Source organism: Pogona vitticeps, chromosome 1 (assembly GCF_051106095.1).
Source record: "Pogona vitticeps strain Pit_001003342236 chromosome 1, PviZW2.1, whole genome shotgun sequence".
Taxonomy (NCBI): Eukaryota; Metazoa; Chordata; class Lepidosauria; order Squamata; family Agamidae; genus Pogona; species Pogona vitticeps.
Genome location: NC_135783.1, coordinates 111,004,829 through 111,149,007, shown reverse-complemented (window position 1 = coordinate 111,149,007; position 144,179 = coordinate 111,004,829). Strand labels below are relative to the sequence as shown.

General features: G+C 40.8%; 1 protein-coding gene and 1 long non-coding RNA gene across 4 annotated transcripts; one reads left to right on the top strand and one right to left on the bottom strand.

Annotated features, from left to right (window-relative positions):
• Positions 1–68,701: 68,701 nt before the first annotated feature.
• On the bottom strand, positions 68,702–126,399 carry IBTK (inhibitor of Bruton tyrosine kinase). Of its 3 annotated transcripts, none has more exons than XR_012086974.2 (29): positions 126,188–126,399; positions 115,842–116,491; positions 112,306–112,402; positions 110,478–110,602; positions 109,086–109,196; positions 107,551–107,721; positions 106,031–106,148; positions 104,524–104,704; positions 103,692–103,815; positions 102,358–102,532; positions 99,676–99,850; positions 97,884–98,492; positions 96,144–96,230; positions 95,256–95,338; positions 95,128–95,165; positions 92,851–92,947; positions 92,005–92,106; positions 91,035–91,152; positions 89,164–89,224; positions 87,955–88,082; positions 86,796–86,908; positions 84,326–84,474; positions 82,122–82,285; positions 81,227–81,319; positions 80,435–80,578; positions 72,403–72,537; positions 70,869–70,953; positions 70,650–70,782; positions 68,702–69,942 (listed from the first exon to the last, which is right to left on the bottom strand). XR_012086974.2 is itself a non-coding variant. In XM_020796731.3 (29 exons), exons 2-29 carry the CDS (start codon positions 116,163–116,165, stop codon positions 69,817–69,819), a joined length of 4,053 nt encoding a protein of 1,350 aa, XP_020652390.3. In that variant the 5' UTR covers positions 116,166–116,491; positions 126,188–126,399; the 3' UTR covers positions 68,702–69,816. The 3 variants fall into 3 exon arrangements, 2 of the variants coding, with proteins under 2 accessions (XP_020652390.3, XP_020652476.3); XM_020796731.3 differs by having other exon boundaries at positions 70,869–70,940; XM_020796817.3 differs by having other exon boundaries at positions 70,869–70,940; positions 99,676–99,847.
• Positions 75,014–82,629, top strand: LOC144584444 (uncharacterized). The gene is made up of 2 exons (XR_013538681.1): positions 75,014–76,924; positions 80,149–82,629. It is a non-coding gene; the product is annotated as an uncharacterized LOC144584444 (long non-coding RNA).
• Positions 126,400–144,179: the final 17,780 nt, after the last annotated feature.

The following is a 144,179-nucleotide window of genomic DNA, read 5'->3' as shown; positions in this document are numbered from 1 at the left end:
TGCACCTCATATTTGATATTCCTCTTTTTCTGCGGCCTTCAACCTTTCCTGGCACATGCCTGATTTTGGTCTCCAGTAACACATCCTTACTCTTGATGATCCTTTCTAATTCCTTCATTGCTGCCCTCCCTATTCTCAGTCTTCTTCTGATTTCTTGGCTGCATTCTCCATTTTGAATTGAACCAAGGTATACAAAATTGTCTACAGTATTTCAATTCTTCTTTGTCAACACTAAAGTTGTGTAGTTCTGAAGTTATGATTTTGTCTTCAATTGCAGTCCTGCTTTGGCACTTTTTTCTTTCGTCTTCCCAAACAGTTGTTTCAAGTCATTGTGCTTTCTGCCGGTAAGATGGTGTTATCTGCATATCTTAAATTATTGATGTTTCTTCCACCAATTTACACTTCTCCTTCGGCAGAATCTAGTCTAGCTTTCCTTGTATGTTCTGCATATGTATTGAACACATAAGGGGATAAAATACAGCCTTGTCTGACACCATTGCCTATAGCAAACCATTCTGTTCTCCCATATTCTGTCCGCTTGGACATTTGCGTAAAAGCTTTCAGTTTCTTCTTCTTCTTCAGCATTAGTAGTTGGAGCATAGATTGGAATAATGCAAGTCCTTCCTAAGCTGTCACCAGATAGAGGCAATTCCATTACTCAGCAGGAGAGGGAGATGAGGCGGGACGCAGCATCGCTGAGGTAAGGAACTGAGGGTGCAGTCAGATGGGGAGAAAGGGTCATTTTGCTGGTAGTGATCTCCCTTAAAGCAACCCTTCCATCCATTGTGGAATTGCTTTAGCCTGACCCCAAAAAGTAGTAGCTCTACTGCTGGACCAAAAAGGTCCGGCTTGGAAAGGACTGGTGTTGAACTGGAGTGCTTTTCTCATTATATCATATGATTGTTAGGAAATAGCTCACACTGGACCATGTCACTAGTGGTTCAAAATGTGGACTACATGCCCAGGTGATCATACCCTGTGTTTGTTTTTCAGTTCTTCCTTCACCAGGCTTTTTTAAATTTCATATGAACTAGCTGAATAGGTCAGAGGGCTGGGAGAAGAGCCAGCCAGCATCACCTTGGACAAGGTGCTCTACCCCGAAGCACCTCCGAAAGGAGGGACTGGTAAATCACTTCTGAGCCCATTGCACTTAGAAATCCTTGGTAAAGCTTAGAATAAGTGGGAACTGACTTGAGGGCACCTAAAATAATTATTGTTGTGTCTTTTAACTCCGCGTTAAAAAGGCTTTTACCGACCACATTTGCTGATTGTATGAATATCACTCTGGGAACTTTTTTCAGCAGAATGACAGGATTTTTAAAAAATGTTTCCAATAAAAAAGCAATGCAGATATGTGCACGTATACATTTGGGAGATTAATTTTAGGCTTCAGGGATTTTAAATAATATCAGGAACCTTTTTGCAAAAGCAAAGTGGTATTCCATGTTGTCAAAATGTGTAGTGTATACTTCTAAAACAACACTCTAACATTGCTAGTAGCAGTATTATATATCAAAGTGACAGTGTTCCCCAAGATCAAAGTAACTCCAATGAAGCCTAAAACATTTAAAATTGTGGCATTACACAACAGTTATAAAACTGTTCTGGAGAAGCAAACAAATAATTTTTTCACATCCTATAATAATCTAAGGATGATATGAGATAGTGAGTCTCCATAAGAATGATGCTGCAGTACTATAAAATGCATTAGATGAGCACAAGTTAGCCTTCCACTCACAGGGAATTGGGTGTGGTTGTGAGTGTAGGTGGGTGAACTTTCTCTTTTTGCATCCATTTGGGAATGTTTGTGTAAGGAAACCACCCTTTTGATAGATACATTTCCTACTTAACATTAATGGGAAGGGCTCCTTAATGTGTTAGTAAGATTCCAGTGATTTTCATTTGCTTCAAACATTAGGTCTGTAATCACTCATTTTACTTGTGCTTATATATTTTACGTTTAACTTGTGACTGTATGACAAGAGCTAACCTAAGTTGTCAAATACAGCTAAACAACGCCAATGAGAACAGACCCGTTATAACTCACATAAATGTATTGACACAGTGGGTCTACTCTAGTTGGATTTGACCTGGCCCTGAAGATTCAAGATTGAGATGCTGTGGACCCTTGGCTGAATCCAATCAGTTGTCACACTAGAGGAGACTCATTGGATCAATGGGATTTATATAAGCAATTCAGCAATTGATTCAATGGGTCTACTCCAGTTGGGGTTGCCAATTGGAGTCAGGTCTTTGAATCTTTTCCTGAAACGTCTTCTGTGTTTTGAATGGAAAGTTGTAGCTATATTCCTTCAGCATCAGGGGAAAGAGAGGTAAACTCTAAGACAGTGATTAAAGAGGAACACTTAGCCTCATATACTCTATTTAACTGTCTTAAATTACAAAATGCCGCTGGAGTAGACAGCAAAGACCTACATGTCACAAATAAAAGACACTGGCCATCAAATGAAGTTTTGCCCTATTGACAACCATGCATCTCTTTATTTGTCTCTCTGGCCTTTCCCAGCTTGAATGGAAACAAAGAAGATTAGATTCCTTCACAGGATGATGCTCTGAACACTTGATTCACTGAGAGAGCAAATGAACCTTGAGGTACACTGAGAGAACAATCCACATAGGAGAGCAGCACTTCAGTTTACAATTGCCAAGCACATGCAGGAAGCTCCAAAAAGCTACAGCTGGAAGGAGTAAGATATGTTTTTACTGGGGGAGGGGCAGAGGAAGTGTGGATGGCTGTAACTTAGATCAGTGGTTCCCAACCTTGGGTCTCCAGATGTTCTTGGACTACAGCTCCCAGAATCTTTGTAAGATGGCAGCACAGGATAAACCCATGGTTCTTACTGTTCTCCTCAGTGAATTCCTTCAACTCTGAACCAAGGGGTTCTTAGTGGGTCTATCATGATTAGAGATGGAAACAGTGGTACAGATCGAGTCAGATGATGTCAGGACTACTCTGGACCCAATTATATCCCAGTCCAATGCACCAAAACAGCCTCTGAACCAAATCAAGGTGCCCATGTACAGCCTTGCTTGTAATGAGTTCCAAGCTCTGATTGATAGAATTGTCCATTGATCTCTCCATAGGTAGAGATTTTGTTTCCTGTATAAACATCTCTAATGCACCCACACTAAACCACCTAGGCTGGCAGCTAAGGCTTGCTTCTGTATTTGTAACCCATTTTTACTTATAGTTGTGCTTGTCATCGTTATGCACCTGCCTTGTGAATATGGGCATTCCAAACCTTTTGTCTCTTAACCATAAGTGAAACTTCCCAGTGGGCCAAGGGTGGGGGCTCTTTGTCCGGTAGCTATTCGGACCAGAGAATTTCCCTAGTTAAAATGCTTCCATTCAGGAAAACTTTTCAAAAAGTAGTGCAAATGGAAGTTCTGAAAGATGTTGTATTTTCCATTATGCTTCACTTTGTTAGTCTATTTGCATATGGTTTGAATATTTCATGAAGAACTAATAGATAGTGAAGTTTCCTTTGCTGATATTTAAGCAAAAGGAGAATGGGTACTCATTAGGGGTGGTATACAGTACTTGCATTGGCCAAGGGTTGGACTGGGTGAAGCTTGGGGGACATTCCATGGTATGTTCTGAGCCTTACAAATAGGATTACAAGACTTTGGATTATGCAAGAAGTTACTGCCTGAGAGCTTGGAGCCAGAAACACCATAGGCGCTAATGCAGTTACCAAGCATGGCATGATCGTTACATTTTAAATAAATCCCACCCACCCCCCAAAAAAACACATACATTCTTACTGATAGAGCTAGTCTCTGTGGGAATCCAAACAGTTTTTGAACATTTTTTTTTTAAAAAAATAACACACTGATTGAATTATTTCCATGATTTTTGAGTGATTCTGTAAGTGAATCACAGGGCTGGGAAGAACATTTAGATCCTCAGCTGCAACCTCCAGCACCGAATCAGGCTCTGCTATCCCTGATAGACTGTTGTCCATCTGGATCTAATTTGTATAATATTGAGATGCAACGGGGCACATGTTGATCATGGGGTCTTTGGCTCCTTCACAAGTACTGAATCTGAAACCACTTCAACCCAATAGAATGATGGAAAGAATTTTGGACTTGCTTTGGATAATAAAGATGACTCATCAGGCTTTATAATGTAGCTGTTCTATAGCTCGCTCCCAATAGTCCAACAGCTGGAAAGATGCTCTGTCTCCATTTTCCCATGGTTTGCCTTGCCTTTGCCCTGCCATTTCTCTGTTTTGTACTTGGGGGTTTCTACATGTGACCATGTAATGAAGACCCCCTTCCCTACACTGGTGAAGGGGAAGCAGCACACACTGCTGAGCCTCAGACGACTAAATAGTAATAACCACACTGAAAACTGGTATTCAGTGGGAAAGAAGGGAAAGATCTGTAGTGTATTAAATTGAAAAATTAATTCATGGATGAAATAGAAGGAAAAAGGTTAGTGCACTGATATACAGAAGTCTCTGTTGTTGGCTTCCATGTCTGCATGTCAGTCTAGGCGGCCACTATGGAGAAGCAATGAGCAGCTGCCTCTCTTTTAGTGGCAAAGGAACAAAGAGGAAGTTACCTCAGTGGAAGGGAGGACCCACAGCAGGAGGAAAGAAAGAAAGGAGAGAGGAAGCAAGGGGGCTTTCTAAGAAGTCTCTGAAGTTGGTGTTTAGATCTAGAACAGTGGTCAGGGAACAGGGGTAATTTACCCCAAATGGGGTACAAATGAAAATCCTGGGGGTAATGAGGGCGTGCGCCGAGGCGCTTCCTGGCTGCCCTGCTCTCGTGCACCACATGTTCCTCTCTCCCAAGCCTGGCTGGCGGCGGCTGCAACTAAGTTCCCCAAGGTCTAGAGCAGGCTTGTCCAACCTGCGGCCTGAGGGCCGCATGCGGCACAGGTCGGCTCATAATGTGGCCCAGTGCAATTTTTTATTTTTAAAGAAATTCCAAAGTTTCAAGTTACACTGCTGGCACTTGCGGCTGGAATGCGGCTGGGGCACGTCACAACGGTGGGGGGGGAGAGGGAAGGAAGGAAGGAGGCAGCGGGAGGGGAGGGGAGAGGGAGGCTGTGTGACTGCATTGCGCCGTCCCCGTTAATAGGTGGACCCCCTCCGGGCCCCATAATGCCACCGGAGTTGAAGCTGGCAGCCTCTGCTGTCTGAGATCGCAGCTGCCGGTAAGTGTGCTTGGAGCGGGGCTGTGGAGGATGGCTAGGGCTGCCCCCCATGCGGCCCAAATCAAATTTATGTGCGGCCCAAACCAAATTTTCATCTTCTAATGTGGCCCAGGGAAGGTGAAAGGTTGGACACCCCTGGTCTAGAGTGCCCTGTGAAGTCTGTTGCAAGTAGAGTTGCCAGATGTCCGGCAAAAGGAGGACATGTCCTCCTTTTTAGCCTAATGTCCTCCATCAGGCAGGCAAAGATAAAAACCTTTAAAATGTCAGGCTTTTGTATATTTTATGTTATAATTTTGGATGGGAGGGGGAGAGGTGGAAGGATCCCCTTCCCCCTGGCTTTCCCCAACGCTACCTGCCCACCCACCCCGATATTTTGAAAAAAAGCCTCTATTGAATTTATTTTTAATTTTTAACATGACTGTTTCTTGGTCGGTTCACTAAGTTTGTATTTATTGTGGACTTAATCTGGAATGATTCAAATGAAACGTTCAATATGTCCTCCTTTGTCCTCCTTTTTATCATTCTGTGTCCTCCTTTTAGTGCCCGTGTATCTGGCAACCCTAGTTGCAACAGAAGGGGAGAAAGGGGCTCTCGTGGTACTTTTAAAGATTAACAGTTTTAGATTTGGCAGGAATTTTTGCAGACTGCAGCCCACCTGCTAAGTTTCCTCTGATTGTATGAAGTGAACCAGAAAAAGAAAGAGAGTGCTCTCTTAAACATACACAGGGTGCTTGTGCCCTGATTAAGCACAAGTGGATATCCCAGGTCAAGAAACAAGCAAATTCTAGGCAATTTGCCTGGGTGCCTGTTTTCATAAAATGTGCCATCATAGCTTTTCAGGGTATGCTGATGATAACATTGTAGTTCTCTGAAGTATCCTGACTCTGAACACAGAGGCACCATTGGGTTGTCATGATGAGCACTAGCCATCCACAGCGCTGCCTTCCCTGAACTTTTCACATCATCTTTGAAAGCCAAGTAGGCTGGTAACCATCTCCATCTGCATCCTGTGGCAGAGAGTTCCACAGGTTCAATTGTGAAAAGATTCAATAAGATTTTGAATTCAAATAATGTATCATTTCCTTCCTTTCAAATCAAGGGGGTAATGTCGGCGTATATACATGGGGGGGGGGGGTAAAAGGTAAAACGGTTCATTGAGCCCTGATCTAGAAAGATAAGAGGGGGAAACACAGCATCCACCAGAGAACAAATTGGAATGATTCTATCTACCTATTATTTTATTTTATTTTATTTTATTTTATTTCATTTCATTTCATTTCATTTTATTTTATTGGACTTCTACACCGCCCATCTAAACCAAAGGTCTACTCTGGGTGGCAGATTATTCACAGTGGGCTGTTGAATGGTCCAAGGTCTAATAGGCTCTTGACCACTCAAAACACACTTCTGCTAGATGACTATGAGCACATGCAAAGGTGACAAAGAAAATTTTACATTTCTCCCCAGTACCAGCATTGTCACAGAATAGGCCTTCCAATGAGCTTTAGCCTGTGCTTGTTTGGCTTTGTTCTGAGTTTTCCACCATCATTGCTCTAGTCTCCATCCCACCCATTTCATCGCTACCAGTTCTACTTAGAAGTGATTGTGCCCACAGCTCTAGTTATTTCCCCATTGCAGAGATCAATCAGGGCTTTGTCAGGATGACCTGCTAAGGTTATAGGAAATTCCATAATTCCTATCACGAAACTATTGGGATCCACCAGTCTCCTGGAGCAGACCATTCTGATGGCCCCCCACCTTGTGGAGAGTCTGAGTTCAAGAGATTTTAAACTCCACCATCCGCCCTTGGCAGCAGAACTATAGAAAGCTCCTCCACACCCAGGGCTCCCTCATCCTGTCCAGCACAGTAGACTATGACTAATGGGTACTATGCTACGTTTAGGACAGATCCATAGTCATCATAGATGACATGAAGTCCTGAGCTGCTCCTGACAGGGTCGCCTCATCATAATTGTTTAAATCCCCCATGACAAGGATGCCAGCATCACCATCGAGACCAATGTGGACAGCTCAGGAAAGAAGATTGTTGAGGAGTGGAGCAGAATCCCTAGTCTGTCCTGGGTGGCCCTCTTCAAGTACAGTATTCACACTCAAGCCAGCAGGTTGTGGGAGAGGACACCAGGGAAGGAAGATGGAATTACAGTAGGCCACAACAACTACACCTCCCTGTTTCTTGGTACTGGCTGCTGCTGAATAGAGAACCTTGGTGAGCAGAGCTAGGAGAGACAACCCCCCCCCCACACACACACACACGCTTTGTCCAGTCAGATCTCTGTAATACAAGGCAGAAATATGTTCAAACTTTGAGACAGACGGCCTCATTGAGGACTATTTGTCACATCCCTGATTTGAACCATGCTTCAAATAAACCTCTCCTGAACAAATTTAAGTCTTTATGTCCATTGGTGCTTTCTATCAGGTGTAAAGATGAATGTGTGCTTGTGCATTTCCAACTGGGGACTCTGAGAACTGAACAGGAATTTCTCTTTAAATGTGCCAGCATAGATGCCTCTACCATGCCTCACAGAAACTGGATGGTGGCTCTGTCCCTCTGCATGTAAGAATAGGTCCCATAGACATCTGTAACTCATTTCCAGATGGCATCACAAATTAAAATCCTAAGGGTATAAAACATTTCCCATTCTTCTCATTTGTGTTGGGGGGTGTTTGGCCCACCCCATAGGGCAAGGCCTTATATGCATAAAGTAAATTGCTCCAATCATGGAAGAGAACTAGACAGAAATTCTGGAAGCCCATTTACAAATGAGTACATATCTTTCATAGTAAAGGTCTTTATTAATACAGACTTCACAAGTAGCTCATGGCAAACTAAATTGCTCAGCTTTATTGTAGGCTTGTTTTGCAAATACTGGGATAGCAGCAATTTTTAAAGCCTTTTTAAAAAAAATAATAATAACATGTTTAGTGTGTGCTTGACAAGGGGAAAAATGCATGACAAAATCTCTTTGAAGCCTGACGTTCATTACTGGATTCCCCAGGATCCTCATTTTTTCCAGCCACACTGAAACCCTTGCTATCACTACTGCTGATTCATCCCTTTGTGATGCAGGATAAAATCTTTTATGGGAACAGCAGGAGACTGAAAAGGAATTATTTTGTCTGGCCCATCTGGCTCAGCAGCCCGTTCTCCACAGTGCAAGGGGAAAGATGGAGATTTTCCTGGTTTGTGGGTCAAATATGTTCCTCTACTAGGCTGATGGAGAAATATTCGTAGCCATTGTGGGCTAGGAAGCATTGGTTTGTCATCCCACTCCAACCACAGTGATTACATTTTGGGCTCTCTAGTGACCTCTCAACATGGTGCTAGAATACCATTGTTTGGCACTGATCGTCAACAGCTCCTTAAAGCTTCCCATCAGGAAGAAAAGTACGGTAAGGAAGTATGTTAAATAAGGCATGGGTGGGTGAGTGCATCAGGATGATCAAGCCAATGTTAAGTATTTTGAAACCCTTGTGGCATTGATGAGGTGTAAACATTTTATATCCAGAATTCACAAGTTCTGTCATGCTGAGCCTCCCTTACACTCAGTTCTTATGAGGTATCAGTGCTGGCTTTTGCAAAATAGCATAGATTCATGCAAGTCATTGACTAACAAAAACCAGGGTAAACCCTATGGTTAGCTTGAGCTCAATAACTTCACCACACTAATCTCCAGCAGTGGGATTTAGATGGGGAGGCATTGAGAGGCTTGAGAGAAATTCCAGAGCGAAAGGGCTAAACGAACCATCACGGTTGCCAACTCCACCCCCATATAGTCCAACCCATTGTTGGACTATAGCTCCTTTGGCTATGAAGGCTAAACCTGGAGGGAGCTGTAATCCAGCAACATCCAGAGAGTCTCTTTTGCTCATCCCTATCTGTGAAGAATACTCCCAGAAGTCTTATATGCCTCCCTCGTGTGTCAAAACTACATAGGAGAGCTCCATTTCGACTCCTGTCACAAATCACTGCCTTGTCCCCTCTGCCCCTGGTGGGGATGCACAAAGAGCTTCTCATTTGGGCAAAGTCCATACTGGTGTGAACGAACTCTCTGGTAGGTAGGAATGCCAGGCCTCAGCACCTCTGCTGAAATCTCAAGGAATTACGATGCTTCTCCAGATAGTTCTCCAGGAAGGGAGACAAATCTCAGAGTAAGCAGCACAGGAGGAGGATGTGGTTTGATATGTACGGGAGAGTGTGGGGTTGTTTTAAAGCCTCAGCATCAATCTCCATCATTTCCAGATGATACTAGAGCTGACCTGCTCAGGATAAAGGGGGGGGGGATATCAGTCCATCCAACTGACGATAGGCCCTAATGTGTGCAATACTTATTCTCTCCCAGTTTTCTCTTGGCTATGGATCATGTTGGCTTTGAACCCATTGGGCCATTTCAAGCAAGGTAGGGAGTGGAGCATCAGTTTTCCAACTCATGAACACTGAGATGGGCATGGACCTTAGTTTCAAGGTTCAAGCCAGTTACCATACATGCAGCGCCTATGGTGATTTCCCCTGCCTCCCTAGCCAATGCTTCACTCACCACTCCCCCTCTTTGGCTGCTCAGCCAGTCCCCAGCAGGAGCACCGGCTTGCTTGTCCTGCCTCCTTGTCTGAGTGGGCAATCAGCCCAGGAGGCAGGACAGAGAAGTCTGTGCTCCTGCCAGGGACTGGTTGAACAACTGAAGAGGAGGAAGAGAGGAGTGTGCGCTGGCTGAGTGGGGGATCCAGCCAGGGAAATGGAAACATGCCTCAGGTTCATGCCCATCTCTAGATGAAACTCTCGGTGCACATGCTCTGCCAGCAGGTACAAAGATGGGGGGGCAGGGAGACACTCATCCTCCATTGCCTGTTCTGCTCTCCACTTTAGCATCAATATGGCCTGCTCTCACTGTCAGGTTTTGGTGTGAAGACTCCAGGAAAGAGCTGCTGCTGAGCAAGCAGGCGTACTCTTAGTACATACATTAGAATGTGTGGAGCGATCTTTCCCACACTGTCTAAACAGACGGGTGGCGGGGAACTCTTTCTGCCATAAGCCCTGTGGCCAGGGTGTATGTCTCCTGTAGCAGTGAAGCTGGCCTGCCTAATCCCATAACCACTCCCATACATTCTTTCTGTACATGCTGACTGTGAACCTTCAATACGTCTTGACATTAGTCTTCTCCAGAAATGAAATGTTCTGTGGTATCCAAATTAATGAGTGGGGAAATGGAATTGACATAGCCACACCTCTAAAGTAAGTATGTGCAGATTACCTTTTGTTTCTTTCATCTTAGTGTAAAGTACTGTACAGATAACTGTGGGGAACTAATATGAACCAGTGGCCAGAGCAGAGGTGCACATCTTGTTTAACTTTGTGGGTATCCAACCCTCTCAGACCATGAACCATCCCTAGAGTTAGTAATGTGTTGCCTACAAATTTTTAAGAGCATTTGCTTGGTGCCTGGACAAAACACCGCTGTATCCTAATATGGGAATGTAGGAAAAGTACCTTACAACTTGTAATTCAATCACTTTTTAAGTGTGTTGGTTTAACATTCTTTGCCATGCCAAATCTCCAGGTCTTGTAACATCTGTGGAAAAATAAATAGTGCTGAGAGGATTGTGTTAAGTAATGGTATGATGGAAATTCCCTTTTGGCTTGAAACAAGGCTGGAGAAACCATTCCTTCTTCCCATGGCAGGCTCTGGAATTCTTGAGGAATGCATAGATCCTACCCCTTTTCCCCAAGAGGATATTTTAATGCACCAACTAGCACACCTCTGAACACCACAGTTACCAATGGCATGTTGGTCTCTCACAGCTGGTATATTAAACTATTCAATTCTTCCAAAAACAAAACAAAACAAAAAACACCCTCTGTGCTTCTGTACCCATGATTCAAAAAGCCAGGAAGTGGCACAATATTGTTGCACAATATTGTGCCCATGTTGCCAACAGGAAAAAGGATGCCAAGCTTTACAGAGCAATGAGAGCCCTAGATTAACCATTAAGCAAAATAAGCACATACTTATGGCATCAACAAGGGAAGGAGGCAGCACAGATTTTTTTTTCAGTGCCGAATTTACCATGGACCATGGTGTGAATAGCGCACCCTCCTTAACAAACCACATCCATCCATCCAAGTCCCTCAGCTCTCTCCCTCCTTCCTTCAAGAGCCCCAAGAAAACCATCTCTCTACCTAAAGCAATGGAGTTTGAACCAGGAAAAACTAAAAAGAATAAAATCTCACCTAGTGAGAAAACTCAAGTTTTGAGTGAAATGATCAATCATCATCCTTGCTTGGCAGGTGGGTGGGTGTTTTAATTTTTTGCTTCTGTATTTGAGGAAGTTGAGTGGGGATAAGAGTTACTGGTCTTTTAGACCCATGGCCTCTGCACTATCTGTGCAAATCCAAGAAATAACCACTGTTAAAACACTCTTGTTTGAGCTTTTTTGTTTACAGAATCTGAAAAAAAAATCTGTCTACATTAATCAAAGTGTGAAAATGTAAGGTTTGGCTGGATGCCAGTAATTTGATTGTACGTATGATTTTGTATACAATATGTGGTTCTTTTTCACCACATGCTATACAATTAAATTACCATATTTTCATGCATATAATGTGCACAATATGTGGCTTTTTTTCAAGCTGTGGGACCCACCATGTGTTATATTCATGGGAGGCACCATAATCTTTTCAGTGCTTAGGGCCTCTAAAGGTCTTAACCTGGCCCTGAGCAAAGGGCAACCTGAATGCTGACAATATCAAAGGCAGCAGTCAAGATGGTCTACTGGATACCCTCTTCTGCTCACTGCCATTGACACTTGTGAGGAAAAAAAAGCCTTAACAATTGCTTTATGTTTTGAATGAGAAGTAGTTAACTGATGGAAAAAAATCAGTCAATTTCTGGGATTTTCTTTTGTGTGGTGTCACTTTGTGAACAGTAATGAGCTGAAAGGGGTATCCTGTGGACAAAGAGGAAAAAGTGCTTTCCTGAAAATCTTACAAAACAGAAACATGCATCATAAGACAGGCAGGACCTTAGACAGGCAAGCCTGAAGTCATTTAGAGTTTTTAAAGAATAAAATCAATATCTTTAATGAGATAAGCAAATGGCAGCCAGTGCAGGTCTTTCACCATCAGATTGGCATGATCTTAATACAAGGCACCAGTTAGCAGCAAGGGTGCCATACACTGGCGCTTCTGAACACCTGTCAAAGGCAGCTACACGCAGAACACAATGCAGTTCTCTAGATGCAAGGCAACCAAGACATGGATACGGTCACCAGATTGGACCAACTCAGGAAGCAGAGAGGAGCAAAAGAACTCCTTGGAATCCAAGGGCATGATTTATTGCAGGGATTTGGAATTTGTCTCTTCCCTTTTTAATGCAGAGAAAAGCATGGCAAGATTTGCCCACTTTCAGCCCTCAGAATAGGAAAAATGATCAGCCTGACTCTGAATGATTGGGTAAAAGAAACAAAAAGCTTACAGTTTGTGGCTTTGTGCATGCACGTGTGCGTGGACGCACATGCGCACAGGTGCACACTTATAAGAGTGGCTAACAAACAAGCATTTAAGCAAAACATTTCAGCTCCCTCCTCCTTCAATTGCACTTGTAAAAGTATGCTGTTCTGCTTAAATACATCTTAGTCATTTTTATAACTACACACACAGAGAGAGAGAGAGAGAGAGAGAGAGAGAGAGAGAGAGAGAGAGTACTGATTAACTGCAGCCTTTAAAATATTTTGGTTTCTGCCTTCTTCATTTGCTCTGGTAAAAGTATGCCAGTCAAATGGCTATTATAGAACCTAGAGGACAGGTTATTCCAAAATAGATTAATGATGTTAGGTGTCAGTCATCCACACAGTTCAGGTCATGAAATGTTTACCCAGTCTGTAAATCTTTTCTAATGTGCATGGATTCATTGCTACCTCTGTTCCAAGCAAAAGGGGTTAGATGGGCCATTATGTCCAGAGTTAGTGTGTTTAAAGAAAGTGAGGTCCCCAAAAAAGTATCTGAGGCCTGGAAGAAAAAACACAACATTAAAGAAGTATGCAAATTGTATTCTTCTAATGGGGTCAAAGAGTCCTTACAAACTACTTCCAAGGAGCACAATCCTATATTGAACATGGGGAGAGAGGTTTAGGTAGTAATAAGCCAACAACAGTGCTTGGGGAAAAACAACTCATAGTTAATTTGGCCAAAGACTTATCTAAGTTTTGTAAACTATGAAATTCTTTTGTATCATTATGACCTCTGGATCCCAGCTCTCCAAGCCATGAAAACTGAAAGATTCCAAATAATTTAACAGGATGGAAGGAGGCATCAGTGGTTCAAAATGGCCAGAATGTGACTGGCCGTTTGTATGGGTAAGGGAGGTGATCAAATACATTGGCGTGGCCTGGGAGAGACTAGGGTACACTAGGTTCCGGGAGGGGCATATTTTGCCCACTTGTGTTCTGAGGAACCGCCAGCACCAGAGGTTCCTTTCAGAAAGCAACTTGATCCTCTCCATGACACGGTCTGATTTCATAAACTGCAGTTTCCTTCACATAAGCACACCCTGATCATCTGCACCTCAGATGAGATGCAGAAAGTTGAAAAAAGAAGTACAAACATCCTTCCAGAAGGAATTTCTTCATCTTCCCTTCCCTTCCTTTTTTTTAAAAAGACATAATCTCTTTTCTTAAAAGGGAAAAGAATTCACATTTTGAGGAGGCTATTAGAAATCCAAGTTTCTGATCAGGCATACATGATGCAGCCTATACAGATAGCTTGTTCACAGAAATTTAAATTGCAGTTAAAGAAAGAAAGAAAGAAAGAAAGAAAGAAAGAAAGAAAGAAAGAAAGAAAGAAAGAAAGAAAGAAAGAAAGAAAGAAAGAAAGAAAGAAAGAAAGAAAGCAAGCCCAAAAGTCAAGCATGGAAGAGAGTTGGTGAGGACATCCAGAGCATGTAATACTACGTCTTTGTTTTTGATTTGTAGACATGCAAGCGATGAGCTGCATGCCTTTGTTGACATTTGCTCTTTGTATTTATCACTGATATCTATCTATTTAACTGCATAGAAATTTATCTTTTAAATTCTTGAGGAATTGGCAGGAGTCAAAGAGAGAGAACAAGACAGGTCTTTGGTGTGAGGACTGCTCAAATGTTCATCTTCATTGATGCCAGAGCACATTCTCAAAGGAAAAGGCTGACTTTTAGCAAAGCCTACGTGGAAGATATAGAACAGACCTTTCTTTCAGAGGAACTTAGACATTTAGAGGTTTCTTCTCTCAGCATTGAATTGGATTTTATTTCTTAATAAGGTTTCTGGTAATACAGATATGCCTCTCAGAGCAAATACAAGTGACTCAAACTCTGTTAACTCCCAAATTAAACAACAGTGTGGAACAGGCATCTCCAGTCTGACATGCTTTCAGATAAGACTTGGGCTTTTATTCTGTGACTCCCGTTCCTCTTCGCATGCTTTAATCCAGTGATGGCAAACCTATGGCACGCGTGCCACAGCTGGCACACAGAGCCCTCTCTGTGGGCACACGAGCCATAAGTCACCATAGAGAAATACCTATCCTCCAATCCTGGATTTTGGCACTCCCCTCTGCTGGTGGAGCAGTCCAGCAGAGGGGTGCAATGGCTACCATGACCAGTCTAAGCCGGGGGGGGGGGGATTGGAGGACCAGTAACTATTTATTTGTTAATACCGCCCATGGGGGGAGGGAACCAAGCATTTAACCCTTGCAGTGCAGGAGCAGTTGTTTTTTCTAAACTAAAACCTCAGGTTTTAATTTCATTATTGGTACTTTGAAATAAATAAGTTGATTTTGTGTTGCAATTTGGCACTCGGGCTCAAAAAGGTTCACCATCACTGCACTAGGTGCTCAGAGGCAGCCACTGCCTGCAAGCAGCAGATTTTGCAATACCAGTGTATTTTTGTCATCTATCCATGGCATGGATCCAAATGAATTTTAATGTACACTCATCTCCAAATCATTGCCCATCTCCATTTCCCGGCTGTGGCATGGGCATGAGAGGTTGGACTGGAAGCTTCTTTGAAGTGGCATATTTTCTCTCCACTTGTACTCTGCAAGGAGCTGTCCATGGCGTGCTCATGGTGTTGATGATGAAGATGAGGTTTGTCAGGTCTCAGAGAATGAGCTGCTGTGCCAGGAAATGGCTGGGCTCCCCTGAATTTCCAGGCCAGGCAAACATATGTGAGGAGCAGTGGTGGAAGGGAAGGAGCGAGTCTTGTTTATTGTTATGGGGAGGCCATAGTGTTTGGGTACCCAACTCCAACCCTCTCCAAATGGCACCAGGGCTCACTGGTTTCCTGTGTCTGCCCAACATGACATATAGTATACTTGCTTAGGAGCTCAGACAGGGAACCCACAATGCCTAGCTCACTCCCTCATACATGCATGGAGAAATATTATGTTCCCAATTCCTATGACATCACAAGGTCCGACACCATGACTTGACAAAGACCCACCTGAGGCATTGGGCCCCAGATATAATGAGGGGATGGGGAAGATAATCCCATGACAGCCCCTGACAAACAAGACAACACTTTAAAACCATTCCAGAAAATTCTTTATTGGTTTTGGAAAAGAGGCTAAACAGGGAGAGGCTAAAACAGTCTCAGCGGAGACGACGGCCTGCTTCAGCTCCAGCAGGACACCTGCCTTCTGGTCTCTCGCATCCCCCTGGGGAAGAGGACACTTTGGGCCCTGCAAGAGAGACAGAAAAAAACAATGAAAGGGAGGAGCTCATCCACGGCCATCAACCGGATTCAACCCAGGCGTATCCATCGACCAGGAATATCAACCCATTCATCTCTTCCAGTCTGCTTCTGAAGCCAGCCTCCACCAGCTCCCAAATGCTTGGATCACACTCATGCCCTGGTGACATCCCCACGGAATGCCAGCCAGCCCATTCACACACACACACACACACACACACACACACACACTCACTCACTCACTCACTCACTCACTCACTCACTCACTCACTCACTCACTCACTCACACACACACACACACATAGCCCAGCTGCCACCTCCCCGACACACAGACACCTTCACTCCACCAGCCATTCAGCTTCCATTCAGCGATATCCATCAAGCTTCCACCAGCTGGTTTCAGGAGGCTAATGTCCACCACCGGCTTCATCCGCCAACCTCTGCCGGCCTCCGCCTTGCGGCTTCAGCCAACTTCTGCAGGGAGATTCCACCAGCTTCTGTCTGCCAATGTCCACCGAATTCCCCTCGGCCCATCGCCAACATCAGCCAGCTTCAAGCCATGGATTTCCACCAGCCACAAGCTGTTTACTCGCCAGCTCACTTAGCAAGTTCATCTGCTTTCGGGAGAGACCTTGCCTTGGGCAGAAGGGCTGGGTCCCCTGCAACTGCTGCCGCTCTCTCTGCCGGACTGCTCTCTGGCCAGTGGCCTCCCTTCTGGTCTCCTTCCCTGCCCAGCAAGCCCCTTTTATCTGCCAGCAGAGAGGTGGGGCTCTGTGAGGTCACAAAGACCCAGGAGAGTGGGGTTGGGTTTCCAAGGCGGCAGCAGTAGCACCCTCAGGATTGGCTGAGTCCTGAAGATGTGATCATGATGATCATGTGATCATGTGATTCATCCACAAAAGCTTGCATTTTGCATGATTTTTTATTTTATTTTTTTATTAGCGGCCTATGTCCTCCTATCTGAGGAGGCATGGAACCATTGGAAGCGCTGCAGGGGTGTTCCTGTTCTCCCCTCAATTTTAGACTTCCAGTGGACAAGCTAAATCCCTACATAACACTACTCTTTATGACTCTTAGTAGATTATAATTAAATTTGGAAAGTAAGGAAAAATCTACCAATGATTAATAAGAGTCTGGGCAATAAATTAGTATCAGTGGCTGTGCTTTGCATGCCTGTATTTTCATTATAGCTGATGTTGCAGGCAGGTGGCCCAACTGTCTTGTTCCTGGGGCCCTATATTTTAGGTAAATTCACATTGGCCCATTTGCTAGAAGAACTTGCTTTGTAGCTAGACATTTGCAAACCTAAACATGTCTCCTCAGAGTCCAACTGAGCTGAATGGAACATACCGCTGGGTAAGCAGGCACAGGACTGCCTCCCCCCGCTGCCTCCAGAGAGTGCTTCCAGATCAGGCCTTTAGTACCACTGCAAACTAACAGTCATGGAAAGATGTGTTCTCAGTATAACAGCTATGAATGGCACACTAGAAAGAGGTCTTGTGAATGATAACACCACATGCAAATCTTAGCACAGGTCAGCATTTTGCCCATCAGAGCAAGAATACAGGAAGCTTCTCTGCGTGTCTCATAAGTTGGCAGCAAATTCATTGCCTTAGGCCCCAATGAAAACGAAAGAACACAACTACGGATCTCAAACTGAGAGAAATCAAGGCTTGCATTCATAGACACCTGAGCCACTAGGCCAGTAGTGGCAAACCCATGGCACGCAAGCCACAGCTGGCACACAGAGCCCTCTCTGTGGGCACACGAGCCATAAGTTGTCATAGAGAAATACTTAACCTGTCCTTCGATCCTGGATTTCGGCACTTCCCTCTCCTGGGGCAGTGGTCCAGCGGAGGGGTGCAATGGCGACCATCACCGGTGTAGCCCAATGGGGTATTGGGGGACCAGTAAGTTTTTTTGTTGTTGTTAATACTGCCCATAAGGGAGGGGAAAAAAGCAACCATTTAACCCTTGTAGTGTGGGAGCAGTTGTTTTTTCTAAACTACTAAAATCTCAGCATTCGGGTTTTAATTGGAGTATTGGCACTTTGGAATAAATAAGTTGATTTTGTGTTGTAGTTTGGGCACTCGGGCTCAAAAAAGGTTCACCATCATTGCTCTAATCTAATCCTTGCCCCAGTCCCCCTCTCCTTCTTCTAATTCCTCCCCCACAAGAGGTTGGACACCATCATGACTCTACAGACTTTGGATACTGTAGGTTTCAACACTGTGTGGCACTGCACCCGAATCAATTTCCCCTTGTTCTCCAGCCCAGATGTTATTGTTGTTGTTTTTGCAACCTTGGATGCTGCCTTTAGTAGGTGTGGATGGGAGAGAATTTTCTGGGCTGTGATAACTGTCAGTCTGTCTGTCAATTTATTGGCACTAACCAATTGTTCCCACCTCTGAATTTAAAGAGAGGCTCTCCTCTCTGCTGAGTGTTTTTCTGTTCCCCTTCTTTCTTTCTTTCTTTCTTTCTTTCTTTCTTTCTTTCTTTCTTTCTTTCTTTCTTTCTTTCTTTCTTTCTTTCTTTCTTTCTTTCTTTCTTTCTTTCTTTCTTTCTTTCATCTATTGGTGAGACACTACTCAGGGCAATTCACAATGAGTAATAGACCACCCCACCCCATCCCAACCAAAAGCAAACATGTAATTCCAACAAAAGGAAATAACCCAATGGTGACAGCTGAACAAAGACAAATTTAAACATAATGGGTCAACAAATCTACCACATGGGAAGGATATCCTTTTGTCCGTTGGAAGTCAGTTCATTTACAGTTGATCTATCCACAACTGCAAGTAATGAAATATTTTTATTCTTATTCCTACAAATGTCTCAGAGTGAGTTGTTGAGACTGTAAGTGCCAGTTTTTGAGAAAGAGCTGGACTACTGGGGGAACTTGATGCTCTTTACTGTTGATCTCTGTACTTCTAATGTGTAACAAAAGGAATTTTATCAGAAATTCAAAACTGTGCAACAGATCTTTGACTTCCTTAACTTTCTTTTTCCATTTATTTTATTTTGAAGGATCAGCTATGATTATACTTTTCATTTTTCATTTTGTAACCAAAACCTTATTTTGATTTCATAAAGTATTACTGTGTTTCCCCGAAATAAGGCAGGGTCTTATATTAATTTTTGGTCCAAAAAACATACTAGGGCTTATTTTCAGGGGTTGTTTTGTTTTACAGTCATGTCATCTTTTTCTGGTTTCTGCACCATGGTGGAGGGCGGGGTTTCACTGAACTGGGACTTATTTTGGGGGGTAGGGCTTTGTTACGGTAGCGATGATGTCATCTGCCTGTCATTGCTGTGGCTGGAGTTCATCTGCCTATAACATGACAGGAGGTGGGACTTCAGAAGGTGGAGCCATGGTATTTAAGGGGGGAGTGAATGAGGTGTGAGTCAGATAGGGACTTGGTTAGGGTCTGGTTAGGGACTTAGGGAGTTAGGGCTTATACCTGTCGTGTAGTACTGTGCTATATTTTGAGAGAAGGTCTGAAAGAGAGTGTGTGTGTGATACTTTATATTGATTGCCTTATTATTTCATTGATACAGTGATTTACCATTTCTTCTGTTATTCTAAATAAACACAAGTTTTTATTTTAAAAGTCATTTATTTGCCTGAAGAGTCTCAGATGAAGGAATGGTTGGTGGCAGCATGAACAAAGTGTGTGTATGTAAGAGTGACGTGACACCTCCTTTGTGATGTGAGAGGAGGCCGTCACAGGCTTACATTACAAGCATCCTGAAAAATCATAATAGGGCTTATTTTCAGGTTAGGTCTTATTTTTGGAGAAACGGTATTCATCCTGTAAAAATCAGATGTATTTCTTCAGGCTAATCCATTAAATAACACTTCATTAAATATTCATTAAACATTAAACATTCACTGATGTCTACTTTTATTAACATTTATTTAGATGTACTTTAGTAAGACAGCACTGAGCACCAGCAGCTCCAGAGAAATACAGCACTGTGGTTCTCTGATCACTAATAATCTCTTAGATTTAAGCATCTTAAATAACAGTTAACATGCTCTTAAATAACAAAAAGGAAACAAACCATCAAGGTTTAAGGAAGAGGAATGCTGGGATGTTTGTTGAAGGTTTCCCCTCTGAATTAATACTTTAGATTTAAGAGTTTGCCAGTGAATTTCAGCAGTAAACCATGACAAGTATTTTGGAGAGTATCTAGGCAGGACCTGAAGATGGACTGTGGCAATAGGCAAGAGCCAAAGACATACAGGACCACATCTTGTCAGTGGAGCAAAGAAAACACAATGGACTGATGACAACACACTTTGAGAAATAAAACTGCATTTGCTTCTACAATGGGACAGTGGCTGGAGCGGGCAGGGAGCCTTCCATCTGGAAATACCCTGATGCCTTCCAGTTCTGTTTGGCTATAATTCCCGTAAATCTGAACCCAGGAACTATAGTAGCAGCAGTCAAACACATAGGACTGTGCCTGGGTTTTCGGAAGCTGATGTAGAGAGTGCAATGTGTTCTTTAGGGTCAAGGTGAGACATCCTCCAGACGTCTGAGAGCCACAGATGTCCTTCCATGGACTTTGGAAGGCTATACTCATTCTTATAAACCCCAGTTGTCTTCCCTCCCCCCCCCCCAAAAAAACCCATAAAAATATTGAAAAACTCCTCTGGCATCTAGTGAACAAAATTATTTTTTAAAACGTTTTTAAAAACTTCTGGAATATAGGGAACTCGCAAATGCTAGGGGGCTCTCCAAGCATGGCAAATTACCTGACTTACCCCCTAAAATGTACACGGGGTTTTTGAATCAATTATTATTTTTAAATTTTGGGGGGAAGGCATGGGGATTCTGGGGCCACGTGCAATCCACAGGCCATGTGCTGCCCACACCTGCTTTAGGTTATGGATGGGGATCATTTAGCTCTTCTGACGTTGGAATACAATTCCTGTCCTCCATAAGCAGTGGCAGTGAATGAAGGATGCTGCAGTTCAACAATATGAAGAGGGCCACACATTTCCAATCCCTGACCACAAACACACTTTACAGGTTCCCAGTTTTCTTGTCATTTCTCTTTTTCTGAATGTCCTCCTCTTGGTCATCTCTTGACATTCCACTAATGTAATTATGTAACAAAATAATGGCATACTTTCACCTCCCAAAAAGGTCTGTAGAGTAGTCTGTTGCCTTTGGCACCAATTTCATTCTTCTGAAATGTCGCTCTGGCCCTATTCATAAAATACAATTGCCTATCAGTTACAGTCATACACTTCTGCCTCGGGAAGAATTTTGTAACAGAAGAGAAGTATTTCCATCACAGCTTTCTTTGGGTTTTGTAGACTTGGGCCCTTTTTGAAGAGGAATCAAATACCAGTTGACATTATACTAACCTGGAAGAATCAACATTTAATAGAAATCATGGGAAAGTGGATGTTTTATAGATGCTCTGCATTTTGCAGGTCACATCATAGAAAGCCTTTACTGAAACCTGTCTTATTGAGTTCATGCAATGTAAGTGGCACACTTTCAAAAAGACAGCTGCTGCAAACAAACATGCATTAAAAGCAAAGGTGGGACTGTAATGTATTCGCGAAGGCTCTGGGAACTTGCAGGGTGAAAAATAATATATATATTATTACTTGGGAAATACCAGTCACCGGATTTATTGAAAAAGAGGACTGCAATGTATACAATACCATAGAATGGTATACAAAGTTATGGTTAAAGCTAGTTCTAACATAAATAGTGTGAGAATGGGACAGCCCTTTTTATTTTGTCAACACTGCCATTTCCCCCCTCCTTCATGTGTCCTCACATGCCTGCAAAAATGAATGGTTGCTCACTGTGAAATAAAAATCATAGAACCTATAAGGCCATCAAGTCCAACCCCCTGCTCAATGCAGGAATACAATCAACACATATCTGCCAGGTGATTATCCAAGTTTTTCACCAACTCCTGAGGTAACTAGTTCCACTGTCATACTGCTCTAACAGTTAGGAAGTTTTCCCTGATATTCAACCAAAATCTGGCTTCCTTTAACTTGAGCCCATTGTTGCATGTCCTGCACTCTGGGATGATTGAGAACAGATCCTGCCCCTCCTCTGTATGATAGCCTTTCAGATATTTGAAAAGTGCTATCTTATCACCCCCCAGCCTTCTTTTCTCAAGGCTAAACATGCTGAATTCTTTCAGCCTTTCTTCATAAGGCTTGGTTTCTAGCCCCCTGTTCATCCTTGTTGCCCTCCTCTGAAATTGTTCCAATTTGTTAACATCTTTCTTGATATGTAGTGTCCAGAACTGGACACAATACTCAAGATAAGGCCTAACCTGAACAGAGGGGGACCAGCATCTTGCAGGATTTGGAAACTAACTTCTATTAATGCAGCCTAAAATAGCATTAGCCTTTTTTGTAGCCACGTCACACTGTTGGCTCATATTTAGCTTGTGATCTACAACAATTCCAAGATCCTTCTTGCTCGTAGTTTTGCTGAGCCAGGTGTCCCCCATCTTGTAACTGTGCAATTGGTTTCTTTTTCCGAGGTGCAGTACTTTGCACTTATCCTTGTTGAATTTTATTCTGTTGCTTTTGGCCCAGTTCTACATCCTATCAAGGTCAGTTAGAATTTTGTTTCTGTCTTCTAGGGTAGTAGCTATTCCGCCCAATTTGATATCATCTGCTAATATGACAAGTATTCCCTGCACTCCCTCATCCAAGTCATTAATAAAAATATTGAAGAGCACTGGGCCCAGGACTGAGCCTTGGGGTACCCCACTTGTTACCTCCTCCCAGTTAGAGAATGACCCATTAATCATCACCCTCTGAATACGATTCTGTAGCCAATTGTGTATCCACCTGACACTTGATCTATCCAGCCCAGACCTAGTTAGCTTGCTAATCAGGAAATCATAGGGCACTTTGTCAAAAGCTTTGCTGAAATCAAGATATACTACATACATAGCATTCCCTCTGTCTATCAGGGAGGTAACCTGATCAAAACAATGAGATCAAATTAGCTTGGCAGGATTTGTTCTTCACAAATCTGAGTTGGCTTCCAGTTATTACTGCATTGTTTTCTAGGTGCAATAATAGCTTTACTGGATAAACTTCTGCCATGGATTTTAATTCCAGGGAGTTCAGAAATATTACTCATTTATTTAAAAGGAGCAAAAGTGGTTTACACTACAGTATTAAAAACAAAACAGTATTAAAAGCTAAAAACAATAAATTATTACATTAAAAATAGAAGTAAACAAATATAATATTTAAACTCTCAGATAAAAGCAGCACTAAAAAAGCACATTAAAAGCAACAGAAATACAAGAGTCCTGTGTCAAGAATTCCCCCCTTTTTGGCAGACAATCATTAAAAGAAAGCATACCTGGAGAAAAAAGTATTTGCCTGCTTGTGGAAGGACAGCAAAGACGGAGCCAACATAGCCTCCTATGGGAGGGAGTTCCAGAGTGTGGAAGCAATGGCACAGAAAGTTCTCTCCTGTGTAAACTGTAAGTACACAGGTATTAAAAAGAATCAAACAAATACCATTTGAAAAATGGTAAACAAAGTCAACACCAAAAACACATTCAAAGCAACAAGGCACAACAGTCCATTTTAAAACCTCTCCTGGATGTATTCGCGAAGGCTTTCACGGCCGGGATCTAATGGTTGTTGTGGGGTTTTCGGTCTCTTTGGCCGTGTTCTGAAGGTTGTTCTTCCTAACATTTCGCCAGTCTCTGTGGCCGGCATCTTCAGAGGACAGCACTCTGTGCTCTCCTGGATGACCTGTCACTAAGGAAAAGCCTGTCTGAAGAGAAAGGTCTCTGTCCACTTGTGGAAGGACAGCAAAGATGGGGCCAGCCTGGCTTCCTGTGGGAGGGAGTTCCAGAGTCTGGGAGCAATGACAGAGAAGGCCCTCCCCTTTGTCTCCACCAAATGCACGTGTGAAGGTGGTGGGACTGAGAGAAAGGCCTGCCCTGAAGATCTTAACTAAAGATAGGGGATTCATCTTTTTAGATTAAGACAAATTCCACCGGCACAGGTGGCCAGCCCAATTTGCACCCTGTCTCCAGAACCTACCGGTCCACTTACCGCACAGCGCATGGTGTGCACAGCTGGTGTCATTGTCAGTGCACCAATGACAGCAGGAGCCCGGCTGCCACAGGCCCACCTCTCTGCTCTGCCAGCCACTCTGGCAAAGGGGCAGGATGACAAGTCTCCTCACTCAGCGGCTGAGTGGCCAGCCAAGCAGGGAGGTGGGGCTTCAGTATCCAGGTTACTGCCATGTTTGGCACGCTGACGACTGGCCATGAGAGCAGCACACCGTGCTGTAAGTGAACCGGTGGGTTCTGGAATGGGGGTGTAAATCAGACCAGCCACCTATGCTGGTGGGATTCGTCTTCATCTATGAAGACGAAGCCCCCATTTCTAATCTTAACATCCAGACAGGCCCATACAGGGAGATATGGTGTTTGAGATAGCTTGGACCCAAGCCACTTAGGGCTTCGTAGGCCAAAAACAACACTGTGTGTTGTTCCTGGAAATGGATCAGCAGCCAGTGGAAGTGCTGTAACAGAAGAGTTATGTGATCCTTGGAACCAGTCACGCTCTGGCTGCAGCATTTTGGACCCACTGAAGTTTCCCAGCACTTTCCAAATGCAGCCCGGCATCAACCATGCTACAGTAATCCAACTGGGATATGACTAAGGCGTGTGCCACCATGGCCAGGGCAGACCTCTCCAGGACTGGGCAGAGCGGGAGCACTGGTTTTAACTGGGCAAATGCACTCCTGGTCACTATCGAAACCTGGGCATTCAGACTCAGGGATGAATTCACCTAAGTTTCCAGGAGGAGTGTAACCCCATCCTACACAGGTTGGATTCCTGCTTCTGTAAATGTTTGCCTGGAATAATAGGAGTTAAGCTGGGCAGAAATTTCAGATAGTTTTCCCCTCAGGGGAATGTGTGGGCTAACACTTCTATTTATACTTTCTGATCACATCTTCTCCCTACCGTCCTCTCTAAAACAGGAAACTGAATTAAGTTAACAGGGGACTTTAAAATATCTTGCCAATTGTATTAGTTCTGGTCAACAAAGGCCATCTAATCAGAGTTAGTCGGTTGAGGATTGAACAGCCCCCCCCCCAGGAGAGATTTCATCTTCAACATGACAGCAAAACAATGACAGCTGCCAGGGTTGTGTTTTTCACACTCTGGCCAAATGCCTCAACACAAAAACGTGGCTGTCCCTGTTCCTTTTGTGAAGTTGAGCATCCATACAGAGACAGTAAGCACAAAAGGACAGGATGATTGATTTTTTAAAAAAAGATTAAAAAGCCATTCGGTGCTTGTTAATACATTCACTCCTTGCTAATACATGCAAGGAGCCAACACCCATCATATTTGCCAATAGTATGCTTTTTATAGAAAAGTGCCATGAATCAACCTTAACAAACCTTCCTGAAATCAACCAAAATAGAGAAAAAATCTCACTGCCTTGCAGTGAGGGAACTTGTTGGGTTGGGTTGGGGGGGGGGGATGATTGCATTTACTTATTTATCATACAAGGATGGACCAAGTTGGGATTTATTTATCTACACTTAGGTCCTGCGAGATAAGAGATACTGCTGTATCTGACGCCTATATCTTATGTGCCATTCCTGTACTGGTGCAAGATTGGTAACTCAACTGGTCATGTGACAGGAAGCCTGGCAGAGTGGGAGAGATGTTTAAGCAATTCCTCTTCTGTTCTGCTTTTAGTTAATTATGTGCCATCAAATAAGAAATGACTTATAACAACCCTAATAGGACATTCAATCAGGGAGCTGGACAGGGGACAGATTGGATTTGTCTTCCGTGTGGAAGGGATTGTCACTCTCGAATTGGCCTCCTCAGCCACACTAGACGCTGTTCCAAGACCTCCATTCAGAGCATGATACCATAGACTTTCAAGATGGAAGGATGCCTAACTAACTAACTAAAAGGTTTTAACAGCCCTTTCAATTTCCCCAGTGAGTTTCCAAGGCCAAGTAAATTCAAACCTTGGTCTGCATAATTCCAACCGATACATCACATTGGCTGCCTCTGTTCTGCATTTAAGAAGTAGAAAACTGGCCACAGTGAATAGTCTTTCATGGAACTAATTAAGATTAAATTAAATGCACTAGATTCTGTTGTAAAACATAGTTGTTAATTAAAAGGTTTCAATTAATTGATTCATTTGTGTATTCACTTACAAAAGGCTTTTAATACTTTTAATGGTGAAGACTCTCACAGCATCATACAACAACAATAATAAACAACAACAAAGGCTCTTTAGGCAGGCCTTTCTTCCTGTCAATACTTAATTTATTGTTATCTTATGGTTTAAATGTTGTTGTTTGTTTTATTTTATTATTCTTGTATGTTGTTAACCGCCCAGAGTAGACTTTGGTCTAGACGGGCAGGATATAAATTAAATATAAATAAATAAATAAATAAATAAATAAATAAATAAATAAATAAATAAATAAATAACTTGTTCAGAACTATTTAGTAGCCCAAAGATATCATATGGGTAGTCAGTGATCACTGTACAAATTTCAGATTGTATGTCTAATATACAGCTTTGTTGCAACAGCTAAGTATTATTTATTATGAAGCTAGATGGACAGACTTCACTTTCACGACTGTGACCAGTTTGGGGCACCACCGTTCAAGGAGGAGGTTGGCAGACAGGAATGTGTCATGAAGAGGATGAAAAAAGATGATGAAGTGTCTTGAAACCAAGCCTTATGGAAAACCATTGAGAGAGCTGAGTGTTTATTCTGGAAAAGAGAAGACTGAGAATAATAATAATAATAATAATAATAATAATAATAATAATAATAATAATAATAATAATAATAATAATAATAATAATAACAATAATAATAATAATAATAATAATAATAATAATAATAATAATAATAATAATAATAATAATAATAATAATAATAATAATAATAATAATAATAATAAAAGAATTCTAAGTCTGACTTACTGTATGGTTACCCATTTAAGGTTTTTTTAGATAGAATCATAGAATACAGTGGTGCCTCGCATAACGAGTGCACCGTTTAACGACGAATCTGCATAGTGATCTATTTTTTTAGATCGCTAATGCAATCACATTGCGATGTTTTAATGAGCAAAACATCGCATTGCGATGATCGGTAAGCATTTCGCTTACTGATCTTCACATTGCGATGTTCCTAAAACAGCTGATCGGTGGTTCCAAAATGGCCGCCGGGTGCCCAAAATGGCCACCGCAACCATTTTCGCGCGGTTTCCTCGCTTACTGAGGGCGCAAAAATGGCGGCGCTATGGAGGAACTTTGCTGAACAGTGAGTTTGGGCCCCATAGGAATGCATTAAACAATGTTTAATGCGTTCCTATGGGTTTTTCCGTTCCGTTTAGGGATGTTTCCACATAGCGATGATTAATCCGGAACGGATTAATGTCGCTATGCGGGGCACCACTGTAATTGAGTTGGAAGGGGCCTGTAAGGCTATCAAGCCCAACCCCCTGCTCAATACTCAGAAGTGGTTTATCTTTCCTTTCATTGGGAGGGGGGTTGGGACTGTGAAACTTGCCCAAGGCTACACAGGTTGCTCTGAAATGCGCAGAGGGGAATCACACTGCCAGCCTCTGGCTCTGCAACCAAATATGTAATTCACTGAGCTATTTAGCCAGCTCAGCAATATAATACTGTAATTGTCTTCAAATAGCTAAAGGGTTTCCAGCCCAGAGGGCAGGACCTCAGCTAATGGATTTAACTTATGAGAAAGGAGATTTTGGTTAAACATTAGGAAGAACCTCTTGAGAGTAAGAGCTGTCAAACAGGTGAAATGTGCCTTGTGTTTGAAACCTGAGGAATAAAGTTTGTTTATGGCAGCATTAAGTAGATTTTGACTGACTGATGCTATAGCGACAAACAATGAGAAGGGGAGATCAGGTACAACGTGTCAAGAAAATCAAGGAAGAAAGAAAAGGTATGGGTGTTAATCAAAGAGCAGAAAAAGCAGAGCTGCAAGTGTAGCATACCCTGAAGATTGCTTTAGAAATCAAGATAAAATGCAGATGTTATTAATAAATCTGTAACAAGATTACATTTTCTGCCAGTCTTCTACATCAGTGGTCACCAACCTTTTTCCAACTGTGTTCCGGTTAGGGGGGTGGCACGCCTGCAGGGGGGCATAGCTTCTTCACATGCATGCACACAGAGTGTTTGTGGGGGGACGCTTGCGTGCATGCACACAGCGCACTCGCAGGGGAGGAATGCGCTCATGCACATGCTCATGGTGCACTCACAGGGGGCAGAATGTGTTTGCAGGGGGTGGAACAAGCTAGTGCACATGCGCACAATGGCACTCGCGGGGAGGCGCTTACAGGGGGGGGTAGGAGAGCTGTGTCCACTGCCTGGTCCTGGATAGGCCGCGAACCACTTCTGGATCGCAGACCGGGGGTTGTGGACCTCTGTTCTACATAGATAAAATATTAGAAATGTCCCCAGGAGGGTTTTCTAGAGTCAAAATTTCTGTTCAGAGTAAAGAACATGCTCCTAGGGATGGGGAAATGCTTACCTTATTCATAATTGTGTGCCATTCTGACTTACGGCGATATTTTTCAGTTTTCTACTAGAGAGTATGTAGGAGTGGCTTACCATTTCCTCCTTCTGGCAGCACCCTGGGGCTATGCAGCTTGCTCCAGGCCACAAATCTCAGAGTCAAATGAGACGACATGTTTAGTTTTCCCCTCCTCCACAAATGATTTCTCATGAAATGAAAGCCAAATGTTTGCCATAGCATGCGATTTGAACAAATCCTGACAGACTACTCTTATATCATTTTATGATCTGTTGACCTTCCTGGTAGATGACAGGAATGCTGTAGATGTAATTAGAGATGGGCACAAACTGGAAAACTCATGGTTCGTGATGGTTTGTGGCTCATTACAACCCATGAACCATAAACTGTCACGAATCCCCCCCCCCCAAAAAAAAACAACCAGTTCGCAGTTTGTTTTTCAGGTTCATGCCAGACTCAATAGCCTTATAGGCACCTTCTAACTCAATTATTCTATTACTCTGTCATTTTCCTCACCTACATATATGCTTTGCTTCATGTTTGTCCACTGGAAAGTAATCATGGGCTAAATGAACAAGTCTGGTTACCGAGGGATGTTTCTCTCAGAAGATCCCATCATTGGGAGGGAAAATGCAGGTTAATGTAGAAAAGTATGAATAAAATTTCAGGGTGGGAAGAAGGTGTAACAGAGGGATTTAGAAGATCATTGGTGGGGCTAAGGAGACATGGTCTCCAGTTCAGATTTAAAGTCAAGCAGGAGAGAAATAAAACAATCATACAGTGTTCACTATATATTGTAAGTGAATCTTACAAGCTCCTGAATTTCATATTTCTGAGCTAGGAAACATGAATCTTTGCAAGATCTCTCAGGAAAAAAAAAATCACCTTGAATTTTCTGTTCCCCACCCTTCTACGCCATCTTTTACTGTGCATATGGTACAACTGTTGACTTTCCTCCCTACATGATAAACAGAAAAACATCAGCTCTTTCCTGTCAGAGAACCAGCATGCAAAGAAGATGTTCTTATTAGACACTAATCTAAACTTCCCTTCCCTTCTCCCTGTCTTGCTCTTGCTGTCCAGGCAGGGGCTTGGAAGCATTTGAGTGAGAAGGGAGGGACCATGCAAGGACATGTGTCAACCCTGCTGTGGTCATAGTTGTTCATAATGTCAGCATGTTTCATAAGGATCTATGTCAGCTTACTTATACAAGTATAGGAAAGAAAGCTGTACAGTGGCAGTAACTGAACAAATGCGGGTTTTGAAAGATGATACAGGGTTTGACTACATTGCCCAAATAATGCGAGAGTTGTGTCAGGATATTATTGAATCGATTCGTGTCGTGTGCTCTTTGTGTTGCTGCCCCATCCTCATGGGGCAGCCTCAATGGATTCGGTGCAGAGGACTGCACCACTCTTTCAATGGGGCTGTCCTGACTCCGCTTTCATGTTGTCCTTGCCCATAGCCATCGTGTCCAGAGTTAATTTTTCTCTCTCTCTTTATTTTAAGTGGCATAGTGCTACACCAGTGCTGCAGACAAGAAGATTCCAGGGCCTATGTGTTGCAGCGCTAAAGCTGAATGATTCGTTTATTTTTTTAATTTTAAAAATGGTTCAGACAGCAGGCATAATTGCTGATTTTGCAATGGGACAGCATCCTACACCACCTTAAACACATGACCAAAACACAAGGAATAACCATGCACACAAGAAATACCCCTACACACAGAATACAATGGGCCAGTCGTGCAACAAAAAACAAGTAAAAAATCAGCACAATTTAGAGTGATTTAAAATAAACAACACCCTGATGGGTGTACAAAAAGAAACCTTGAAGCTTCCTCAAAGAATAGTGTGATCACATTTAAAATAATGTTGTGTAGTTGGGAAGTTTTGAATTGATTTGTTTCATGCTAAACTCAGATTAGAGGAATAGGTTGCAATTTAGTCACACCCTGCGCAACATTGCAAAAAAAAAAAACACAGCTCCCTTAAGAAGTAAACATCTGTTATCCAAGCATGCTGTTCAGCACCTCTGCATTTTTTCAAATTGGCTTCCTCTTGTTTCACGATTCATCTTCAGCAGATAAGTGTGAGTTTCATCTTCATTAAGTTGATTCCTCAGGTACAGAAGCTTTAAAGAAATGCATCTCTGGCGGGAAAACATTTAATCATTTTCTGAGTGCATCTTGTATAGGTCTGCTCTGAGGAAAGCTAAAGTCTACATACTGATTTGAAGCAAATAACGTTTTGCTCCAAGATTATTCCTTGTTGTTCCTTGTTATCTGTGAATATCAGATATCATTTGCATTTGCATTACATTCACATACTAGGAATAATATAGGACTTTAATAATAGTGTTTGTGTTCCATAGGTTCCCTGGTGATATTCTGAAACCAGTTCCTCATATAAAAACATATTTTGGTACCAGAACTCAACAAAAGCACATTGAAATCTTGACAAATGTTGGCTTGTGTATACAGAGAAAAAGATAAAATACTCCAGGAATTAAGCTGAATTGAAAAGGTGCCACAACTGGAAATTAACTTGAATTTTTGGGTATTTGTATTGGAAGGGGGTGAAGAGCTGAGCTGAAAAGCATAACATCTGTTCTTGAAATGCCTAAACCAACAGATGTTAGAAGTGTGAAGCAATAACTACAAATGGCAGGTTTTTGTTAGATCTTCATTCCAGATTATGTGCAAAGCTTGTTTAAAAGAACTTTAGTTTTGAGGGAAACATTGAAGGCATGTTGGCTTGAGTAATACTGCTAATGAATCAAGATCCTGAGAAATCTCTCATTATGGAACTAATAGACTGCCGTGTCAGCAATAATGACGGAAATTTAAAACAGAAGAGACAGGCCAATGGCATTCATGTCCAGAACACCACCAGAATGTTTTAAAACAAACCTCTTTTTAGCAGGCATGAAAAGGAAACATTGGCTGTTCTTTATTTGGAGGGAATGGTAAGATTAAATCTAAGAATTTTGAAAAAAAAGAATTTAGTCCTGTTGCATGATAGTAAAATAAAATGAATGACAAGATGAAGAGATAAAGTTCTAGCAGAAAATTGCAAAATGGAGTTTGCAGCAATTAAGTTTGAGAATTTACCTGAGATGTAAAAAATGTACAAGTGTTCAGTGGAAGCCAACAACTGCAGGAAGGGTGAATTTGGGAGAGTACACAGATAAACAGTTTTGTTTATTGACCTATCTCTGTAACTGCCTTTAAATTCTACAAATCCCAGCTTTCGTTTTCAATATGACATTTCTAGCTCTTATATCTGTGAAATCAGTGTACAAAGAAAGCCTGGGAAAATCTTTTGACCCTAAATAGATTCACAGTTTGGGTGCAACTCTGCATTCAGTCTTGAACCTGGATGTTCAACTTGATAGTAATCAAGAAAGAGTATGAACAGCAAAACTCATTTTGGTTAATTATGCGCTACTCTCCCTGATAAACCTGCAGTGTGAACATTTAGAGACCATTTGTGGGTGCATGAACCAACATGTTCCCTGTAGCCAGTAAAATGCTTTGCTTTCCTTTTCATGTCTGTCTGTGTCCATTCTGTTCTTTTTATCATTTGTCTTGGAGGAAGAAAGGGAACAGAAATTGGAAATTTATTTTTTTAAAGGAATTGTTACCGTTATTCATGACTTGTATGTCGCTTCCAAAAACAACACTGTTGCCTCCCAACGATCCCAAAGTAGAACATTACAGGCAACGTTGTTACTCATAACACATCACATCCAAACTTTGAAAGAGAAGAAAGAAATGGATCAAAGGACAAGAGAAGAAAAACTGAGTTGGGGAAAAAATCTGGTTTACAGCATGCAATCCGTCACCGTGATAGCAAAAGAAATCTGACATCAAACTCAGTCAGGAAAAACCGGCTTCTATTGGTCTCATGGGGTGCAGGTCCTTCCAGGTCAAATTTCCACCATAGAGGCTGCTCCTTGAGCACCCAAATGCACGTTGCCATCTCAGCACACAATGTGCCTTGAAAATAGGGCTTCACCTGGACTGTGAAAACATCACTTATTTCCCCCTGATAATTAATGCAGCCATCTCAGTCATCGCCTATGATGAGTACTGTAAGTATTTTTCCATCTGTGACATTTCAGCAGTCTGATTTCAGTCTCTCCCTTCTGATCAAGGATGGTGGGGACGAAAGTGCTTTTCTTGCTGATTTTCTGGTATTTCTAATACGTGGAAAAAGTGCTGCAGCCAACTCTACATGTTAGGATAAAACAACACTGCCCCATTTCCTCTGCCCTGTTTCCTTTTCAAGGGCAGCCATCACCAACCCTGTATAAGAAAGTACCTCCAGTTAATTTTTTTTAAAAGAAATTTTCTGCCAAGAAAAGCTTCAGCAGCTTTTTTTTTAAAAAAAATCAAGTATTGCTTATTTTACATAATTGTATGATCGTTATCACTATCACTCCTTCTTCCCAGTCCTTATGCACCCCAAACACTGCTGCCTATGTCCTATGGGGACATGTGGAGATGTGGAGAATTCCAAGATGTGCAGAATTATGCCCCCCCATTCTAAAGAAACTATGGCGAGACCCCAAATGACTCCAAGTGAAGTCAAATGAATGGAGGTACCATCCACGTGGCTTTCATTTATCATTTCACCTGGTACGTAACCTAAAATCAATTTCTAGGTTTACATAAAATCTCTCTGCCCCTTCCTATATTCTGATCAGAGCTGGAGATAAAGCTGAGTACTTCCATTAAGTGTCGTATTTTCATAAAATGAAGAAATGAGGGCATAGAATGACTACCACTGGACTCAAATTACGATTTTGTTATTGTTGATTTTTTTTTTTTTTTTGCCACAGTAATCCTCAGAGCAACCTGGTATCTCTGTTGTGTCTAGCAGCGACTAATTTGTAGCACAGCCCTATCAGAGGTAAGCCCCGGTGGGGTCAATGGGGCATGCTCTCAATCAGTGTGGAAAAGATGACAGCCATTTTGCCTGGAAAGTCTTGCATGCCATGAATTTTGTCCTTCTTCTCCCACTTTGTTTTCTTTAAGTTTTGGATATTAAAGAAAAGTTTTAGAAATTTCAAAAGCCCAATTGTCATTTTGCAACATGTAGGTTTGTTCATTAAATAGCTATTGGAACTTCAAAGATAGATTGCAAAATAAAGATGCTAGATTAGAGCTAGATTTTAGAGGGTTTCTAAGAGGTCCAATGCTGTAGTAAACAGCATTATTTTAACTTTTTTTCCTGTTAGAGTTGCCTCAAAATCTGACTTTTTAAACTGCAGTTTGCTGTGGATCAAAGTACATATTAATGAAAATGTATATTCACTGAGATCACATGATTTTTCTTCCCACTTGTCTCTACAATCAAGCTTCAAAATTAATTCCATATTTGCTTTCCAACAACCAATCATGAAACGAAACATGCTGTGGTAAAATATACAGAGGTGAGGAAAAACAAATGCTATGACAGGCAGACAGGTTTACCACTTGAGAGAGCACCACTTCTGAATACATGTTAAGTGTATCGTGTCATTTTGACCCTTCTGTGTAAATACAATGCTGCTTAGATTTTGTCAAGTAGTTTTATTTCTTTTATTCAGAACTGAATCCTCTTTTACTATGCTATGTTATGTGCCATCAAGCTGTTTCCAACTTATAGGAACTCTAATAGGGTTTTTAAGGTTTTCTAGATATTTAAAGAGTGGTTTTACAATTTCCACCACACAGCAGGTTTCCATGGCCAACCCAGAATTCAAACCCAGGTCTCCTGAGTGCTGATACATCGCTGTAGCTACTATATCACGCCAGCTCCGCAACTGTTAATTAACATTACTAAGTGAAGATGACTGTCTTGTTACCTGTTTACTGCTAAGATGAATGGCTATATGAATTTATATTTTTAAAACAAGCTTTATGAGATTTTGTCAAGGACTGTATTTTTTCATTTTATAGTTATTTTGGCCACACACTTTGTTCATAGGCCTTCCCCATGCTCTCTCCTGAAACAAGGATTTACTAACTCCCTTCCCCATGTCGGCATGGGTCATCTGAACTGGCCATCGTTTGACTGTAATAAGTAGAGAGTTCTAAAATCACAAGAATTCAGGTTTTACAACAAACCCACTTTATTGATACCAGATGTTTTCAGCTGGCGCATATTCCCAAGCACTAAGAAATGTCAAAGCTCTTTCAAGGTGAGACTGGAATATGGAAATCTCTAAAGGCGTCCTGTTTTTGGGTTTGCTTCTCATGGCAAAGATGCTACAGTGAATGGTTGACATTTCCTTAATAGTTTCACTGAAGTTGCAAGCCACGGCCAAAACCCATCATTGCAACCAGAATCATTCTGTTACATGCCAGGAAAGAGATTTTCCCAAAATGCAATGCCTATAAAATTTCAGCCATATGCTGTAATGGTGTCTACAAAATATACAGAACATACTAAACTATGTGTAGAAAAACTAAACACATATAGAAAGATTTAAGACTGCTCCCCACCCCTCAATTCTATGTCATCTGGTAGATACCAACAATGTATTTGCATAAAGCAACAGCCCAGGAATACACAGGAATCCTGGCTTCTTACAAACAAGCAGCATGCTGGTATGTGCCCTTTGATTATTTCCAATCGGAGAGGGAGCAGCTAAACAAACCAAGCTTTTTTTCCATTGTTGGTTTATTGTGTACTCTGGCAGTGAGCAGCTTCCGTTTTCTGATTTGCTCCTTCTCAACAAAGAAAGAAAAAGTATGGAGCAGGAGCTGGTTTGTTCTTGTACAAAAACTAGTCAAGACCAAAAAAAAAAAAAAGCAACAAAAATGTCTTGTGGCACCTTTAACACATGTATTTTAGCGTGAGCTATTGAGAATTACAATCCATATTTTAAGACATGGGTGGACAATCTTCCAAGACATTCTGCCACATGCCAAAAAAATATTTATGTAGCCACATCTTTAGAAAATGCTGGTTTGTTCTGGGTTTCTGTGACTTTAGAAAAGATTCTTCTATTTCTTATACTTTAAGAAAATGTGTAGAAGTGTTCCAGATGTGTTTCTTGGTACATGTGTTTAACCATCTTTTTTTAAAATATGGCACACTGATTTTACCAACTTAAAAAGTACCATAATAAGAAAGATTGCAAGATGGATCTTAGATTTAGTTACATTCAGTGTAGACTGGTGCTGGTTACACAGAGCATGTAATGGCCTTGTTACAACGGCTTCACTGGTGGCCAATCTTTTTCCAGGCCCAGTTTAAAGTGCTGGTGATTACCTCCAGAGCCCTGTACAGCTTGGACCCCAGGCTGTTTGAAGGATTGTATCATTTCATATAAGCCTCCTTAATGTTTAAGATTTTCTGGGAAGTCCCTTCTTTCAGTTCCACCACCTTTGCAAGCTCACTTGGTGAGAACACATAAAAGGGCCTTCTCAGTGGTTGCTCCCAGGCTTCAGAATACACCGTTCCAAGAAGTACAGATTGGGCCCCTCCCTCTTGTTCTTCTGTTGTCAGGCAAAGATCTTCCTTTTCAGCAGGCTTTTAAGCATGAAGTGAGGGTAAAGGGAATGCTCCCTTCATGAAGTTTAGATATTTGGAAATATTTTTTAATGCTTCAAATTTGTTTTTAATCTTGGTTTGAATTTTGATTAATGTTTAATTGTTTCAATATAGTTTTTGTACAGTATTTAAAACCTGTTGTATTATATAGTTTTAACAATATAGAATTAATGGACCTTGGAAATGTTATTGTTTTAGACTACAATTCCCAGTATCACTCACCCATCATGGCCACTGGCTGATTTTTCTGGGGGATTATGGAAGTCCCACAAAAGTAACTTTTCTCAGCTCTGGAAATTTGTGCCTGTAACTTCAGCCTACTCAAGCCAACAAGCCTTGAAAAGCTGCTAAAGTAATTGAAAAGAGAATGCAGTTTAGTGCCTTTTTATATATTATATAAAATTCCTTTCAGAAGTACAACAGCTCCTGCTTTGAATTTCCACAATTTAGTAGTTCAGGGGGAACAAATAGGAAAGACAGAAAGAGCCAGAAAACAAAGCAGGACTGGTATTCCCATTTCCTACCAATATCATCCTCGGTGTCATTCCAGGCCTGGCAAGCCCAGGACAAGTTGGTCGTGATTCGTGAAATAAATGCTTTCAATCTGAACGAATGGCTGCTTGCCATGCACAGTAGTACATGGCAGTACATTTGAGATTTACCGTCTTCCAGTTTATAGGACAGCGGAGGACACTGGCTCAGGTCTGAAAGGAGAAAATAAGGAGCTGGTTTAAAGTAATTCCAAGATCTTCACTCTTTTCAGTTTGCCTTTTCTGCTTCTTTCATTTGTCTTTTTCTATGTATAGAGGACCGAAGAGCAGGTTAGAAAATGCACACACAGATACACAAACATGCATAGTGTTCAGAAAGAAGGAAGGAAGGAAGGAAGGAAGGAAGGAAGGAAGGAAGGAAGGAAGGAAGGAAGGAAGGAAGGAAGGAAGGAAGGAAGGAAGGAAGGAAGGAAGGAAGGAAGGAAGGAAGGAAGGAAGGAAGGAAGAAAGAAAGAAAGAAAGAAAGAAAGAAAGAAAGAAGGAAGGAAGGAAGGAAGGAAGGAAGGAAGGAAGGAAGGAAGGAAGGAAGGAAGGAAGGAAGAAAGAAAGAAAGAAAGAAAGAAAGAAAGAAAGAAGGAAGGAAGGAAGGAAGGAAGGAAGGAAGGAAGGAAGGAAAGAAAGAAAGAAAGAAAGAAAGAAAGAAAGAAAGAAAGAAAGAAAGAAAGAAAGAAAGAAAGAAAGAACGAACGAACGAACGAACGAACGAACGAACGAACGAACGAACGAATAAAAGAAAGAAAGAAAGAAAGAAAGAAAGAAAGAAAGAAAGAAAGAAAGAAAAAGAAAGAAAGAAAGAAAGAAAGAAAGAAAGAAAGAAAGAAAGAAAGAAAGAAAGAAAGAAAAAGAAAGAAAGAAAGAAAGAAAGAAAGAAAGAAAGAAAGAAAGAAAGAAAGAAAGAAAGAAAGAAAGCTGCTAACAAACAAAACTCTAGTACATAATATAATAACAGAATCCATGCAATAATCTTTGTTCTTGGACTATTCTGAAACTCTTTACAGATGTTTCCCCTTCCCAGATTCTAGTTTATCGGTCTGTCTTCCCCTGCCTGGCAATACTGTGCACTGGGAGAGTAGTTCTTCCTCTATTTATCATTTATGTCCATTTCCATAACTTGCCCCTAGAAAAGCCAGATGCGAAATAGGACAGGGTGTCCACCAAAGGTTAAAATGAGGATGTGCTTATAATGTTCCTATACCCCCTTCAAGGATCACTTTGTGATTTTCTCCTTTGGTACTTACGGACATCACTGAAGGCTCTCTTGACTGTGCTTGATGCTGTAGCCATTACCCGGCTGCCATGCTCCTGTCTGTCCTGCACTGATTTTAACAAGTTGGTAATGATACCAACTTGTATGATACACCTAAAAATCTAATTAAGCGCTCGTTCAGACAGGCATTTGTACCACTGTGTGGCGCATTGTAGCAGCAGATTGGTTTCCTCTTTTTTTCTGGTGACTACACAATATAATCACTAGAGTGAACCCATTTGGTTTAGTTCATTCTCAGAATGTGTAATTGCTGGGGATGGACTAAAATGAAGACTTGCAGCTGTCAAAACTGCCAAGGTCTCTCCCAATTTCAATTTCTGGTATCATGAAGTGGCTTACTAAATGAGCCACTTTGGGATATCAGCAAATTGAGCACTTCCCTTGCCTCTCTGCAGAGGGGCAGGGGAAGTGATTTTTATTAAAAACTCTGCTAGACATCGCTGTTGCGCTGAATCACAGAGTAATGTTTTTCTTTGCCTTTGTGTGAAGAGCCAATCAAACCCACAGCTGTGGGCAGTTCCTTATTCAGCACTACATGCAAGGCAAAGAAAATAATACAGGCAGAAATAATAATTACACTTCCCCTGCCCTTCCCCAGAGGAAGTGTTCAATTGACAATGGAAGGAGATGGAAAGTCACTGGAGGTCAATATACCATTTAGATGTGAGGATTGTGCGAAATGGCATATTGCTCCTTCTCCCAACCTCAAGAGAACCTATTTAGATTACACTAGCCTGCACTAAAATGGCCAGTGTAGACATGCCCTGAATTATGTTTAACTTAACCCACCACTAACATTCTCCTCCATGTGATTATGATCACATGGAGGAAGAGGGCACTCCGTTTTTACATTCCACCATCTATAAATTGGAAGGAAGATGCGAAGACATGTTGTTTTCTCAGGAGCACTTTCCCTTGACCCCAGATGGAGATAGGCAAGAAGCTCTATTACCCAGAAGAGCATGAGGTAAGGTCTTTTCTCATTAAGACAGTTTGTGGGACCATAAGAAGGCTGTGACCAGAAGGAGAAAGGGTTCATAAGCTCCATGTCACCTCACATTTCCCCTTAAAATCCCCTGAGGTTTAGTTTTTAATTATAGCAATGCAGTGATGAGGGAGAGTACAAAGATTCAGGGGTATTGTCTTAGTAATCCCATGTTCTTGGCTAAATCCTACAAGCGGAACAACTTTAAAGTCTCCTGCTGAAGACTTCTGTCACATTCTTTATTTCAAGATGTGCCCATTTGTGTTTTTCGACTACAATTCCCAGAGGATCCCAGGCAATGCCAGAGAAAATGTGAGCCGTACTTACTCAAAGTTGCCTGTGGGTACAAATGTAGAAAAGAGACAGTGTGGTGCAGTAGACAGAGAAGTGGACTGGAACTCAGGAGGTGCAACTGAAATCCCGTCTCAGCTATAGAAATTCACTGGGTGATAGTGCTTGTAAAAAAAAACACTCTTTAAATACCTCACATAACTTGAAGACCCTATTAGGGTAGCTATACGTTGGATGTGAGGTGATAACACATAGCAACACTGCAGACCTGCAGCGTATGGTGGCCAGCCTTGCTTTGGCATTTCATCATAAGTAGTTTGAAAGTTTTACAACTGTTGCAAAACTGTATACCTTGTTGGTTTTTTTTAAAGTCATAGGAAGACAGAAAAATGAAAAGAAAAAAGAATTTGAGCAGCAGGATTCTCTTGGCTGCCAAGTGCATGAAGAGGTTCCTTTTCTGCCAGTGGTGAAGGGGGACGATAGGTCTCACAGTCCTCCAGCTATTACTTATCTGATATATTATTTTAGGAGTAGCATATTATTAGTCTTAATGTGTTAATGTCAGTGTAATTTTTTTAAAAAAATTAAATACTGCAATACTAACAATGGGCACATGTCCTCTACCAAATAAATGTTTTTGATAGTGAGTAAACATTACCGGTTATGAGGGTGAAAAGGTAGCATTTACATAATTTGCTTTAAAATGTAAAACAGCAATAACATTGGTTCCCATTACTTGAAAAAGGATGAGTAACATTTGCAATTTTTAACAAACTGTTCTTGTGTGCTAACATTTTGCACTTGTCTGGATAGCTGAAACTATTCTGTTCTGTGTAGCTAACATATTGCTCTAACACTACCTCTGTTTATTCTTTCTTCTCTTCTGTACACCAGATGTTACCTTTTGATTGAATGTTTGAGAAAAGCAACTGAGTTATCTGGCTTGGTGTGTTGTCATTTGAACATTTTATATTATTTTTTTAAGATTGCAAAGAAGGCTGTACATGATTCTGTCCATGCCTGAATAGGGGCACACAGATTGGGATCCCATTTTTCCTGTGCCCTTTTGGAAATACTCCAAACCTGTCCAGCATTTTTGTGTTACCGACTCTTGGAGAGTGGGGTGGTGGTGGATATATCCATGAATGGAGAAATGCAAACAGTTATTATTCAAGGTGGATGACTATACATGGCATTCTCAGAATTACTTATGGCAGAATTATTTCCCCACCTTGGGCACAGAAAACACATGGAAAGGAGCAGCAGGAGGCAGCTATGAACTTTATTGGTTATAGCACTGCACCAATTAGAAAAAAGGTAGATCTTAAGGTCCTGTCATGAAGTCCTGATCTAACTACTTTAACCCCATGCAGGAAAGCAGGCAGACATCTGTATGCATGCAGAGAGAGAGAGAGAGAGAGAGAGAGAGAGAGTCCTACTAATGCAAGCAACTAAATTTTCAAAAAAGAAGATGAGGACAAATCCAAGAACACGAAGCCCAGGCAATATGCTACACTAACAGATGTCTCTCGCTCTTCACTGCTGAGGACCTCACTCAGAAACTTTTCCCACTATGTCAGTCATTGGAGTCTACAGGAGAGTTTTGGGGGGAAATATGCAATTTCTGTTTTCTTCTTTTGTTTTGGTGTAGCATCTTCCTTATGCTTTTCATTTCTTCCCCCTCCCTTTGGGAAATCCAAATCTATTGTTAGATTTAACACATGGGATCTGGAGGGGATGCTGCTCCACCATCTGAGTAACCTCACTCCATCCCAGGGTCACCACGGAGGCACGCAAATAGTCCTGGTTCAGTTAGTACAGTGGTTCTTAACTTTTGTTACTCGGATGTTTTTGAACTGCAACTCCCAGAAACCCCAGTCAGGACAGCTGGTGGTGAAGGCTTCTGGGAGTTGCAGTCCAAAACTCCTGAGTAACCCAAGGTTAAGAACCAGTGAGTTAGTACATCATCAGCTTGATTCTAATCTGGACTCTATGTCCAGCTATGAGCTAAGTGCTGTGCTCGTGACAGAGATCACTGTTTCAAATCATACATTTTTAGTATGAATTCCACAGCAACAAATTAACACACAGTGTTATTAAATGGACTAACCAGTTAGTAGTTGTTCAATATCTCTTTGTCACTTGGTGATTCAGCTGGAGACAATGATGGGATGTGAGAAGAAATGCAATAGATTTATTATCTGCTAACAAAGACCATATGTTAATAGACCCAAATATCCCCCTTTTATCAGGCAACCTAAGTCACTGGTAACTGGTGAAATCTCAGTCCCATTTCTCTGTATGAAATGTATAATATAAAGATTTACAATCAGTGTTTAATGTTAGTGCTGTTTAATTAGGTTAATCTGATTCCTTGTATGTTGTATTTATCTCTTTTATCATTGCTTTCTTTAAAAAAAATCTTCCTGTTTTGTTTTTGGCTCAGACTCCCTAGCATCTACCAGTATTTATGGTGTTTCTCCTCTTTTGCTATTGTTATTTTATCTTATGGAGATTCTTCTTTCATGTTTCAGTATGGGTGGGATTGCCTTCAGCACTCAAAGAGGGTGAAAGGCAGCATAATTTGTCCTGATTACCAGATGGCTGCAAGAGGTACCCATTTCCAGTGGAGTAGCAAAGGGAGAGGAGGTGTTTTACCCTTTCATGCTGTTCCTGGCAATCTCAATCATTTCTCAAGTGTATGTATTTGAAACTGCATGAAAGAAAACAGCAATGGTCGTAGTTAAAGTTTGGAGCAGAAAAACAGTCGGCAGGAAAAGGATTTGTGTTTCAACATATGATTCTTGTAACTGGATTTTGGTATACATTGTGACATGATCAACAGTTGTATCATTCCAGGTAGATGCAAGGAAAGAGGAGGGTGTAAAACATAACGGCTAGCAAGAATTGCTCAAATAGGGAGGCTCTAAACATATTCTCTGCCCCACAAAAGGAAGTTGAATCACACACAAAGGCAAAGGAAGTACAAAAGAAGACTAAGAACATCTGCATATGTGGATTATTATATAGAAGCAAATTGAGAAAGAGTGACTGCAATTTACTGCAATACCCATCTCATCATAATGTGGAAGCCTGTGTGATGAAGTGATAGAGGCTCACTTTGCAGTCAAGGTGGCTCGCAGTTGATGGGCGATTTTCAAGGTGCCTGGGTTCTATTCTTTCTTACGGTCCTTTTCTTTAAGGTGGCATTACACAAGGCAGCCCTTCAATCTAAGATCTATCTTTGCAGGACTGAATGTCAATTAACAAAAAAAATGCTGGAAAGGAAGGTATATTCCAGAAGCTGACAATTAGGCTACCATTTCTATCGTGTGTGAGTGTACAGTGTGCCAGTTTTAATCTGAATATGGTAGAGCCAAGTGCTGGAACATTGTTAGACACACAAACCATTTTTGTTCTCTTTCTCAACATCTGCTTATACAATTTGAACAAATCCACCTCTATACAAAAACAAAAGTTGCAATCTTCGTATGCCAGTAAAACCAAAAGGCAATACTTTTTCAGACGAGGAAATTCTGCAAAGCACATTCTGTACAATAATTGTCTCCTTCCAGAATAGTAAAATTGTCTGGCTAATGGGCAGGTTTGACACTCCAATATTTCCAGGCAGTTTGAAATGTTTACAAGTGTCCCTTTTGCCCTAGATAAGGAAGTTCCATATTCATGAAGTCAGGTAGTTAATAGATAGCTCTCTGAGTTTCTCCAACAGAGTTGCACATACTTGCCCAGGAAGTGAGCTGAGAGTCTCAGACTATAAGTTTTTTTTTTCCATTTAAAGAGTCTATAAAGTTCCAAGAATTCTCTATGGAATTCTCTCTTCAGAAGCAGATTCTATAAACAGAAAGTAAAAGATCACTGGGGATTTCTTTTGCCAAATCATACACAACCTGCCTTTATTCTGTTACCAACTCAGGCTTCATTTCCCTTGGCAAAGAAGAAAGGTGCCAAGGGACTATGGGAGGATCTTAGAAGCAATTCATATGTTGTTGTTTTTCAAATTTTCTATTGTCCCCCCACTAGACAAAGGAAAGATCATAGAAAGTTTGGAGATAGCCTTGGTGTGTTGGGCACCTTTGTAAGCTGTACTTCCAACACTGTGAGGTAGGACAAGCTAGAAGACTGCTCTTGTCTATGTTCCTTAGAGTTATGACTTCCACCACTCCATTCATTTTATAAGACAGATGTGTAGTAACCCAGGGATGTAGACTTTAGGAAAAAGGCATTAAAACAGAACTTGTTTTAATCTCCTTAAAACCAGGCCAGGCAGTTCAGTGTATGGCTAAAGCCAGCTTTCAAACCAGATAATGTGTGTTTAGTCGTTTAGTCGTGTCCGACTCTTCGTGACCCCATGGACCAGAGCACGCCAGGCCCTCCTGTCTTCTACTGCCTCCCGGAGTTGGGTCAGGTTCATGTTGGTTGCTTCGCAGACACTGTCCAGCCATCTCATCCTCGGTCGTCCCCTTCTCCTCTTGCCATCACACCTTCCTAACATCAAGGTTTTTTCCAAGGACTCTTTTCTTCTCATGAGATGGCCAAAGTACTGGAGCCTCAGCTTCAGGATCTGTCCTTCAAGTGAGCATTCAGGGTTGATTTCCTTTAGAACTGATAGGTTTGTTCTCCTTGCAGTCCAGGGGATTCTCAAGAGCCTCCTCCAGCACCACAATTCAAAGGCATCAATTCTTCGGTGGTCTGCTTTCTTTATGGTCCAGCTCTCACTTCCATACATCACGACAGGAAAAACCATAGCTTTGACTATTCGGACTTTTGTTGGCAAGGTGATGTCTCTGCTTTTCAAGATGCTGTCAAGATTTGTCATCGCTTTCCTCCCAAGAAGAAGGCGCCTTTTAATTTCAGGGCTGCTGTCTCCATCTGAAGTAATCATGGAGCCCAGGAAGATAAAATTTGACACTGCCTCCATATCTTCCCCTTCTATTTCCCAGGAGGTGATGGGACCAGTGGCCATGATCTTAGTTTTTTTGATGTTGAGTTTCAGACCGTTTTTTGCACTCTCCTCTTTCACTCTCATTACAAGGTTCTTTAATTCCTCCTCACTTTCTGCCATCAGAGTGGTATCATCTGCATATCGGAGGTTGTTGATATTTCTTCCGGCAATCTTAATTCCGGCTTGGGTTTCTTCCAGTCCAGCTTTCCGCATGATGTATTCTGCATATAAGTTAAATAAGCTGGGGGACAATATACAGCCTTGCCGTACTCCTTTCCCAATTTTGAACCACTCAGTTGTTCCATGACCAGTTCTAACTGTTGCTTCCTGTCCCACATATAGGTTTCTCAGGAGACAGATAAAGTGGTCAGGCACTCCCATTTCTTTAAGAACTTGCCATAGTTTGCTGTGGTCCACACAGTCAAAGGCTTTCGCATAGTCAATGAAGCAGAAGTAGATATTTTTCTGGAACTCTCTGGCTTTCTCCATAATCCAGCGCAAGTTAGCAATTTGGTCTTGAGTTCCTCTGCCTCTTCGGAATCCAGCTTGTACTTCTGGGAGTTCTCGGTCCACATACTGCTGAAGCCTGCCTTGGAGGATTTTGAGCATAACCTTGCTAGCGTGCGAAATGAGTGCAATTGTACGGTAGTTGGAGCATTCTTTGGCACTGCCTTTCTTTGGGATTGGGATGTAGACTGATCTTTTCCAATCCTCTGGCCACTGTTGAGTTTTCCAAACTTGCTGGCATATTGAATGTAGCACCTTAACAGCATCATCTTTCAAGATTTTAAATAGTTCAACTGGAATGCCATCACCTCCACTGGCCTTGTTGTTAGCCAGGCTTTCTAAGGCCCACTTGACTTCGCTCTCCAGGATGTCTGGCTCAAGGTCAGCAACTACATTGTCTGGGTTGTCCAGGATATCCAAATCTTTCTGATATAATTCCTCTGTGTATTCTTGCCACCTCTTCTTGATGTCTTCTGCTTCTGTTAGGTCCCTCCCATTTTTGTCTTTTATCATGTTCATCTTTGCACAAAATGTTCCTCTAATATGTCCAATTTTCCTGAACAGATCTCTGGTCTTTCCTTTTCTGTTATCTTCCTCTATTTCTTTGCATTGTTCATTTAAGAAGGCCCTCTTGTCTCTCCTTGCTATTCTTTGGAAGTCTGAATTCAAGTTTCTGTAACTTTCCCTATCTCCCTTGCATTTTGCTTCCCTTCTCCTCTCTGCTATTTCTAAGGCCTCGTTGGACAGCCACTTTGCTTTCTTGCATTTCCTTTTCGTTGGGATGGTTTTCGTTGCTGCCTCCTGGACAATGTTATGAGCCTCTATCCAAAGTTCTTCAGGCACTCTGTCCACCAAATCTAGTTCCTTAAATCTGTTCTTTACTTCCACTGTGTATTCATAAGGGATTTGGTTTAGATTATACCTGAGTGGCCCAGTGATTTTTCCTAATCTCTTCAGTCTAAGCTTGAATTTTGCTATGAGAAGCTGATGATCAGAACCGCAGTCAGCTCCAGGTCTTGTTTTTGCTGACTGTATAGAGCTTCTCCATCTTTGGCTGCAGAGAATATAATCAATCTGATTTCGATATTGCCCATCTGGTGATTTCCATGTATAGAGTCGCCTCTTGTGTTGTTGGAAAAGAGTGTTTGTGATGACCAGCTTATTCTCTTGACAAAACTCTATTAGCCTTTGTCCTGCTTCGTTCTGAACTCCAAGGCCAAACTTCCCTGTTGTTCCTTTTATCTCTTGGCTCCCTACTTTAGCATTCCAGTCCCCTAGAATAAGAAGAAGATCTTTCTTTGGTGTCAGTTCTAGAAGGTGTTGTAAATCTTCATAGAATTGTTCAATTTCAGTCTCCTCAGCAATGCTGGTTGGTGCATAAACTTGGATTATTGTGATGTTGAATGGTCTGCCTTGGATTCGTATTGACATCATTCTATCATTTTTGAGATTGTATCCCATTACAGCTTTTCCCACTCTTTTGTTGACTATGAGGGCTACTCCATTCCTTCTACGGGATTCTTGCCCACAGTAGTAGATATGATAATCATCTGAGCTGAATTCGCCCATTCCTGTCCATTTTAGTTCACTGATGCCCAGGATGTCGATGTTTATTCTTGCCATCTCCTGTTTGACCACCTCCAGCTTCCCAAGGTTCATAGATCTTACATTCCAGGTTCCTATGCAGTATTTTTCTTTGCAGCATTGGATTTTCCTTTCACTTCCAGGCACGTCCACAGCTGAGCGTCCTTTCGGCTTTGGCCCAACCACTTCATTAGCTCTGGAGCTACTTGTACTTGTCCTCCGCTCTTCCTCAGTAGCATGTTGGACGCCTTCCGACCTGAGGGGCCCATCTTCCAGCGTCATATCTTTTAGCCTTTTGTTTCTGATCATGGGGCGTTCTTGGCAAAGATACTGGAGTGGCTTGCCATTTCCTACTCCAGGTGGATTGCGTTTAGTCGGAACTCTCCACTATGTCCTGTCCGTCTTGGGTGTCCCTGCACGGCATAGCCCATAGTTTCTCTGAGTTACTCAAGCCCCTTCGCCACGACAAGGCAGCAATCCATGAAGGAGATAATAGAACTCCTCAAAATCATCTCCAATGTTCAACCTCAGAGTTAAGCAAAGGGAAATGTATAAGTGAAACATAGGATATTCTGACTGAAAGTTAATCTAACTCACCAAACCAGGTTGCAGGTGGATCAAAACCAACCTGGGGCTTTGGTGTTTTTTTTTTACCACACCCCAGAAATTCACCAACTGAAGCCTGGTGTGAGTAAAGAGTTCCTCAATCCAGAAATGAATAAAGATCACAGTCCTTCTACACAAAAACACACTCCTGGTCGCCTCAAGAATCCTTCATAATCTAGGTTATATTTCCTTTGTTGTGGTGATAGTTAAACAATTGTTGTTATGTGCTATCAAGTCAGAACCAACCTATAGTGACTCTAATAGGGCTTTCAAGGTAAGCAAGATATTTAAGGAGGGATTTTACCAGTGCCACACCTCCAGTGAGCTTCCATGTCAGAGTCAGAATTCAAAGCTAGGTCTCCTGAGCCACTAGACTACATTGAGTAATTCATTAAACAACTAGGGATCAGAAATCCTTGCCAGTCTATGTTAAATATTCCTGGGATCTACCAGCAGATCCAGATCTTGCTCCTCCTCACGTTTTAGAGTTCATTTGTCATGTCTCCATTAGAAATCTCAGGGAATGTAACACTGTTGTCTTGGCAACATTGCCCCTGTTTTAGATATTAAGCCTGGAGGCAAATACAGTACTGTCAAGCATCAAAGGTGTTTTAAACTGAACTGAAGGCCACCACTCTGGGGGATTTTTTTTGTCTAGATAGCTGAGAAAAACCATATACATATACTGTTTCAACATATCTATAACAGAAAGAAGCAAAAGTTCAGCAGCATCAGCACCCTGGATTAAAGGCCACTTTTGCTACAACTTATCTCATTTACCAAAGGCCTGCTGGAATAAAAATATATTTTTACCTAAACATGTGCAAGAAGAAGAGAAAAATACGATTAACAGAAACAAAAACATACAATCATTAACAATGTGGGAGAGGAGTGAATAGAGATACGTGTGTGACCTTTTCCATGACACTGAACTCCTCTCGGTGAAATTGAACAGCAGTACAGTAGGTTGTAAATCTTCCATTTTCTTCCCCCTCAGAATTGTGTTTAATGTATCAGCTCTTCTCCTCAAATGTGCTCTTCTGTAGAAAAGGGGCAGCTGATAATCAGCAAAAAAAATGCAAGCGTGAACTATAAGATTCATGATTTTTCCAAACAAAGCTGCTGTATCAAGATGAAAATGTTTGACTAATGCCTCCTAGAAGAAATCGGAGTCACAATTTGCTTCTGTGACCATTGCTGTTTTGTTTTGTTTTGCTGTTGTTGCTTTGTTCTACTTTTTGTTTGTGTTTGTTTGTTTTTTCTGGTGGTGGGAGCTTTATTGTTTTAAGACAAAGACCAGGACCAAGATCATCCATACTTTTTTTTACTTCTGATCACCATGTATGACCGTGAAAGCTACACAGCTAAGAAAGGGGACAGGAAAATCAACGGATTTGTTTGAAATAAGGTGCTGGAGTAGAGCTCTGCAAATACCCTCGACTGCCAGAAAGACAAAAAAGTGGGTTCTAGATCAAGTCAAGTCTGAACTATCTCTGGAGATTAAAATGTTGAAACATGAGGCTGTCCTACTTCGGGTGCATAATGAGAAGGCAGGATTATCTGGAAAAGACAATAATGCTGGGAAAAGTAAAAGGCAATAGAAAAAGGGGAAAGCAAAAAACAAAAATAAAAAAAGCAAAGCGTGCTGCTTATATACCGCCCTGTAGTGCTTCAAGCACTCTCTGGGCAGTTTACACGTTAATTATGCAGGCTACACATCGCCCCCCCCCCCCAGCGAGCTGGGTACTCATTTTACCGACCTCGGAAGGCTAGAAGGCTGAGTCCACCTTAGCCGGCTACCTGGGACTGAACCCCAGGTCGTGAGCACAGTTTTAGTTGCAGTACAGCGTACACTGCGCCACGAGGAAGGCCAAATGCGAGATAGACTGCCTCCCTAAAGGAAGCCAGGGGCTCCAGTTTACAAGAACTGAACAGGGCAGTTGAGGGCAAGACAGTCTGGAGATCACTCCTTCGTACAGTCACTATATGTTGGAGGCAACTCAATGGCACAGAACAACAGCAGTTGTTTTAAATATAGTTGGTAGCCGAAACGCGAATAGTCATAGTTGGGTTTTGTAAAGTTCTTGCTTTGCATCGGGGAGGGTCAAGAAACTGGTGTCCCCAAGCCATCTTTGCTCACCTTTTTCACAGTTACATCATTGCAACAGCAATGTTTCTTCCCATCAGGGCTCTAACAATAGCAGAGCAACTTGAGTTTTGCCCAGGGCACCAAAGTTTAGAGGGTGCTGAAGTTGATGAGTGAGTTAGAAGAAATAAAGACAACACATACCAACTTTATCCACTACCCCCTTTTAAAAAAAGCACCATAAACTTTCTTGGGTGGGGGCACCACATCATCTTCCTCTTTTTGCATGGGGGAGGTGACTGAGGGCAAGAGTGGGTGGAAGATGGTGCTATATGCCCTGGATGTCAAAATGGTTAGTTACAGCTCTGTTTTGAACAATATTTTCTCCTCTTACTGCAAAGTTTTCTAGAATGAGAGTGGATATCTCAGTTTTTAAATGGCAGCTGCTGCGACTTTGGGGACAGGGACCGCTCAGAGCATTTTGAGGCAAAGAGCAAAATGGCACCTCCTTCCACCCCATTGCAGATACAGAAATGAATCAGCCTGGATAAGTTTCATTTCAGCCACAAAAACAGCCACACCAGAGGGAAAAAGATTTAAGGCCTGGTCACACAGCCAAAAAACCTGGCATTTGACCTGCATTGACAACTGTGCTGAGTTTCACATTCACACAATAAATTCCGTAGTCCGTATTTATTTTCCTCTGTCTTGTATTATTTTTTTTTTCAGGAAATGAGTTAAAATAAACAACTACCAGAGGTCTGTTTATTTTAGTATGCTGTTTTCTTAATCAACTTAAGCCCATTGTGAACTTTACTGCCAGTTTTAAAATGGAACATTTAAACTACTCAGTAGGAACACAGGAAACAACTCAAAAACCATGTGACCTGAGTCTGCTAAAATCAAAATACTTTACTGTGGGATTTTTGAGAAATGTAGACAGGCAGTTAGTTAGTGGAGATCAGGGGATGGTAGACAAGTTACATGGTTCACACAGCTCTGCCCTCCACCAAAAAGAATAGCTAAGAGTGAAGGGCTCAGGAAAAATGGCCACAAAGGTGCCATCGCTGTCCTCAGAACCTGCTGTCTACAGTGGTTGCCTCATTCTATCTCACAGTAGGCACACTGTACCTCTGTAAGAAAAGCTTGAAAACTGCCAATAACTCTGGCTATCTTTGGCTCATTTTGAAAATCTCCCAGAGGACCTCTCCTCAGGTAACTTCATCCCTGTGAATGAGATGACAAAGTGGCATGAGTTGCGGGGGGGGGGGGAGAGAAGAGATTTATATTTGGACTTAAGGAAGATTTAGTTGATTGTGTCTGTCAATGTTAATCCAATAGCAAGTTCCACCATATCCTACCCCTACATCTGATTATCTTCTGCAAGGAAGATACCTTGACTTTGAAGCAAGTGCTGGATGAGAAACATTCACAAAATTCAAATAAATGTTTTTTTAAATAACACATATAAGCAAAATATACTCCAGATAAAAAGGCTGGAGTAAGGGGTAATATCACCTGTGCTCAACAGCGCTCTTGTTTCATATTTATGGAAATCATGAATGTACTTATTGGTAGCAATTACCATTTAAGTTTTTTTTGATAAACATTTGGAAAAAATCATCAAATGGTTCATGTAAGGAGGCAAGGCGGTATGCTACTGAAGAAAATGTATCTGGAATTTATCTTCAGAAAACATATTTAATTCGCCTGATATACGAGTGTACATTTATCACCCAGAACAACCATATAATTTGTTGGCTTTAATGTTACAGGACTTTGGCTGACTTACTATCTATTTATCACCCACCATTCACCCTTCCTCAGTCTTGGGAATTTGCCTCATCTTTACTGCTGCTTCTTGGTAATGGGCCCAATTCAAACAAAGGAGACTTTGTTTCAGTGTGACCTCCCTGGAACTGATGTGTACTGGTCTAAAAAAATCCTAGTAGAAAACCATGCAGCTTAAGACCATGATAGCTTCATACTCCATACTGTGTCTTCAGTGTTGAATCTGCTCCCATGAGCATCATTACCCTAGAAATGTTGACTCTTGTTAGTTTTCCTCTATGGGTGTTCCTTTCAGATTGAAGGAAGAAATAATGGTCAAACAAAAGGTATAGAGATGAAGGAAAAACTCCATGTGTAAATGTGACCTTTGTAGGTAGAAATGACTCACTCGACCAACGCATTTTCAAAATATCAGCCGTTAGCTATAAGCCCACATGAGTGAAATGGCAGTATATCCTCTGGTGGTGGGAGGGAAAGAGCAAAACTTGGAGGAAAAAGTCGTCACATTTGTGAAGATTTCAAAAGAGCAAATTTCATAGCTCTGAATTTCACAGATCATATTACCTCATTGCACCAAACCCATCCGTCTGAAACTGAATCCAAACCATAATGATCAAAAATGGAAGTCAGAAAACCCACAGTTCAAATCTCACCTCAGCCATGAATTTACTAGTGGCAAGCAATTCTCGGGCTTTGACTCTTATGATTTTCAAGTTAGCAGATGCATCATCCCACCCCTTTCTTGACATGAGATCCCTAATGACACCAGTTCACACACAAATCATCTCGAGGGTTGACTATTGCAACACTGTCTACAAGGGGCTGCTATTGAAGGCAGTTCAGAAGCTACAGCAAATGTTTTAGAAGGTTTTTCAGTTTTTAAAAACAATAATCTCATTAGTTTAAAAAATATACTCTGAGTACCCACCAACTTCCTGCAATTCCAAACTTAACCACATTATTAAGCTGAAATATAATATCCAATATATAGCTCATTTAGGAATATAACCTTAAATTATGAAGATCTAACTCACCTAATTTTTGAGATTCAGATCTTTTTATTAATCCTAACCTCAATTACAAAATTTACTAATCATATTTTGCCAGTTTTTCAGCTCTTCTTATGTTATCTTTATCAGTAACATGAACAAAAACTTAATCTTAGCTAAAATCTTCATTCTACGTACTGCTATTCTGCCAAACCATGGAAGTCCAATCTTTCTAAAGTCATATAACTTGTTCTTAATTTCTTGCTTCCATTTGCCAAAATTCTCCTTTTTTCAAACACTGTAAGTTCTTTCAAATATTTATACCCAATACTTAATAGTCTTTCGTATATTAACATCATTTTTCTTAAAGTTTCCTCTTTATAATAATTAAGCAACATCATCTCTGATTATGCCAATTTATCTGTAACTCCATAATCTCTCCAAATTCCTTCAAATGTAATGTAGTCTGATCCATAACCATAAATGCTCTATTGTTAACAAAGGATCATCAGCAAATAAACTAATCTTAACTTTGGCCTTAAAAATTGTGCTACAGATGAATTTATTTCTCTAATAACATTAGCTAACAATTTTATAACTAAAGCAAACAAAATCAGGGAAAGAGAACATCCCTGTCTAGTACCTCTAGTAGTCTAAGGCAGGGGACCCCAACCCCCAGTCTGTGGCCCGGTACCAGGCTGTGGCCTTGGCAGGACCGGGCTGTGGAGACAGATCTCCTGCTCCCCCGCACATACAGATGCACACACCTCCATGCATGCATGGATGCACAAACGTCCCCCACATGCATGCACTGACCTCCATGCACTCTCTCTCTCTCTCTCTCACACACACACACACACACACAGATGCATGCACACACCCGCATGCATGCATGCATGCCCCCACATGCACACATGGATGCACGCATACTCCCAAAAAGGTTAGGGACCACTGCCCTAAGGTGCCTCATGGCGCAGTAGTTAAACAGCTGTACTGCAGCTAAAACTGTGCTCACAACCTGGTGTTCTATCCCAGGTAGCCGGCTCAAGGTCGACTCAGTCTTCTATCTTTCCAAGGTTGGTAAAATGAGTACTCAGGTTGCTGGAAGAGGGGCTTTGTGTAGGCTGCATAATTAACTTGCAAACCGCTCAGAGAGTGCTGTGCTATGGAGTGGTACATAAGCAGCACGATTTTGCTTTACCTCACCTTAAGGTCATCTGTTATACCACCGTTCACTAACTCTGCTGGAATATTCTCTGAGTATAAGTGATCATAACTTTAAACCATTCCTCTAAACCTAATATCTTTATCATTTTTAATGTGGCCATTCCACACAATCCAAAGCTTTAAAAATATCTAATGAAATTATTTCTGTTTTCATTTTTTTCCCTACAACATAAGAGACAGGACTTGAGACAGTTAGAAACTGGACTTGTAATGACAGTCTCCAACTGGGCTTTAAGGACATAACTATAAGCAAACTCAGAATTGCATTGTGGGACATAAGGCAGAGTCAGATGACCAGATTTGCTCAGCACTACAGAGAACCAAAATGAAGAAAAGCAAGATTTTAAAATGCCAGAACACCCTTGGAACTAATTCCTTTAATCAAGTTTAATTGTGTGAATAAATAATTCTTTAAAGCAGCCTCGGCCAACCTACTACCATCTGTCACCACTGGCCCAGGTGATGCTGGCCGTGGATGATGGAACCAGTGCATTGGTTGAGGAAAGGATGCATTGAAGAAACCATATACCGTAGACAGCAAAGTAAAATCCAATTGGATTCAATTCCTTGTAGTTCTTAACTAGCAAGCCCAGGGTAAGTTCTGAGTCTGTGCTCTCGACACAGGAGACAATAAACCTCTCTCAAGTTTGGATTTAATTGTACTTCTGTCATTTAGATTGGAAAAGCTCGGAAGCAAGCTTTCTCAGAATAATTTGGTTTTCCTTCTGGTGGCCATCTTAGCCTACCATCTCAATGCCTTTGCACTACAGGTGGACATTTTAGTTCCCTCACAATCATGTTTTGCTGCACAATCAACATAAAAATAGATGTACAATATAGGCAGCCATTCTACAATATTGTTTTCTGCACAGTAGTAAACAGTGCCCCCAAATGTCACAGAATATACCGTTACAGATGACCAACAAAGTCTTTAAAAATCTATTGATTTTTGCCACTGGAGTACTTTACTTTTTCCAGCCAATACTGGGGAAGAAATGTGTCATGTCACTTTTTTATTTATTTATTTATTTATTTATTTATTTATTTATTTATTTATTTATTTATTTATTTATTTATTTAATATCCCGCCTATCTGGTCGTATCATTTATGATATTCATATTTTGTCATTTATGATATTCTGGTGGTAAATAGGTGTCTCCCATTCAGTGGAAATTGAAATTGCTCTGTGCTCTGGTCAGAGTGCTGTCCTCTGAAGATGCCGGCCACAGAGACTGGCGAAATGTTAGGAAGAACAACCTTCAGAACACGGCCAAAGAGCCCGAAAACCCCACAACAACCATTAGATCCCAGCCGTGAAAGCCTTCGCGAATATATTAAACCCTGATATTATTTTACTTTTATTTTCCATTTCATTTTCTGGGTCCATGAGTCTAGGTGGAAAATATTTGATTCTGCACACATTCAGTCCTTGGGACAGGCAGCATTTTATACCCAACCACACAGCGATATTTTTACAGAAATGAGAAAAGATCCCCTACTTCAAATGACATGGCTTTATCTGGATGTAATAGGGTTAGATCCAAATGCACATCCTTCTCCCTCCACCCTCCAAGTATGCTAATAGATTAACTTAACTTTACTCCCTTTTTCAGGTTCAAAACTGAAACGCTCACACACTAAAAATACTACAGAGGGACTTGATGACAAGTTGATCACTGTACTTTATATGAGGCTTTTTCCTTTATTGTTAGTTTTGGTACAAAAGTCATTATGAAGTCAGCTATTTTTGTACCTTGAGAAGTCTAAACTCTATGCCACCAAATGCAGAAATGACAAGTTTTTAATTGTTTGTCTCTTACTTGAGGGCAAAAAGAATTCCACAGCAAAGATCTTCCTCCAAGTCGGGTGGCAGGTTTCTGTTTTAGAAAACATTTTAAGTGAGGCCAGAAGGAGATGTTAGAGATAGCCTATAATTAGAACTGAGAGTATGTTGCTGTGGCAGAGAGGTGAATGAGGCAGTCTTTCTGGGTTTGTGAAGTCAAACTTCAGAGGAATTCTGCATGTGAATCTGAAAGAGGCATCACCAAACAAAGCGAGTTAATTTGCATACTTTCAGAGGTGAGAGGAGCTCATTTTGTGACATCCAGACACATTTCTTAAGAACTTTCCTCTTCTAGATATGGGCTGTCTCAAATTTCTGTTTCTGCTCTGTTTTGCTAGAAAGACAAACAAGTGGGTGCTAGACCAAATCAAGCCTGAACTATCTCTGGAGAAAGAAAAATGTTGAAACTGAGGCTGTCCTACTTTGGGCACAACATGAGAAGAAAGTTTTCTCTGGAAAAAGACAATACTGCTGGAAAAGGTGGAAGGTAGCAGGAAAAGAGGAAGACCAAATTATGAGATGGACTGACTCCCTAAATTCCACAGGTTTGAGTTTAGAGGAGGTGAGCAGGGCTGTTGAGGACATGACATTTTGGAGACCGATCATTCATAGGGTCGCCATGAATCAGAGGCGACTTGACAGCACATAACAATGTATTGGCTCTCCCAAAAACATGGCTTTCTCCAAATGTGCTGGACTACAACTCCCACAAATCCCAAACCATCAAAGCCTGGATTGGAAAGTTTGATTTTGTGTGAAGCAAGGTAGATGGATCCTGTGAAAAGTGAAAGAGGTTGCCTTGTTTTGTCTCCCTCCCCCCCAAAAAAGAACACACCTATGGGAGCAGGCAAGAAGAATCCAATGGAGGACCTACCATTACCAAGGCTTGGCTGACTTGTGCCAGTCATGCCAGCTGTGGAGATTCTCCCCCCCCCCGCTGCATTCCTCACCTCTCTACAGTATACCTGTTTCCTTCCTTTGTCACAAATACGTGTATCAGCTACAGTGGTGATGCATTTTCTGACAGAGCTCTTTGGGTTCCTCCTTCTTTCAGTCCCAATGCAGTCCTGACATGCTCTCTTCCCTTCAACACCACCACCAATAATATAGGGCTGGGAATTTCTGCCACCAGAGGCAGGAGGCTTCCAGAAGACTATGGTCTTCACTGTACACCTTTCCTTTCTTGTCCTGAAGAAAGAAATGCACCTTTCATCTTGTGACGTTGAGAGTCTTTTGATGGGCCTTGGGAATAACAGGATTTTTCCCAATAACCTCCACAAACGTGAATCCCATGTAAAATATAAAACTAAAATACATAAAAAACATGCCACGAAAACAAGCCCTCACTTATCCCTGGCCACTAAATGCTTCCTTAAGTTAATTACACCATGTCTGCCCTTTCTCCAGGCTTGGCCTTTGGCAAGACCCTGGGAAAAGAGAGTTGTTAGAGTGAAGAGCAGTCAGCCGTTCAGGTGGGTGAGGTAGTCCATTCAGGAAACAAATTATAGGATGTTGTTTCTCAGCAATCCGTCACCAAGGGTAGGTATTGTTTTTACGGCTTCAGGTAGCCCCATGCCTCAGATATTATCTAAAAACAGCCCTCGGTGAATTTAGTTTTTTTTTTTTTCACTCATACAGTTTAGAATTGTGAAATTTAGGGTTTTTAAATGGATCTGAAGTGCTCCAGGTCCAGGAATGGTTTAGATATGGAACCAGATTTGTTGGGGGCATTGTTTACTCCTCCTTCCAGCTCCCCTTTGCTGTCACTTGCCTCATCTCCATGTGTTTTGTACTGTTCAGCTGTAAATGCAGATCTGGATAAAGAAAGGCATCAGGAAAAACAGAACAGATTAATTAGGGCAATACTGTATCTCCTAGTGATGCTGTGGAAGGTCAAAATCCCACTGCAAGGCAAACACAAGTGCTCTGTAAAAGATGGGCCCAGCTCACAAATGGGCCTTGTCTAACAGTCACCCTTCCTGCCCTCACAGCTGCCTTTTCTTTTCTCCTTAAAGCTGATCTGGCTGGTAGAATCTACAGGAAGATCTAGTAAGGAGGCCTCCATTAAACTCTAGAACAGTGGCTGGGAGTTTCCGCTCTGAGGACCAGACCTAGTCCAGTGCATATAGGCCAAGCCAGCAATCTTCTCTGTCCTTTTCCCATAACAACCTGGTAGGGTACAAAAGCAACCAGTCCTTTCCTGTATCACCAGTTCACTATGGGCTGTTTTCGAAATTGCTAAATCAGGATCTCAACGGGAGCTTGTGGTTGGTATACACCCCTTCTTTAAATAGAAAATGTATTCAGATGGAGGACTGTCTTTTTCCAAGCAAGACACCCAGCAGAGCTTGAAGACTATACTATCTCTAGTTGATCATACTCAAGATCTAGTGTATTGTTGTTGGATTGAAGTTTCCCTTCAAATGTTAGGACAGTGCCTCAGAGTTGGTGATGGGCTTCCTGGCTTTTCATTGCTTTTAGCTCCGGGGGGGGGGGGGGGATCTGACCATCCTCATCCCACAGAAAGCACATCAATCTTTATGCCCATATTTGATTTACCTAAATTGTATCACCACAAGGTTTCCTCCTCAGAATTTGACTCTACAGCCATGATTCCACAGGATTTTTCACTTCTTGAGAGGAATGAAAGAGTAACAGATGTCTCCCAGGACCTGTTATGATCATCACAGCTCATTGCTGCTGCTCCTTTAAAAGAGTGATATTCTCCACTGACAAAACCATATGAAGACAGGCCGAAAAAGCCACTATTATGAAATCAGAGATGTATAGATGAGTGCAGTACAGAATGCCTAATAACAAGTGACTGTTCAGAGAGTACTTTGTCTGTGCTGGAACAAAACCGTCTTCAGCTTGATATGACTAAGGCAGAGCATCACAACGTATCCATGCATATATTATCATATTTGTGATTATGAAAGGCAATAATGGAAACCAGTTCAGATCATTTAATTTATATCAAGTATGTATATGTGTGTGTTGCAACTGACAAGGGGCCCCAGAGTGTCGCCTTAATCATACCATGCACTTGTCACTATTAACCCAAACAAGTTACGCAAAAGTTGTGCAAACACCATTAAGACTGTGTGAAACCGTGCAATCACATTATCTTGTGATTGTGTCCCCCCCCCCATCTCTAGGGGAAGCCATGGAAACAGTGTATAAAGGAGTTATTTTGCATAGTAATATTTCAGAAGAATTAGTCAGTTTTTCTTTTTTTAAAAGCAGGGCACTTATTTTTGCTGCAACAGCCAAAAAGTGCTTTGGAGATCCTTCCGAAGGTCACGCTTTGGTTTGGTGTTTCTTCAGCAACTGCAAAAGCCCCTGTTGTGAAAACAATCTTGTCAGCACAATGTCACATCATGATATAGCTGCTGCTGAGATGGATATCTTTATTTTGTTTCAATATCATGATAAAGTAACCCTGTTGATGAAATCTGGTGCGTATACTGGAAGAAATATATTAACAGAAATGAGCCCTGTAAATATCAATAGGTGAAAAAATAATATAATATCATCCTTTCTACTTTGGAAACATGTGACGTGATTTAAGATTAGACTCTTGGGGCATCATAGAAACTAATCAATACATTTATCATGCCATTTTTTTTTCATTGATTCAAGCCAGATCTACCAATTTAGGAAGTATTATGCCCCTTTGTAGCTATCCAAGATATTCTAAAGGCAGATTGAATCAAAACCAAACCTTCAGTGATGACCTGGGGCAGATAGAGGGGCAATCCATCAACAATCCTTTTCTCAGATGTTTAGAAAACATAGAATTATAAAATGATGGCATTGGAAAGGACCTATGAGGATCCAAAGGATATCTGATGGTTGTCAAACTTTCATTTGAATGCCTCCAGTTTCGAGCACTTACCACCTCCCAATGTAATTGATTCCATTGTTGTTACTGCTCTAATAGTTAGGAAGCCACTCCTGGTATTCAATCAAAATCTGACTTCCTGTAATTTTAGCCCATTATTACATATCCTGCACTTTGGAATGACTGAGATCCTGTCCCTTCCCTGTATGACAGCCTTGCTATCATATATCCCCTCAATGTTATTTTCTCCATACTAAACATGCCCAGTTCGTTTGATTTTTTCTCTCTCATAGTTTGGGTTCCAGTCCTGCGACATCCTTGTTGCTCTCCACTGAATTTGATCCAGTTTGTCAGCATCCTTCTTAAAGTGCAATGTCCAAAACTGGACGCAATACTCAAGATGATGCCTGACCAGTGCTGAATAGAACTAATACTTCATGGGATTTGGAGACTGAGCTAAAGTAGAAATTAAACACCTCTGCTTTTTGTCATCTGTTATCATTTTTCCATCCACTTGAGTTGCGAAGCCACTATTTCCTCTCTCTGTCTTTTGCTAGGCGTATACATGAAGAATTTTTTGTTGCTTTTAGCATCTCTTGTTAATCTCAACTTTTGTCTTCCTATCCCATGCCTGCAGTTCTTTGCTACCTCTCTGTACTTTTCATTTGTGACTTGGCTTTCCTTCCACTTCCTGTATGTGTTGGTTTCTTCCCCTCCCCCCAGGTCCTCTCTGAGATTTTTGTGAAGCCATATTGATCTTTCATAATCCTTCCCCCTTTCTTCTCTTTCTCTATGAGTGCCTTTTGCTTTGTCTTGTCTGTCTTAAAGGAAATTAACATATTTTAAAAATATTTAATTGGAATGATCATTGATTTGATATTTTCAAAATGTTTTTAAGTTAACTGCTTTTTAATATCATTATTGGCTTGATGTGTAACTCACAGTGACCTTAACTGTGCTGTTTTTAATTTACATTGTAATCCACCTGGATTACAGTTCAGGGAGAAGAGTGAGACATAAATGAAATGCAGTGAAATCGTCGTCTGGACTGGGAAATCAACTGGGAGCTAATCACAGCCATGCCTTCTGAACCAGTTGAAGTTTTCAGAACCTTTTCAGCTTTCCAAAAAGAATACCAGTCATGTAATCTTGACAACTGGCAGGGCACAATGACAATGCCTGGGCCTTTGTTTTCCACAGAAGTATACCATTGGTAAGATGTTCCTAACAACAGTGTCCACCTGGAGAGACTATCAGAACTGCAAAGCTAGCTCTTAAGCAAGCAGAGCTGTACCTTTGTCTCCACTGAATTTCAAGGTAGCAGCAAAATTGGAAGCAGGAACTGAAAAAATAGGCAAGAGGAGTTATAATCCTAAAATATATTTTTTTCTAACATATGCATTATAGAAGTATCATATAAAACTATCATCCAATGGTTGTTGTAGGGTTTTTGGGCTGTCTGGCCGTGTTCTTGAGGTTTTTCTTCCTAATATTTCACCAGTCTCTCTGGCTGGCATCTTCAGAGGACAGGACTCAGAACTCTGCCTGTGCTCTGGTGCAGTTTGTGAGATAGTTGTTTATAGCTGTCGGGTCAGCTTTTTGTCCTTTTCAGGAGATTGGGTGATTATGGTGATCAACATGTTTTTGTGTGTGTGGGTCGGTGGGTGGGTGTATTGTTGTGAGAAGAGGGAGAAATCAGCAAAGCATTTGACCAGTGATCACTGCACACAAAAGACCAGCTAACGACACCCATCAATCACAGTGACAGATAGTGATTGATGGGTGTCGTTAGCTGGTCTTTTGTGTGCAGTGATCACTGGTCAAATGCTTTGCTGATAACAAGTTAAAATAAAGGCAGGGTATCCCCATCATCTTCTAAGGCAGTGATTCTGAACCTTGGGTCCCCCAGCCTTCACTATTAATTGTGCTGGCAAGGGTTTCTGGGAACAGGAGTCAAACATCTGGGGACCCAAGGTTGGGGAATCACTGCTCTAAAGGAAAAACACATTTAAAAAGTGGTATGGTTAATATGTCAGTATATTTTCTTAATACTTCCATACTGTTTCCCATGTCACTGTATAGTTGTCAAGATGTTTGAGGATATACCCAGCAAAAACGAGACTATGATTTATTTTCATCAGTTTTGTTTTGTTACTGCCAAACCCATTTCCTTCATTCCTGATGCAATGAAGCCCAAGTACTGCTACTGTTCTTTTGTGAAAGAAGCTGAGGCCAGGGTCTCAGAAACTAAACTTCTCTTTATATCATAAAAAGAAATACACATACATATAGCATGAGCAGAAGAGATTTAGAGCAAGTTGAATAATTAAATACTGAAAATTGACATTCCAGTTAAACTTCACTATACAAGACTATGCCCTTTCATATCAGTGATATGCCTTTAAAACATTTCACTTAAATAATTGATTTGTGGCAAGTGGATGGCTCTCTTGAGTTTTATATATCATTCTGAGAAGCTATCTCCCTGCAAGATACAACAGTATTCTTAATGGGGGGAAGCTTAAGTATTTGGCTACATGAATAATGTATCAAACCAGCTATTAACAGTTCCTCACCTCTAGTTGGATATTTAAGAGTTAGTCATTTCAAATGACTACCTCCCAGCCTGCCACTTTGTTAATAACACCTTGAGAAAAGGAATTCTTCTTGACAATCGCAACTGTGCTTTCATGGTGATAAAAGAGCTAATGCCATCCTCAACCTTTGCACATGTGCACAGTGTGGCAGGATGTGCCTCTCCAGACTGTAATGGTCCAGACAGCCACCAATGAGTTTTCCTCCATGACGTATCCTTTGTCTTTGCACTTGAAAACCCTAGTATGTCAGGAAGAATTGTTATAACCATGGTTCTGGCTGCTTATTGTAGCTGCGTGTAGAATGCAATTCTGTGTTCTAACAACTAGCAGGACTCTTATTCCAGAAGGAAGTTTTCTTGTCAAGGAACCTCATGGTGCAGTGGTTAAACTGCAGTGCTGCAGCCAAAACTCTGCTCACAACCCAAGTTCAATCCCAAGTAGCCAGCTCAAGGTTCATTCAGCCTTTCATCCTTCTAAGGTTGGTAAATTGAGTACCCATGTTGCTGGGGAGGGGCATGTAATGTGTGGGGATGTGTCATTAAATTGTGCTTTAAGTTTTACGGGGCGGTATATAAGCAGTGTACTGTCAAATATCCACATTCAGTTAGTCCCTGATTATGAGATACTGTGAACAGCTCTGTCAGTAATGCTCTGTCTAAATGTCTCATGGATACTCGACTAGCCACCAAAGTCTACACTGAACTTTGTTAATTTAAACTGCATGATCTTGCACTGCATGGCCCATAGTGGGCTGTTCTGAATGCAGTTCTGGCCTAAGGAAAATGTTTTAAGCCCAAAAGATTTACCGGACAGTCAGCTCCCTCTGCTGGTGCAATTCTCTACTTATAGGCCACTGAACAGAGAGAAGCAATTTGAATATACTGTACATGACAATGATTAACATGTTCAGTAATCTCTCCTGAAGCCAGATGCCCTCTCACAGCTTGATGTGTGTGAGAAACAGAGAACTCTTCCCATTTTGATCATTTTTAAACTAACATTTCCACCTTCCAACTCTATTGTTTCAGCTACTTCTAACAGGTGAAGAAAGCACACCATTTCGAATGAAGTGTCATGCTCTGCTCAGTGACATTTAGCAGATGTGGCAAGTAGCTGCCCACATGAAATTAAAGAGAAAATAGACACCAAGAATGAGTCACAGTGCAAGACTGATGAGTCACTCTGGCTGGAGGGAAATTATTTGTGTTCTCTGTGGAATTCACTTGTTACTATCACAAATTTAACTGGATTGGCTTTAACACAGAGACATGTGCACAGACCTTCTGCATCATACTGGCTATGCATCAGGCAGGAGACAGAATAATCCAAAAGGCACCTTTAGAAGCAAACGTGCTTTCCCCTGTGTATGCTGGGTAAACACAGATTTCAAAGTAAATGGAAGCCAAAAATGAAATTCTGACTGGGCAAAAGATGGTATATATCAATCTATTGGAAGAGGAAAAGGGGAAGGGGAAAGGTGAGATTCCCAAGAAGATGAGTGGAAAAGCAGGTCCTAATCACAAGGAGAGGGAGGAGGTTTACTTTGCCCAGGCTTGGAAGTCCTGAGGGCATGGTCTGGGCGGTATGCTAATAAGCATCATGGTGAAAACAAAATTGCGATACTCGGGGATGGATGACATTATCAAAAAATATGAGAAATGCTCTGGAACTGGGAGAGACAGATTTGGATTACCTTCTGTTGACTACACAATATACAAGTCAATATGAGTCAGCCCAGGATTTTTTCTCCCAAATCTGAATGTTTTCCTCCACTGCTGGAGCTTCTGCCTTTTCCTAGTGAATGTATTCTCATCAGTTAGGAACTATGAATGCTTGATCTGATACAGAAGAGTGTGTACAGAGGAGCTGGTGGTTGGCGGTGTGCAAAGAACAGAAGCAAAAGGGCACTCACAGGGTCAGTTCCCCTCAAATGTCTTAAGAGACCACCAAGGAGACTTCAGATCTTGGCTAATAATACTGTTTATTGTTTTTAAGGAGCTACACCAGTGCTGTGACAAAATTGTGCCAGGGCACCTAGGAGAGAAATGAAGGGGAGGGAATTGCTCATCAGCACTTATTCGCAGTTTGTTCAGGTAGCTCTGCTGTAGTTGTGCCCCATGCAAATCTGGATGGCTAAAGGAGAAGCTGCCTTAGCAAGCAACAAAAAAGGGGCTGATTGTAAATTTCCTCTTCTCTCTCTCCCATTTCCTGTGTGGCTGGCTAAAGTTAGTTCACCCAGGGAAACCCTACTTCCTTGGTGTGAATTCACAACAGATCCATGCAGATTTTTCTCACACTCTCGAGTAAAACACCCAGTAGACACACTCTTGAGTAAAACACCCAGCAACACGGTAACTGCAAACTCATCTTTTAACAACAACAACAAAAACCTCAGTGTTTTTTAAAGACAGCAAACACCCAACATACACACAAAGGGAGAGGAGGACAAACATCTGTTTTGTTGCATAAAACTACATTTTTTAAGATCTTCCCCAATTTAGGGCACAGCTGCTTTCCAAATCACAGCATTCCAACATCTAAACCACTGGTTCTTAACCTTGGGTTACTCAGGTGTTTTTGGACTGCAACTCCCAGAAGCCTTCACCATCAGCTCTGCTGGCTGGGGTTTCTGGGAGTTGTAGTTCAAAAACACCTGAGTAACAAAGGTTAAGAACCACTGATCTAAACAATTCAGCTCCTCATGTTCATCACTTCAGTTTCTTCAGTTGTATCTCACCCTCCTATCCTTCCAGGATGCCCCTTTCTAAACCTTTGTGAAGACAACCACCACTACATCTGCAAGGGGTATGAAAACAATGTTCTTAAGACCATTTATTGCACTAAAACTAACTCGGGCAACTACCTGAGAAGGTGTGCAGATCACATGCCAAGCATTAGGGTGTAGGGTCTTATCATACCCACCTGCTACTTCTGTCTCCCCCTCTGTTTGGTGTATCCATGATGTTCACAGGCATCATTAGAACATTTTCTCAATTTTTGGGGATATTGTTTTTGTTTTGTAGCTTTTACAATGTCTCTCTTGAAGGCCGCCAGGCTTACTGGTGTACATACAGAAGGATGCTGGGAGACTGGGCCAGCGCCAAAGGAAACAAATGCAGCACCATCAAGAGATTCAAAAACTTTTTCTACTCATACTAAGAACCTAAAGGAACTGTAGAAACTATTTACAAACTTGGGACTCTAACCTTTAAATCAGAAGCTGTATGGTCTCCTCTCCATAAATAAGAACATCTGTATCAGGTAACAAGACAGTAGAGATATTTATGTTTGAAAAGGTTATCTTGATAATGCAGCCCAAGAGATTAAAAACGGCAGCTTGGAGATACAAGAATCTCACAGCAGTAGTTCAAATAGGGGAAGGGATGAGTGAATCAGCAGTAGTATAGTGCTTTGAAGTCTGCTGCGAACATCAAGGTAAAAAGATTACGGGTTACAGCCCATATGAGAGAAAAATCAAAAGAATTACTTAGGTCAATCTTGTTCAAACATCAAGAAAAATCAACAATTCAACCATTGTGGATACTATCATGTACCATACATCAAAAACATTTTTAAAAAATCTTTATTAGTTTAGGTTTTGAAATGTTATCAGCAGGAGAATATTACCAAGATGGCTTCAGTTGTTTATTTTGTAAAGAAACAGAACTAAGCAGATGTGACACAGAAGAGCTATGACGCATAAGTAATTTCAGAGAATTTGAATTTTAAAAGTAATTGTTGGGGAGATTTTGGAGAAAGCAGCGGATTTGAGAGAGGTGATGTGGAAGGGAAATCTTTTCTTACAATCGTTGATCCCGACTGCAGCAACAAAGTACACACAAAGCAACACAAACAAATCTGCTCTACAGAACTGTTAACACTTTCTTGAGCATTTCAGAAATGGGGTCCTGGTTTGCAGGAGAAGAGGAACCAGCTGGAAATCACAAAGCTAACTTCAATTATCAGGTTGGATTTAGGTCTGGGTCTAAAACCCCATTTGAGAGAGAGATTAAAATCTTTCTCAAAAACAAAAAAAAGGGGGGAGAACAAAACAACAACTTTGATTTGCATTGAAGTGTGAGAGGAAGTGGGATTTGATTCAGAAAGCTCACAGTGAAATAAAACTGTTAGTTTTGAAATAATGTTGTCAAGTCAATTATGGCTGATGGCAACCCCTTCCACGGATTCCTAGATACAGAAACTAAGAAGTGATTTACTATTCCTTTGGATGATTATCTAAGACTGTGCAGCTTGCCCAAGGCTATATAGTCTGGCTCCTCTCCCAGAAGGAACCGCAGGGAATCATACTCCCAACCTCTGGCTCCACACACAGATGAGTTAAAGTACTGCATGTTTTTTGTTTTTTCCTCTGTTTTTTCCCTTTTCTTTCACCAAGGTATTGATAATGATGCAGATAGATTTACAGTATAGGTTTTAGGGTTCTCTTTTCCTCCTTCTGCATCTACAACTTTTACTAGATTTTTGAAACTCTTCTACCACAAAAAATGTTAAAAATATTAAAATAGAATTTTTGCTGCTTGGCTTCAATCCAGCTTTCTCTAACTAATGTTCTGCTACAGCATGATTAAGGAACACAAACAGGTCTTTGCCTATACAGCAGACTATACATCGAAGAATTTCCTGTATTGAATTCTAAGTTTATAAGCAAGACTCCCATGGGACTTTAAAAATAGCAGCATTATAAACATAAACAGAATATAATACAAAAAGCAGGAGTAGGCAACTGTGGGCCTTTAGATTTGTTTGAACGACAATTTCCAGAATCCCTCATCACAGTTTTTTCTGCCCAGGGCTGACTGGAACTGTAGGCCAGGTAACATATGGAGGGCCACAATTGCTCATCTCTGCAGTAAATAAACTATGATGATCAACAAGAAGATTTCAGTGGTACAAAGAGAGAGACTGTGCCTTTAAAATTTTTACGAGACCTAAAAAAGCAAGTTTCTACAACGGTTGGATGTTGCTGCATGGAAGAGGCAAAAGCAACATGGACTGTGGCTTTATTTCCTACATAAACATGTCTCCACTGAGTGGAGGGGGGCAGTCATGTAAATACCAGAGGTGCCTCTTGTCATTGAGTGTGACTGACATTTACAGCACACCAGCCCTGAGGCAAGCCATTGCACACTGTGTGCTACTCGTATGTGCAGTTGTGGCACTATTAGGTTCCTCAGTGAAGTTATTGCTGCTGGAAAATAGCTGACAAATAGCTGACAAATCTTTTCCTCTGCCTCCAAACCCCACTCCCTAGAACAAACAGCTAAGAGAGGATTTATTTTATGTGGGAATGAGCATCTACAATTGTCCTTAGGGAATATGATATTTACAAGATCGACTCTGGGAAAAAGCATTTAAACTAGCTACAGGGAAAGAAGACAAAACAAAAACACACCCTGAAAATATTTCTTGCAATTCATGGGTATGCTATGAGTTTACACATTCTACTTTTTCCCAAGATTTCGAAACATAGTGTTTAATTACATCATAAGAATGGAGGGATTTTTTTTTTGCTCACTTGTGAACTATTAAGAGAAATAGTAATTTAACAGCTACACAGCACGGATTCGCTTTGTAACTACTGTACTGTAATACTGGCCAGTGGCCATAGCTGTCCGCCACTGACCTAAAGACTAGCACAGGAAAGCTTTCTAATTGTGGTACCTCACTACAGCAAACAATTGTCCTTAGGGAATACAATATACATTTATAAGAAGGTATGTATTACATTGTGTATGTGCATACCTGGCCATGAAATTATGAGAAATTTGTCTATGGGACAGGGTTCTCCTTGTTATTGCACTGAGTCTCTTTCTTGCTCTTTCCAAGAAGACAAGTTAAAGCAGATGCCTGCATCAGAATTTTAGAAAAGGCTTGTAGGAAGATCACTTCCAAAGGCAACGTATTCTTTTGCAATAGGAGCAGAGAAGAAAACCAGGACCATCAGCAACCCTGCCGAGATGCCAGTTCCACCAGGCTTTATATCTCTTCAAAGTGCCACGCAGCAGCCATTCCGTGTGGTTACAGAAGATGACAACAGGAGACAAAGACAATCTACTGGCTCAGCAGAGACCTCTGCTATATTTCGTTTCTACTATCATGAGCTGCTTCCATTCAGGCTGGTTGTGATAAGGCAGCCAACCATGCCCTGTTGCATTGCAACCATTTATAAACTGGTCATTATAAGAATGGTGTTAACATAAAAACACTCACCAACAGGTATAGCCAAAAGGTAGGTATAAAACTGATGGGCACAGCAGCATGTATGCAAATTGTACTCCGGACATCTCCCCATCTAGAAATCAATCATACTCTGGACAAGACTTGTGTGTTTGACTGAAAATGCTACCAGCACATCTGTGATAAGGAGCCCTGCTTTATCACTGTCATAACAGTGAAAATTAGTCAGAAGTACAAATGTCACCTTCCCTCATGTCACTGGGCATTTTGGGTTGTTTACATTCCTTGCTTTTAGGGGTTTAAATCTTCTCTTTTGTTCAGCCTGGATGTTCCCATTAGCTCATCCATGTGTTGCACTAGTTTCCCAGATACACAAGTAAAAAGATGTCTGTAACTTATCCTGAGAAGTTAGGCCATGCTTGGAGTGGAGAGGGTGACTCATTCCTGCTCGTAGACCATACCTTATCACAGTTTCTAACATGAAAGAGCTGACTCCTCACACTTGTTGACTGATCCTCTCCAAATGTCTAGTAACTTATGGAATTAAGACACTCCTAATATAAAAGCATTCGGCATTTGGGCCCAGGCAGCTGGACATCAAGGAGGAGATGCCTCAGCCAGGAAGGTAATCCAGCACCCTTTGCTACAAAGGCATAGGACATTGTTTTCATGACCTACTGCATCTTTTTCACCATCCTTCTGTTCAATAAATTCTATGTCACACAAGTGCTGTGGTTCTTTCTCTGAACCTTTTATCTTGGAGCAGGGATCTAGCAGCCCAATTAAGTTTTCATGAAGTTGTATTGGGGGGAGGGGGATGGCTTTCCTTTTTTCTCCCCATTGCTTTCTCTTTAGGTGTCACGTCTCTTAGCGTGTAAGTGTGAAGCCACAAACTGTTTCAATTTTACTAACCACGGGCAAATCATTCTGTAGATCTTTCTGTTTCGAGCATGGGGTTCTTTAGATAGGCAGACTGATAGACAGATGGATAAGTAGATTTTTAAAAATGTCTTGACAATGGGCACATATTGAGGGGGGGGGAATGGAACTGCTACAGACTCGGTACCTCTGATTTCCCAGTCACACATAGAAAGTGTAATTGGAAATCTCTGGAATGTGAAGTCTGTTCTAAATACATTTCTGTACCTTTTATACATTGCTGAAAATCAGCATACCACAAGCCCACATTTTGGAACTTCTGGCAAAACAAAAGTAACACCTGCCCTTTCATAAATGGCTTATGTTTGTTTCCTTCTTCAAAATGAATGTTGAGACACAAATAATGCACTAGTCAAGATCTGCATCATGCGGTCACTTGTGGTGTTCCATCATTTTACTCTTTATTGCAAATTCTTTTTAAGAGCCATTCTTGGGATTCAACACCAAACCATATGATAAAACTAAATTTTCATGCAGACTAAGATTATTCCCTTCCCGTGCTATGAATCTTAGAAGGGCAAATCAATGTAAACCCAATCTCGCCTGCAAAAAAACAAACAGAAATGCCACCCAACAAAGAGTACATTATCATTTACAGTCAACAAACAATTCTTCAGAAGATTTTCAAACAACAGCAGAACAAAAATCACCCACAATCAGGTATAGATTTTGGAACACACAGTGCTAAATGGTATCAATGCATTTGTTAAAAGTGGAAGTTACCAAAACATTAATACACACAATCATTCGCTTGATTAGTTTTGTTTGCTCTTTCCCAAAAACATTTTGCAGTTGAGCATGTTATTTTTACTCTGCCCATTTGTGCCACACATTTTATCATTCCTCGCTATTTGCTGTTGTAGGAACTCACATAGAAGTTAAGGTTCGTCTGAGGTTTCTCTGTATAATAATTTTACTTCATTCAGTACAAAATGCTTATCTAGCACAAAGGCTCGCCATTTATGTAAGGCAAGATGGTTAGGAATATCATCCAGAAAAGCAGTACATAGGCACACAAACATATCAGTCATTAGACACCGTTGCTTCTATAGATAGTATTGACCTTGTTTTCCTGTTATTACACATAAAAGATTTATTTTAAAGAAGAAACTTAAATTTGGGATATTCTGGTTGATTATTCAGACATCTTAATTCAATATGTTTGCATGATTATAAAAGACCTGTTGTTAACATGAGAAGCAACACCTAGCTTTACACCTTTTGCTAATTATTATAGGAAACTCTTTTTTGCTTACATAGTATTCAACTCCTCCCTTATACGATGCACCCTGTGAGCAACCACAACCTACAGATGCCATTTGGTAAGGAAGATACATTTTCAAAACACATACTACACTGAAAGGGATGGACACACATTATTATCCTCATTCTCACAACTGAGCCACCAGATCCATGCAGACAACAAGTAATCTCACTTTGTGCAGTGTACACATTGCCTTAAAAAACCAAGAAAAGTTTGCATTAGTGTTTGTTCCACATAGGAGCAGCTATTGGCCCCTGCGGAGACCTTTCCACAACCACAAACTCATCAGGGTTGCCAACTGCTTGATAGTGGATTAACAAATCCTGAATAGCCCGCTCTTCAATCTGAAATGAGAAGGGAGAAAAGGGAAAGAATCAAGTTTGGAAAGTCTAGAAGGAATTAGAGTAGACATGTCAGCACAGCACAGAATCGTGAAACCAACCAGAACTTTCTACCATACTAGAAAAGTGTACCCAAATCTCAACAAACTAGGAACACAGAACTGCATTTGAGCTTCTTAAGTGCAACCCCAGATTCCCAGACAACTCTGCAGTTAAGGAAGCAACACACAACTGCTTCTGTAGAACCACTGAGCATTCAGCTCTAACAGCTAGTCAAATGAAAAATAATGCCAGCTCAGTGTAATCTGATTACAAAAAAAAAATACTGAATGTGTAGGCATATGAACAAACTTACTTGGGTGCAAAATGCTGAGCAGAATGTTATGCTGGTATGTATATATTTAAGTAATCAATGTAATGCAGCAGATAGAGTGGCAGAGTGGGACTTGGGAGACTTGGGCTGAAATCCCTGTTCAGCCACAGAAACTCACTGGTGTGTGGTACTGGTAAAACCACCTCTCGAATATCTCATATACCTCAGAAATCCTACTAGAGTGATCACAGGCCATAATCACCAATAAACAGCATGCAACTGTAAGCTGCCCTGGGGCCTGCTATGGCCAAATGCAGAAGAAACACACGGTCAGGACAACGAGGAGAATGCATGGAGCAGAATGGCCAGATTTATTGTACCAAGCATTTTTGTTTACCTGGATCAAAGCTAAAGGCTTCTCTCTACTACGAATAAGAGCAGCCTCTTGTTGGAGTTCTTCCTCAACAATTTCTGCAAATGTGATGGGTGTTGCTGCAGGCGGACTCCCCACAGACGCTGCTAACCAAGGGCTATAAAAGGAGGCATAAATGGAAGATATTAGCACTCTGTAGAAAACAGTTTTGGATTAACACTTTAAATTACCGGTGCAACTTACTTCTGGTTTTCCAATTGTGTTGGCTCATAAGAATGTTCATTTTCTGTTCCAAAAACCGTGGCAGTCAGAGGTCTAGGGACAAAAACTATCATTATTTGTTTAATTTGTTTATGTAAAATACTATTATCCCACCTTTCTCCTTAAAAAGGACCCAAGGCGATTTACATCATTAAAGGACAATATTTAAAAGCTAAAACGAGTAAGTGTGCAAATATTTAAAAAGAATCAGACCACACTAAAAATAGTAACAGAAAAAAACACCAAAAACACATTCATTAAAAGCAGACACTAAGGAGCCTGAAGTATCACAACAAAAATGAAGCCAAAGAGGAAACAATATGTATGAAACTTGAATGTTTAGCAGGTCCTGAAATGTCTAGAACCAGTATTTTATGCTAATTGTATCACCAGCATATGCAGCCTTTGTAGTTTTGAAATAACCAGTGGTGCCCCGCATTACGACGACACCGCAGGACGATGCCTTTTTGCGATCGCTACAGCGATTCGCAAAGCAGGCATTTCAATAGGGGAATTCCACTTGACGACTTGGTCCGTGCTTTGCGGACCATTTAATCGCAAAACAACAATCTTTACAGCTGATCGTCAGCTTCACAAAATGGCTTCCCGCTGTTTTCCGGACCACTGCTTTGGAAGACAGTGATTAAAAACAGCTGATTGGTGCTCGCAAAATGGCTGCCCTATGGAGGATATTTGCTGGACGACGAGGTAATTTACCCATTGGAACGCATTAACCATCTTTCAATGCATTCCAATGTGGAAACTGTTTTCACATGACGACGATTTTGCTGTACAGTGATTTTAATGGAACGGATTATCATCGTCATGCGAGGCACCACTGTACTTGTAAAGCATACAGGTCAACAGAATACTGCTTCAAGGAGAAAAAATTTTTAACTGCATTTTATCTTACTTTTATTTATTCTAAAGACATATCTTATTTTTCCCATATTCTTAAAATACAGGTTGAGCTGTATATGAGAACAATGGGAGCAGCAGTGGCAGTCATTCCTCCTTATTTGTGGCTGTGACAGAGCAGACCATGAGAGATTTCTTAAAAAAAAAACACCTAGAGTAGCGTGTACATGGAGATAGAGAATTCACTAACATGTAAACTGCTATGCAAACCAAAAGAGCATCACTTTACACATGTTACTTCATACAACGGCAGAGGGTTGTTGTTGTTTTTACCACTTCTGGTTTTTTTAAACAAAGGTTTATCATGGCCTAAAACAACCTAATTTGCTCACCATATGCCATAAAAAACGAAAAAGGATTTTTCTGTGCATTGGGAGATATAGGGATAGATCTAGCCCGTTGAGGTCAGGATCACCTGGGTCTCTGGAAGTTGCTCACCCGTTTAAAACCTATACAAATGTGTTTTCCAACAGAACATCTGCTAAAATAAAATGCTATACATTAAGATATGTGTATAGCATTTTATACTTGCAGATGCTTTCAGGGCTCATCAGAAATTTTTCAGTTAAAACTCAACATAAAATGAAAGCTCTCTCACCTCAGAGATTTCTGACCTGGAGCATCCTCCACCACTTTAGTACACAATTTTCCAGAACTGGCACCACCTGTCTTCTTCTCCTCCACTAGGAGATCACGGAATGATTTTGGCAAAGTAGAATGCAACGGAGAGGCCCTTTAACAGAAGGAGCAGCAAAGTTTCGATCACACTTTTCTGGGTTGCTATAAGTCAGATGTGACTTGACAGCGCCTAACACACACATAGAACAGCTATGACAAACCTTCCCAATAAGCCTAACATTTCATTTGTTTCCTGTTAGATAACAGCTTTGCAGAACTTTTAACTGTATGAAAAATCCTACTTCACAAGAATTTTGTGAATTTTGTGAACTACAGTGGTGCCTCGCTTAACGAGCGCACCGTATAACGATGAAATCGCATAGCGATCCGTTTTTTCGGATCGCTAATGCGATCGCTCAACGTTTTTTTAATGGGGCAAAATTCGCTTAGCGAAGACCGGTAAGCGTTTCGCTTACCGATCTTCGCAAAACAAACCCCGACGATCAGCTGTTCGGCGGCCAAAATGGCCGCCGGAAGCCTGGAAATGGCCGAAAATGGCCGCGCGCAGCGTTTTCGCGCCCTCGTTAAGCGAGGCGAGGGCGCGAAAATGGCTGCCGGCCATCCTGAAGCATCGCTGAACGGTGAGTATTTGGCCCATTTGGAACGCATTAAACGATGTTTAATGCGTTCCAATGGAAATCCCTGCCCCGTTCAGCGATGCTTCAGGACAGCGAAGGTTAATCCAGAACAGATTAACCTCGCTATGCGAGGCACCACTGTATATGGTAGATAGTTTTATTGTGCAGTCACTGACCCGTTCATACAAAGATAAAATAGATAAAATATATAACATATTATAAAATCTTGCTACAGCGTACAGAGAGAGAGAGACCTGGACTTGAGGAATCAGTGGTATAATTTAATATAAGATGTATTAAATATATTAAAGATATATTTATATAAAATCATTGGATGTTCACAACTGTCACATATGCTGGTTATAAAGACAGAGATTAAAACCTTTTATTAAGAAAAAAAACTACCCTGAGGCATGCAAAGGAGCTACTATTGGCAATGACTTTCCGGCTCAGAAAACTCTTCCTTTTTGAGAGCCGTGCCAATGTTTGTTTGTTTGTTTATTTCGATGGCTGGAAGAGATAAACAGGGCTTATTTTACAAGTGCACCATTTGAGCAATTTTATGTACAAGCAGATTACAGCTTCCCTACTGTATCTATAGATTCTTGAATGCTACTGTAAACCCCTTTGCAACAGAGGCTGGTTTAACCATATGAAGGTGTCACAAAAGGCGGCAAGAGCTGCAGGAGAAAAGCCTCAGGCAATCCATCTTAGAGAAAAAACGTTTCCCCACTTCTCTTGTAAAGTGTTTCTTTTAAGCTGCAGAAAGTTCTTATTCTCCCTTTCAAGGAAAAATCTGCATTTTCAGATTTTTCTAGTAATTGTGATACCTTGGACAACAGGTGTACAACATTCAGCATTTTAGATGTCAAAACCCCCTTATCCATGTTAAATGTCTCGACATCAATACAAAGTATCAACATGGAACAACACAGGTCATACACTAAGGCTTAAAGGAGAGGAAGAGCTTAAGCACTACATGTGCATTAAATACCGTATTTTTCCGTGTATAAGACTATACTTTTGTCTAAAATCTTTCCACTAAAAATTGAGGGTCGTCTTATACACAGAAGTAAGCTGAGGAGAGAACAAAAACAAGTAGAGGAGAAAGCAGGGATCAAAGCCCCACTTAGATTTCTTAATTTTGGATTAGAAAATGGGGGTGTCTTATACATGGGGGCATTTTATAAATGGAAAAATACAGCACTATTCATGAAAATTGGAATCTCTTAACTAAAATTGGCACAGAGAAAAGTATCCTGTTTTCCCCAAAATAAGACCTAACCTGAAAATAAGCCCTAGTTAAGTGAAACCTTGCCCTCCACCATTGTGCAGCAACCAGATGATGACAGGACTGTATCTGAATCAATGTAGATTGGCATTGCATTGGCTGCCCATCTGATTCCGCATCAACTTCAAAGTGTTGATGCTTACCTATAAAGCCCTAAACGGTTTAGGGTCTCGATACTTGGCAAAACGCCTACTCCCACCAAGATCTACCGTGTCACTCGTGCGAGCCAGGAGGTGAGGCTGAGGAGCCTAACGCCAAGGGAGGCCCGGAAGGAAAAGACAAGAAATCGGGCCTTCTCGGCGGTGGCTCCTCGCCTCTGGAACAACTTGCCTCCTGAGATTCGCGGGGCTCCCTTGCTGGGTACCTTTAAGAAGCAATTAAAAACTTGGATGTTTTGGCAGGCCTTCCCATCACATAACTCATGACCTCTTTCTTTCCTCTCTTACTGTTCTATGTTTTGTGTTTTTGCATTGTAATGTAGTGTTTTTATGATTTAGAACTGTTTATTTACATTTTTTACTGTATTATTTTTAAGATTGTTAGCTGCCTAGAGTGGTCCTCGCTTGACCAGATAGGCGGGATATTAAATAAATAAATAAATAAATAAATAAATAAATAAATAAATAAATAAATAAATAAATAAATAAATAAATAAATAAAAGGAAAAAATCCCCTGAAAATAAGTCCTAATGCATGTTACGAGCAAAAATTAATATAAGACCCTATCTTGTTTTTGGGGATACATGGTAATAATTCATTCAATCCTGTCAAAAGGAGAGAGAAGTAGCAAAGGAAGGCAGCACCTCCCAGCAGATATAGTACTATATTCCTTGCTCCCCGAAACACTATGACATATTGAGTGCTCCGTGAAAATATATAAAAAACATAATGGGGGAGGGGTTGCTTTGCCTTCACTACCCATACATTTAATATTTCAGTACTGATTTTATTTTTCTTAATTCATCTTCAAAGACTACTACATAGTCTTAACTTCTCCCAAACCGTGAAATCTGGTTTCATTGGCATGAATAATGCAACTGCGGTTTAAGATATATAGAGTCTCTCTGTCAACCAAAAAAGAGTTCCAGAAGGTCCCACACCCTCTGGCATCTCATCTTGCCAGGAGAGCTGCTGAATTTCCATGCCAAGTATCTTGTTTCACTGCAAAACAAAAGTTCTGGAGACTGCCACAAACTGCCAGCGCAGACAGAAACCTGCATCTGATGCCAAACACAGGCATAAGAGTTTCTGTTTAAAAAGTAAGTTATACCCTAATGCTACACACTTAAGTTTCTTAGTGTTAACTAGTTAAGTCAACCATGCTTAATGAAAACTGTAACTGGAAAGTGCCACCAAGCCAGAAAAAGTAAAATGTTTGTTTCACATGGGGACTTAAAATACTAAAACAAATTCCATCATACATGAAGCCAGTTGCATGTGTTCTTAACAATTACAGATTTCACATGGAAATGCCTGCTTAAAACCTGCTATTTTCCATTTTTGCATTCAAAAGAAATTTGTGAAGGACGTTCCAGCTGTTCATACCCACATAAAAATTGTACAAACAAGTATTCAATTGTTAAAGCAACATAAGCCTATTCCAATATTCTGTAGTGTAGAGGATAAACTGGGTGAATGGGCATTAAAACGGCAGGTGCCATACAATGTGAGCAGGTATGAAGAGTTATATACTGGGGCAAAAACACTCTGACCATACATATGCTAATAGAGACTGATGGACCTGAAGACAATTGACGGATGGCAATTGTTCCAAGATGTGCTAGAGAAGGTGCCAGAAAATAGGCACTTATTTTCCTCTGTGAGCATATATATAAATGTGTGTTTGCAGATATATGGGGAGAATTTATTGGTTTTGTATTGATAAAAGTGATTCTATATAATTTTGGAAGGAGAAAGAAGAGGTGGAAAAATAGACAAAGGGAATCTGGAATCACTAAGATGAAACACTGAAAAGTTTGGGAAGCAAGGGAAGACATGATAGATAGGAATACAAGTAAAAATTAAGGGGACAGTTTCTTCCTCTCTCACAATATTATAATCCACAAGCAATCCCTAAATCTGAGAGGGGAATAGAAGCAGAAGGAGGTATTGCACTCATGTCCTGTCTCTGAGCTTTCTATAGGCATCTGGCTGGGTACTGCAGGAACAGAACCACTAAACGCAGCAGGATTCTTCTCATGCCTTTAAGCCAAACTGTGGGATTTCTACCAGGCTGAAATCTCTGCTGATCTATGAAACTCAGTAATGACCTGGTGAAAATCACCATCTCAGCCTCACTTACTTCGAAGACTAGGATAAGATATAATCATACTAGGAGGAGGGAGGCAATGAAAATAGGTCTCTGGTCTCTCCTCCAATCCACAGGTTGCTTTAGATTAGCCTTTTCCAACCTGATACCTGTTTTCAACTACAATTCCCACCAGTCACAGGCAGCATAAGCAGTGGTTAGGTGACGGAGTTTGTAATCCGGTGCATAGAAGTCATCACACTGGGCAAGGCTGCTTTAGATTAGGAAAAATAATACCATATACAAAGCTCCGGGTCCAATCCAGGTGTGTTTAGTCGTTTAGTCGTGTCCGACTCTTCGTGACCCCATGGACCAGAGCACGCCAGGCCCTTCTGTCTTCTACTGCCTCCCGGAGTTGTGTCAGGTTCATGTTGGTTGCTTCGCAGACACTGTCCAGCCATCTCATCCTCGGTCGTCCCCTTCTCCTCTTGCCATCACATCTTCCTAACATCAAGGTTTTTTCCAAGGACTCTTTTCTTCTCATGAGATGGCCAAAGTACTGGAGCCTCAGCTTCAAGATCTGTCCTTCCAGTGAGCACTCAGGGTTGATTTCCTTTAGAACTGATAGGTTTGTTCTCCTTGCAGTCCAGGGGATTCTCAAGAGTCTCCTCCAGCACCACAATTCAAAGGCATCAATTCTTCGGCGGTCTGCTTTCTTTATGGTCCAGCTCTCACTTCCATACATCACGACAGGAAAAACCATATCTTTGACTATTCGGACTTTTGTCGGCAAGGTGATGTCTCTGCTTTTCAAGATGCTGTCAAGATTTGTCATCGCTTTCCTCCCAAGAAGAAGGCGTCTTTTAATTTCAGGGCTGCTGTCTCCATCTGCAGTGATCATGGAGCCCAGGAAGATAAAATTTGACACTGCCTCCATATCTTCCCCTTCTATTTCCCAGGAGGTGATGGGACCAGTGGCCATGATCTTAGTTTTTTTGATGTTGAGTTTCAGACCATTTTTTGCACTCTCCTCTTTCACTCTCATTACAAGGTTCTTTAATTCCTCCTCACTTTCTGCCATCAGAGTGGTATCATCTGCATATCGGAGGTTGTTGATATTTCTTCCGGCAATCTTAATTCCGGCTTGGGTTTCTTCCAGTCCAGCCTTCCGGATGATGTATTCTGCATATAAGTTAAATAAGCTGGGGGACAATATACAGCCTTGCCGTACTCCTTTCCCAATTTTGAACCACTCAGTTGTTCCATGACCAGTTCTAACTGTTGCTTCCTGTCCCACATATAGGTTTCTCAGGAGACAGATAAAGTGGTCAGGCACTCCCATTTCTTTAAGAACTTGCCATAGTTTGCTGTGGTCCACACAGTCAAAGGCTTTTGCATAGTCAATGAAGCAGAAGTAGATATTTTTCTGGAACTCTCTGGCTTTCTCCATAATCCAGCGCAAGTTAGCAATTTGGTCTCGAGTTCCTCTGCCTCTTCGGAATCCAGCTTGTACTTCTGGGAGTTCTCGGTCCACATACTGCTGAAGCCTACCTTGCAGGATTTTGAGCATAACCTTGCTAGCGTGCGAAATGAGTGCAATTGTACGGTAGTTGGAGCATTCTTTGGCACTGCCTTTCTTTGGGATTGGGATGTAGACTGATCTTTTCCAATCCTCTGGCCACTGTTGAGTTTTCCAAACTTGCTGGCATATTGAATGCAGCACCTTAACAGCATCATCTTTCAAGATTTTAAATAGTTCAACTGGAATGCCATCACCTCCACTGGCCTTGTTGTTAGCCAGGCTTTCTAAGGCCCACTTGACTTCGCTCTCCAGGATGTCTGGCTCAAGGTCAGCAACTACATTGTCTGGGTTGTCCGGGATATCCAAATCTTTCTGATATAATTCCTCTGTGTATTCTTGCCACCTCTTCTTGACATCTTCTGCTTCTGTTAGGTCCCTCCCATTTTTGTCTTTTATCATGTTCATCTTTGCGCAAAATGTTCCTCTAATATGGCCAATTTTCCTGAACAGATCTCTGGTCTTTCCTTTTCTGTTATCTTCCTCTATTTCTTTGCATTGTTCATTTAAGAAGGCCCTCTTGTCTCTCCTTGCTATTCTCTGGAAGTCTGCATTCAATTTTCTGTAACTTTCCCTATCTTCCTTGCATTTTGCTTCCCTTCTCCTCTCTGCTATTTCTAAGGCCTCGTTGGACAGCCACTTTGCTTTCTTGCATTTCCTTTTCTTTGGGATGGTTTTCATTGCTGCCTCCTGGACAATGTTACGAGCCTCTATCCAAAGTTCTTCAGGCACTCTGTCCACCAAATCTAGTTCCTTAAATCTGTTCTTTACTTCCACTGTGTATTCATAAGGGATTTGGTTTAGATTATACCTGAGTGGCCCAGTGGTTTTTCCTACTCTCTTCAGTCTAAGCTTGAATTTTGCTATGAGAAGCTGATGATCAGAACCACAGTCAGCTCCAGGTCTTGTTTTTGCTGACTGTATAGAGCTTCTCCATCTTTGGCTGCAGAGAATATAATCAATCTGATTTCGATATTGCCCATCTGGTGATTTCCATGTGTAGAGTCGCCTCTTGTGTTGTTGGAAAAGAGTGTTTGTGATGACCAGCTTATTCTCTTGACAAAACTCTATTAGCCTTTGTCCTGCTTCGTTCTGAACTCCAAGGCCAAACTTCCCTGTTGTTCCTTTTATCTCTTGGCTCCCTACTTTAGCATTCCAGTCCCCTAGAATGAGAAGAACATCTTTCTTTGGTGTCAGTTCTAGAAGGTGTTGTAAATCTTCATAGAATTGTTCAATTTCAGTCTCCTCAGCAATGCTGGTTGGTGCATAAACTTGGATTATTGTGATGTTGAATGGTCTGCCTTGGATTCGTATTGACATCATTCTATCATTTTTGAGATTGTATCCCATTACAGCTTTTCCCACTCTTTTGTTGACTATGAGGGCTACTCCATTCCTTCTACGGGATTCTTGCCCACAGTAGTAGATATGATAATCATCTGAGCTGAATTCGCCCATTCCTGTCCATTTTAGTTCACTGATGCCCAGGATGTCGATGTTTATTCTTGCCATCTCCTGTTTGACCACCTCCAGCTTCCCAAGGTTCATAGATCTTACATTCCAGGTTCCTATGCAGTATTTTTCTTTACAGCATTGGACTTTCCTTTCACTTCCAGGCATGTCCACAGCTGAGCGTCCTTTCGGCTTTGGCCCAACCACTTCATTAGCTCTGGAGCTACTTGTACTTGTCCTCCGCTCTTCCTCAGTAGCATGTTGGACGCCTTCCGACCTGAGGGGCCCATCTTCCAGCGTCATATCTTTTAGCCTTTTGTTTCTGATCATGGGGCGTTCTTGGCAAAGATACTGGAGTGGCTTGCCATTTCCTACTCCAGGTGGATTGCGTTTAGTCGGAACTCTCCACTATGTCCTGTCCGTCTTGGGTGTCCCTGCACGGCATAGCCCATAGCTTCTCTGAGTTACTCAAGCCCCTTCGCCACGACAAGGCAGCAATCCATGAAGGAGCAATCCAGGGCATCACTACTAAAAAGGATCTCCAGAAGTAGGTGTGGAAAGGACCCTTGAACAGCCAGAGTGAGCAAGAGTATTTTAAACGGACCACTGGTCTAGCTCAATATAAGGCAGGTTGCCACAGATTACTAGGTGTTCAATGAGACTGTAAGATTTAAGTCATAAATGTGCTAAGTTGCTAGACTGAAAAAAGGGGAGGTCATTTTTAAAACCTGAAATGAGTCACAGGATGCATTAACACAAGAACAAAGCCTACCATCCATTCAGCATAGCGACAACAAAACATACCACACATTCCCTGCTTTGGGAGTTTTAGGGGATGCAGGTGGCACAACAGCATCTGGCACAATCTCTGGGTTGCTCTCCTTCGCAGCCAGCGCTATCAGTTTCCTTTGCTTCTGGGAAAGCTTGCTCGCATGAGGACTTGGCCTACTACAAAAGGAAAAAAGAAAAAAGAAAGCTATATTTCGTAGGTCAAAGTTCTATGGATTCTGATGGCAAAATGGGACTCCAGAAGAACTGAAGTGTCCGTGGCTGAAATCTGGGGATAGTATTCAACTGTGCAATTTTCTTTGCACAGAAAAATACGGTAAATTTTTTTTAATCACTTGGGTTTTTTTGGCTCCAGTGTACATGACACACTTGAACAAAAAAATGCCCTATAAACTTTTCGGCTGACATTAATGCAGCAAAGCAGAAGTGACGCTGCCTCTGGTTATCACTAAACTGGCCCAGTTGCAAGATAGCAAAATTTCTTTTGTGGGTTCTGGAGTCTGCTGGGGCCAGGAGATGCTCTGAAAAACTTTAAAGTGTACCTTTAAGATTTCTGGAGCATCTCCTGGCCCCAGCACTTTCTGCCTCTGGATGCTGTGGTAGGAAGACTATGTTCTACACAAACAATTTTTTTTATATGAGATTTTTTTTTATGTTAATGGGGCCAGAAAATAACATATCTACAACTGAGATAATGCCAGTTGTTTTTTCTTCATCTTACTGCATGATAGGTACAGCTATTATTTACATTAACACAATTCCATCTTATAATTTATTTTAAAATCCTTGGGTTTTTTTTTTACCAACCTTGAATTGATCTTCGGCACACTTCCACATTTTTGCATGTTTTCTTCAATTTCCATAATAGTTCTTAAATCCATGGCTGGAGGACTGGCAGGACTGAATGGAAAAAAAAGTCCTTATATCTCAAGGAACCCATTTTTACTTATATTCCAGTTGCCAAACACCACTGAAACCTCCTAAGTCTTGTATATCTTTTGTAACTGGATGTATAATTTATGTCTACTTCCTCAATTATGGCAAACCACCAATAGAATGTTTTCAAACAAACATTTATATCCTCTCTTTTTTTTTCAGGAAACATACACACCAAGGGTACTTATATGTCTAAGGACAATGCTAAAAAATACTTTAAACCCAGCATTTTACTTGATGTGAAGTTTTTTTAAAAAACTACTGTGCATCAAAGCCTTAAAGATAGCAGGTTTAAGCTGAAACCAATTACAGATGTAACAGCTTCCATTAAAAAAGAGAATTAGCACTCTTAGTATAGTCAGAATCATTAGAGTGATGTTCACAGGAATCATAAAATCACCTAATCATCTGGTTCTTCAGAAAGTATGTTAACAACTAAAAATATATATACATCGGCTGAAAGTATAAAGTGGTGGTGATTTTCCGTAATTAAAGACTTCCTTCTGCAGTCCTGGGGTCCTCATGGGTTCCCAACAATGAAAGGCATTACATGTGAGCCACAGAAGTAGGAATTGTTGGGTTCCCAAAGAATTGTCCAGCTAGTGATGGCACTGGCCTTATGTAGTGTAACTTACATGAACAGGATTTCAGCCAGTGCCTTTCAGTTTGGAGAGAAGTCCACAATCCAAAAGCTTGTCACACTGGAGGCATACCACATGAACAGCTGAGAGACACAAGAAATGTGGAAAGAAGCACAAAAATATACCTGAAAGAGCTGACAACCCAGTTGGAAGAGCTTGCAGAGGTGTTTTTGTTATTAGGAATGCACCGTGGGAGAGATATTTTTTGCACTGATGGTCCATCACATATTCTGCCCTCTTTATTGGTATGTAGAGTGACAGTACTGGAAATGCATGTCTTCTCTTTCACCTGAAATAAAATCAGATTAAAATTACAAGAGTAGAACTGCATTTATAGGCACATTCAAGGAGAACAATAACAATCAAATAGTGATTGGCCAAAATCTTATCGCTATTTTATGTTGGTATAATATAAATAGTGTAGCTTTTGGCAGTGAGTTACTGAAAGTTAGAGACAGCACAGACATAATTTGTTGCATGACAACTCGCATATTTTGCCACACAAACCATAGTATACAGTGGTGCCCTGACTTACAAACGTCCCTACTTACGACCATTTCAAGTTATGACCAGCTCCAGCTGCAAAATTTTGCTTCTACTTGCAACTGGAGCTTTGAGTTATGAACAGAAAAAGGCAGGGGAAAAAGGCGGGAAATTCAAATTGCTAACTGTAGGTGGCGATGAGGCTGCTTCTTTGTAGCTGTTTCACCCCAGCAGTTAGAGAGTGTGCAATTGGAGGAGCTTGCCTGGTAAGGTAAGGTGCTGTTTTCTGCTTTTTAAAAACTGTTCTGGGTGTTTTTGTAACGTGAATTTGGGCTGGGGGGTTATGTTTCTGTGCTGTGATATGTCTTGGGGGTTTCTTTGTTTTTTTGTCCCCCCTCCCCCATTTCTGATGGGTCTTGGAGGTTTGTTTGTTGGTGCTTTGCTTTTTCCCCATTTCCAATCTGTCTTGCATGCTTCGCGTGCTTTTTGCATTGCTCTTTCCCATTTCCGATCTGTCTTGCATGGTTCACTTGCTTTTTGCATTGCTCTTTTCCCATTTCTGCTCTGTCTTGCATGCTTTGCTTGCTTTTTGCATTGCTTTTTCCACATTTCCATCTGTCTTGCATGCTCTGCTTGCTTCTCTCCCCCCCCCTTCAGCTGGAAGGAATTAATCACATTTCCGATGGGTCTTGCAGTGATTTTTTTTGGTGATTTTTTTCTTTGGCCAGAACGGATTAATTGTATTTCAATGGGAAATGGTGTTTTGACTTACGACCATTTCGACTTATGCCCATCTTCCGGAACGGATTAAGTTTGTACATCGAGGCACCACTGTATACAACAACTTTCTGACTTACAACACTTTAGCTCCAAATGTTATAACATCAGAGTTACGCTCATGAGTACAACTGAGGATTTTGGTCACTGAATCAGATCTAGTAGAACTGCTATAGGCATATCTAAGCATTTGGATACATCCAGATGGAATCCTTACCTCCTTCCAGTAGCTATTCCTTATAGCACAGAACCTTGCTTTAAAGACCCTCTGGTTTTAGAAATGGAGACAGCACTTGGAGGTTAAACTGATTAAACCCCAAATGATTTGCACAGTGCTCTGGACTGTGTCATGAGTTTAAGGGCTCCTTACTTAAGCACAAGGAGAATACATATGTGCACAGTTTTCTGCTTGCAAGTTTAAAAAAATAACAGTAGCATTTATCAGTGCTATATTCTTTCAAGTAACACACCTGTAACTCCTTCAGGCATTCTTAGGTGTTCTAGTGCACTGGTTCTTAACCTTGGGTTACTCAGGAGTTTTGGACTGCAACTCCCAGAAGCCTTCACCACCAACTGTGCTGGCTGGGGTTTCTGGGAGTTGCAGTTCAAAAACATCCGAGTAACAAAGGTTAAGAACCACTGTTCTAGTGTAACAAGTAACACAAGCAACAGCTCCTATTTCAACTTCCAAAACCTCATGTCTTCTACAACTCACCAGCCTTGACCATGAACTGCAGGCCAGCTTGTCTAAATGGCACAACTTTGGAAAAGGCTATCATGACTCATTTACATTTATACTACCCTAAGTAGAGAATACATTTTCATGTAGCATAATGCTTTGACAGTACGAATGCTGCAGACCATAGCAGAGAGGCAACATCTGTGGAAGTCACAGATCAACTCTATAGATTAAATACATGTTATTCCACCACCTCAACTAGCACCTTACAGAAGAGACAGAGCATTTTTATAAGTCCATCAGAAAGAAATCAGTGTGGTCCATCTACCTTTAAATACATCACAAGTAATTAGCAAGTCAAGTTCAAAAGATGAATCAACAGGCTCTAACCTCAAACCTATCTGCTTGGAATCCTGCTGTGAAATCTGGAGACTGCAGATCTCTGGGACTGTTCACTCCTACATAGCTACCTTCAGAATCAGACATCAGCATTTCAGGGAGGGATTCAACGGAACTAGATTTGTCCAGTTTCAGTATTCCTGCATGCATCAGAGAAACAAAGTGTGGTTAAAAAAACAAAAGCTTCCTGCAAAAATCAAGGGGTTGCTGACCTATTGCCCACCCGTTTGATTTCAATAATACAGTCCTCATCTGATCCTTGCCCCCAGAAGCCCACTCAGTAATCTATTTAAGGAGTGCTTCCTTCATTACCATCTGGTTTCCCTAACACTCAGAATGTTTCTTCTAGCTGCAACTGAGCTATGGATCCTACTGAGTTGTAAACTAAGGAGTACAGCAATCAGATTAACTGGAAGGAATGGATATTAAAAGTTCTTCACCTAATCCCAGTTTGTTTCCAAGTATAACTTAAGGTACTGGTTTGAACCCATAAATCTATACAATGACTTGAAAGTAAAGTACAGTGGGCCCTCGAGTTACGAACGGCCCTAGTTACGAACATTTTGGGTTACGAACCCGATCTCATAGCAAGTAGTACACTCTACTTGCGAACGCAGATCGGGTTACGAACCCAAAAGGTAGGGAGAAAGGGCAGGAAATTCGAATTTCCTGCCCTTCCTCCCTGCCTTTGGAGCTTTCAAAAGGCTTCCTCTGACATTGGAGGAAGCCTTCTGAAACCTCTGAAGCCAAAAAGGCAGGGAGAAAGTGCAGGATGTTCGAACTTCCCGAGCTTTCTCCCTACCTTTTTGGCTTCGGAAGCAAGCCGGCCGGCCAGGGAGAAATCACCTCCCTCCTTTCACCCGATGCTGAGTCCTCTTCGCTCTGAGCTGAGCTCAGCTGGCGCGAAGGGGACTCACCGTTGGGTGGAAGGAGGGAGCCGATTCCTCCTTTCACCCGATGCTGAGTTCTCTTCGCGTTGGGCTGAGCTCAGCCGGCGCGAAGGGGACTCACCATCGGGTGGAAGGAGGGAGCTGATTTCTCCCCAGCAGCCTGGCTTGCTTCCGAAGCCAAAAAGGCAGGGAGAAAGCGCGGGAAGTTCAAACTTCCCGCGCTTTCTCCCTGCCTTTTTGGTTTCAAAGAGCTCCAAAGCCGTCCATCGCGGCGGCGGGGACTCCCAGGGAGGTCTCCCAGGGCTTGCACGCCACCATAGGAGACCTCCCTGGGGGTCCTCGCCGCCGTGATCGGTGCCTTCAGAGGTTTCAAAGGGCTTTCCCCGACATCGGAGGCACGTGGCCGCTGCGCAGAACCAGCAGAGGGCAGGGCGGCTAGAGCAGGCCGGGCGCCTGGCCGCTCGCCCCTGCCGCGCGGAACCAGCGGAGGGCCAGGAGGCTAGAGCAGGCCGGGCGCCTGGCCGCTCGCCCCTGCCGCGCGGAACCAGCGGAGGGCCAGGAGGCTAGAGCAGGCCGGGCGCCTGGCCGCTCGCCCCTGCCGCGCGGAACCAGCGGAGGGCTGGGTGGCTAGAACAGCCTGGGTGCCTGACTGCTGGCCCCCGCCACACAGAACCAGCAGAGCGCCGGGAGGCTTCGGACTGGTAAGTCCTTTTTTTTTTTTTTTTACTTTTCTGTGTGGGTTTTGGAGGGTGGGTTTGGACTGGGGGGTTATGTTTCTGTGGTTTGTGTGTGTGTGTGTGTGTGTTTTGGTTTTTGTTTTGCAGTCCCAACATGGACTTGCTCTTTATTTTTATTTTTTTGTTTTTTTGAAATGCTGGAACGGATTAATTCCGTTCCCATGCATTTCAATGGGAAATGGTAGGTCGACTTACGAACTTTCCGAGGTACGAACGTCCTCCCAGAACGGATTAAGTCTGTAAGTCGAAGGCCCACTGTATCTTGAAGGAGCTTCTGCTTCCAAATAAATTTGCCCACTCCTTAAGAATCTTTACCATGTTCCCTCCTCTAAGAACCTCACTTTTTCATATGGTAGAGATCAGAAATTGAGACTTCATCATGATGATAACCCCACTGTTAGGAACACTTAGCACACTATGTACAGCATTAAGCAAAATGTTGCATATTACCTAGTCTGCTGTCAAATTGAGAAAAAGGGAACAAACCAGTAGTAGCATCAGCTGATCAACCCACCCCAACTATTTAGCAAACCAATACAATAAATGTACTACAGTTTATACAGAATAAAACAGCAACTGATACTTGTGGCTCTGATACCTATGATAGATCCCATCACATTAGGCAGCCTCTATGGTAATATCCAATCTAACTCAAACCACGTTCACACAATGCAATTATACTGTAGCCATGCCTTCTATAGTTCATTTTGGCACCACAGAACAAACGGTGATTTAGAGTCAAGCACAATAATTCATTTAATGATTTCTGTATGTATGGATTATCTGTAAATCACCTTAGAAGTAATCAACAAATCAAGACTATGGGCTACTAACCTGTAGAAGGTGGACTCTGAATAATATCCGACAGATTATATCCTCCTGAGCTGTCTGATCGTCTTCGGGGCTTCTTTTTAGCCTTTGCTTTAGCTTTTTTCAGAAGAGCTTCCCTTGTTTTTAAAAAATATACACACATATTATTGAAGTTTGGTTCATTTTTTAATTGTAATTCAAAATGTAAACTATACTCGATGTGAACTTTTCTTTTTATGCAATGGCAGGGCAAGATTCCTTCAGAGCTCTACATTTCATCTTACATTTTAACACTGCCCCTCTGGAGGTTGTTCGATTCCCACTTTTGCAATCCCTCGTCACCGACCAGAATAAGTGGGGTTGACAGAGTCCAACAACATCTAGATGGCCAAAGGTTGCCCACTCCTATTTAATGGACATGCTCTATTCATCTTCTGTTATTGAGTTCTGAACTCAGGAGGGGCTTCGTAATGTCCATCAAAAGGACAACACAAAACTTTCATAACAGAATTCATTAAATACAGTGGTGCCTCGCTTGACGTTCATCCGTTCCAGTGAAATCACTGTTAAACGAAATCGTCGTCAAGCAAAATTTAAAAACCCATTGAAACGCACAGAAAACCCTTCAATGCATTCCAATGGGCTAAATACCTCATCATAAAGCAAAGATCCTCCATAGGGCGGCCATTTTCCGGTGCCTGTATAGCGAGAAATCCGTCCTAAAGCACAGCTGGGGGGGCATTTTGCACAGTGGGCAGCCATTTCAGAGCCGCTGATCAGCTGTTTGAAAATTGTCATCTAGCGAAAAATCGGTTCCCGAAGCAGGGAATTGATCGTGAAGTGAATTTTTCCTATTAGAACATCGTTTTGCGATTGTAAAAGCGATCGCAAAAACCTCGTCAAGCAGTTTTGTCGTTTAACGAGGTAATTGTTAAGCGAGGCATCACTGTATGGAATTTCCCCTAATTTTCTGAATCAAAAGAGGACTTTAGTTGTAACTAAGCGCTGGATTATTGTGCACGAAAAGAACTTTTTATCCCCCTTTCATTTGTTTGCTGCACAGAAATCTCATTACTCCTTTCTAGCTTCAGGTTGCTACTTAGAATCTTTGAAAGCCTAAACAACAGTGCACCCAGCCAAGAGACCTCGAGATAACCTGCATCACAAGAAAAAGTGTTCTTACTGAGAAGAGTGCTCTGCACTTAGTTCTTCTTTCAGGAAGACAAACTCCTCTCCCTCCTCAGGCTCCAAATAACTAATATCAGGGCCTCCTTGGTATGGAGTAATTACTCTTCGGACCATAGCAGGAATCTGTAACATCATAAATTCCTTTAACGTTGTACACTAGGAAAGAGCAGCAGGTGCTGAATTCAAATGTTTAAGACTTCTACCACTGTCAGTTCAGAAAGCCCCTAAAATTCGTAGGGCATGGAAGGGGGTGGCAAAGAAGTTCTGTATCTAGAACTGATCTAAGGACATATTTTTGCACGCATATGTGCTTAACAAAGATATCTGACGGATCAACTTAGTCATCTTTTGTTACTTACATCATTGCAATTATATAATTATGATTATGTTTGGGATTGCGACATTCTAATGCCATATCCAAAGAGAGGGGCTATTGTCTGAAGACAAGGGCAAAGATGATCAGACTCTGAGGCAAATCTACCCTTCTAGGCACCTGAATCCAACTTGGTGGGCTTCCCACAAATGGCTGTGCTTCCTTCGCATTGGTACCACAGTTCAGTGCCTTCTCAGTGTTGTACAGCTTTCTCCCATATTCTAAAAGGTTAAAATGCTTCTACTTTGGATTATTTACTAGCAGTAAGTGCTTCAAGGTTTAATATGCTGGGTTTTTTTTGGGGGGGGGGTCCCACTGTTTCAGCTGCAGTCTTTTCCACCATTAGAATGAGGCCCCAGAGAATTCTGAAATGGAATTCAACCCTCAGGCTGAGATTCTCCACGGCTGATACAAAATCACCAAATTAAAAAAAAAACAGTTTCATCATTGACTAGATTATTTTCAAAAAGAGCACACCTCATCTAAAGGTGTAACCTTTCCAGAGTCTGAAGAACTGTTTTTGTAAGGCATAAAAGGTTGGTTTTAAAACTACATACTCTGTAAAGGTTCACCAGGCATCTGCAACTGTACTAGAACTATTCTGCAAGACATTTTCTGCAATACCAGTTAAATTATGAGACAGATACTAGTTTTGCTTGATTGGGGGGGGGGGCAACCCAGCAGTTTCTATGAAAATCTAAAGATGACAAATCAAAGGATAGCTATTGAATGAAACAGGCTGAATCCAAATAGGTATGCAAAAAAATTATTATTACATTCAAGTGGTTTTTAAATATTGCCTTTTAAAAACTAATTAGTGGTAGAACTTACCATTTTCCTGTAAGAAACAGAAAGCTCCTTGAGGACATCATCACGTAAAACATCCAGAACCCTAAGACAAATAAACATTAAAAGACAATTCAACTGCAGCCCAGTGACAAAGGCACACAGGTCTACGTCTATTAACTCTGGTTCCATTCGGTTGTTCATATTTTCAATAGTCTCAGTAGTACAATTCCATATCAGTTTATGGATTTTGTCTATATTTCTGCATAGAATTCTGTGCAGATTTTTGTACATTTTCATAAAGTTTTATTTGCACATTTTCTATATACATGTGCTTTCCCAAGCTATTTTTCTGAGTGTTATTTTTACTACTGCACATACACTGTGTGCATGTTTTTTGTTATGATTATTGCTACAATTTTTCCCTGCAGGTCCTCAAATGTGCACATTCTGAATGAAGACCTGTAGTGCTCAATTTGGGAATACATGAATGTTAGTGCTTAACTTGTTTCCAGTATACACATTGATTGTGACATCCTATTTTGGTACTATAACACTGCTCATATTGGCCTAATCTCTCATCCATTCCTTGTCAGTGGTAGCAATTCTATCCAGCTGTGCCCAAGAGCAGAGAGGGGGGGAATTCAATGAAATTGAACACTGTATGACATTTTAACATTCAAAACAAATGGGATGTCTTTATGATGAACTGACAGAATATGATTCTAAAGGGAAGGCTACAAACAACATTACTGCACACCTTAGATCTATAAATGTACTAGCAAGAAACATGAAACATATATTGGTTTAGCACCAATTCCAAAAAGCTTGCATGATTATCTTCTTCATGTGTGATATGGATCCATGTGTATGGAAACAGTAGGACTACAACAGCTCTCCAATTCATGTTGCCCCGAATCAGAGAGTAACTAGGCAATAAGCTATGAGTGGTGATACAGGTAGGTTTTGCAAATGTATTCTTTATAGGAGGATCTGAAGAACAATAAACAGATAGCTTGACAGAACAGATTCTTTAGGTACAAGGCTAAACTGCATTGTAGTCTTCGTGGAGTAAGCCTCCATGAACTTAAGTGCTTTTAATTTCAACCAGTCTACCACAGGGCAAACTAACACTGGATTCAGCTTACAGGAAGCAGTCTTTTCAAGGAACATAGGCAAAAAGGCACAAGCAGCCATAGGAAACATCTTTTAAAAGCATGAGAAGGAGATGTGGGATGTAAAAATGAGAGAGGGTAGGACAGCAGAACGAAATCTGGAGTGTAGAGAACATGCAACTTGAGGATAATGTGAGGAAACACTAGGAGGCAGTTTCGCTTCTTTGGAGCTCATGATATGAGGCATCCAATCATCTTCTTATGTGACTGGCTCCCTTTTCAGCCAGCTGCAGCTCCTTCCTGACTGGCAGGGGCATGGAGGCAGAGCTGGTGGCTCTGGAGAAGGCTGATGATGACTGAACAGCTCAGCAGCGTTCTGGCTGCTGCTGGAGCCGCCACCATACCCTGGTCTGCCACAGCACCTGTCCAGGTAGCTATGAGGGCACTACTTTAAGAACTAAAGCTTAGCAATGTCTATACTGTGAGGAGGGCAGACATGGTTGCCTTTATAGACTCTCCAAAGTCACTGCCCCCATTTTAAAAATGTAGTTAGGAATCTGATACAAGCACTTTCTAAAAAAGAGAAACTTGGGGAAAATCAGCACACAGGTAGTTTCATGTGGAAGTATCCATATGGCACTTTTCGAATTGCTTATGAAGCTTCCCATGTGGGAGTCCGCTGTGAGGACTGCTCTTATGGAGGACATGTAATATTTCAGCGCATTAGTAAATACTATTTCTAGGACCTCTGTGGATTATGAACAAAGAAAATCAATACACAGCATTATGGCCTGCTGTTACCTTGTTTCGAGTATAGCAGCCATGTTTAGTACTATGAACTGCAAGCAAGACTGTTTCAACTGTTCTGCGTTATACATGGCTGCAAACTCCAGAAGCTCAGCAGCGTTCTTTAGCGTAACTGAAATCAGACAAAAAGGCATGTAACTTATCCAGAAAACATGGGCAATTAACAGGAAAGGAAAATGACCATTTTAAAAATCCATTTCACTAACTACTATCATTATACAAAGAAATTTCTGCTTCCAAACTCCAGCGCGTGACACAACATTCCGGGGCATTTTCTAGGGGCCATGTACTGACACAATGTCGGGCACTGTCAAGACCTTTTGATCTGCACAAACTCCCCCCAACTATTCTTCTGTACAATTAAAAGTTGCACAATGCAAAATAAGATGGACAATAAAGGACAATTACTTTTAGTCTGTCTAGTAAATCATCATCTTCTCTGGCCTAAATCCATTGGGGTGTTCCCCCTACCCCCCAGTTTTCAGCTACCTGAAAACTGACTTGGAAGATTTCCCAGCCACCTGGAAAAGATTCTGGAGATGCAAGGGGGACGGATAAACTGCCCCATTCTTCTTGTGCTGGCCTCTGCTGTTCTGACAGCAGCACTTCAGTGATGGATCCTGCAACAACTGGGGAAGCCCTGCCAGAACTCCCAGAGCACATTCTGAAACCCACTGGTTCAATTTATTTCCTTTCAAAAATAGGCACAGTGCCATAAAAGCCAGGCTTCTACTGGCCATTTACGACCAGGCTCAGGAGTACAACCACCACCTCATTAATTAGTGACAATATGCTGGTGCAACTCATTTTATTTCATATATGCAAGTGTAAATTGCCAATAGGATTTTGGCTAATGTGTAACAAATGACATGGGTGGCATGTCTTTACATTCATGTGAATGGTTACCTGATATAACTCAATCAGGTAGCATTATAATAACATTCTAAAGCAGTATATAACTCACGTTTTTCTGTAATGGCGACTTCGCAGATTTCTTTCAGTCGCAACATAAGGAGCTGGTCAGCTACCACGAGAACATTGCAGATAAACTCCACATTTTGTGACTCTGAAAATTATAGGAAATTTTATCTTTTATCCAGTTTGTTTTATTTACCCTTCATCTGCTAGATGAAGCAATATCACAGTCAAACATACACAATACATTTCAATCTGCTCAAAGCTAAATGGTATGAACCTAGTGTGGAATGTTCCAATTACTCTCTAAAGTACCATCCTTAAGTTTGTCTTTCCTGCTCCTCAGCTGTTTATAAAATTACTCAAATGATTTAAATAACTTCAACAGTTAGGCTAAATGACATATACCGTATTTTTCCGTGTATAAGACGCCCCCTTTTCTAACCCAAAATTAGGAAATCTAAGTGGGGTTTAGCAAGTGGAAGGGAAAGCAGAGATCAAAGCCCTGCAGGATCATTTTGATCCCTGCTTTCCCCTCCATTTCTTTTGATCTCTCCTCGGCTTACTTCCGTGTATAAGACGACCCTCAATTTTTAGTCTAAAGATTTTAGACAAAAGTATAGTCTTATACACGGAAAAATACGGTATATCTCTCTCTTAAATTTACTCTGTATTTTTAGCAACCCTACTCCCATTGGCAGGGGAATTATATGCCATTGTCTCAGGTATGTGTTTTAATGCATTAAGGCGGTCCTTTACTAGATATGTTGCTTGTTTTCCTCCATCCTACCTTGTCTCAAGTCCCCTTCAACAAAGCTTTTCTCAAAACACACCTGACTTTCAAGAACACTATTTACTCCTATGCTAAGCTTGCCAAAGATGTTAATGACCTCACCTTTTATTGTAATTGCCTCATCTGTATAAATATAATCCAGGATGACCTGCAGGATATCAGAGGGGAATGGCATTTCTAGAGCTGCACAACGTGATGCCTAAATGGAAGCAAGATTTTAAAAAAATAAACAAATAAAACCAGGAGAATGTCCCTGTGAACTTTCAGAAAATTCTTCCTCTTCCAAGCATATGGCACTACCACTATCAGACAATAAACAACCCTAAAGTAATAATCGCCCATAAATAGCTAATTTTTCCAAGTAATTCAATTAATCCATATGCTGGATTAATTGTTTTGGTGTCCTTCTAGAAAGTCAAGAGATTGAGAAGTTCCATAGTTCTGGACAGAAAATGCTTTACTAAAAGGTCACTTCTGATGCAGTGTTTTCCAAACTTCTGATACCCCAAAGTTTTGCCTTTTGTTTGGAAGGTGAAGCAACAGGAAGCCCAGAAAGGCAGTGAATCAGTCACACTCAATGAAGCTACTTGACAGAATTATCCACTTCTAGGTGGGGCTGTCTAAGAAGGCAGGCCTGGGAGGTCATTCAAACAAAGACTCTTCAACTAGTATGTAAGAAGACAGCAGTATGCCCCTGCCCTCACCCTCAAAAGGACTGCTCTCCCTCATTCAGAAGAATCAGAGTAGCATGATCTCTAGCAAAACATACTGTGCCGTTTCATTGACAAGCTACTGAAAAAGTTGATTGAAGAAAAGACAAACCCCTAATATGTACACTTCACAGGAACTATTTTACTAGTTTTACTATTTATTTTTAACTAACAATATAGTTACTGAAGTTGTTGCTACCTGCCTTGCCTAAGTATTTGTTTAGATACTTTGAAAGCATAACACATAAGTATCTGCACCAAGGAATGTTGTGATGATATGAAAGCACTGTGTGCAGGTACTTGTAATACCGGTTGCCCACAATGCAATATATCAATTGTACTGTCCCTACTCAGTACTATCACAGCTATACTTCAGTAATAAAATACGGTTGTTTTGCATATTGCTGAGATTCAAAAAGCAACTTTAGATGCACTCAAGTCCTCGAACAGAATTTTTGTTTTTGAATCTTTGAATAGGAGACCCTGTGCCTTATCATAAAGGGTCTTCCATAAAAATGGGTGGCCAACATATTACCAAGGGACTGTGTAGACTGTAGAAGGACTGTTATTTAAAACAGACAAGCCCAAAGTCCCATCAGGAAAGCTGAACTTGTCATTGGTTGCTTGGATCTTACAATTAAAGACACTGTGATACTTCACAAAGCAGTCAGGGAATTAACACTGTTTAAAAAATATATCATTAAAAATAAGTTAGAATAAATGATTGCTAAATTACCTCTGAGGCATTTATGCCTATTTCTAAGAAAGGCAAAAACATTCCAGATTACAATTCAGTCTGTAGTCATGCCAGTATTATGAAGACTATTATCTCTGAGTTATTTACAAAGGCTCACTCCAAGAACTTGGACCATTTTCCTGCTTGAAAACCTAAAGCTGTCTTCCACCAAATCAAATCATTTTTCCATAGAGCCAAAGGCATTGTGTTCCAGAGGGCACTTCCTGTCCTCTACACATTGCCCTACACTTCTCCTCTTTCCTGTTATATTCCAAAATTGCAAGCCATGCTCCCTAGCAGTTTGGGCAACTCAAACTGCCCTTTAAATATAACCTCCAGCTGACTTTAGGCTTCTTTAAAAGGCCATGTGATTTCTTAAAAAGCCCTCTTAGTGCTGTGAACTGCAATTCCTAGAACTTTTTCTGTTGCTGTTCAAAGGGCAGGTATACAAACCTGTGTCCCCTGAACGGGTGCATGCAGGCCACAGGCCATACTTCACCCATCCTTGGTCTACTCTGACTAGCAATCCCACTCCAAGATCTCCTCTAACTTTGAATGAGTAAGGCTAGGCCAACCTAAAGATGCCAAGGGTTCATGCAATTTGGCTACTTAGCTACAACCTCTGCGTAGCCATTAAAAAATACTTCCTATCAAAATCCTATCATCAGCTCAGAACAGGTAACGTTCTATAGCACACTAAAACAGAACTACTGCAGAGGTTCCTTATGTCCAACAACATAAGCTAGTGTGCAGAAATCAAACTTTGATTTTCTGATGGACGGCTTTTATTGTCTTAAAACAGCTTTCTGTTTTGTGAGCCATTGCCAAATAATGTTTTGTGAGTAGTTTCCTTCCCCAGACAATTCTCGAGTAAGTATTTCTGCACAAATGACCAAAGGGCCATATGTCCACAAGTGGCATTGGCAAGCTTACCTCAATCCAGGAACTGCTCAGCATGCTGTGAAAGTAGTCTGAAAAGGAGAGAAACTTCATTTTGACATGCATTAAACCAAGATGTAGCTATGAATTTAAAAAGCCAAAAAATCTTACAGTACACCCACCAAGTCTTGCACACAGTACACACTTGTGGCAAGGGAGCTCCTTTCCATCTAGAGACTTCATGGTCACATCACAGAGGTACGAACTAAAAAAGGGGGGAAAAACACACCTAGTTTGAAAAGACTGCCGGATAAGCACAAACTGGTTAATCAGATTCAGAGATTTGTTTCTCATTCCATCTAACATGAAAGCTTAACCATATGCATGTTACCTCAAAGAAAATTAGAAATATCCTTCTGCAAACCAGAACACAGTTCATTACCATTATTTTAAAATAATCCAAACTGGAGCTGAAATAAAAAAAGTTTACTGACAGGGTACAATTCGGGGGGGGGGGGAGTTATATCTACCTGTGACTATTCTGCACTTGAATATTAAGGGCAAATGGACACCACAAACATGGGAGCTAGAATAAAGCGGCTACCCAAACAATTAACAATGTGATCAAGAAAAACACGAAGACAGACAACAGGGAGTGAAAGGGCAACAGTCGTATTGTAAAGCAGAGCAGGATAACAGGCAACAGACCGCAGAATAGAAATTTGCTGGTTTCTGGACCTAATTTCCTGCTCAGAACTGTCAATCAGGGTTTTTTTAAATCAGAAAGTGGATAATTTTCAAAAATATGCTTTTGGATTAGATATGGTGTGTTTATGGGGGTGGAGAGAGACAGACATAAAAACTGAAAACACAATTTTGAACACAACTCACTAGATACAGAAAGGTTCAGAAAGATGCCACGTATCAATAAGTTCTCTCTGACAAAAGAGAAACAAGAAGAGGCAAGTGGTCCTGATGCTGCTGCTTTTGTACTAGCTCACCAGTTACTAAGTAACTAACCTTCTGTTCATTGGACCTTGCAATTGCCACCCTGGTCTTTTAAAACTCACCATTTTTTCTGGTTTAGCTTTGGTTTGTTCCCACTTTTTTTGTTGACAACGTTAATTCTTCCATTTTCTATTCTCACTCCATCTAGCCTGCAAAGCAACCAAACTATTAACACACGCATAGTAAAATCATCATCATCATCTTTATAACTTCAGTCGATAACTCCAGAACCCTAGTCCATCACTCTTACCCACGACACCACACTGGGTATCTCACTTCAGTCTACTAAAAAAAATAAATAAAAATACAATGGTAACAACGAATAGTTGACAAGAAAGCCTTGAGGAGCGACAGGTTATGCAAAGTGTCTAGCACTAATTAATTACTTCAGTACACTCTATTGGCCTCCCAACACTGGTTAAAAAAAGGGCTGCAGATCATTCACTAGGATATACAGTAGGACCCCTTATCCATAGGATCAGTATCTACTGATTCACTTATTCAGTCTGAAAATATTAAAAATATTAAAAGAAAAATATCCAGAAAAAACTATTTTCACATGCATTACCAGAACCAGCCACTAAAGGGAATCAAAGACTGCTCTATGAATACTTGCTAGTGAAGAATACAAAGCATGATCCCAGTTCTTGTAATGCATATCAAAATAATTTATATAAATATAGCTTTCACTATTATCCACAGTTTTCAGTATCCATTGGAACCAATCCTCAGCAGATATGGGGGTCATACTATAGTTAGTTTGGAATTAAATACAGTGGGGTCTTGTCTTAAGAACGGCTCGAGTTAAGAACATTTTGACTTAAGAACCACTCTCATAGGAAAATATTGACTTGACTTACATACTTAGATTTGAGTTAAGAACTGAAAAAAAACCACGTGGGAGGCAGGGAAAGTGCAAAATGTGAACTTTCAGCTAACTGTTGGCCAGTGAAAAGGGTGCCTGTCTGCTTCCTCACTCCTCCCAGCGTTTAGAGAGTGGATTGGGAGACAGTCTTCGGACTGCCTGGTACTGCCTGGTCCTGGACTGCCTGGACTGTATTTTCCCTGCCTTCCCTGAACCTTTCTTGACCTAAGAAAAAAAGAAACAAAATATCCCCCTCTAGTGGTCGAAGGCAGAATAGCAGCTTCCCATTAGTTTCTATGGACGGAAAAGAGCAGATACGGATCAAATGGCATTCCTATGGGAAATGCAGATTTGACCCGAGAACTTTTTGACTTGAGAACCGCCTGCCAATATGGATTAATTTTTCAAGTCAAGACCCCACTGTACTAAATGCCTTTGAATTCAACGGCAGCAGTTCTTTACAGAGCAAGCAAACCACACAAAATATTGCTCAGAATTCTGTTGGTGATTTACACATGTGTACGTTACACTGCATTACTCACCCACAGCAAATCACCACTAACTAATGAGGCACCAGTTGCATTCCCAGGTGTGCTCTGCTGCACAACCGGGCACCTACGTAACATTTCCAGCACCCTGTCAGCATGAGCTTGATTTATGTACTTATAAATCACCAACAGGATTGTGCCTGTTGATTGTATTTCTGAAGCAAATTTTAGAAACAGGCTCAGCTAGGGTGATTAAAGCAGGGACAAACTGTTTTGCCTCTCCCAACCTTAAAAGACTTCCTGCCAATGCAAGTCTGTAGTAATCGCTTCAGGAACTACTAAGCCACATTTCTGCAAAAGTCCTCCCCTCAAGCAATTCCACACAAGGGTCAACCGGAGGATTAAGGCTGATAGAAAAAAAAAAAAAAGAGGCATGATCAATTGCATACCTTGAACTTAAACTGCCAAGTCCAAATTTCTTGGCAGCAACTTGTAACATTTTAACAAGGTTCCCATCTTCTCCAGCACCCTTGCATTTCTTGTAAGTGGATTTTGCTTTACTTTTTTGTTTCTCATTTTCCATGTGCATTTGATTACTTCTGTAAACCTCAAATGCGGACTTCTTATTCACATCCCCATGAAGAGCCGTTTTATTCAAGTTTGTAATTAAGGTATCTTCATTCTCTTCTATCTTCCCTTTGCACACCATTTTGGGCTTGTGACCTTGAATTAGAAGATCACAGGAATCTGTGTACATGTACTGCAGAAGGTACATAAATAAATCTGGATGAAGTTTTTCAATCACAAAGAGATCGCAACCAGCATCATCCTCCTCTTTAAGGTAAATGTCCGCAGGATCCAACCAACTGTGATCTGACATGAAGAGCTTCCGGAAAAAATCAGAGCGCATTGCCAAAATATACTTGTGTGCGGGGAAAACCCGGGTGCCAACCCGAAAAGTCACATCATGGATGGTATCCATCACTTCTGCCTCTGCCAACAATTTGCCAAAATCCTCAGGAAAGCTAGACACTGAAACACTTGGAATTTCATATAAGCTGAAAGAGAGAGTTATATAAATTTTAATTCAAAAAGTTTGCATTGATTTTCATGTCACTCTATAAAACTTGAATGTTTAATGTAGGAAAAAACAGTTGCTAGGTAGCATTTCCCCCTTTCTCCAAAAATTTAAAAATAAGAAACCTTTGAAGGAATACACCGTCACCCTTTGCAGTTATGTACAGTGGTGCCTCGCTTAACGGGTGCCCCGTTTAACGACGAATCCGCATAGCGATGTGGATTTTGCGATCACAAAAGCAATCGCATTGCGGTGTTCCCTATAGGGGAAAATCACTTTGCGATGATGGCTCCCCCCCCATCATCGCAAACGCCCCATTTTTGCACAGCTGATCGGCAGGGCCAGGGATCTCAGCAAAGGCCCCCCATCAGCTGTGCGAAAACAGGGTGTTTGCGATGGGGGGGAAGCGATAGTCCCAGAAAAGAGCCGCGGAGCCATCTTCTCCGCTCCAGCCCCTCCCCCTCCCCGCCTTACAGCTGATCCGTGCTGCTCTTAGAAGCTTGCCCAGCAGGTAAATAGGCAGTGGAAATGCACTGGAGAAGCCTCTGAAAGCGGCGCTTTGCCGGGGTGGGGGTGGGCGGGGTGTGGCACCCCCCACCCCCCCACGGCAAAGCGAGGCTTTCAGAGGTGCATTTTCACTGCTGAAAAAGCCCCAGGAGGCTTCTGAAAGTGGCGCGAGGGGGGGCTCTGGGGCGTGGAGGAGTGGCGGGCCTGCCCCTCGCTTACCGGGCAGCGAAAATGGCGGCTGGATGGGGGAAACTTCGCTTACCGGCGAGTTTTTCCCCAATAGGAACGCATTAAACGGAGTTTAATGCCCTCCTATGGGGTTCCCCCCCGCATAGCGATGTTTCCAGATAGCGACGTTAATCCTGGAACGGATTAACGTCGCTATGCGGGGCACCACTGTAATGGATCCCGGATATACTGTATGTCTGTTTCTTTTAACATGAATAGGACCACTATGCCATTCTGTAGTCTCACCTTTCATTTAAATTAGTACAGAGAAGGCCAGACTGAGCACCTCCCCAGTCAAAAACATCTTGATCATAACCTCATTAAATGTTAGCAAAAGAAGGGTTTGACCAAGGTACCAAAAGATAACCATTCTGGCTATCCCAGCGCTATTCATAATACACTTGCTTCCCTAAATGGCCGGTGCATACCTTGTTTTTGGATCAGACTGCAAAACAGCAAAGTTACAGCCACTGGGATCTGTAGTAACACTGACTGCTCTGTGAACAAAAGCCAGCTTCTCAAGTTGTATTCGTTCATATGCACTGTTTGTATCATAGGATGAGATATCATTTGATGAATTCTTAAGGTTTGAAACAATCTCTGCTAAATATGAACAGATTATACTAATTAGCAAAGGAACCAATGAACATTTTCTGAAATTAACGTAGCTGTTTTCACTGTATCAACTCATTTGGCTTCGATTATGCATAGACCGAGGGCTGGTTCACACACACTGTTCTTTCTAAACAGTTTTACCTGCGCTGCTAAGAACTATGCTGAATCAAGATCAACATGTCAATATGCAGCACTGCCATATCAAATATAAAACAACACTACTCATTCTGCAGTGCATGCATGCGTTGGGCAAGCCAATCAAGCAAATGATTATTACTTAAGAAAATGTTATTTATCCAGTATGCATGATCAGACCTACATAAGGACCAAATCTGCTCACAGTTTTAGAATGGAATCACATTTTCTATGGAAGATCCTAAAAAGTTTTGCTCACTGAAACACTTGGTACAAAGCTATCGTATGAATTAAAAGGGTTCAAATTAACATACAGAGCTTTTTTTTCTTTTCTTTTCTGTACATTTGGAAAACACTTTGGGTCATACTATCATTTGGTTGAAACCCCTAAAATGCCGATGCTTACACGGCTGTAGTCGGATACCCTGCATTTGACCTCAGGCAAAATAATCATTTCTCTAATCACATAAGCCCAAGGAGCACCTTCCCCCTCCCCCCATTCTACTAGTCAGGTCTACCGTCTATTGGCATTATTTCATTTACTGACCAGCACATATCCCGTTTCCTGTCAGTTCAATGTAGGCTTACATACTACTGCAATACACTAGATGGCACCAGCTAGTCAAATACATTCTATTCTACGTAGAAGTGGTACTTTCCCCCACAAAGGACAAGTTTGTAGCCCAGTTCTTCTAGAATGGTAGGAAAGAAAAAGCTCCACAAAGAAAACATATTTTTAAGAAATACCTCTAGAGAGGTAGAGGTATGGATTCAAAAAGGAATAAAACAAAGAAAATGTCAGAAATGACCCCTTGGAATGTATGTTAAAAACAGATTACATAAGTAAGGCTGCTGAAGAACTATCTTGACCTGTCAAACAACCTAAGCCATGTGGAAAGAAGACACAAGAGAATATATTTAAATTGCTCATTTTATGCAATATACACTGTCATTTTGCCACACGCTGCAAACTTACATTTCCACATGCATCTCCTGTCTACTGATGCCACTAGCAAGCACTACTGCTAGACTGAAGAACGTATTTTATTTTATTTCTATTATTATTGGTATTTCCATTACTACTAGCAGTAGTATTAATTGAACCAATGTACACCATTGCACTTATTCTGATGTAACTAACCCATAAGATTGTGACGATGGGTAAAAATGAACACCAAAATATTCATTGACTAATCTCTATGAGGAGGCTGTGGGAATGGTCACTATGGGCAAACACAGCAGGCTTCTGCAACTTTGTCTTATGATGGACAGAAAAAGTGTGCCCCCACCAAGCCCTCAGAGTCCTCCCATATCCTCGGTGCTCCCCCCACTACGTTATGTATTTAACAAACCAGTTTCAGATTATTGCAAAATTTAGACAAACTGTAAATTTTTCCCAGTGTTTAATAAAAGAGAAAACATTTAATTACTGTTAATGACCAGACTTTTCTCCAGGTTTCTTTTTGTTAAAACAGTTTGGCAAGTAAATGTTATTTAAACAGCTCCTGCATGTTTTTTCAAATCAAATTTAAACTGTCTGGTTCTCAAAGGTGATCTAACTTTATTCTGTCATTCATTAAATATAATCTTATTTATTTATATTACTCATATGTTACCTCTCTCCCCACAGGGGACTCAAGGCATCTCACAACAACTAAAATTATACATCAACAGTTTTTAAACACCGTATAAAAACCATATTTTAAAAAATTAAAAAGATATCAAGATTAAAGCCAATATTAAATACAGTTTCAAAACATTTTAAAATCTCTAAGTTTAATAAACAAAGCATTCCTGAGACACGTATTGCTTGAGTGTCTTTAATTAAGTCTCAATAGATTTGGGGGGAACTGATAAAATAATCTTTTATGAAATCAAATTAATCTTTTATAATATTAATGACTTAAGTTTCAAAGAGCTTGTGTTAAGAAATTTCTAATACAAGAAAATATAAAATTAAAAATGTATTACACATACATACATGTGAATATACGGTATGCATGTATGACATCTGAGAAGGAAAGAGAAGCTGATTAAGCTGCCCATTCCCTTTTATGTGTCTATCTGCTGAGTCAACCAAAAACTACCCACCGCTGCCTTATGAGAAAGTAATCTAACTGGACTTGGCCAGCGTCACTCACATTGTTATATAACTTTTCTCATTAATGTTTACATCTTAATCCAAAAAAATATGAATTAACTGTGTGTTTATGTCTATATTTACACAAAGTGGCCCAGAACTGCCCAGGTGCATGTTCTTACCAAATCATTCATTCTACCAAACTTCATTTATCTATTGTTGCTGTTTCTATGCTGCATAGTATAATATCGTGAATATACTAGAAGTCAAGTTAGCAAACCTTTCTTTTCTGAATTTTTGTTCCCATCCATCCATTTTCCTTTGAAAGCTTCACCATCTTGTGTAACAAACATCAAGTCATTCTTATTTAAAGAAATATCAGACATGTAGACTTGGCGGCCGTAGACCCACCGGCACTGCTTCATAGGATTGTTGGCAGATTTCCAGCAAAAGACCTAGAATGTTGGTGTCGCAAAAGGGAAGAAGAGAGAATGAGAGATTTGCACAGGTCTATTACAGTCGCATCTTCTATCCTACACCAGCGCTTTGCATTAATTAAATGATTTCTGTAGTCCAGCCTAGGACGTCCAAGCCAGTTGTTCCATTTGCTGGAAGGCTTTATGCTTTTAAAACGATTTAATGGTTAAAACACTTTTGCTCAGAGACAGAGACTTAACTCTCATGGCCAAAATTATGTATGATGATAATCATTATGTCCAAATAAGCAAGCTTGATTTGGTTTGATCACTTTTTGTCTTTAAAAAGTTAAATGACTGTACATGGCGGTAAATAGTTGAAATGCAGGGACAATGGTTACTGCAGTCTTGCTTGTCTCACTCTATTAGAGCATTTGGCTCCACGTGGGATGTCCTGTTTGTACAAATGTTGTCCTCCCATAAGTGGAACTCCCTTACACAGAACTGACTCACACTTCTGAAAGTAGTGTTGGACACTTCCTTGAGCAACCTCTGTGAAAGTCAAACTACTCGCATTGTAACTATTGAGTGAACACTCTGTCCAGTACTTAAAACTGTGCGGGTGACAGAGGCCAAGGGCACCCTACACTGCAGGTCTACTTTTATGTGCTTTCTGCAAGAAAAATGTTACTGTTGGACTAAGATATGCTGTATTCAGGCATGAGAACTGAAATACTGACAGCCACCAACGTTTAAAAGCTAGCCAAGATCAGAATTTTAGAAAAGTAACTGCTGTCTCTCAACAGACCTCCCCTTTCCAGAAACATTTTGCACTATAATTTTAGGAACTTCATCTCTAGCATCCATAAGGTTGTACAGCATTACGTACACACACAAAATGCTATTCGTGCCAGTCATTCTTTCCTTTCCTCACAAGTATGTACTTAAAGTCAGAGGAGACTTCCATCATTGGCTAAAATCCAGTCATAAGTCATAGCTTACTGAATGAGTGGGGATCTGAGGAGGAGTCAACTCCTCTTTGAGCTCCACTAAGTCAATGGCCTCCTCTAGGTATGATTTGCCACCAAATTTCAGCCATTATTACAAGATCTGCTTTCAGTAATCAATGCCACAAGTAGGCTAGGACACAATAGTTACGTTGCACAATTACAGAGTTTATAATAAAGGGCAGACTTACTCTCCCAGCTTGATCCAGTGCAAGAATACAAATTCTCTGACCTCCACTTTCTTTAAGGTGTTGAGGATCAACTCTGTGGTCTAAATACCCTCCAGTAACAAGAACCTTTTTTAGGTTTAGTTGTCTAAATGATGAAAACACAAAATGAACTTGGTCAACACATGCACATAAAAGGAAAATGGTAACTTTATAGTCACATAGAAAATAAAACAGGCAACTACTGCAAAGCTAGCCAAGACACAAGAACTTCCAATGCTCAGGACAAGCTTCATCAGACCTGTCCCGCTGATATAGAAACTCCATCTCTGCAATGAGAAGGCTAACAGTGACCTGTTAGACAGGGGAAGCAGGACTAAATGATCAGCATCATCCCAACCATGCCACGGCCATTTGAAAAACAAGATGGGCATTTTCTAACTCATATTTTTCTCATTGCCATGACCTTAGCAGGTAGTCTTAGCAAAACCACAATCCTCTCAGCTTCTCACCTGCAGTAATATGATCATATTACTATCAACTTACCTTTACTGAGTGAGCTGGTGGATTACCAAGGTGATGAATTTAGGAACTACACAATAACAGGAACTGTAGCTCCTTAAAGACTGAACATGGTACTTTGGCATGGTCATTAATCTTAAAGAATCTAAGACTTCAAGACACAATTTATGAGTCTACCCACTTTCAGCCTTCTACATAGTTCATGCAGTGTACAATCTGATCAACGACAGAAGGATATTCACACACAAGCAACATAATCTTAATAAATTAATTGGCTATAATTTTTTAAGCGAGTAAATTAAGTTCATAGATTTCTCTGAAGAAAAGCACTCACTTGGAAGCAATTTTCTTGCACTGATAGTCTGTGAGCAAATAGATATCTCCTCTCTCAGTAACACATACTGTCGCACCATCACTTGCAGTAACAAAAGACATAGTAATATCCTTGTGATGCAGAGCAGAGACTTGGCGAGGAGCAGTTACACACTTCTCTCCATTAGGATCTAGCAAGTATCCTACAATACAAGAGAACATCCTAAATGTCAGATTTTTGAGACCCATAATTATTTGGCATTTGAGCACAAGTATTTTCCTATCATAAAGTCCACAAAAAAGGTCTTGTCTGTTCAAGAACTCATACAACTAGACATTCAGGAGGATCAGAAACCGATTCAAACATTTAGGCGAGTGTATAAAGCTGAATCAGAACGTTTATACATTTGTACTGTCTTCTCTGATGAGCAGGGCCTGCCCTACCAAATACATACCATTTGTAGCAAGAACATGCTAAGTACACAATGCTGGAAAACACTGTGAATGGCAATACTGCATGGTGGAAACATTACCAAACCCTGTTGATCAATCTATATTCATGCAGACCTGCTTATCAATCATTCAGGTCCATTTGACAGAATGATTTAATAAAAGTAGACAAAAGTACTACTTGTGATTTCAATAATAAATATATCCCAATCTGGAGTATTACTTGACATCATATCTTAATCCAATGTAAGTTTTCGTAGGATGTATAACCTTGCCAGCCTGCGTCCTCTAGTCAAGATTTCAGACATTCTACAAATTAAAGGCACATGAATTCAAGTATTCTGTCTACTCAGACCATGGAGCTCCACACTGAAGTAAGGGCTTCCATGTTGACCCTTGTTGAATGCCTTGCCTCCAGCACTGCTTCACTCTGAAAACTGGTTTGCACCATTGTTTATTAATTTTCTAGACTATGTTTTTGTATCTACGTTGTATTTAGGAATTTTTTCCCCTTCTCTCTGTATAGTTTGTTTTAACAGCTTGTAAACTACTCAGAATAGTGCTTCGGCACTAATGGGCCGGTATGTATAAATAAATAAATAAATAAATAAATAAATAAATAAATAAATAAATAAATAAATAAATAAATAAATAAATAAATAAATAAATAAATAAATAAATAAATAAATAAATAAATAAATAAAATGAACAAACAAACAAACAAATAAATGTGCAGGCACTGGGATTATTCTACTTCAGTCACTTTTGTTAAAACCAATTTAGACCTCGCCTTCTGTTTATGTTCACTTGGAGAAGGATCTGTATGGTAATGGTGGAGACAGAGGAAACAAGAGGGAGTAGATAGCAATAACAACAAAATAAGTAATAGAGAAGTTGTTAACAAGACAAAGAGAACCTTACCTGGTTCTTTTTCAATGTCTAAATCTTTGACAGCACTACTTAAATATTTTCAAATATCTGCACATTACTAGTAAACAGCAAATAGATGATAAGCTGAGCCTAAAAGGAATGGGCACATTAATTCCCCCTCTCCTCAAACATAAGATTCCCTCTCTTACCTAACTGTCCACCATTCAATCCTATTGTATATACTGCTTCTTTGGTCCATAGCACTGTATGGAACCTGCCTGCAGCCACACCCATCACCATTCTTCCTTTAAGATTTTTTGCTTGAACCTATAGAAAATCCAGGTTGGGTATAAAGTTAGATATATATATATATATACACACACAGGAAAGCTTTCATGGACAAGTCCACTTCATCAAGCTCATCAGGCACCTCAGGCTCTACCCCTTCTACCGCTATGTTCCAGTTATCAAGAGATAAAGGATGATGTACTGAACATTGCAGCAAAGTCATCACAGTTATACCTCTTTCTTCCAAACACAACAGGACGTTTTTGCTCTAAATGTCATAAACAAACCATCTTCTCCCAGGGTTATCGTCATTTTTCAGTGACCCACAAATTGCATTAACGGCTGCAATCAGTTACTGTTATGTTATCACAAATTCTCAGATTATTTTGTTCTTTGATATTTAATCTCTAGCACTTGCTATGCTCACTTCTAATATCTGTATTAAAAGCACCCAGGCATTGACAGTGGCATAGTATGCTTGTTTAGCAACTGGAACAGAAAGCTACAGTCAAAATGTGAAGTATGTGTCCTGCAGCATCAAAGGGAAAATGTTTACCCTTGAAATTATATTCATTTCATGCATAGCCTACCAATCCTCAAAACTTGAGACAAGTACAACAATGCAGTATTTACTACTCAGCTCCCTATAACATTATTCAGAGGGAAAATATCAAAAATTCAAATACTTGCCCAGAATAATTTTTTTTCCATACATATAATGTTGCATGTTGCTAATTTTCTGAAGTCCTGACTCCTATTCTGGTGTTAATCTACCTGCTTGTTTGACTACATGAGCAAAGGCTGAGCCGTGTAACAATACCACCAATGTCATGTGCATTATACAGTATAGCACCCTTTCCATATCTGCATTTGTGTAAACATCTGCAAAGCACAACGGCAAGCTAAAGAGGATTACACATTATGGCAATGATAACATAACCCCACTGACATATTTAGGAAAGCAGGGATACTGTCAATAAATATAGCTTTTCTCTCTGGAAAGATGTTTCAGAAGAAACATGGTTCCATCGGCAGAAATCCACTGGTTTAAGAAAGACTAGATCACCTGAAGAGGTAAACAAATCAAATCTTTCAAAAACAAATTAGCTCCTTCTTGGTTCAAAATGGCATGCAAAGCTACTGAGTACAGTACAGTCATTTCATGAATGACTATGAAGTATGTAAGGTTGTGAACAAGGTGGGGAAGACACACTGATGCGGTTACTCAGCCCTGAGCAATCCACTACCATGTTTAAACAATCTTAAATATGTTCTCATACAATATGTTTCCATAAAAGGCAATGGATACTAAATAGTGAAGCTGCACTGTGCTCGGCATACTAATGTGCGGACATGGCTGCATGTATTATTTGCATTGCCGGCACACACACATATATACAGGCATACCAAAATTATTCACTTACTGAAAGGTTTGTATTACCTGTCTGGGAACACTGCAATTAGGAGGAGGTGGAAGAACACCTAGTTGATGAAAAGTGTTGAGGCCAAAGGTGTACACACATCCATCTTCTGTAAGCACAAGTGTGTGATCTTTGGCTGCTGCAACCTGAGAACACTGATGAGCCATCAAGCTTTCCACCAGTCGAGGAATCTGAAAGGGATTAAAGAAAACTGCATCAGTGTCTCAGTCAGGTGTGTTACCACCCACACCTTAGTCAAAACCACTGAAAAAGTATTTCACACAGTGATATGTTATGCATAGTGATGTTTTGGAAAAGTCACTATGTCACTATGTCAAATGTCAAGGGTTCCCATCTGTTGAGGTCCATTCCTAAGGCCTTCAGATCCCGCTTGCAGATATCCTTGTATCGCAGCTGTGGTCTCCCTTTGGGGCGATTTCCCTGCACTAATTCTCCATACAGGAGATCTTTCGGAATCCGACCATCAGCCATTCTCACGACATGCCCAAGCCAACGTAGACGTCGCTGTTTCAGTAATGTATACATGCTAAAAATCCTAGCTCATTCTAGGACTACTCTGTTTGGAACTTTGTCCTGCCAGGTGATACCAAAAATGTGTCGGAGACAACGCATATGGAACATGTTCAGCTTCCTCTCCTGTCATGCACAAAGGGTCCCGGACTCCCTGCAGTACAGGAGTGTGCTCAGGACACAGGCTCTATAGACCTGGATCTTGGTATATGTCATCAGCTTCTTACTGAGACATATTCTCTTTGTCCAGTATGAGGTCAGAGATAAACTGCTAATCAGAGGAAAATTAAACAAAAAATATTTGTCCTGTAATAAGCTTAGTAAATTTAAATATAACGTCGAAGTAATATAATCTAAAATGCATACGTCCCTTTGTTTCACCAAAACAACAACATGAATTATGTCAACCAGGCCTAAAACTGACCACAGTTCACTCCTAACCAGGGCTAACCAGGGTTTAAATAGGAATCTCTTGATTATCACTGTGACCAGTACAAACTTTAACTAAAAGGTTCAAGAAAATTTTGTATTCCCCATTCCCCCTAAAAATGAAAATGTCTTATCATATCCTACTGCTTGAATGTGGTATGGAGACAGGTATTGAGTACTGCATTAAATGACACTCCGGATTGCATTAAGAAAGACACTGTGTAAAATCTGTGCATGAGAAAATCTGTCTATTCATACCAAGGATTTCTACACTGGGGTGAAACAGCAGGCACTGGGATCCATTCTACTTCAGTAACTTTTGTTAAAAACAATTAAGATCTCACCAATAATATGTTCATTGTAGAAGGATCCTTTTTTAATCCTCATCAAAGGTCCCTTTTAAATATTAAAAATAGCTGCTCCTGGTGCTACAGCAGAAGTTGCTTCTGACTGAATTTTAAAGGTACAGTAAGCCTTTCTGCACTGCAGGATAGATTAAAAAAAAGCAAGAAATCTCCAGTGCATGCAGCTGTTGGGTGGATTAAAGATGTGAAAGCCAGTTCTTTTAACAGTCTGAAACTTTTGTTTTACCTACCAAGCAAGTCTGTTCATCCCCATGACCCAAGCGCCCTCCTTGACCATGCCCACAGGTGTAAACCTGTCCTTTCTGGGAAAGAAACACGGAATGAAACTTGCAAAGTACCACCTAAGGAAATGAAGAAGAAAGGGGGGTGGGGGGAGGGAATAGCATTTAGTTGAACAAAGTAAAAAAACCTAATTATACATTTACAGTAATATAACATATACAAACATGTCACTGTTTTCAGTATAACATAAAGGGATCATGATTCAACTTGCTTAACAAAAGTAAAGATTCTGAAGAGAAACGGAAATAAATTGCATATCTCCATCTTTACAGTAATAGGCGGAGTATATACAGAAATGTTTGTGATTTTATACAAGGAAGCACAATGACAAGGAAGAGCGAAACGGGAACATTTTAAAGTTCTTGCCACTGTTCACAGTTGTGATTTTTTAAAACTAGATATAAATTGCATTTGTGTGTAGTCTCATAAACTATACCTACACATGAGACAAGACTGTACAAAGGTAGCTTTACTTCATACACATCTTCCGCTAAATGATGGGCCTCGGAAGCACCTGCTCATGTAAGGCATCTAGAACAAACCTTTTGTTCTAGATATGAATTCGGAGTGGAGGGAGAGACAGAATAGCTCCATACTGATCTACATGATTCAGTATCCTTTAATTACATTTGATGAGGTTTACTTTATTCCAGAAACAAGCCTGGTGGGAAGGTAGAAAAGGAACAGCACTCTCAAACTCTGCACCACTATTTTGCAGCTGAAAAGGCCCTCACAGCACCTGGGTGGGAAGTGTTAGGGAATGGGGACCTCAAAGATATGAGGTGGACAAAAAAGCCTCTGGATCTCCAGGAAGTGCCAATCTCTGTGTTACCATACCACAAGTTTAGGTAAAGGTTCCCTTGACAATTTTTGTCCAGTCGTGTTCGACTCTAGGGGGCGGTGCTCATCCCCGTTTCCAAGCCACAGAGCCAGTGTTTGTCCGAAGACAATGTTCCTTGGTCACATGGCCAGTGCGACTTAGACACGGAACACTGTTACCTTCCTACTGAAGTGGTCCCTATTTATCTACTCGCATTTGCATGCTTTCGAACCGCTAGATTGGCGGGAGCTGGGACAAGCGACGGGCGCTCACTGCAGGAACAGAATACTGGGTTTCATCCTATCAGTTTATACACAGAAATTGAATGAATCAAATAAGGCAATCTACTTTATAATCTACTTCAAAGTTATTCACATGCCTAAGTATTCCAGGTACAGGAGCATAAAAACAAGAATTTGACAGAAGCATATAGCTATAATAATTAAACCCAATTTTGTGGACAGAGTGGAATCCAGAGAACATGCTTGTACTGAACCACCTTTCAAAATATCTGAATTACCTGTTTAACATAAACACCAGTCCTAGGAAAGAGATCCACCAACTCAGGATGATGTTTACTCTGCTGGCCACCATGACCCAAAGTAAAATTTATGTTGTTTCCCCATGTGTAAACATCTGTAGGATCTAAGACAAAATGGTAAATTCCATTTCTATCACCATACACATGTCCAAGAGATTTGTTATTTTAACATTTCTTTCTATGTCTTCTCTCTATGTATTCTGCAAAACGACATTTTAGAGCACTAACTAAACCTGAAAAATGAAGTGCATCAGCTTACTACTATGACAAAACTAAGTACCCAAACAAATGCATAATTTAAGACAATATGATCTCAGTGGTCTCAAGAGTTACATAAAGAGAACTACATCAGTGAATACAGTTAAGTACCACATCAAAACACTACACATACAAGCCAAAGTATAACAAACCCATGCAAAACATCACACATAAAATTTCAGTTATGTTCAGCAGGCCATTATTCTTTATAAGAGTTTTCTTTTCAGATAACACATTTATGGCTAAAGTTCACTTCATACATTTTAAAAGAAATAGTGAATATAGAAAAGTACAGTAAGTGGAGGTTCAGTGTGGTCAGAATCTCATTGGTGTTCATGTAAGGTTTGTGTAACCTGCCACAGTTAATTAGGAGGATGCTGGGGCATACCTTAGCTGTACAATTGGGGACATAACCAGTACGTGATAGAAATACTGCACCTCATCCCTAGCACCTCACCAATTAGCTGGAATTAGTCATGGCAAATTATGCAAATTACACAATCATAGGATTATCTAGCCACTAAGTTTTAAGCTGCAATTTTTATCAAACTTGCTTCAATGAAGTATTTAATCCTATTTTTGTTGGAAGAAAAAACAGAGATATGTATGTTGTGAAGAGTGGAAGATGTACCCCATCAACAGACTAATTCATCAAATCCTCTAGAAAGGGGGTAATGATATGAAGCCCTCCAGATATTATTGGAATACTATGCCTTTCAGCTCTAGCCAGTATAGCCAATGATAAAGGATGATGGGAGTTACACTGAATAACATCCTGCAGCTGCAAGTTGAACACTCCTACCACAGAGCCTGCTGAAAGCTGGTAAGGTAGAAAAGGTAGAAGACCTCCAAAAAACAAAAACAAAAAAAAATCTTTCCATCTATTTTATTTTCAGATAACAAATTAATAGTTATAGATTATTTTCATACTCTTTTGAAGCATTCCAGAACTGAATATAGAAGAGCACAATAAGTGTAGCTTCAACATACTAGAATCCACAGCACTGGGATTCATTTTAAAAGGGAGAGCTGGAGAAGGCAGGTGGCTGGGTGGTTAGTTTGGACCAGTAGTCCCTAACCTTGGGTCCCCAGATACTCTTTGGACTAAAAGTCCCAGAAGCCTTCACCACTAGCTGTGCTAAGTCAGAACTGCTGGGAGTTGTTGTCCAAGAACATCTGGGAACCCAAGGTTGGGAACCATTGGTTTAGACTGTGCGAAAGGCTGGTCAGCTTCCTATACATGATAAAATATACATGCACTCACTCACATTCTTCTAGCAAACAGCTGATACTTACCACCTAAGTAGGTTGAAAATGGGGAAACAAAGAGACCTGAGGACTGTACCTGTAGCTAATTACACAAATTACCGTTCTGGACAGGCAACTGTGGGAGAAGTAGTTAACCAAGCATCCAACAGGTTTAGTATGATCAGCAGATGGCTGTAGTGCATAACATTTTATACACTGCACATTTTGTTTAAGAACAGTTCTATCCATATGTTTGAGTCTATACCTGTAAGAAGAATAATCCTAATATATAATGACTTACCTGTATTCTTGAAAACAACATAGGCTGGCCTGTCCTTCATTACAAGATCCAAAGCAGACAAGCCTTCTTTATCTTGCACATATAAGTTCACACCATGCTAAAAGGAGAAGGAAAAAGGAAAGATACAGAATCTCACACTGATTGTAAAAAGCATAGCCACATTTTCTTCTTACCTGATTCATCATCTATTCTTGAAGATCTGATTCACTGGCTGAAATCCAGCAGTAAACTGCAATTAAGAGTAGGTCTACTGAATCAGTGGGGTTTTGCAGAGTCAACTCTTCTCTCAATTCCACTAAGTCAATGTGCCTAGTCTGGCTACATCTTACTACTGCATCTCAGTGACTGTCTGAAGGGGTTTACTGATATGTTTCCACTGGAGGCCCAAGTGGCCTCTACAGCACAGCTCTTTTCCATGAAGTAAAGAAAGAGCTGAACAGATAATATCTGGCCGCTGGCAACCCTTTTGGTGGCAATCTACAGACTGCAATATTCCAGCGTGTTGTACATTGAACTCCCTTTGAAGAATGCTCAGAAGCAGCTCAGAATACAGCAGCTGGGTTGCTAATTAAAGCTAGACCTAAGAAGCACAGCTGACTGCAACTTCAAGAATGCTACTCGCTCATCTGTTTTCTGGCACACTTCAAAGTGTTGGTATCTATCTTTGAAGCCTTACATGACATGGGTATCTGAAAGAACATCTCTTGTCACATCAACCTGTCTTTTCACTTCGATCATATACAACTCGAGATCCCCGCTGTCTTCCCAGTCGCCCGTACCTCTAGAATGGCCTCTATTTATCTACTGTCAAGAGGACCCAAGAGTAGAGATGCCTGCCCAGTCTTACACATTTTGAAAGCAGTTGTCTGTGAAAAATCTCAGTCATCCAGGTGTGGCTATCTGGAAGTTGCCATGACTCAACTTCCATATTTTCAAAACTGGTTAGATACCTTTTTTTGTTCTTGATTTTTATGTTGCTCTTAACTCAAGCTATATTTTACATCCTGATTTTATGCTATTGGCTGGCTGGATCGCTCAGTGAGTTAGTTCAAGTCTCCCCCTGTGAGAAGCATCAGCTTATGTGGCCCTGGGCAATGTGCACAGTCCTGGGCTACCCTTAGAAGAAGGAAATGATAAACTACTTCTGAGTGCTTTACCTAGGAAACCTTGAAAAGGGTTGTCATAAATCAGAACTGACTCGATGGATGACACTTTATTATTTAATAATAGTTTTTAAAATTCTAACTGCTCATATTTTAAAAAAATTAGTTCAGTCACTACCCTGAAAAGACATATACTGAAGAACAGGATACAAATATTTCGTGTAAGTAAACTGATGCAAACATATCAGACATTTTAGAGTGGACAATACATGTTTCTTGGAGGACAATACACACTCTCCCTTTATCTTAAAACGTATTACACTGCAATGTTTTGTTTATCTTATGTGTTTAAAAAATACTGGAACTTCCAAATGCTGACCACACAAGGTCAAGAAATGCACTTGCCAATTCACCACCAACAAATACATTTAACCTGGCAAGAACAGGATGAAGGAGTGCTCCTGAAATTGACCTGAATCTGGAGGAGAAAAACACTCTCTGACTGTGTACCAAGACTTAGAGGCACCTAAAAAAGGAGTGAAGCTTAATTGTTGCTTTCAGAGTTTTTCCAAGGTTTAACAAAACAGGATCCAACCCTCCTCTCATCCACATTCCAGCTTTTTGATAAGGCAGAGATTGAGGCTCCTTTCACACAGTTGCCATGATCAGCAAGCACCAGGATGGTGTACTCTCGCAGGAATCAAAATTTTCTGGATCTTCATATATATAGCGGTGCCTCGCTTGACGACGATATGTTCCGTTAAAATCGCTGTTAAGCGAAATCATTGTCAAGCGAAATTAAAAAACCCACTGAAATGCACTGAAAACCGTTTAATGCGTTCCAATGGGCAAAATATCTCATCGTGCAGCGAAGATCCTCCATAGGGCGGCCATTTCTGGTGCCTGTATAGCGAGGAATCCGTCCTTAACACAGCGGGGAGCCATTTTGCACAGCGGGTGGCCATTTTGAAACCCGACAATCAGCTGTTTTTAGATCATCATAATGTGAATTTTCCTCATAGGAACATCATTTTGCGATCGTCATTTAACGAGGTAATCGTTAAGCGAGGCACCACTGTACTTCTTCAGTTTTACTTCATTACTTACGTCAAGTTCGGGCTAAAATTGAACTATTTCACCCACAATGTATGAACAGTAGGTACATACATCCTCATTCATTTGGTAAATGAAACTGCCTTTGGCAGTTTGGCAAAAGAAATAAATAAGTCAGGGTGACCCCTGGAGACGGTGGCCATACAAGGGGCAGTCTGTACCTGCCCTTTGGACAAGGCAGCTTTTAAAAAGATAAAAACTTCTGAATCAATAACTGAATCTCTTTTTTCAATTTCCTGTATTTTTCCGTGTATAAGACTATACTTTTGTCTAAGATCTTTAGACTAAAAATTGAAGGTATTCTTATACACGGAAGTAAGCTGAGGAGAGAAAAAACAAGTGGAGCAGAAAGCAGGGATCAAAGTGATCCTGTAGGGCTTTGATCCCTGCTTTCACCTCCACTTGCTAAGCCCCACTTATATTTCTTAATTTTGGTTTAGAAAAGTGGGGGGCGTCTTATACACAGAAAAATATGATAATCTATCCCCATGAGGAAATGTTTCACTTAGCACAGAATCTTAGCACAGCTCTCAGCCACATCCATCCCCACCTGGTCACTACAACAGCCTTCTTGGGCATGCAACTTGCAATTATTTTCCCCAGAGGGACTGGGCTATCAGAGAGAGTAATGCCCACTCCTGCCCTGCCCCCAAAGTCTGGGAAAGGAAAGAACAACCTTTACGCCCTTGGAGGTTGTCCATTCCTGCTTCAAGGCAAGGCTATCAATTGAGATTTTCATCATGCTATTCAAAAGAGCAATCTTGTTTGATTTTAATGTGAGGACAAACTGGTTGAAAAAATTACCATCTGGGATTTCACAGCAATTTATTTATAAAGAATGTGATTTTGCTATAGATGTTGTTGTTGCTGTTATGTGCTGTCAAGATGCCTCCAACTTATGGCGACCCTATGAATGAGTACTCTCCAAAATATCCCGTTCTCAACTGCCTTGCTCAACTCTTGCAAACCCAAGCCTGTGACTTCCTTTAGCAAGCCATATTTGGTCTTCCTGTTTTCCTGCTGCCTTCCATTTTTCCAAGCATTACTGTCTTTCCCAGGGAATCCTGTCTTCTCATGATGTGCCCAAAGGACAGCATCAGTTTCAACACTTTTGCCTCCAGGCTCGAGTTGATCCAGATCTCACTTGTTCGTGTTTCTGACAGTCCAGGGTATTTGCAAAATTCTCCTCCAGCACCACATTTCAAACAAATCAATTTTTTCCTGTCAGTTTTCTTAACTGTCTAGGTTTCACACCCATATGTAGTCATTTATTAACACAACATATATTTATAGCACTATTTTAAGAAGTCAAAGACTAACCTTCAGCAGTGCCCAGGAACAATCTATATGGCCATAGAAGATACCACGATGCAAAGCTGTCCATCCGGACTCTTTGTCTTTCGCCATCAAATCCACCCCATTTGTTTCTGCCAGCCATTCGAGCACACCTTTCTTTCCACAAGAAGAGGCAAGATGGAGGGCATTCCTACCAAAGACATCCTTGCTTGTTGCTGCATTATAGCAGTGAGAAGTGAGGAAGGCCTTGATCTGGACTTCACTTCCTCGGGTCACGACAGAAACAATATCCAAAGCATGCTGCAGAGATCGACACTTCAAGGTGCAGTCAGGCACCACAGAACTCATTTTACTCTTCACTGAACTACTTTCTTAAATAAGAAATGCAACAAACACTTGGCTTCTTCATAAAAAGTTCAAGATTTCCAGGTCTTCTTATTCAATTTCAGATAGCAGCCATAGGAATCATTGTGCTGTTTAAGGCTTGGCACATAAAAAAATAAATATTTTCATCAATATAAATTCAGAGTTCAAGTCTTCATTTCTTTATGTACATAAAACTGGATTACTGTCCAAGCAAAGAAAGTTTCCAGAAGGCAACAAAAGGAGTGGGGAGGGGGATACCCCCTCCGCACTGTCTTCCTCTTTTAGATATCCATAATTGCAAGGGAGTCCTGCAAAAACAGGAGAGGGGGAATTACATTAGGAAACAGTTAAAATATTCATCTTGTTAGCACAGCTAATCTAAGTATTCATCCACTACAAGGAGAGTGTATATTTATCATAGGAAAGAAGCAGAATCCTTGTAAGCTGCACACACACCACTAATGCTATTGACACTTGGTTTTCATGAAGGGTGGATTCAAGAATTAAGAGATTTTGGAAGAAGTTCAAGGACATTTGAATACTGAGTCTCTGTAGGGACAGGATACGCTTTGTGTCTTCTTCACACCTTTTTCTTTCTTTCCACCACATAACTCCTATCATACCACGCCATACTGCACCACACTGCATCCCATCCCCACACCACATCTGGAATTCCCGTCAGATTTTAAGGTCTTCCTGCTAACCATACTAGCAATTGCTGAAATACAGTATTTACAAGCTATGCATAGCATGACAGACACAAAGCCAAAGAAAAATAAAATAAACTTAACTATGTTTGAACTACTACCTCCTACCAATATCAATCGATTTATTACCTTAGAGACAATTATACGAATAAACTAGGCAGAATATATTCATGAGCAATTCTGAATATAAAACTGGCAAATGACAGAAATGGCCCAGGGAGGTAACACTATTAGTCTGTTGCAGCAAAAACAGTCTTGTGGCCCTTCCAAGATGAACAAGTCTCATTCAGTATAGGTTTTTGTGGACTTTAGTCCACTTTGATCAGATGTATGGAATCCATGAAAGCTTCTGTCAAAAGAAAATTGTTAATTTTTGAGGTACTACATGGTCCTTTCATGTTTTTGATATAGGATATGTTGGTTGGTGTTTTTTTAAATAAGCTTAATTTATACGTATATATACCCTGCTCACACTTCTGTAATTTATGCCTTCTGATGCACCTTCATTCACTGTTGTACTATTCCAATTTTTATAAACAAGTAACATCTTTTATCACTACATTACTTAATTTTCTATCTCTCCTCTGACATTGCAGAAATATTAATTCTACTTTTCCTTCCTAGGTTTGGCCCTAGTATCTGAATAGTCAAAGGTCAAAAGGCACACACAAGAATATCACAGAAAATAGATTTGCTGTTCTATCTCAAGGAGGATAGATCTGTGGCTAAAACACTGGATGAGGATTCAAGAGACCTGGGTTCAAATACCCAATACAATTGTAACATTCACTGGGGGACCCCCAGGCCAATCATAGGTTCTCAGCCTGACCTGCCTCAAAGGGCTGTTGTGAGGGTGAAGTGAGGATGACAGACATGAAGACTTCTTTATTTCTATGCCAACTTTCTCTCAACATAGGCATCTATGGCAGCTCAGAAATCTGATGAAAACAAGATGCAACTAAAAATATAATAAATCACAATATTTAAAAACAATTAAGCAGTTCCTGTAAAAATATTAATTTAAAAACCATTTAAAACATATTTTTAAAAGACATGAGAAAGAAATGAGAATGTACAGCAAATACTCATTTTTGTAGTCTTAATTCAGCTATCTTCAAAAAAAAGATGTCTGTCTATCAGCAGAAGGATATTTTAATACCTGGGAACAGCTATTGAAAATCCCGCTTCTTACATTCTCACCAAAGAGACCAGTGAGAGGAATGATTGCTCAATCCTGCTTTATGGTATCTGGGACAAATTTACAACTGTTTATTGGAATCCTTTAGTACGGCTCTACTGGATTTAGTACACACAATTCTTTTAGTATTACTACTACACTAAAGATCATCAATTCTAAAAACATTTGTCTGTTGTAAGCACACCGTCATAATCATATTATTTTATAGTGTCAAATAATATTGTTATAATACACAGATGGTCAAGCACCTGAAATATCAAATGTCTTGGCTTATTGGATATTAAATTATATAAATCCACCTGCAACATATACTGTAGATACAAATCCACCTGCAGTAGCAAGATTTCTGGTGCCATGTATGTTCCAACATTTTATTCTTCTTTTTACGTATCATTAACTGCAGCTATAAGCACCCGCTTAAAAGCTATATGGTAGTGGGGGGACACATAACGGATATTTCTTGTGCTACTAACATCAGGTTGCAGCAGCTGATAGTGAACAAAAGCTACTTAAGCTATTACATTGACAGTAGAAGCAGGAACGGAACAAAATGTGAGGCGATAATAGTCAAATACAAGACAACACTAGCAAAAATACTATTTCTGACTGTTTTTGCTGACTCAGCATTTTGACTCAGCAGTTCTTTCTTATCTGGAAGTTCACAAGTTGCAAATTAATGATAGACAAGTTCAATGTGGAAGTGTTGCTTCAACATTTGTTTTACTGCAAGTCAGGCTGCATTTTGTTCACTGAAATGAGCAACAGCTTATTATAATATCAGTCGCTGTACTTCATGGCAACATGCAAAAAACACTATGTTTCTAGTTAACTGTGTACAAAAAAAGCCAGCCTTATAACACAAAGCAGATTTCAAAGAAAATTGCCGATTCAAAAGAAAACCATATCTAAGATTAAGTTTTAGAAAGTTGCACATGAAACAAAGGTCCATTAAATAATACTGATGGAATTTAGAATTCCGCTTGTACATATATTATCCCCAAAGATTGTCCCAAAGGTGAACATTTATCAATTTATCACAATTTTGAAATCTTGTACTTTTTCAGTTACTATCTTCAAATTAAACTGCAAACACAAACAAATACCGTGTTTTCCTGAAAATAAGACAGGGTCTTACATTAATTTTTGTTCCAAAAAACACAGTAGGGCTTATTTTCAGGGGATGTTTTATTTTTTTTTTCATGTACAACAATCTACATTTACTCAAATACAGTCATGTCATCTTCTTCTGGTTGCTGCACAATGGCGGAGGGCGGGGTTTTGCTTAACTGGGGCTCATTTATATTCCGAGCATCCCGAAAATCGTACTAGGACTTATTTTCAGGTTAGGGCTTATTTTCGGGGAAACAGGGTAGTGGTGCAAAGTAACAATGTAAATTCTATTTGCTTGGCTACAGGCCATAAAATGGTAAAATACAAAATAAAGTATCATAGTTGACTTGAACTACAAGTCCACTGTTAGGTCTGACATTGTAGTCAAACAGTAGTCAAACAGGAAATGCTTCATTTATGACAAGCCAGGTACAAAATAGAATCAATAATGCAACATTTGCATGTAACCCGAGAGCAAGTAGAATAATTTTTACTAACACTACTTCTTAAAGGGTTCCCAGTGTGGTGCATTAATTTATTTATTTAAAAATATTTTTATTCTGCTTTTCTCCTCAAAAAGGACCCAAGATAGAGTGAGGGATTAAGACTCTGGAGAACAGAGTTGGATCTCCGCTCAGCCATGGAAACTCACCAGGGGAGTGTAATTAATTGGTAAAACCACTCCTTAAATATCTCACTTACCTTGAAAGCCCTATTAGAATCGCTTTAAGTCAGTTTCAACTTAAGGGAACAGAACACACACACCCCTCTTAGAATCAGTACAACTTAACATCAACTTTTATTTGTTTGTTTGATTGATTAAAACACTCCCCCTTTCTTCCTAAACAGATTCAAGGTGGCTTACATCATTAAAAAGACAGTATTTAAATGCTAAAAACAGTAAGTATACAAACATTTTAAAATGTTTTTTTTTAAATGCAATTCAAAACAATGCAGCAATAACATCGTATCCACCATTTACTCTGAAAGAATCTTCCCACACTTGATTTCTGTTCATGGCACACAAAACCCAAAACTGAGTAGGTATCTCTCTGTACAAGGCAGATGATGCTATTTCACAGCAAGGACCCTGTAGCCCCCAGTGTGTGTGCAGCAGCAGCATGGGAATGGAGGCAAGTACAGTATTGAACATCTCAACCCTGGATCAAAGACACCATCACTCGAGGAGAAAACACAAAAAGGGCACAGAAAAGCTTGCCTTCATAGAGAGGTAATCTAATGAACACAGGAGTGGCTCTATCTATCCAACGCAGAGCTACATCAGCAAATGTTAAAGAAGAATTTTGAAGAGAGTTTAAAGGTTTTGCAAAGCAAAACCAAATACAGTAATGCTTCCATTACTTGTCTCAAACAGCAGACCACTACAGGCATGAATCATGTTTGAATAATAACTGTAAGTGCTAACAGCATCAGGAAACTTGTAAGATTGTTTGCAATGTTTTTACACTTGTGGAAGGCCAAAACAGTGCTACAGAAGGTACAGAAAGCAAAGGCAGAATTAAATCTTACTTTGCTATCACCACTGTATCCATACAATGTCAACCAGTATAACTTTTCAAAGTAATGAATATCTCAAATAAAGGTAAATGAGAATAATTAATGTAGTGTTCTGAAGTCCAGTGGGATTAGTTTGTCTTATATTTTTGTGGATGAAATCACTTTTATTTGCACCATAATGGACAACACCATTTTAAGAATCAGAGACAGATAAAGCTAGGATACCCAGGAGTCATTGTCCACTTACACAACCTTGTCCACTTGCACAACCTGAGTATGTTAATAAATTACCTGCAATTGTGAATTTAGAAACTTGGGTTCTGAAGGTAGTTAATTCCCTTTCAAGAGGAACAGAGAAGGAGGATTTCTTTGTTAAAGAAATCTGAAATTTATAATTTTTTATAATACAGTGGTGCCCCACTTGACGATTACCCCGCTCAACAACGAATCCACTTTACGATGAGTTTTTTTCAATCGCTATTGCGATCGCAAAACAATGTTTAAATTGGGAAAATCCCCTTGATGACTATCGGTTTCCTGCTTCAGGAACCGATTTTTCGCTTAACGACGATCAAAAACAGCTGATCATCAGGTTTTCAAAATGGCTCCCCGGTGTATTCAGGATGGATTCTTCGCTTTACAGGCATTGAAAAATGGCCACCCTATGGAGGATCTTCGCTGCATGATGAGGTATTTCGCCCATTGGAGTGCCCTGACTGGTTTTCAATGCATTTCAATGGGTTTTTTTACTATTGCTTGACGATGATTTTGCTTAACAGCGATTTGAACGGAACGGATTATCGTCATCAAGCGAGGCACCACTGTATCCAGTTTTCTTTGCGGAGAAATATATTTGAAAGAGTAATGATTTTCAACTCCAGAAACATCATTTATCCAGAGCCCTTTGAAATTCAGCCTGTATGTGGCAACACAAAAGCCTTGATCACCCCAATGAATTCCTTATGCTAGACAAGAGTCCAAGCAATCAGTTGGTTCCTTTAGATTTCTCAGAGACTATAAACGCTATCCTTTGTATCCTTCTCAATCATCCTGAAGGGTTGGGCTGGGTAGGTTGTACTTGAAGGTTCTCACTTCCTATATTACTTTACCCTGGAAGTCAGATAATTTGCCATGTACCTTTTTTATAGAGTCAAAACCTGTCTTTAATGGTGGTTATTTTGTAAGTGTTTCTCATTCAGTTTTAACATAAAGTGTCAGCCTATTGTGTTTATATTAATAATTTAAATCATTTAGCACAGAATTATTTAGAACCCCTTTATGAAAATATTGAATAAATCCTGTTTACGGTTATGACAGATCAAATAATGGTTTTTTAAAAAGATCCTTGACCTAGGGATTGTAGAAGGGATTTGAAAGCTGGGGGGGGGGGGTGGAGAGGGAGGGAGGGAGGGAGTATTAAACCAAATCTTAACCATACTGGGACTAGAAACATTTGTCTGTTCTAATGCCACATTACTAACAAAACAGCACAAACTCAAAAGCTTAAGTACCATGTGCTAACAACCCCCAACCTAGGTGTGTGCTGTATTTAATGTATCAACAACCGTACAATACAAAAGTATAAGCAGACACTGACATGGACTCCATCTCCTGACATCCAGATGTCCACAAACAAGAAAGGACACTGAACAAAGAGCCCTTTGAACAAAGCCCAGGCCACTGGCAGATTACAGCAAACTAGTTCAGGAACAGAATGCCAAATTGCTTCCATCAATGTAAATGCCAGTATGCAGCAGAAGTCTCTGGAGGCTCCCACAGAACTGAGCTCCTCGATGAATTAATGATTAGTTTACTACCTTAGGTAGTTTATGGATCATTCAAAAAACAAAGCTGAGATCTGTGGCACCTTATAGTATCCAACTATTCTCAGAATGAAATCATTAGTCTGCCCACATACAGCCTTCTTAAGCCATTCTGTCAGCAGTGGTTTCCCTTCGATCGCATAGCAATGAAGTCGAAATGGATAATAACTAGAGATGGGAAGGCCTGGAAAGCACCCCCAAAATAGGAGGGAAAATAGATTTTTCCAAAGCTTTTTGTTTGTTTTGTTTTTTCTGGAAAAATGGAGGGGGAGATGGAGTGTGGAATATGTTCTTTTACAATGATGAATAATATGTCTGTGACATGGTATTCAGACTATATAACGTGAAGACTTTAATGAAAGACTTCTGAGACTATGTAATTTCTCTCCAGACATGTAAAAATGTGGAAATTTTTCATTTTTTCCTGGAAAAAAATGAAAATTTTCCAAAATTTTATATTTCTAATAATAAATGCTGGTGTTTGCATTTTCCGAAATGGGGGACCAAATATTTCTTTCTTTATTGCTTCCAGTACTCCTAGGAACAGCTGCATTCCAAAACCATCACAACATCTGTTACAGCCCAATTTGAATGTCTGCAGTTGCATCCTGCTCCATTTAATTTTAAAATTCTGAACTTGGAGATACCAAAGCTCTACTTCTTGTTGTTTAGTCATTACATCATGTCCGACTCTTCATGACCCCATGGACCAGAGCACGCCAGGCCCTCCTGTCTTCCACAGCTTTACTAATGAAGTATATTTGTGGAAGGAGTCAGAAATGCATGTGTCAGCCCCTTCCTGCTTGTGTTGCTGGGGAAGGTCTGAAAGGAGCTCTACCTGTGTTAAGGCATGGTTTCTGATAATATGTGATGCTGTTGATCACATACTATCAGAAATCCTGCCTTAACAAGTATTTTATTTGTTTCGAACTAAATGAAGTTAAATATCATATTGAGATCTTGGCTGCAACACAAAGGAATCAGGAATGGAGGGGGGAAGAAATGGAACAAGTATTCCCAGTTGTCTCTTTGAATAAAGCTCATGAAACTAACATCCATGTTTAATCTTTTTACACCCCATCTTCAAAGTTGGTTCTCACAGGGCCCTATGAACAGTTTTGATAAATGTGACTGCTTGAACCTTCCTCTGATATCATTTGACATAATAAAAGTTAATAAAGCTTTTGGAACTTTTCTTGCAGCCAACAGAGATGTCTTGGGTTCCACACACACATCCCAATAACTTGCTGTCACTATTAACCTGTAGCTCCAAGAAGTTTGAGAGAACAGAAGACGGGAGTAGACAATCAGAGGCTGTAGGAGTGGCCATAGCATGCCGTGGCTCCTTTATATTACATATTCCAAGGAGACCAACATCAAGGCAGAATCATGGGCACACACTGCATCTATATGTTGAGGTCAGCTTACTTCCAATATGGCATATCAGTTCAACATACATGATCTGAAACTCACTGCTACCAGTCTGACTTTTGTTGACTTTTTAAAAAATTGAGACTTGTCTTAGTAACCTCAGATTACTGCAGAGGCTGACTGTAATACACACCTACAACCCTTCTTTAATCAAGAACAAATGAGTAACTTAAAAAAGAAGGGTTGCACTTAGTCCTGTGAAAAATTACAAAAAAACAACAATAAATAAACCAGACTTTCAAAAAGCAACAGTTAATTCTTTTGAAACTGTTACTAACACCAAATCTCCAACTCTATTCTGAAAAATTGAGTGAAGGATAATTTATTGGGCAAAACTGAAAATAGCTCTCAAGGAAACAGCAAAAAATCCCAAAATTCAAAATGAGGCAGGCAATACCTTTATTTGGGACCAATCAAACTAATGCAAACCAGCAAACAAGCTTTTGAGTATCATGAACTCTTCACCAGTCTGAATTTTAAGCAAAGCAAGAGTTATAGGAAGACAGAGGTAGTAAAGCTTGATCAACTCTGTGGCCACCAAATCTGCACTTTATTATAAGGTGGCCCACACAAAGAGACAATATATGCAGTAAAGTATGATCCTGCTCAGGATTTAATTTAGCTAGCATTACCTTTCTTCAGGATGGCCCATCATCATCCCCATTTCCAACAGATACCTAATGTTCTCTAGCTACAGTACTATGTATGCTATATCACCATGAAAGCCAGTTGGGAGGATGTTGGAGAGTCATCTCCCCCCCACCCACCCATTATCTACCATTCTGAGAAAAATAAATAAGACCACCATAAGAGACACCACACAGTTCTGAAAGCAATATAGTGCCTATCCTTTGAGGTACATATAATGCTTCTCTGAAGTTGCTGGCTAAGCTATTTGTATAGCATTAGATCCTCCACAGGCACACCACATGCTCTATTACAAAATGACAGAGCTGATTAATTTTAAAAAGGGCGTATATCAGTGCCTAGCAAAGCATTCCTCTCTGTTTAACTTCTGCAGATATTAAATACCTCATCCATATGTGATAATATACTCACTAAACAGGTTGTTCTGATTATCTCGGACTTACATAGCAAGATATGGAGCAGAGGCTGGCAACTCTGGCCTCCCAGACAGCACAGAAATGATAAAAGAAAACATCTGAATGACCACAGATGATTTCTGACCTTTTCTTATGCTTCATAATCAACCAGAAGAAGGATCCAATAAACCACTTCTGAGTACTTTATACCTAGGAAACCCTGACAAGGGTTGTCATAAGTCAGAATTGACTTGATGACAGACAATTATGTAACCAAGAGTTTCCTCATACCAAAGTTAGTTCCCTGAATAGAGGCAGCATTTTTCTTTGTTCTGCTAAATAAAAAACAAACAAACAAACAAAACCACCCATCTGCGATTGTATATTCTGTTATGTGACAATCAATACCAGGAGAGTCAAGGGCACATGACCTAAACTGCCAACACATGCAAGGTTCAATATGTGACCAAAATTGTCATGTCAAGGTATGTACACCATCAGGTTAAAAAGGGGGAAGAGAGGCTCACTATGTTGCAATTCTAAACAATGCAACAATATAGCACAATGCAAAATTAATTCTGGCAGGTCCTGGGCGATAGAAAAACTCAAACTGCAAACCCTATGAGCAACACCTTAAGGCACTAAGCCAAAAAGACGGCCTAGAAAGTAAGTCCGGCGACGTTTATGACACGAACATTTTGCAAATGTAGTTTGCATAGGTGCTCCTCACTCCCTTTTCGTGCATGCAAGTTCCTTGGGGAGAAAAGACGATTATTCTTGCGCTTCATTTCTTTAAACCCTTTCAATCTTACGGCCTTTTTGCCAGATTTCCTAGGGCAAAATCTGGGTGTCTTCCGAAGGGCTGCCTTTTTCAGCCGTCCTGCCCCGACGGCTCCCAGCAGCAGAGCTTTTGCAAACTTTACTCCCCGAGTTCATCCCGTAGAGCTCCACCTTGCAAGGTCCGCTCAGAAGGGCAAGACCCGCACCTGTTGAACTCCGGGCTGCTACTTGGCGGTTTAAAGCCCAAGGTTGCAGGAAGTGGAAATAATATGTCGGGCGTAGTCCTTATCCTTTTTCCTCCCCCCCCCAAAAAAAACCCCTCTCCATCTCCCCAGGCAAAGAGGAACCTACTCTCCCCACCACCACCACCACCCTTAAGCATCTCCACCCTCACCAGTCGCTAGATGAATGGGCTCGGACGGCCGCAGAAAGGCGCGCGCTGGAGAAAAAGCCAGCTCATCGTCAGTGACTCCCAAGGACCCCGAAACGAGCCAGGAGGGCGGCTGATGGCGGACGAGGGAACGGGAGCTGACCCGGCCAGGAAAGCCGCCACGGCTACAACCCTACAGAAGGAACTGGGAGTGGGGGGGGCGGTGACGGCGAAACACAGGCGGCAGGGAAGCGGAAGTAAGGGGCTAGGGGATTGGGCGAAAGGCTGAGTATCCTGAGCGCCTATTGGCTGGCAAGAGCCAGGCGAGGCGCCGGCGACTGCCAAGAGTTAAAGGGGGGGGGGACTGACACGCAAGAGGGCCTTAAGAGAGAGGAGGGCCGAGGGAGGTGGCATGGCTGTCGTCGTCGTCAGCACTGCCGCCACCGGTTGGGTTGTAGGTTCCCGGTGTGGGCTTCCTTCTCCCTGGATGCGGCGGAACGTATTCTCCTGACAGGCTGGATCAGCTTAGGCCTGCTTGTTTATCCAGACGTTGTGTGCCTTGGTAGTTTGTGACTTCAGGCGACGCCGATAGGGTTTTTGACACGTTCAACGAGGGGTTTGCCAGTGAGTTTCTATGCCTGAGAGGGGATTTGAACCCAGCTCTCAGAGTCCTGCTCCCTTAGACTGGTTCTCACGCCGTTTTAATTTCGTGGGACTTGCTCTGGAACATCTACAGGAGAGAGTGTGCTGCCCAGGGCAACCTTTCGTCTACAGTATTTTACTCGGAAATAAGTCCTTCTCACCAGGCTCAGGTCTCAAGAAAACATGAAGCTTGATCATAAACAGGGTGGCTTCAGAGCATTGCAGCCCATCTTCACTCCCTCAGCTCAGCCTCTCTAGTTTATAGAGGTGATTCAGTCCCAAGACAAGGAGTTTGGGATTTGTCCAAATCCTGGTGCAGAGTCCTAGCCTTTATGAATTTGATTTGGTGCTTCGTCATCCTCCCAGTTCAAGAAATCAGCACCTAGGAAAAATTAACTTTCTAAATGCATTTAAAAATTCTTAAGACTGTGTTAATACACAATGCATATTGCACATTCACAAAACTCAACTTTTGTGATATCTTTATTTTAAAGAAACTATTCCAGACCATCTCTGTTCTGACTTCTATTCCATGGCTAAGAGCCTATTATTCATTTAAGCAACTTTCAACATACTTGTATTGTTGGAGAAAAATAACCCTGCATGCTTACACTAACTTTTAGTGGAAGAGGTGTTTTAGGATTCTAAGGGACTTTCTTGGGCTAAAGTGACTTTTCTCACTAACTTATTAGCAAAGACTAGACTTGAGGCAATTCACTCCCCTTTTCTTGCCTGTATCTGCTTCTGTGGTGTGTCCCACTCTTCCTTCCCTGACCATCACTGAAAGCAGACATAATTTCTCTCAGCTCTTGACCTTTCACTATGTGGATGCAGTGGCAAACAGCCTCCCACAGTGGTTCATTCTAGAATTCCTTTATTTTATTCTTCCTTAATTTTCTAATTATAACTGGAGAATTAACTGTGAGTATTATTATTATTCTTTCTACTTTAAGCCAGTTGCAATGTGATTTTTTTAAAGGGTTCTGGATTGGAAACTAGGTTTTAGCTGTACTCTATCAACATTCCCCTGTGCTGTAGCTCATTTATTTTTGTACTTTATACTCTGCTAACATAGAGAATCAACCAAATTCCAACCCACCCACCCCCAAAAAAACCCCACCCCACAACGTGCCACCCTTTCATCTTGGACCTTTCAATATATTTCTTTGGCTCCTTGGATTTTATTTTTTATTTTTATTTTTTGTAGTTGATTGCCATTTCTTTTAAATTTCATATCTTCCTCCCAACATGTGTGTATAAAATCTGCCTATTGAATTGATACTCTATCCATCTGGAGAAGTCATCTGGAGTAGATAGAGATGGAAAGTTAAACTTGTTAATTATAATGTTGGAGTTTTATTGGCAGCCTTGCATGCTCTCTGTAGCTTATGTGACTGGGAGGGATTTTTCTGGGCTGAGGTGATTGTATATCTGTCCAGCATTAACTAGTCATTCCTTTTATCCTTTGAATTCTCTGTTGAGTGTTTCTTTCCCTCTGTTTCATCTGTTGGAGGCAATGCTTTTTTGCTGTTGATCTGTTGTTGGTTGCTAAGTATGTGTGTAGTGAAGAGAGCAGCTAAGGCTATACTGTAATTTCAAGTAACTGTAAGGCAAGTAACTAAGTAAAGAAATGTTTTTATTCTTTCTCCTGCAAATGTCTCAGAATGAATTACTGAGACTCTAAGTGCCAGTTAATTAGAAAGAGGTGGACTCTGGGGAACTTGTAGCTATTCTATGTGGATCTTGATACTCTGCTGTGTACTGCATAGCAAAAGGAAATTTTTATCAAATTCAAAACTCTGCAACAAATTGTCACAAAACTACATTGTTTCAGTGCAACAGATTAACATGGTTGGCTACCCTTCTGGAAACTAAATCGATTTATTAATTTTTCAGAGAGAGAGAAAAGTATTTAAGGCTTTGCAATCCTATGCATGCATACTTAGGAGTAAGCCCCACTGAATATAGTAGGACTTCCCTCTGAATGAATGTGTATCAGATTTGACATTTTATATTCCTTATGTTGCATAATGTCTGACTCATTTAATAATAAACTGAAATTTTGATCCTATTCCAGCAGAAAGACTTGAGAAATCTGGTGATTTTCCACTATGGATATGACTCATGGAGAACATAGTTTGCATTTGTAAAGTTAAAAATTGATGTGAACAGTCACACTTGCAAGCTTTCAACACTCAGCTACTACTAAAACCTTCAAAAGCTGAAGAAAAAAATAATAAATGGGCTGTTCTTGAAGTCAGAATTAGCTGTTTGATATGGCCAGAAATAGCAAAGCGTGCTGCTTATATACTGCCCTATAGTGCTTCAAACACTCTCTGAGCTGTTTACAAGGTAATTATGCAGACTACACATTGCCCCCCCCCCCCCAGCAAACTGGGTACTCATTTTACCGACCTCGGAAGGATAGAAGGCTGAGTCAACCTTGAGCCGGCTACCTGGGATTGAACCCCAGGTCGTGAGCACAGTTTTGGCTGCAGTACAGCGGCTTAACCACTGAGCCACAAGATCTAAATATTTTTGAAAAGCTAAATATACCTATATCGTTGCACCATGGCTGGTTTCTCACCTGTATTAAATGTATCAGCAGTCCATGATCTGAGCAGTAATGGAATGAGTCCCCCGACTTGTACCATGAGCCACTGATGAGTAAAGGGCTAGCTTAAAATTATAAATGACAATAATGCTATTCTCCTGCAATAGCAGGAGTCAAAATAGAGACCCACAATAATGATTTATATTTACTATGAATTGTCAGTAAGAATATCAAAGTCATGTAATAAAGTAACAGGACTATTAGACTTGTTTTATAAATAGAAGAATACAGTATGTAACACATTGCTCAGAAACAAAAAATGTACTGGCAAACTAGAGACTTTTCTAGGCCTGTTACACATGTGTATTTTCACCTGTGTTCTTCTCCCTCAAAGGTGAAAATGTGAAATGGTTCAACTATATGACTTGTTTCTTCAATGCTGACGATTATTAGTGCCTTCAGTTATTAATGTGAAGGATGAAGAACAGGGAAGGAGGAAAGGAAGGATGATGAAAGATCCTTAATGTTTATTAAGATCAAAGCTCTAAATTGCACAAGGAGTCCCCAAGAGGACAAGAAACTCCCTGCTTCAGAAGTTATGTCATCACACAGTGATAGTGGGATGAGCAACATGACATTGCCGGTGGAGCTAAAGACCGTGACTTGCCTCTTTTGTTTTCTAAAAGGATAAAGAAATTGCTCTTCAAAATGTATACATCTCTGTGAACTTGTTAAAAACACCTGGATATGAATGTTCACTTCTATGTTTTTACTTCTAATTCATTCCCATTTTTTAGGTCTGGAAAGAGTGCCAAAAGGGAAATCTACCTATACTTAAGGTTAAAAAGTGAAGCATATATGGGAATTCAAGACCACAAAAGTAGCACATAAAAATTTGTATTCAATCTTAAGTCCATTTTCCAGTTCAGAATTTTAAAAAAGTTAATGTATTTCAGTTATTTATGGGAGAAAATGTGTGCTATGAGGGGTCTGTCTTTGTTAAATATTCTTAAATTAACAAAAACAATTGCAGTTCTTGTATCCTGAATTTAAATGCTGTTCAAAACATGGTTGCTACTGACAATGTAGGAGGAGGAGCTGAGTTATTGCAACCCTGCTGAACCTCTAGTGATGGTATCCTTTTCACCCATTTTATGTTAAACCTATCCCCATGTTTCTACCATTGTCAAGTAAGCAGAATAGTGTGCAAGGAATATAGCTTCCAAATTACAGTGAAGAATTAGTCAAGATCATGACCCACTGAATTAAATATAATTTTTATTTAGTATGCTTAAGATTTTAGTCATGGAACTACATATTTTGGAAGTCTTTGGAAAAACAACATGATTAAGAACAGTCAATCAATCTCACTTGTTGGTCAACATACTGTACGTATGTAGTATTTTCCTTTAAGCAGTATACATAAGAAAACATTACATTTTTAGCCACTAGATGACACTGTTGAGATATATTCTTTCGAATGTACTATGTGGATGAAACTTCCCAATATAAAAATTTGCTGAATTGTCAAAAATACTTATGAAAAATACCTATGTGCAATAGCAGAGTGAGAAACTATAGCAAGAATCTCCAGCAAAGTGCAACACTGAATTTATGGCCCTCTCTCACACAAACAGAGCTTGAAAATAAAAATATATATAAATGAATTAGGACAATCTAGTCACTCGTACCCCCAAAAGAGCCAAACACCATTAACTCTGTGACTTAATTAGTCCTAATCAGTTTAATATATATTCACAATCTTTTCAGCTTTAGTAATTTGTTTTGCTGGGACAATAACCAGCAGAAAAGGTGGAGAAAGTCCAACCCATAGTCAAGAGAAAAAGAATGGGAGTTGATAATGGCAGTAATCGGTGGTGGCGGCGGCAGCTTTGTCCTGTTTTATTTTTAAAAACACTGCAGTGTGAAACTGACGGTACCAAACAGAGAAGTGAGCAGAAGTGTGACGGGTGTGGGAGGAAGATACTTAGGGAACTGGAGCCATGACAAGGGAGGAAGAATCAGAGACAAACCAAGATATCCAGTCAGAAGATGAAAGGGGGAGATGTAAAGAACATACTATCCAAATTCTACAAGCAAGGAAAGTAGCAGTGCTGCTTTCTTTTTCTCTCTCTGATTATACTGGATTCCTGCTTTTCATGATTTTTATGTATAGGTGGGGAGGCAGAAGATGCAGCTTCCATAGAAAAATGTGCATATGCCCAATTAGTAATAGTAATCATGTGCCATCAAGTCAATTCTGACTTATAGCAACCCTTTTCAAGGTTTTAAAGGTAAACAATGCCAGTGATGTCGGCAAATCTTTGGGTCCAAGTCCCAAATCCAAGACTTTGGTACAAAGTCTCAAATCCCAATCCCCAAGTCCAAATCTCTATTAAAAATTAGTCATTCCCTTCCCCCCCTCCAAGAAAAAAAGGAGGGGTAGGTGAGTTCCGAGTTACAAGTCCAGTCCAAAACATAGAGGTGGGGATGAGTCAAGTCCAAGTTGAGTCACCAGCACAACTTAAGTCTGATTTGCCAGTGAGTCCTACATCTTGAGTCTCCATCCCTGGAGAATACTCAGAAGTAGCTTACCATTTCCTTCTTCTGGGGGTACCCTGGGATTGTACACTTAGTAAATTTCCAATTAATAATTTTATTTACCAGTAGATCTATATATCCACTTATTGTGAACCATATATTGTTGGAAAAATTGGCCTATGGGAAATTAAGCAGGAGAATGGCTCATAGAGTTCTGCAAAGCCAACAATTTGTTTACTGCAAATGCATGCTTCAAGCAACTAAACAGCTGTACACACGGACAGCTGGTTAATATAGAAATCAAATAAACTACACAATCAGAAGAAGCTGTATTCTCTGTGCCAAAACAAGACCAGGAGTGGATTGGCATACAGCTCATGAACTGTTAATAGCCAACTTTAGAGTAAAGCTGAAAAAAGAACATTTTAAAAAAATCCAATTGCCAAAATTTAGTTTAAACAACATTCCTGGTGAATTTAAAGTCCACATAAGGAATAGATTTGCATTACCAAAATCAATTAACCATAAATTAGAAGTGGATTGAAACCAGAAAGTACACTGAAGCTATTATTAGGGAAGAATTTTTTTAAAAAATTAAGTTCCTGTAGTAAAAAGAAAAGAAAAACCTAGATGGATGATGGAAGAAACACTTAAAAGATCATATTGCAAATATCTGCTGGCTACTAGAGCACACCAAAGAATTTCTGAAGAGGATCGATCTATGATTTATAGACTACAGCAAAACCTTTGACTGTGGATCATGAGAAACTGGGGGTTATTTTGAAAGAAATGTGCCTCAGCACTTGGTTGTCCTCACCTTTCTTTAGGTAAAAATTAAAAACAAAATGTTAAAATAATTAGACTATTTTTGACCAGAAGTGGATTATTTCATTAGCATTTGTCACGATTCCATGATTCTTTCACCAAACAAAGAGCTCACACTACAGCTGTTATCAGTGATTTCATCAATAATACCTGTTATTAATAATCAAGGTCCAGGCCATATGTCATTTTAAAAGAACCCAATAGAAATTGTTTATTGATGCAGGTGTTGACACAACAATGTTCTGTCTTAAACATTCTCCTTTATTCCTCTCAACCACCACTCTTCTGCCCAAACTTCAAATCTCTCTATCTCCAAAACCCTATCTATGTCTATCTAAACTCCTGCTGCTGCTGAGTCTCTTATACTGCATGACTCCGCTCCTCCAGCACTTCCATTGGTCTATGCAAATATATGAATATTCATGACCTGGGCAAACACCACAGCATTATCTCCGCCATTTGCTTGATCATCTTTTGTACACGTGATAAACTGCATATGCATAACTGCTGCACTGATTGACAAATCAAAGATTTGGCCTGTAGCCAAGTAGCCCCATTTTACTTGCTTATTCTTTGTTGATCTTCCTACTACATTTCAGTGTCTATTAAATGCAGATGGTCCAGCTAGAATTGTGGGAGACACTTTTCGGCACTCATCCATTTGGCAAGGTGTGTTGTTTTTGTTCTCCATAGGTTTAAGCTAGCCTTAGACCTTGAAAGATGTGCAAAACACTCCTAGATTCAGATGAAAAAGGAGTGAAAATTAACGGAAGATAAATCATTGATGTAGGATATGCTGATTACACCATCTTAATCACAGAATGCAGCAATGACTTGAAATTACTTTTTGTGAAAATGAAAGGAGAAAGTGCCAAAGCAGGACTGCAATTGAACATTAAAACCAAAATCATGGACTACACAACTTTAATGTTAACAGTGAAAAAACTGAAAGAGTTAAAGGTTTTACATACCTTGGTTCAATCATCAATCTAAAGGGAGACTGCAGCCAAGAAATTGGAATAAGACTGAGACTTGGAATGGCAGCAGTGATGAAATTAAGTGTAAAGGATGTGTCACTCGGGACCAAGATCATCCACCCTTGTATTTCTGATTGTCATGTATGGGTATGAAAGCTGGATAGTAAAAGTGGACAGAAAAAAAGAGATTTGTTTGAAATATAATATAATGCTGGAGGGGAGCTTTGGACTAACAGAAAGACAAATAAGTGTGTTCTAGAGCAAATCAAGCCTCAACTGTCTCTGAAGATAAAAAATGATGAAACAGGCTTTGGGCACATCATGAGAAGGCAAGATTCTCTGGAAAAGACATTAATGCTGGGAAAGGTGGAAAGCGGCAGGAAAAGAGGAAGCCCAAATATGTGGTGGATTGACTCTCTAAAGGAAGCCACAGGCTTGAGTCTAGAATAGCTGAGCAGGGCTGGTCTTCTGACCTTGCAGTACAGAGTCTTCTGCGATTTAACCTGCAGCGCCACCACGTCCCTAGCTTATGCATAGGGTCGCCATAAGTCAGAGGCAACTTGACAGCATGTAACAGCACTTCAGTATTGCACTGACTCGACATTTTCTAGCTATAAAATGCATCATTCTTTATTAACCTTTTTTGATCCAGACAAACTGTCTATGATGTTTCAAGGATATGCACATAACATGTTGCTGAAGGAGGAACTGAAGGGAAAGGAAGAGAGATGCAGATCTGTGGCAAAATTTAATTGCATAGGTTGCTAGACCCATGTTTTAGGGCAACATTCTCTGTTCTGGCATTTGCCAGAAGTTTTTGACTAGAAATTGGACCATTCCAGCCAGCAATTCAACTGTGGGAATTGTAATCCAAGTCATTTGGAAAGTGTCAGGCTGGGGGAAAGCACCTTAAATGACAAAAAGAGCCGATCTGGGGGAGACAATGTCAGTCACGGTTATGTGTGCCATTTTCTTCTGGGGTTTTATTTAAAGATCCTGATGATTTAATGTTTAATGTGATGAATTCAAATTTTTGCCCACACATGGTAATCTAATCTAGTACTCCAACTAAAATCTTAAAATCTTGTGGTTCTTAATACTATCATTCCAAGCTCTGTGCCCAATTGAAATTTTTTATACTTGTGCAACAGTACCCACTTGGCAGCCATCATCACAGTTATTGAGTGAGTGACAAAAATAGTGGATGAAGTGGTGCAAAAATCTCACATTTGCAGTATGAAAATACTGCATATTGAGAACTAGGCAAATGTGACAAGCGACTACGTAGAGAAACACTTCACAGAAGAAAGCTCTTTTGGATCCCATACACCAAGTTACTAATGACAACACATTTCTTGCTGGGGAAAAAAGCAGTGGCTTGAATCTCTAGAGCAGACCCACTGAAACCAGTGGAAAAAATTAGTTAGCCCTATCCTATCACTGCTCAACTCTGGATGGCTTCTAAATATTGCTTTATCCATTCTTCTTTCCAAGCTCTGCATTCCAGTAGATCTATCCACTCCAAGCATGACTAGAGTCTGCATCTAACCTAATTATCTGGAGAGACCCTATAGCTCAGTAAGCTTCCTTCTGACAAAACCTATATAGGTCCAAGCTGTCGTAAGATGCATGTAGATCTGTGCTGACAGATCCATATGCTTGCTTCTCTTCATCCACGATATAACAAAATGCCCAAGAGGGTAAATTGTAAAGTTCCATGTTCTAATCTTGTCCGAGTCTTCAGGTATTCATTGGCCATCAGTTTCCCCACCACTTTGTGATGCCCAGCTGCTTGAAACTGTTGCTGCAAAACTGGACTGTGACTTGATAGGACAGAACAGGGAAACCTCCCTTTCGCTTTGTGTTGAGATGAGACAGGAAGAATGAGTGCTCTGTTTGTGTGCTTGCTGCAAGAGAGAGAGGAAGGAAGATGGTTTATGTGAGGGAGTTGGGAAGGTCTCTGGGATCGTTTGTGCATCTTTACATGTGTGCATGACAAACATATTCTCATTTTAGCAACAGTAAACAAGATGTACGTATTTATATAACAGGCAAAAAATGACAACAAAACTGGACCCATCTGATGCCATAACCAGGGTATAATGTACAGTAGGACATCCCGTCCATCACCACTGCAATATCTGATTCACTCATGCATCACACAACATTCCCACTAACTTGTGATCCTCAAATATTTTCTGTTTCTACTGCATATACTGCAGCATCCTCACACTGATTTTTGGTGAAAAAGATACGTATGACTACGAAGGCTGGTTTCAGTGTGTGAGGGTTCGGTATAAAGGGGCTCAGTCACCCGCAATAAAGCATGAGACGGTTTTAACTCTTCAACCTTGTCTTTATTTATTAACAATTCAACATTAACAGGAACATCTCTCAGAACGGGATTTAAAGTCTCTTGCGATCTAAACTTTGACTGCAAGGGTGTCCAAATGTTATTAACAAAGGGGTTGGTTTCATCAAATGTCCACGGTCCAGATAAAATCTTCTCTGTGACCAATAGTTCGCCATCATCACCTTCTGGTCCTAGTAGTGGTAGGGTCTCCTCATCTCCTCTCCAGCCACAATGTGGGGAACCCTCTCCCGGACTGGCCAGCCATGGTCCGGGTAGACCCCCATCTTCTGTAGCTCCGAGAGATGCCATGCTTTCTTCGCTTCGAGCTCTCTCGCCACCATTTCTCGCTCCTCTCTTAATCATCCCCTCCACTCTTTCGCCTCAGTCTCGCCCCAATAAGATGGACGGGGTTGCTGTCCCTGGCGTCTCCTTCTCTCCGCCTCTTCATGGGGCGCCTTTACCTGCTCCCATTTCCCTGTCCAGGGGTCCTGGACCCATATCATTTCCCAACCGCCCGGGATCTCCTCCCGCTTCTCCTTTATATCCCCTGCTCCCGCCTCTATCTCTCCTCCCTCCTTTCCCGCCAAATTTCCACCGGTTTCCCCTGATACATTTAACCCCTTCATCACTTGTACCAGGTCCCGAGTACAAGTGTCTCTGCCCCTCTTTTCCTTGCATCTCCTCCAACTCTTTAGTGTCCACCTGTTTGTTCTCTTTTCTAGGTAGGGAAGGTGGGGGGAAAGTCTGAGTTGCATTAGAGCGTGATGGGAGCAACGGCACTCCCACATAAGCCTCCTGGCCCTGGCCTGGGGTCTTACACAGTGTGCCAAATTGGCTCAGCAATCTGTCTTCCCTTCCTCCATTTTACACTTTGGGGAAGGTGGTTCTGCAGGCAGAAAAGAGAGGTCTGTCCTTAATTTACTAAATGTCAACCAAGCTGAATGCCCAGCTCTTTGTTTGTTTGGACAGTATTTTTAAGTAATTACCTACACATTTGTGCAGGTATGAATACCAGCGGGGCATTTTTAAAATGTTTTGCAAAGAAATAGATTGGCAGAGCCGTGCAATTATGCATTCATTTGCTACAATAGCTATAAGGTTAGTTTTGTGTAACAAATCAGTGTATGGTGAGATCAGTCTTTCTATCTCACACACACTGCTTCCATTTCTCCTTTGAAGAAAATAAAGCCTGGAATTTGTTCATACGTTGCATGATAACTCCTTCCATTTTACGTTCTCCTACTTCAAAAAATTATTAGGTAGTTGACAACACAATAAAGGTGTCTATCCAGATCACCCATTGACTTCAATGGTGCTGACTTCCAGATATGCGGATAAGGGTGCCAAGGGAGAGCAAGGGATGACTGAGACATGACCATGGAGGATCCATGGATGCATCTCCTTTCCTGTTAGTTTAGAAGGAGTAAGGAATGTGTTATTCCAGGAAGAAGAGATAAGGAGGCTGGAGAAGCAAAATAGCTCTTAAGCATGAAGGGATTGCAGAAAGGAAACAACTGGCTATAAGAAAGGGAGATACTTTTTATGTTTCACTGTCTGTCTTCCATCTGTTTGTATCAGACCATAATAAGAGATTGGGTGAAACTGCCCACAAGTAACTGCACTTACCTGCACACGTCAGAGGCATTCATTTACCAGCTATTTCAGGAACAGCCTAGAAATGCATGCCATTGCAGGTACTTTATCTTCCTGTTCAACCAGGAGTCTCTACATCAGTAAACAGACAGCATAGTGGTAGTTTATTGCATCTGGAAGGTACTAGTTTGGGAAGGCTGTTCTTGGTTACGACTGTGGCTTAGCTCTCCCTGATACACATACAATAAGTGCAAACTTAAAGCTGCACCCTTGCTTCCGAGTACGGACCACAACTTTATAGAGCCTTGGTGCTTCTGTACCTGTACAAGCCAGTAAACCCAGCATGGTGGAAGTCTGATGCCATAATTCTTCATCAGTTAAAGCCACCAAAGTCACGCAAGGAGCCTTGGCCATTTTTATGACTGTAAGCTACAACTCCAATTTGGTTTCACTTGTGTTGTGAATTCCCATCTATTTGTCCTGCAATGAGAGTTCATCATAGTATCACACCAAAGGCCTCTATGTAAGGGGAAACTATGCTACTGCAGTGAAAAAATGTCAGCAAATCCCTTTGATATTTTTGCCCAGTGAAAGCAGAAAGCAAGGCAGTTCAGAATCCAGAATTAAATAACAGAGGAATAGGCAGCATGAAATACTCAAGACTTCAGCTCATTAGGGACATTGCTTCAGCACATGGAACAACAAGCTGCCATTACAGTTTAGTAATTTTCCTTCACAGAAGCTAAAAACCCTTAATTAGTGGTGGCACAATAAACGGTCTTTGTAAACATCATGTTCTACTTAACAATGAACAGAGAATCAACCCTATACCTGGCAGGCAACAAACCATAGGCTTTCTCTGCAATTCAGCTGGCTCCATTTATCATGATACTGAAGCACTAAACCTGAATTGGGAGATGTTCCAACTCAAGACAGAATCTTAATTACTCTGGGCTCCTCTGTGAGACTGATAGTTCAATGTGGGAGCAAATAGTGTACATTCAAAAGCATCTAATTTCCGTTCCTGATGCAGTATCTCAAGTTTGGAGTGGGAAATACTCATGTCTGAAACCCAGAACAGCCAATGTTGGTCAATATAAACCATTGTAATCTAGATGAGCCAACAGTTTCACTCCATATAAAGCAGCTTTCTAAGCATTATCTTGTCAAAAGACAAAAATGTAGAATTTCCAGAATTTTTTTTCAATGAGGGGGGAAACTTTTCCCCTCTTTTTTTTTGGTGGGGGAGAGATTGAGAAGGAAAAACAAATGGGAGGAATCAAATATATGCAAGATTTACTTGTATATGAAGTCTCTATTTATTTTACTGCTTCAGCAAGATAAACTGCTTCATTCATTATCATGTAGCATATTAATTGGCATATATATGAAATATAAAGTATAACAAGCTTAGTCTGACACAAGCAAAATTGTGAACATGCCCTTTAATATAGGGTATGCCCTATAGTATCATGTCTACAAAAGAGAGAGATGCAAACTACTGCACCCTGTACTACCTATATATTTTTGTTTTCCCTGCCGGAAATGTAAAGAGGAAATGAAATCGGAAACCACAGCTTGTGTATTTAATAAAATACAATATGTTTGTGGACAGATACAGTCTCCCTTTTAAGGTAACTATCTCCACAAACTAGAACTAAATCACCAGACAAAGGCAAGCAGCAATCGACAAGCAATGAAGTTCCCCCATCCTCCTCCTCTCATGAAGACAGCAACAACTACTAGGTGCTGAAATGCGTCTTGTGTTGTAGATGTCTGCACATCAAAAGGATAGACAAGAATTATCATTCTCTAATTCTGAAATATGTCTTACATACATATCTTCATACTGTGTTGTTCCTGGCATTTTACATGAGTAAAACATATATGTATATAATGTTAAATATAACGTTATATTATACGTTATATGTTAAATATAATGTTAAATATACTGTATATAAAACATTAAATTTATATTTTAAAACTCATTCTGAAAGCAAAAATATTTCACCTGAATATTTTTCCAGATTCCCCCAAGTTCCCATTTTTTTCCCCACTGGAAATGTCGGAAATTGTCCTGAAAAGAAAAACTAGGAACAGTTCCTCCCCCTGCAATTTCTCAACTTTCCCCTCAGGAGGTTATATATTTATTTATCCATGGGCGAGAAAACCTAATGGAAGAAATAGAAATGTACAACATCTGCAGGCTGATCTCAGAGGCTAAAACAAGATCTTGGGAGTGATATAAAACAACGCAAATAGTCCTCCAAATATGAGTGACTAACCTATTAAACTAAAATCTGTTCTGATATAGCTGTTTTACAAATCTGACAGGTTATTATTCTAAATACAAAATCGTCATCTGGTTGCAAATATTAAAGATTAGAACTAACAGCAAGGATGAATTCCACTTAAAAATCATGATTTAAATGTGCTCAGAGCACAGTCTGCTGTCCTCTGAAGATGCCAGCCACAGAGACTGGCGAAACGTTAGGAAGAACCACTTTCAGAACACGGCCAAGAAGCCCAAAAAACCCACAACAACCATTAGATCCCGGCCGTGAAAGCCTTCGCAAATACAGAGGTTTCATAGTTTAAACAAAGCTTGTAGATGAACTTTACCTATAAAGCCCAAAATATAGCAAATTGCATCATAAGAATTGCACGTAGATCCAACTGAAGGTTTGGAATCAGAGTTTTCCTTCTCCTAGATGGGCTGAAGATCCATGTAGTTCACTACTGTGTTTTCACTAGGTATCTATGGTATGGATGGTAGAAGGTAGATCAGGAACAAGGCCATCAGGTAGATCTCTGGACAATCCCAGGACATCAAAAGCCATTTCTTGAAAGCAAAGCCAAGTGTGCTGCTTATATACTACCCCATAGTGTTCTCAGGGCAGTTTACAATTTACTGTATTTATGCAGGCTACACATTGCCCTCTCCACAAACAAACTAAATATTCAGTTGACTGACCTTGAACCGGCTACCTGAACCCAAATCATGAGTAGAGTCTTTACTGCAGTACTGTAATTTAACCACTGTGCTACGAGTACAAGTCTCCTTTTTCAGATTTCCAATTGTTTAAAAATGGCAGCAACAAAATTATTCCCCCTTGTGCTCAATTATACTGCTTAAAATGAAGAAACCCAGAGTGGGTGTTGATGACCAGGAGTGAATTTTTTTGTTAAAGAACCTCCTTCTGTTCTGTTCTCAAAGAAAAGCAAAAGAAAAGAAAGATTAAATTCCTGGTCTTGGAATTCCTTAAATATATACAGTATGTCTATCCAAAGCTGGTCCCGGCAACCTTAAAAGTCTACAACAGGATGCAAAAGCATTCTCCAACGTGTGCTTCTTCGCACCTGGTTTACAGAGGCATATTATTCCTCATGCTGTTAGTAAATGTAGCTAGCAGCTACTATGATTAAGAATCAGATATGACTTTGTCTCCCAGAATTTGTTTAATCCCACTTTAAAGACAGACTTCAAATACCTCTGTCATGTCTTCCTTGTTACATCTTGCTGTGCTGTGCTGTTTTGAAATACCCTCAAGCGCTGTAACTTTGAAGGGTTTGCAGCTGCCTTTGCTTTCTGCATCACCTGTCCTGGAGGCAATGCAACAGATATTCCTGTGTCGCAACATAGAGGATTCCAGTTTGCTTTCATTAATAGCTTTCTCAACCCCTTTCAGATGTGTGGCTAATCATATCCACTTAGATATGTGACCTATAAAGTTTACCATGCACAATTGGCAGTCATAAGGTTTGTCTCAGATCTTCGCTCCCCATTTTCTTTGGTGCGTTCCTCATGCCAAATCTGTGTTTTTTAAAAATATATATATATATGCCAGAACATTCTTTACTGTAACAGGGTCTATAGAGAGTGTTCAATGCTTGGGTTTTATGAGCAAGGACGGAGGGGGGGTTGTGAGAAGCCATAATATAATGTTGTAGGCAATATAATGTTTGATATATAAAACATTTACATATTGCTATAACAGCAGTGTGGTCATTCTTCAGAAGTACTGTTGGCCTTGAGGCACCTTAGAGGTGTGGAATTATACCCTTCAGGTACAATTCCCATAATCTCTCCTCTATACTGTATTGGCTAAGGCTGTTGTAAAGCTGTAGCACAAACATACAGAGCAGTGGTTCCCAAAGTTTTTTGACTCGTGTGACTCCCTTGCCTTATTGGCTACTGGCTGTGGCTCCCCAATACGATACTTTGGGTGAGGGGAGGCGAAGGGAAGGGGGGGGGGAGCCCAGCCTGAGTGGTACTTCCATTTTTTTCTCCCTGAAAATAATTTATAATTATAGAATGTAACAAAATAAAAATATAACATTTGTTTAATGAATGTTTAATTGGTTAAGGAACAATGCAGTGCTAGTTAAAAAAATGCTTTCACAGACTTAAAAACCTTTTTTAAAATTGAAATTAATCACACAACAAAAGTAAAAAAAAACCTGCAGAAAAAAATGTGTGTGTTTTTTTTTAAAATAATAATTAACAGGAAAATAGTCTGAATTTTAGGAGGGGAAATGGATTGATTATGGTTTAACCCCCTCCCCCAATGGAAACCATGTCCCATTCTCCCCCAATCACCTTGCTCTGGATGCCTACTTCCATCCCACTTTTTGTGCTCATCCATGGCACCTTCCACACTCACTCGCTTTCTACGGCAAGCTTCTGGCATCTTCTGGATGCCTTCAAAGCCCAGTGGGTATAATTGTGGGTATCGATCCAAGGCCTTTCCAACCTCCTGGGTGGCAGTGGTACCACCCTTCTGTGCCCTCCTGGCCAAGAGCAAGTAAAAAGCAAAAGCAAAGCATGATGCTTATATACCGCCCAATAGCGCTTCAAGCACTCTCTGGGCGGTTTACAAGTTAATTATGCAGGCTACACATTGCCCCCCCCCCAAGCTGGGTACTCATTTTACCGACCTTGGAAGGATAGAAGGCTGAGTCAACCTTGAGCTGCTACCTGGGATTGAACCCCAGGTCGTGAGCACAGTTTTGGCTGCAGGACAGCAGTTTAACCACGAGGCTCCATGAGTAAGGTGGTGCAGGAAAGCACAGAGCACGTATGGCACCTTGGTCTGGCTCAACGTCCTTCTCTGCCCCATCCATCGGTGCTTCTCTCTCTCTCTCTCTCTCTCTCTGTCCCCATGCTCCTCCACTTCCTCCTCCTCTCAGAGAGGAAGGATACGAGGATTCCATGGTGCCCCATGTGAGTTTGGTGGCACCCCAGGGCACCTTGGTGCACAGTTTGGGAACCACTGATCTAGAGGATTACAGGTGCCCTTCCTTGCAAATTACCTAATGCAATCTTTTCCAATCTGATGCAATCCGCATGTACTGTATTAGAAAGACAACTCCCATCTTCCACAGCCAGTATGAGTGCTAACCTTTAGGCTGGGAGAACAGAGGTTATAACCCAGCTCAGCTGCAGAAGAGTCAACAGATTATATTATTTTTGGCGGCCAAGATCAATCTAAATGGGAAGAAAGCTTCCCTGTGTGAACAGTGGTTGGAAGATCAAAAGCTGATAAAAAAACAACAACCCCAAAACAATGAAAACACATGTGTTTGTTCTCTGCAAGTATTCTTTAAGGAAAGAAATAAAAATGTGCTATCCCTCCTTAGATGTAAACTTTATTCATAGCCTTTGTGTTGAGAAAGACAGGTCCCAAACAGAGATAAAAGACATCTGGCAGTTTAATGTTATAACCTGAACACAAAGGCTATACGCTTAGGAGTGAGCAGACAGAAATGACTGCTTTCAGGGACTCATGAAAGAGACGGCTCTGCAGCCTTTCAGACAGCTGATAAAGCACTTTATCAAGGCACAGAACCTGAAAGAGAGCCACAGGACCTCAAAAAAGACATTTGGACTTCCAGAGATGGAGGCAGGGGCCACAGCTCTGCAGTAGAGCTGATTTTGCATGGATCCCTGGCAGTGTTTTTTAAAAGGACCGAACTGCCAGTGATAGGAAAGACCTTGGCCTGGAGACCCAGTGCAAGTCAGATGGGACCGGCCCTGACATTAGGCAGACTGAAGCAGCCAATTCAAGCGCTAACTTCTGGGAAGCAGGAGCTCCCTGGTTATTCTGCCTCAGTAACAAGCAGTCATCTATTGACTTGTGTGCGCCTCACAGCCTGTGCCAAGTCCTCTATGCCTGTGGTCTTAGGTGTAGTAGAAGACACTATCACATAAAACTCAGCTACCACAACAGTCAGCTTCTGTCCCTGTCATACTGAGCAATATCCAATGTTATACAAGTGAACTTTTGCTCACACAGCAGGACTTCTCCTTGCTTCTTCCAAACCCGTCACTGCCTTTCCTGGAATCTTCCGTAAAAATGGAAAGCATGACTTTGTCTCTTATTCCTCTGAGGACTGCTACTTGTTCTTCAGTCTCCAACTGTGCATTTCAGCACATGCAAGTATGATGCAGCTTAAGAGCTGAATCAGTGCAATGTAATGAAGGAATTGCATGTTTAATTTGCTTTTGTATGTCTTTTTGTTCTCCTAGCC

Bases quoted from the DNA above. Each gene is read 5' to 3' on its own strand.
- IBTK (XM_020796731.3), bottom strand. From the start codon at position 116,165: ATGAGTTCTGTGGTGCCTGACTGCACCTTGAAGTGTCGATCTCTGCAG. The intron at 92,107-92,850 runs GTGAGGTCATTA...TATAATTTTCAG, and splicing joins TGAGGCAATTACAATAAAAG to AGTCACAAAATGTGGAGTTT. The intron at 70,941-72,402 runs GTGAGAGAGCTT...TTTTGTCCCTAG, and splicing joins CCAGGTCAGAAATCTCTGAG to ACCTCTGACTGCCACGGTTT.